Source organism: Apium graveolens, chromosome 7, assembly GCF_009905375.1.
Source record: "Apium graveolens cultivar Ventura chromosome 7, ASM990537v1, whole genome shotgun sequence".
Classification (NCBI taxonomy): Eukaryota; Viridiplantae; Streptophyta; class Magnoliopsida; order Apiales; family Apiaceae; genus Apium; species Apium graveolens.
In genome coordinates this window covers 26,522,830-26,667,008 of record NC_133653.1, presented here as the reverse complement: position 1 = coordinate 26,667,008, position 144,179 = coordinate 26,522,830, and the positions used below count along the sequence as shown (strand labels likewise).

General features: G+C 34.8%; 4 protein-coding genes and 2 long non-coding RNA genes across 8 annotated transcripts; 3 read left to right on the top strand and 3 right to left on the bottom strand.

Moving 5' to 3' along the window:
* Positions 1-39,456: 39,456 nt before the first annotated feature.
* Positions 39,457-41,276, bottom strand: LOC141670426 (uncharacterized). The gene is made up of 2 exons (XR_012554537.1): positions 40,927-41,276; positions 39,457-40,779 (listed from the first exon to the last, which is right to left on the bottom strand). It is a non-coding gene; the product is annotated as an uncharacterized LOC141670426 (long non-coding RNA).
* A 12,411-nt stretch (positions 41,277-53,687) lies between these two features.
* LOC141672209 (F-box protein At3g07870-like) lies at positions 53,688-56,173 on the bottom strand. Of its 2 annotated transcripts, XM_074478747.1 has the most exons (3): positions 56,048-56,116; positions 55,143-55,475; positions 53,688-55,030 (listed from the first exon to the last, which is right to left on the bottom strand). In XM_074478747.1, coding segments are annotated over exons 2-3 (1,152 nt in total). In that variant the 5' UTR covers positions 55,145-55,475; positions 56,048-56,116; the 3' UTR covers positions 53,688-53,880. The 2 variants fall into 2 exon arrangements, with proteins under 2 accessions (XP_074334848.1, XP_074334849.1); XM_074478748.1 differs by lacking the exon at positions 55,143-55,475 and having other exon boundaries at positions 53,689-55,030; positions 56,048-56,173.
* A 15,850-nt stretch (positions 56,174-72,023) lies between these two features.
* LOC141671146 (F-box protein CPR1-like) lies at positions 72,024-75,355 on the bottom strand. Of its 2 annotated transcripts, XR_012554971.1 has the most exons (4): positions 74,080-75,355; positions 73,183-73,446; positions 72,858-72,939; positions 72,024-72,382 (listed from the first exon to the last, which is right to left on the bottom strand). XR_012554971.1 is itself a non-coding variant. In XM_074477280.1 (3 exons), the coding sequence occupies exons 1-2, from the start codon at positions 75,264-75,266 to the stop codon at positions 72,900-72,902; spliced, it is 1,227 nt and encodes a 408-aa protein (XP_074333381.1). In that variant the 5' UTR covers positions 75,267-75,352; the 3' UTR covers positions 72,024-72,382; positions 72,858-72,899. The 2 variants fall into 2 exon arrangements, 1 of the variants encoding a protein (XP_074333381.1); XM_074477280.1 differs by lacking the exon at positions 73,183-73,446 and having other exon boundaries at positions 74,080-75,352.
* Positions 75,356-114,106: 38,751 nt separating this feature from the next.
* LOC141672794 (large ribosomal subunit protein uL2mz, N-terminal part-like) lies at positions 114,107-116,159 on the top strand. The gene is made up of 2 exons (XM_074479470.1): positions 114,107-114,264; positions 115,092-116,159. Exons 1-2 carry the CDS (start codon positions 114,196-114,198, stop codon positions 115,902-115,904), a joined length of 882 nt encoding a protein of 293 aa, XP_074335571.1. The 5' UTR covers positions 114,107-114,195; the 3' UTR covers positions 115,905-116,159.
* Positions 116,160-116,788: 629 nt separating this feature from the next.
* LOC141673433 (uncharacterized) lies at positions 116,789-133,303 on the top strand. Its single transcript, XM_074480178.1, has 6 exons — positions 116,789-116,876; positions 117,417-117,563; positions 124,461-125,537; positions 131,382-131,488; positions 131,656-132,866; positions 132,972-133,303. The coding sequence occupies exons 2-6, from the start codon at positions 117,425-117,427 to the stop codon at positions 132,997-132,999; spliced, it is 2,562 nt and encodes an 853-aa protein (XP_074336279.1). The 5' UTR covers positions 116,789-116,876; positions 117,417-117,424; the 3' UTR covers positions 133,000-133,303.
* A 1,117-nt stretch (positions 133,304-134,420) lies between these two features.
* LOC141670934 (uncharacterized) lies at positions 134,421-137,002 on the top strand. The gene is made up of 3 exons (XR_012554828.1): positions 134,421-135,315; positions 136,170-136,250; positions 136,744-137,002. It is a non-coding gene; the product is annotated as an uncharacterized LOC141670934 (long non-coding RNA).
* The last annotated feature ends 7,177 nt before the right edge of the window (positions 137,003-144,179 follow it).

Below are 144,179 nucleotides of genomic sequence, written 5' to 3'. Positions count from 1 at the left end.
TCAAATGAAATTGTTTTTCTGAATACTTAATTGATTTTATTCTAATTGAAAATTCTATCAATTCAATTAACTGAATTAGCAAGACATTCGGTATGACTATCAATTGTCATACCGATTGTCATGCTAGTTCAATCAGTTGTCTTTTTAGAATTATCACAGATTTTAATCAATTAATATTCTGAAAATCCTTAATATTAATTCTAAATTAATTAATCATTTTAATTCAATTAATCAATAAATTAATCCTTGCAGATAGAATTTATTTTCTTAATTAAATTATATGACTTAATTAAATTAATAGAGAATTAATACTATCTCTGAGCAGCATCCATTCTTCAGACAATCTTCGAGACTTATGAATCAATTCCGTCACTTCAATGCTGACACTCGATGTACTGTCTGGTTCATGAGTGACTAACTTTCGTGACGTTTCTTCATGTCTTGACTTTGTTGTTCTGATTGAATCCTTGTAATAAATGATACCTTGACGAGATCTCTGTCACTTGATTAATTCCACGATCTTGATTTATATCACTGAGGCATGATCAACTTCTTGAACTTCTTCCAGTGAATCTTCAAGACTGCAGATGAACAATGTTTCTTTATTCTTTGACAGATGTTACTTTGTGAGATCTCTCTGATGCTTGATCCACTATTTACTTATTACATTCTTATTTGAGTTGAGTTAAATACTCGAATAAACGAGTAGGCTATGACATATGCCTTTCAATCTCCCCCTATTTGCTTGTTAGACAATAACAACAAATACCTAGAGGATAACTCAACTAACAAATAAGAAAAAGATATGAACAGTAATGTAAAGTAAATAGCAGAATAGTTCTGGATTATATTTAACATTTTCCAGATTCCAAATGAAATTTACAAGTGAATACAAGATAGATGTTCCTCTAGCCTGAACATATAACTACATTAGACTATCTTGATTCATAACGCTCTAATCATATTACATTGAGTTTTGAGCTAATTGACTTTAGTTGTCTTCTCTTCTGACTTCACCTTCTTCTAAATCTTGAATCAATTCCTTGTCAAAAACATGATCCTTTTCTGAAGTGAAGCTTGCAGGTCTGACTGGTTGAACTCCAACTGTCTTCAACTTATTCTTGAGTTGATTGTACCTTTTAACATTCTTCTCACAATAAGCTTGAATCAAGTCAGCAGCTTGAGTCTTCAACATGGATGAATATCCAGCTGTTCTCAAATGATGTTCCATCCAGACCAGATGCTTAGCTGAGTAGTCTTTAAGAGATTGTACATCTAGCTGACAAATTTGAAGACAATCAGACTTAAAGAATCTCACTTGATGAGGATTGTTGACCACTTGAGGACTAGCTCTGCTGGCAAACTCTTTAAGCCTTTCCCGAAGAACTTCATTCAACTCTGAGCTTCTTTTCACTTTGTTTAAAAGAACCCAAATCTCTGACAACGAACGATTCTCGAATAGATGAAGTGACACCTTGAATGATCCTTCACTCTGACAATATACAAAAATGCTCATCTCATTTAGGGATCTATCAAAAGCAGCTGTGATCCTTGAGACTTCAGTCTTGATAGCATTCATGTACATGTCATTGTTAGGATTTGAGATTTCCAGCTTGTCCAGAAGATGTAAGAACTGCCTATCATTGTTAGTGCATAGCTGAGGCATATCGAGTACTCTCCTAGCTTCATCCCACTTTACACCCATCTTCAGTCTGACATCTCTTCTCCTTTCTTGAGCTTTAATGTCATGAAGACGTTGCTTTTGAAGAGTTTCTGTCCTTTGTATGTCTTTTCTCCTATCAATGATCTGTGAGACCTTCTTGAGTTCAGCTTCTTTTCTTTGCATTTCTGACTGTTCTTTCTGAAATTCTTTCTCAAACCTAGGATCCACTGTGTCTTCTTCTTCCCAATCTTCAAAATCACTTTCTTCTTCAGCTTCAAATAACCCATCTTTATCTTCCTGAGCTGGTTCAGTGGGAATGTCAAAAATATCGAAGTCATCCTGTTCTCCACTGTAGTAGGCATCATCAGCCTTTCCTTTATCTCCAGCAGAAGTATCTTTTTCTTTCCCTTTGGAACTACTCCCTCCTTTCTTCTCCCCCTTAGTTGAGGGATCCTCTACAGACTTTCCTTTGAAACCTCCACCACTTCCAGAGCCTGATCCTCCACCAGACGGTCCTTCAAAATAAGCTCTTTGTTCTTCATTAGGGCAGTGAGAATTCTTGATCATGTAATATAAGTGCTTCATGCCTTCATTTAGATGTTCCATGCCCGTCTCGGTCTTTAGAAATCTTGAGTTGTCTAGTGAATGATTCATCTCAACGAGGTCTTCAAGAGAAGTCATCCTTGTATGTAGGGAGCAGAAGTTGGATATGTCATCAGCTGATAAGTTTGGAGTGTCTTGAATAGAATTGAGCTTTGGTATTACAGTAGTCTTTAAATCTGAGATGTCATTCCTTATGATTGCAAGCTGATTGTCGACAGAGGTGGAAGAAGAAGACCGTTCAACCACTTGTGCTTTGAATGCTTGAGATTCAGCTTGAGTTTTAGCAAGTTCTTCTTTCAGGGCAGCAATCTGAGCTAACAGGTTGACAGTATCAGTGTCTGTGTGTGCTCTCACCTGAAGTTCACTCGTGTTTGGTTCACTCATCTCACGTGCATGTGTTTCTCTCAATATGATTGCTCGTGAGGAGTCTTCCAATTGCTGTTCTTGTGTACCTGCATTAAAAATCACCCTAGCCTCTTCAAGAGAGGTCAGTGGTGGTGCAATGGGAATTCGCGAGTCCCGATCCTCAGTCAATGCTATCAAATCTTTTGGAATAGATGTCTGAATTGCTTCAGGGATAGATTGACCGAGTTGCCCTCCACTTTCTCCAGATAAATCTGCGAGTGGAGAATCCCATAAGGGAGCCAGAGTTGTTGGATCTGGGAGGGGAGAAAATGACTCTATTAAAGATGGCGGAGAGTCAGATTTTCCCTCTGAAGCATGTGAATGCTCTTCTGCCGTAACTATGGCAGGCACTGTAACCGACTCGACGTGCACTCCTCGCTGGGTGTCCTGAGTATTATCTGGGGAAGTGTATGGTTCCATTGTGAGTAATGGAATTGTGCTTGACTCAGTACAGGATGCCATGGCCCGATGGCGAATTTCAATAGATGCATCCTGTTGAGAGAATGCCTCTAGAAACTGTTCATTGGCCATTTCAAAGTCCATGTCCTGTTGGGAGGACAAGGATGGGCTTTCAGATGCCTCAGAATAGGTTTTTCTTTTCTTAGGAGGAGGCAGAGCTGAGGGTTCACTCAAATATGACATTGTACTACTTCCTAATAATCTTCTGGGTAACATTTTTGACAGTGGGGGAGAGGGTGAGATAGAATGAGACTCTGTGTTTGGCTCTATGACCTGGGATTGAAGCTGTGGTTCTACAACTTCATGGTCAGCCCTATCAACCACTGAGGGTCTGTTAACAGAAGTAGGAAGAGAGTGAGAGTGAGGAGTTACTACCTGTAATGGAAGAGCCTGGGTGGCTTGTACCACTGGAGGTTGAGGTTGCTGTTCATGGCCGGGTAGATTAAAAATAGGTAATGGAATATAATTGGCCATGAAAGCAGATACAAGTACTGGTACTTGCATAAATTTGAAGGTTGTGTCTTGGCGAGTGTAAATCTTTTTGCTAACTGTTGGGGGTTCAGTTACAGCAGAGTTAGCAAAAAGTGATTTGTGTTCAGGGGTGAGTAGATGATCTGCTATGAGCATAAGAAAACGAGCATAGTAACATGATACCCTACGATTTGTAGAATGATCACGTAAAGCAGAAGTTAGACGTCTCAGGAGAATGGGAAAAAGTAGTTTGCCAAAATTGATCCTTTGATTGAAAACAACCGCAAGACCAATATACTGCAGGGTGGAAGTAATGTTATGAAAATTAGATTTTGTGCAGTTGGCAAACACTTTGGAAAGTGTATCGAAGAATATATCCCATTCAGACACCAAATTTGATTTAGAAAGTTTGGTTAAATTGATCACCCCCTGATAGTGAATGGCATAGAAAAAATTTGTGATATCATTTTCAGAGGGTAAATTACAGAAATTGTCTAGTGGAAAATTTAAAGCACGATTGACGACTGTTTCATCAACTACATACTGTGTGTTTGCGATGGTGAATGAAAAAGATTTTGAATCATCGGCCACAGTAGAAGTTGTGCAAATCAGTCTAAGAAGATCGATGTTTAAAATCACATTTGATTTAATAGCAGAGCTAACAATCGAATGATCATTTAAAAATCTAATCCACGGCTTAAATTTTTCAACATCACATTTTTCCGGATTAAAATAACCAACTTGATTATGCGCGACAATTTGGAAATTGAGAGCCATTTTTTTAAAGAATAATAATAAGACACAAGCTTTTCAGAATTTTAAGAATAATTATTAAGAAAATTCGAATTAATTAAATTAATTTAATAATTCGAATTAAATTAATTATAATCGAAAAATTTAGACCGAAATGTATCTCGTTAAAATTCTTAACTCACAAGCACAATTTTGATACACCAAAAGACACAAGTAAGAAATTAAAATTAAAAAGGAATTTGAAGGGGCAATAAGAAAATTTCAGCAGCACTTCTTTATGTATATACTTGTATGTATATATCACAAAGTGATGATTAAGTGTGCTGAGTAAAAACTCGAGCAAAGAAATGAATCAGATTTTTGGTTTGGTTTTGATCTTGTTCGAGGAGAGAGAAGAGAGTAAAAGAGGAGAGAAAACTGTTAGAAATTCTTTGAAATGAACTGCTATGTTGAAAATGATTTAACACAACACAGCAAAAGCCTTATATAACAGCTGGTATGACAATCCGGGATTGTCATACCGATTGTCATACCAGGCAAAAGAAGGAAAATAAAACAAATACAAATAAAAATAAATAACTGAATGAGTATTAACATTGTAACTGGTATGACAATCTGATAGTCATACCGATTGTCATACCAGTACAAAATAAAACAATATAATTCTGATATTAATTTTATTACCGGCATGACAATCAATAGTCATACCGATTGTCTTGCCAGTTATAAAATTAATCTGATTTTAAAATAAGCAGTCATTATTTACTAAAATGACTTTCAGCAAGACAATTTCAATTGTCTTGCCGATTGTCTTTCTAGAATAAGATAAAATAAGCATAACAGATTTATATTTTCATGTTTACTGAAATGATTTTCAGCAAGACAATTTTAATTGTCTTGCCGATTGTCTTTGCAGTAGAAAAACAAAATGAATATGTACAGACAACTATTAATGTACTGAAACTTTATTACAAAATAGTAAAACTGAAATAAATACTTAAAATTTTTACAGAAAATAAAGACAATATTTCAGAATTAATTATTTTTATTCCAAAAATAGATTTCTGTTGAATTTTAGCAAATAAAATTCATAGAAAAATATTTTTAGAGGAAATAAAATATTCTGAGATATTTTTAAATTAACAAGTAGAGTAAATAACATAGATAAGATAATGTATATTACATAGAAATAAGCAAGAAATATGATAAAATGATAAAATAAATTTGCAAATGAATTTATCATTTATGAAAAATTCATTTGTAAATTCATTCAAGAACAGATTCCAGATATTAATTAATTTTAATCACAAAAACTATTTAACATGCCCAATTTACCAACTAATCTGGTAAATGTGGATTCGTCAAGTGGTTTAGTGAAAATATCTGCTATTTGATCTTCTGTTGGAACAAAAAATAGTTCAACAGTACCATTCATGACGTGCTCTCTAATAAAATGATACCTTATGTCAATGTGCTTTGTCCTCGAGTGCTGCACAGGGTTGTTGGTGATGGCTATTGCACTGGTGTTGTCACATAAAATAGGAATCTTGTTCAATACAGAGCCATAGTCTCGTAGTTGGTTCCTAATCCACAAGATCTGAGCACAGCAGCTTCCAGCAGCAATATATTCAGCCTCGGCCGTTGAGTTGGAAACTGTTTGCTGTTTCTTGCTGTACCATGAGACTAGCCTGCTTCCTAAGAATTGACAACTTCCTGAGGTGCTTTTCCTATCAACAACACTTCCTGCATAATCTGAATCTGTATATCCGACAAGGTTAAAACCAGATTCTTTAGGGTACCAAATACCTAGATTTGGTGTTCCCTTAAGATATCTTAAGATTCGTTTAACAGCAACGAGATGAATATCTCTAGGATCCGCTTGGAACCTTGCACATAGGCATGTAGCATACATAATATCTGGTCTACTTGCAGTAAGATAGAGTAACGAGCCAATCATACCTCTGTAGCTTGTGACATCTACCTTAATGGAGTTTTCACATGGTCCAAGCTTGACAGCTGTAGTTGATGGAGTCCTTGCTGATGCAGAATCCTCTAGATTGTACTTTTTGAGGAGTTCCTTGAGATACTTGGATTGACAAATAAATGTTCCATCTAACCTTTGATTTACTTGTAATCCAAGAAAGAACTTCAGCTCTCCCATCATGCTCATTTCAAACTTGCTGTGCATTAACTTAGCAAATCTCTTACAGAGATTATCATTAGTAGACCCAAATATTATATCATCCACATAGACTTGGACTAATATAGTATCATTCTTATGTTTTTTAGAAAAGAGAGTTTTGTCTATGACACCTCTAATAAAGCTATTTTCAATAAGAAATTCAGAGAGAGTGTCATACCATTTTCTTGGTGACTGTTTTAGCCCATAGATAGCCTTGAAAAGAAAGAAGACAAAATCCATATGATCTGGATCTTCAAAACCAGGAGGTTGCTCTACATATACCTCTTCATCCAGCTTTCCATTCAGAAAGGCGCTCTTGACATCCATTTGATAAACTTTAAAGTTTGAAAATGCTGCGAATGCCAGAAATATCCTGATGGCCTCAAGTCTAGCCACTGGAGCATAGGTTTCATCATAATCAATACCTTCAGCTTGAGAATACCCTTTAGCTACCAGTCTTGCCTTGTTTCTTGTAACCACACCATCTTCATCTAGTTTATTCCTGAATACCCATCTTGTACCAACAGCTTTCTTGTGTACAGGCCTAGGTACCAGTTTCCAGACTTGTTGACTTTCAAACTGATTGAGTTCATCTTGCATAGCAATCACCCAATCTGGATCAGTTAGTGCTTCTTCAATTTTCTTAGGTTCTATCTCAGAAAGAAATCCTGAGAACAGACACTCATTTTGAGTAGCACGTCTAGTTCTGACTCCAACATCTGGATCACCAATAATCAACTCAAAAGGGTGAGCTTTATTCCAGACTGTCTGTCTTGGAAGATTTGATCTTGATGATTCGCCTTGAAATTCATTGTGATGTTGTGTCCTACTAGATGATCCTTCAGCATCTCCCCCTGAGTTGTTGCCATGTTGACTTGAAGATTCTCCGTCAGTAGCAGTGGTATCTCCATTGTTTCCAGAGTTTCCATCACTATTACCTTGAGTATTATCAGGATTAACAGGTTCTTCAACAGCAACAACCTCAGGTTCTTGACCATGTTCTGATTCTGAATCTGACGTATCATCAAACTTCAGTTTCTCAGAAGGATCTTCAGTTTGGATACTAGGGAGTTTAGTGTCATCAAAAGTAACATTGACACTTTCAGTTACTTTGTGTTGATCAATGATATACACTCTATATGATCTTCTTCCATATCCAACAAAAATACCCTCATATGCCTTTGCCTCGAACTTACCACGACGATCATCTCCATCCTTGAGCACGAAGCATCTGGCACCAAATACATGAAAGTATTTGATAGAAGGTTTTTGTTCATTCAAAATCTCATAAGGAGTTTTCATGAAGTCTTTGTTGATTAGAGTTCGATTCTGAGTATAACATGCAGTATTGACAGCTTCAGCCCAAAAGTACATTGGAAGACCTGATTCATTTAACATCGTTCTTGCAGCTTCAATCAATGTACGATTCTTCCTTTCTACCACTCCATTTTGCTGAGGGGTTCTAGGAGCTGAAAATTGTCTGGTAATCCCTTTGTTTGTACAGAATCCATTTAGAAGTGCATTCTTGAATTCTGTTCCATTATCTGACCTTATTGCTCTAACAGGGACGTTAGAATCTAACTCAATCATCTTGATATGATCAATCACAACTTGTGGTGTTTCATCCTTAGAGTGAAGAAATAAAACCCACGTATACTTGGAATAGTCATCAACTATCACAAGACAGTAACACTTCTTTGACATAGAAAGGATATTAACTGGTCCAAATAAATCCATGTGCAATAATTGCAGAACACCAGTTATGGAAGATGTGTCAGTGCCTTTGTGACTTGCTTTCTTTGACTTTCCTTTCTGGCAAGCCTCACATAGTCCTTCTGGAGAGAATTCCAGCTGAGGCAGACCTCTTACCAATTCTCTTTTGACAAGAGAATTCATTGTCTTGAAATTGAGATGGGAAAGTCTCTTGTGCCATAGCCAACTTTCATTTGACGATGCTTTTGCATAGAAACAATTGACTTCAAGATTGCTTCCAGAGTTCATGTCAGCTACGAACAGATTTCCTTTCCGTATTCCCATTAAAGAGGGTTTTTCACTTTTCTTGTGCAGAATCTGACACTTCAGCTTGTCGAATAAAACATTGTAGCCGTTGTCACAGAACTGACTAATGCTAAGCAGATTGTGTTCAAGTCCTTGCACAAGATATACATTTTCAATGATAACATTTCCAGCTTGCAAACAGCCATATCCCTCCGTTAAACCTTTGCTGTTATCTCCAAAGGTAACCACTGGGCCAGCTTTCTCAACCACATTTGATAGCAGGGCTCTATCTCCGGTCATATGTCTTGACGATCCACTGTCAAGAATCCACACTACCGGTTGTACCTGTTTAATGCCCTGCAATACAAATGGATTAGAACTTCTTCGGAACCCAAGCTTGGCTGGGTCCGGCATACTTGTAAAATTGGCCTTTATCAGGCAAAACAACATTCTTAATTTCACTATTCTCAACATTCTCAATGACTGAACATTTGACCTTTAAAACAGCCTTATCAGATTTATGTTTAGGCTTAGGCACAAATGTCTCCTTTCTAACTTTAGGAGGACTAGCAGTCTTAGACCTATCATGCTTTCTATTATTCACATGCTGACGAGGAGTAGTCTTATCATTAGAAGCATGCTTACCATTAAAATAAGCAAACAACAGATTAAAAGCACAAGACATACAATCAGGAACACCACATGCTTTATGAGAAGGATTAACAATAGGCAACTTATGCATGGTAGACATGGCATTTGTGCTATCCAACTCATGTGTGTCTGAGTTAGTCTCAGTTGCTTTCACAACCTTGACTGGAACTTTTGACACACTTGACTTGGAGACAGTTTTCCCATTAGCATTATCTTCAGCACGAATTTCTTCTTGAATAATAAAAGAGGTCTCATCAAATGGTTCAGCAATTGATTCCTTATAGAGGGGTTCATCAACACCCTTAAGCACATGTGGTACTTCCCTGCCTTTAGCACATACATGAGGAGGGGAGTTTATGCCTAATTTTCCAATAGCAGCATTGTAATCATAACCTATTCCATGTGTTTGATTAACAGCTTGCTTATTGTAAAACTCTTTGGACTTCGAACAAGAATTAAAGTAAGCTTTAACCTTAGCCTCAAGACCGGTGATCTTGTCTTTGAGAATAGTTTCGAGTTGTCTATAACAGTCAACTCTATTCTCTAGAAAAGATACTTGGTCTTTAAGTTTATCTTGATTAATGTGCACAAGTCTTAATTCATTGACCTCTTTCTCAAGGTCTTTGATTTGTTGATTTAACAATTCATTATCACGACGAGCACAATCTAAGTTACCTCTTAGATGATAAACCATTTCAGCATCAGAAAGTTTTACCTCTTTTCTTGACGATGAGGTGCTTGCATCACTAGCCATGAGAGCAAGATTCCCAACTTCTTCATCTTCACTGTCAGTATCATCCCAACTTCTTTCCTTTGCCAGGTACGCCCTTTCAGATTTACTCTTCTGATTAGAATCATAAGAGTTCTTCCTTGCCTGTTTTGGCTTTCTGCATTATGTGGCAAAGTGTCCCAACTCATTACAGTTGAAGCATCGAATGGTGCTTCGATCAACCATCCCTGTTTTATACCCACCACTGCTGGTGTTAGAGGATGAAGATCCACCTTTCTGGAATCTGTTGTAGTTGGACTTGTACTTGAACTTGGGATTCCTTTTGAATCTGACATTTGAGAATCTCTTGACAATCAGGGCCATTGACTCATCCTCCAATTGCTCCAGTTCTTCCAAGGAATAAAAATCATCTCCTGATTGATTTGTAGTAGGAGAATCAAATTCTGCTACTATCACATTATCTTCAACCTTGGAGGACTGTACCATTCTATCTGACTGTTGAGATTGTTGTTGATATAGTGGTTGTTCATCAGCTACCAGAGCAGTAGACGTGCTGACCACTCTTCCTTTCCCGTAAACCTCCTTCTGCTGAATCTGCTCCAACTCATAAGTCTTTAACACACCATAGAGCCTTTCCAAAGAAATCTCACTCAGATCTCTTGCTTCTCTTATGGCAGTGATTCTATGTTCGAGATGAGTTGGCAGTGTCAAAAGGAACTTTTTGTTGACCTCCCTGATGGAATAGTATTTACCATTAATATTCAGGTTATTGATCAATGCATTGTACCTCTCAAACACTTCAGTGATTCCTTCTCCTGGATTAGATTTAAAGTATTCATACTCAGAGGTTAGGATTTCTAGTTTGTTCTCCCTAACTTCCTCTGTGCCTTCATTAATAATCTCAATAGTTTCCCAGATATGTTTAGAATCTTTACAATTCATCACATGTCTGTTCATTAGGGGATTAAGGGAATCTACTAAGATTAATTGAAGGCTAGCATCCAGGGAAGCTTCTTCTATTTCAGCAGGAGAGAAGTCCTCAGGATCCTTCACATAAGTTCTCGCTTTGGTGATCACCACATCATTCTCTATTACCTCTGGTTCAATAACCATAGGTATTTTTGGACCCTTCTTCAACACTTGCAAATATTTGGGATTAGCAACCTGTAAAAACAGTAGCATCTTCTTCTTCCACATCACATAATTTTCTTTATCGAAAAGTGGAATTTTAACGGTTCCAACTTTCTGTGTAGTCATTATGAATTTTTGAGTGAATAAAAATTCAAGAAGTGAAAGAAACACAAAAGTCTAGGATCTAGATTTGTACGTTAATCAGAAGGCTCTGATACCAATTGTTAGGTCCCAATTTGTTTGTAGAAGGGGGGGTTGAATGCAAACAATACCGTTTCGTCGAATAAAATGCGGAATAAAATTGTGAAACAAAATTCAAGTTAAATAAAGCTTTTATTAAACTTGAAAGGTGTTACAACTACGGTATCGATTACAAGGGTTTAATCTCAAATCAATTATTACAAATTTAGAATAAATTCGACATGAACTTTTTCTATTTTTGTAATTAAAAGATCAAATGCTAAAAGCGATTTGAGATTAAGTTCTAGGGATTTTAATCCGCTAGATTGATATACAAGAACAAGATAAGTAATTCTAGTGGTTTGGATTTAACATTAAGAAGCTAGAATATTTGATCTTGAATAAGCAGATGGAAGATGAAATATTTTGTCTTTGTTCTCTGCTTTTTCTTGTTCTGTGTTTTTGGCTGCTCTGTTTTTGCTGTCTTATTTTTGAGATGATGTCTTCTGCTTCTATTTATCAAAACAGTCGAAGTTGTTGAACTGCAGTGACAATCTTTTTAAGCTTGAATGACTTTCGGTGAGACAATCTTATTAGAGCTAGGAAGACAATTAAAATGAACTAGCAAGACTTTCGGTATGACTATTGATTGTCATACCGATTGTCATATTAGTTCAAATGAAATTGTTTTTCTGAATACTTAATTGATTTTATTCTAATTGAAAATTCTATCAATTCAATTAACTGAATTAGCAAGACATTCGGTATGACTATCAATTGTCATACCGATTGTCATGCTAGTTCAATCAGTTGTCTTTTTAGAATTATCACAGATTTTAATCAATTAATATTCTGAAAATCCTTAATATTAATTCTAAATTAATTAATCATTTTAATTCAATTAATCAATAAATTAATCCTTGCAGATAGAATTTATTTTCTTAATTAAATTATATGACTTAATTAAATTAATAGAGAATTAATACTATCTCTGAGCAGCATCCATTCTTCAGACAATCTTCGAGACTTATGAATCAATTCCGTCACTTCAATGCTGACACTCGATGTACTGTCTGGTTCATGAGTGACTAACTTTCGTGACGTTTCTTCATGTCTTGACTTTGTTGTTCTGATTGAATCCTTGTAATAAATGATACCTTGACGAGATCTCTGTCACTTGATTAATTCCACGATCTTGATTTATATCACTGAGGCATGATCAACTTCTTGAACTTCTTCCAGTGAATCTTCAAGACTGCAGATGAACAATGTTTCTTTATTCTTTGACAGATGTTACTTTGTGAGATCTCTCTGATGCTTGATCCACTATTTACTTATTACATTCTTATTTGAGTTGAGTTAAATACTCGAATAAACGAGTAGGCTATGACATATGCCTTTCATGGGTTTTCAAGAAGAAAACTGACATGAATGGTAAAGTACAGACTTATAAGACGCGACTAGTGGCAAAAAGTTTCAAACAAATTCATAGTATAGACTATGATGAGACTTTTTCATCGGTTACTATGGTCAACTCCATCAGGATTTTGTTATCAATAGTTGCTTACTTTGACTATGAGATTTGGCAAATGGATGTCAAAACTGCTTTCTTATATGGGAGCCTTGAAGATGATGTATATATGATACAACCTGAGGGTTTTTCCGATCCAAAGTTTGCTGAGATAGTTTATAATTGCTTTTATCTATTTATAGATTGAAGCAAGCCTCAAGGAGAATTAATATTCATTTTGATAAAATGGTCAAAGTGTTTGGCTTTATTCAAAATGAAGATATTTTGATTAATATGATATGTCATAGATTGTGCAAACATGTTATTCCAGTAAGGCATGCTAAACGGTATTTGTGGCATATTGAATGTAACATAATAATGATTTTGTGCAAATGGCATATTAGCAAATTGTGCATTCAAATTCTGTGCAGGCATAATAGGCATGGCATTTATTGGTAATGTGGACATATTGGGAAATGAGGGAGGTGCAGACATGGGTGCAGGCTTATCAAATTTACAATTAACTGACAAATGATTAACATTACCACACTTAACACGGATTTTTCTAAGTGCATAATTATCAGGTGTGTAGTTGTTATGTTTGTTAATTCCTACTTTCCCATTCCTGTTGTTCTTCATTTTAGAATCTGCCTTAACCTCAATTTTCTCCAATCTGTCACTCAACTGCTTCATTGACATATGCCCCACATTTACTCTTTTGTTCTGCTTGGCTTGACTTGATTCTCCTGTAACAAAGTTCTTGGAAACTGATCCATATTTCTCACTGAGTTTAGCTAGCTTGGATTTTCAAATAGGCTTCTTTTTTATCGACGTATGTGGTTCCTTGTCTTTCGACGGTTAATCCTTTTTGGCTGTCGACGGATAAACATCATCATCCGTTAACTCCTCTGTTAGTGTTTGTGCCCTAGAGACAACACTATGATATTTTAGTTTAAGACATTAGGATTATTAATGTTCATGTTCTATCGATTATTCTCTTTATAATTTTTTAATTCTTAATTTACTGCGATATAAATGTTAGATTAATAAATATCCTTGAAATATGATATACAGTTCTATATCTCTAAGTACGTGACTTAGAAATGAGATTATGAGAATAGTATCAATATTCCTAAAGGTCCCTAGTCGAGTATTATTATTAAGGGACAATAATAATGCATTAAGACTGGTGTGTTTGTTGACTGATGATCACATCTCATTGATCATAGTTATAGTGATACTAAAGTCAAAAACACAGGCAGATGTATATGTACATGGTGCTAGACAGACCCAATATGAGATTCTACATGTATGTTGTGTCATAAGTAATTCTCAGTGATAATGATGTAATGGTCCTTAGCCCTAAAGTCCTTATATTTCTATACGAGAATTAATATACATTAATTCCATTAAAAGTTATCCTTGACCGGGTAATGATAAAAGTGGACATTGGGTATATTATGAATCGTATGAAAAATATGAATGATCTAGATGAGATTTAACCCTCCCATTTTAGGAGTGATATTATTGGCCTATTGTGTGAGCTAGACTATGAAATGTGTGGCCACACTCAAATGTTGATTTGATATGATAGTCTACTCATTGATCAAGGAAACTTGGATTAAACTATGATGAGGATGACACATTACATGCCTCTAGTTTAATCTATAATATTTGGTTAAAAGGATTATATTACATTGTACATTATTCACAAAAGGTTTAATCGATCACCGATTCAATTATTATTACTTGGGTAGCAATGATGTATTACTAGATGTCGCTCTTTGTTTATGATTTTAAATTAGATTTAAAATTCATTGCCAACATAATAATATATAGGGTCACACACTAAGAATGCTTGAAGGATTATTTAATTTAAATTGGATTTAAATTATATTAAAGTAATTCGAATTATTCATAAAATTAATTAGGTATGACTTAATTAATTAGATAAATATTGATATTCGAATTTACTAATATTAATTATGAAATTTATTTGTTATATAATTAAGTGTGACTTAATTATTAAACAAATAAAAATTTTGAATTAATAATAACTCCTAATTAGTTAAGAGTTATAATTCTTATTATACTCTCTATATAATATCTCTTGTGTGGCTGATTTTGTAAGCAAGACTTTTAGTAAAACCCTAGCCACCAAAAGAGAAAATGGAGAGAGCAAGAAGAAACGAGTTTGTGCTATTACACATTCAATCCTTGAGTTCAAGCATTCGTGTGGATACCGATAGAGTGTAGATCGCGAGAGCGGGATGCGTGATAATTGAACAAACTTTGGATCTCCATTAGTCAACCAATTGGTAAATCTTCTTAAGGTAAACAATCTGATCTACGAATTAAATATATGTTTTCGCATGGATCATGCGGTGAGTTTTGAAAATTCTGATTTTTTACATTTTTAATTACTATTTCCGTTGAGTTTATTTGCTCGAAACCCTTCATCCTCATCCGTTGATACACCTTCTACCAACTCAGGATCCAATTTCTCCTTGCTCTTTTCAGGCTTCTTCACAGAATGACTCTATTTCTTGAACTTTAGCAATTTGGGCACGTACATCCCTTGATGACTTCCAAGCCTTGATTACCTTTTGCTCTCATTCAAGTTGCTTTCTCAAAATCTTCTCTTTATTCAAAGATTCAGTCAATTCATCTTTTGCAATCTTACACTCAATCTTCAGTTTCTTAAACTTTACGAATTGAGTTTCTAACACAGCATTTCTCTCACTTAAAAACTGATTATTATCTTTAATTCTTGCATTTTCTTTAGTGAGTGATTTAAGTGTAACACGTAAATGATATAATTCAGTTGACATGTCATTTATAGCTTCATTACACTCATCTTTAGAAATATGTGCTAGATTAGTAGTGATTACCTGATTGCTTGAAGAACTGACTTTTGTTTGGCCATTAGGGCTAGGTTGACATAGCTTGGTTCTTCATCTTCATCTTCCCCATCTGTTGCCCAGTAATTTCTTGAGTTAGGAAATCCATTTTCCTTCTGTTTAAGCAATTCAAAGTATTTATTCTTATAGTCAACTAGCTCAAACTTGTTTTTCTCAGAATTGGGATTTCTGCATTCATTGGCAAAATGACCACTCGAGCCATATTTGAAACACTTGAATTTTGATTTATCCACCATGTTTCTATTTGGCTTGGTTGCTATAAAATTCTTTTTGAATTTGAGCTTGGAAAATCTTCTTGATAGAAAAGCCAAATGTTCATCTATGTCCTTCATTTCATCCTGGCTAGTATGGTCTTTATGCTCAGCCATTAGCCCATTTCCTTTGCCTTCACAAACACTTGAGTTTGGTGCAGATTCCACAGCTTCGACCTTTATCTACCTATTGAATATTTATTCCCTCTTATGAAAAGAGAGTCGTATTACTATATGAGGAAGGTTGCGGTGCAAGCATAGAATTCTAGTAACGATGATGTCTAGAATGAGACCCCAGATTCGATTTTCGATATCGAGGGAGTTTCAAAGGTGATTGTGTATAAGCTCGAGGAAGAGCATGGGTCCATAGAATGATTGACGGAATAGCAAAGAATATTTAAGCATATGAAATACGATGCTATAATACTTGATGTTGATATAAATACATATATGTTTTGTTCTCCTATGACAAACCTCTATAGTTCAGAGGTAGGTTCCAAGCCAGATATTTGGTGGCAGTATATTTTTTTTTATATATACAATTCTCTTCAATTCGTTCTTTTCTCTCATTTTCATTTCATGTAAGTTGAGAAGAACAACCCTTCCAGAAGGGGAGGTATTGCCGAATGACTATCTATCTGTGTGATAGAAGCCTAGTAGGATACCACATGTTGTTTAATTGCTTGTCAAGTACTAAAGGCTGGCCACCTTCTGTACTAACTACGCGATATAACAAGTGTTCATGATCATAGTGATCTCTCAATAAATTCTTTTACTTCTATAGGAAGGACTAAGCTTTCGAAGATAGAAGCAGCTGAAAAAGGAGTAGTAAACTTGTGGTGGTATTCGGAATGGAAACACATTCGTGATACTAAGGTTGACGTGGTTATTAAAAGGTTATAGAACGCTAACGAGCAAAAGTATAACCAGTATAATATTAGGAACGGAAGGTAGTAGCGATTACGAACTGGAAAAGAATGGGTATTGAGAAGCAAAAGCTCTAATGCTAAAAGCTATAATGAGAGTCTGTACAATAGACTTGAAAGAAATTGGAATGATCACTTAACACGGATTGAGTTTTCTTACGATAATAGATCATATGTCATTATCGAGATGTCGCCTTATGAGATCCTTGAGGGAAGACAATGTCGATCTCCCTTATGTTAGGATGAAGATTGTAGAGCGCAAGATGCTCGGACCAGCAGTGGTCCAAAGGACCAAGGATATAATAGATCTAATCAGAGGACGGCTGGTAGTAGCCCGAGATGGACATAAGAAGTATGTTGATTCGACACGAAAGGACAAAGAATAGGAAGTAGGGGACCTAGTGTTGTCATAGGTATTCCCTGGGAAAGGATGGATGAGGTTTCAAAAGAAAGGAAAGCTAAGCCCTCGAACTGTTGGACCCTTTGAGGTATTAAGACGTATTGGGAAGTTAGCATATGAGCTAGCCCTACCCCCGAACTTGTAGCAAAATCATAACGTGTTCCACGTACCAATGTTAAGGAAGTATAATTCGGATGCCAGACAAATAAGGGGCATATGAGCGCATAGACATGCAACCAGACGTAAGCATATGGAGCAACCGGGAAAGGTTATAGATTGAAAAGGAACAAGTGCTTGGGAGAAGGGTTATCAAACTAGTCAGAGTTTGATGGTAGAACCACAATGTGGAAAAATTGACTTGAGAGTTAGAAAGTGCAATGCTAAGAAAGTATCCATATTCATTTTATCTGATTCCGGGAAGGAATCCTTTTAAGGAGGGGAGACTGTAATAACCTCAAAATTTTGAACTTTTTGTAACCCTTATGAATAGTGTTTTTGCTGATTTGCTGAATAAGAAAACTGTTCATGCCACACTATGTAAGGTTTCTTTTATGGATATTCTAAGATTTTATTAGTACTCTATATGGTATATAAGTGTATGTAAAGATCGTCAGAATCCAATTCCGAACACTTTGATTTTTCCCGGAAATCCACTAGATACGGAAAGAATTGAGTATAAGGTAACAGGATAAAAAGGATTTAAATTAAAGGATTATAAGAGAGGATCATAAAAGGAATATAATGTATTGAGAAAGGTTAAGGAAACCCAAGTAATAAGATCCCGGATATGATCCCTCAAACGAGAAACGAGAACGAAAGTTAAGCGAACCGTATAACAGATCAGCGGTCATTAGGCAAACAATTAGGGAGTTAATCAAGGAGGTTAGGGATGATGAGGTCATCCAACCAATAAGAAGAGGGCAAGTAAGGGATGATGACATCATAAGCATGACATAAGCATGACATAAGGGGAAGGAGATGTGGTTGATTTAAAACCACACAAAGTTCAAGGTTAGAAAGGTAATTAACCAAAAACAAAACAAAAACAACCAAGCTAAGCTAAGCAAATCAAAAACACAAAATCATTTCATTTCTCCCACATTGCTCTCGGCTTTTTCCCATTTCAAAGAGAAGAATTTTCAAAATTCAAGTTCCAAGCTTCCTAAATTGGTAAGATAATTCTCTAGTACTCCTTATGCATAGTTATGGCTATCCTATGAGTTTAAGCCTCCAAATCATTCACAATCTTCTCCAAGAAATCAATGAAGAAGATAATGAATAGTGATTTCAAGATTTTTAACTTGATTTTTCTTGTTTTTCCTTTAAGATCCAAGCATCCCTAAGACATCCCAAGGCTTCTTAAGGCTTCCTAGCTACTCACATCACTTCAAGGAAGGTATATCATCTCCAAACCCTAGCTTTACTTTGTATATTAGGATGATTTTGGTTGTTATGGTAATAGAGTAGCTTAATGCTTGTTGGTTTAGAGTTTGGGTTGGAATGGTGGTGAATTGAATGTTGAAATCTTATGGTTTGGTTAAAGGACTTAAGTATAGTTTAAATTCAAGTTTAAGAATAAGTATAATTGTTAATATTGAGTTGATTGGGGCTGTTATGATGTAGTGTGGATGGATGTTGGTTGTATGAATGAATTGGGATTGATTGGTGATTGAATTGGAATGGTATAAAATTGGAAAATCGCGTAAACATAGCCGTCGTAATGTCCGATTTACTTTAGACTGCTTTTGTTCATAACATTAGGACCCGAGAACTCCCTTCTAGGTTTTGACCATTGCCATTTTTAGATAGTTCATGTTACGAGCTTCGTTTTGATATGTGGTTCGTTTGATTCCGATGTACGGTTGAGGAGAAACGGCCGTTTTAAGTAACGACGTTTCGCGAACAAATCATTACCCCTCACCTTACTTTGAAACCTTGGTTAAAGACCTTAAAGGACTAATTGAAGTATGAAACATTTATGTAGAGTGTGTTAGGCAGTTTGTAAGACACTCGCGAAAGAATCGCCTTAAAACTCGTAATGGTTAAATTATTAAAAATGGTGGAGCCGAGGGTACTCGAGTGACTTAAGAGAATCAGTAAGCGCAAAGCGAGCGTTAGAGTCTAATTTGGTTAAAGTATAGATTTACAAGTGACTTTGGTTTAATTCCAACTCACATGTTGTTTATAGGTTACCAGACTCGTCCCGAGCCATTTGTAACCCCCAGTCACTCAGGCAAGTTTTCTACCCATATAACTGTTGTTGTGATGTATATGTGTATATGCATGATCTTGTGATAAATGCATGATTGTTATTAGCAAATTCTTGCGATATATTGTAGCATGTGATATGGTATATATGCATGCCTATTTCGTATTCTTGATTTATATATCTGTTGGTTCAAATGCTTATTAGTTACATAATACCTATGCTAGAGATAAGCGGTAATTTGCATATACCCTTAGAAAAGGGGACCCCAAAGGTGAACATTTTCTAAAACCGGGAGTCAATGTTCCCGAGTATATTATATATATTTATAAATATATATATATTGATATAGTTTCAAAACTATTGATCGAATAAGGTTTATTCGATAACGTTATTTTATTTAATGAATATTACTTGAATACTCATTCGAGAGCTTATGACTCACTTTATATTATTTAATGAATATTATTTGAATATTCATTTGAGGACCTATGACTCCGATTATTTGCTGAGATATATTCTTTATAAGGTGTCGCTAATCAAACTTATTTTTGATTATTCAAATAAAGATAGTACTTTCGTATAAGTATATCTTTGGTTATTTAATACTCATTTCAAGTATAAGTTTTACAACTTCTACTTCAATTATTTGTATAAAGATTATTCTTTATGGGAATATTATTTAAATAATAATATTCAGATATTTTCTAATATATTGGGACTGATTTACTTTATTAAATCAGCATTACTCCAAACACTCTTTAAAGTGTTTTCGAGTCTTTAAAATGATTTTCAAAAGTTAGAGCGGATCCCAAAACTCATTTTTTATATATTTAAGATCTTCCTTTTAAAAGGGGATTTAAATACTCGCTCAAAACCAGAGGGATCCGGCTCTGTGGTGTATTTTATATTCGCAACAAGGTTGCGGTTTTGGTAAATGAATTGATTACTTACCCAACATTCGGGAAGTAAGTCCATCTATCGAGTTGGCATAAGCAACATGGGCTCAGTGGGCGTCCATGATAGTGTAAGTGGCTCAGTGGGAGTCCATCAAATGCGTAAGTGGCTGAGTGGCAGTCCAGCATAAGGTCCTATTGCGACCAGGGTGATGACCAGTGGGGAATTCGTCCATCTACTAGTAGAAAAGGTTACTTATTGGTATCTTTGCCTGATCAGCAAGATATCGGGTTTATGCCACAATTCTTTTTCCTTCCAAAAATTTATTGGATGTTACAAACTCTGTCCATACTTTTCATGACAGAGGTTTTCAGGAAATATATAAAGAAGAGGTATATGTGGATATATATATATATCGAAACTTAATGAAGTATATCATAACTTCATTTCCTTCAATAATACTTCAAAGATTTAATCTATTCAAATCTTGTCTTGTAGTCTCATCTATGTGATGAACTTTTGAAACTAATTATAACTTGAACGGTGGTAGTTCAAGTAGTATTCGGAAAAGATATAAGTATATTGGAGTATCTTGTAACTTCATCTTTTAAACTTATATCTAATAAATGATTATCTTATGCATGACAAAGATTTTCAGAAAAACGTTGAGACAAGGTTAGATATATGAGATCACCTTGCAACGATATTTTGATACAGTTATACACTGGAACTCTGTGTGTATTATGCATGGAAGAGGACTTCCAATATTTTGAAAAGTATATATGTATATATACTGAATATTTTACGACTTCATCACATTAAGATATGAAACTTGGTCCATTTCTTTTGACCAAGACTTTCATGAGTACTATGAGAAGGCTCATATATTGTTAATCATCATACATATTATTTTGGTGGGCTTGCTGCTCACCCTTGCTTTCTTCTTTCATCACACAACATCAGATAGACAAGATGAACAGGATCAAGCTTCCAAATTCGCGAGCGGATAGGAAACGTTCCGCAGTTTCCTATAGGCGTTGATGTCGCTGTAGCTGAGGTAGGAACTACCAATAGGCTAGGCTTTCAACTTTTGATGTACCAGATTTATGTATATTTATCAATTGTAATAATGGCAAAGAAATGTAAATTTATTCAGAAACCCTTTTAAGGTGTATCGGCATATAATTGTGGAATAAAACGACTTGTGATTATTTTTTTTGGATATTCATCTCTGAGACTATAACTTGTGGTGTGTGTGTTTATGGTGGGGTCACAGTACAGAATAGTTGATTATTTATTAAGATTGGGTGTTATTAAGGGAAATGGAACTCGTGACAACCCGGATCCCCGACCCCGGATTTAGGGGTTTTACAACTAGTGGATATGCAAATAGGAGGGCTAATTATAAATATTTCATGCCTTGTAATTTTGTATAAGTGAAGAAGTATCAACTGATATTGAAGACCTTCAACGGATAAGAAACAAAGCTTCAACGGATGTCTCTAATGCTTCAACGGATAATATCCATCAACGGATAAGTGCTTCAACGGATAAAGACTTCAACTGATAATGCATCAATGGATAAAGCTTCAACGGATAAAAGCCTCAACGGATAAGGCATCAACGGATGAAAGCTTCAACGGATGCTTAGTTCATTAGCAGTTGATAGTGACAATTCATAAGCTGACAGAGGCACATGGGTTGACAGAGACAAACTGGAATGTTGAAGCCTCTAGGAGGAATCAAGAAAATGCAGCATTTCCATTCTGGTGCAAACAAGGTAGTATTCAAAGATCAACAGCTAAGCCTAAATTGCATTGGAAAGAGAAATGAAGAAGAAACATGTGGAGAGTCTTTTTAATTGTATTTTACAGTTTTGTCTTCACTTGTAAACTTGGTGATATATAAACCAAGTAGCAGCTAGTAATTAGGTGTGAATTTTCCAGAGCTGTTTAGAAAAATCCAGAGAGAAAATCATCTAGTTTGTACTAGGAAGCAGCTGTGATTTAATTCTTTGAATCACAGATTTTCTGAAATAACACATCTCTGTTAGAACAACAAATCCACCAGAAAAGTTTTTAAGTTCTCTGTGTTCTTTACATTTGTGTTTGAATATATATCTGTATGTATTAGCTTCAAGCCATTCACACACATTTGCTCACTAAAACACTTAGCCTTAGAAATTACTCAAAACTTGAAAAAGTTTTGAAATTTACATTCAACCCCCTTCTGTAAATCTCATTATTAGTCCACTGGGAATAACAATTGGTATCAGAGCAAGCTCTTAACATACAAAGAGTTTAAAGATCTATTCTATTAACATCATGAGTAAGAAGGATATTGGTGTAAAGATTCCAATCTTGGAAAGAGATAACTATCATCACTGGAAAGTGAAGATGCATTTACATCTTCTCTCTCAAGATGAAAGCTACATCAATTGCATTGAAAATGATCCTCACATCCCTCACAAGGTGGCCACAGCTGCTACTGCAACAGTTGCTGTTGGACAGTCTATTCCCAAGCCAAAAGCAGAATGGACTGTTGAAGATATTGAAGAGGTTCACAAGGATAAGAAAGCCATGAACATTCTGTTTAATGGCCTAGATCAAGATATGTTTGACAATGTCATTAACAGCCAAACTGCTAAGGAAATTTTGGATACTGTGCAGCTTATCTGTAAAGGCACTGAGCAAGTCAGAGAAAACAAAATGCAGCTTCTCATTCAACAGTATGAATATTTTAATTTTGAAGAAGGAGAATCATTGAACGATACCTTCAACAGATTTCAGAAACTGTTGAATGGATTGAAGCTGTATGGTAGAATGTACCAAGTCAAGGACTCCAATTTAAAATTTCTAAGGTCTCTACCAAAGGAATGGAAGCCTATGACTGTTTCTCTAAGAAATTCTCAAGATTATAAGGACTTCACACTTGAAAGATTATATGGAATTTTGAAGCCATATGAACTTGAGATGGAGCAAAAAGGGAAAGAGAAAAGGAGGATCAGTTGCACTTGTAGCTGACAGTGAGAAGGGTGGAGCCAGGAATGAGGAGAAGACAATGCCAAGTCTCAAAATTGGCACAAGCAAATCAGAATCAAGCAAGGGTAAAGAGCAAGTAGCTGAGGATGAAAACAATTCCAGTCAGGATGACTCTGATGATGTTGATGAACATCTGGCTTTTCTGTCCAGGAGGTTTGCAAAGATGAAGTTCAGGAAAAATACAAAATTCACTAAGCCAAAAAAAACATGGTGGACAAATCCAAGTTCAAATGTTATAACTGTGGCATTAGTGGACACTTTGCAAGTGAGTGTAGGAAGCCAACCTCTGATAAGAAGCAATTTGAACAAGTTGATTACAAAAAGAAGTATTTTGATTTGCTTAAACAAAAGGAAAGAGTTTTTCTCACTCAAGATGATTGGGCAGCAGATGGAGTCAATGAAGATGATGATATGGAATATGTCAACCTAGCCCTGATGGTTAATTCTGATGAAAATGAAACTAGTTCATCAAGCAACCAGGTAATTACTACTGATCTCTCTCAGCTTTCTAAAAATGAATGCAATGAAGCCGTAAATGATATGTCCAATGAAATATATCATTTGCGTGTTTCCCTTAAATCACTAGCTAAAGAAAACACTAGGATCAAAGAGAATAATATGTTTTTAAGTGATAGGAATGTTGTGTTAGAGGATCAGGTAATTGAGCTTGAAAAGATTAAACTTAAATGCTTGATTGTTGAGAGTGAACTAGAAGAAGCTGTTAAGAAAGTAGAAATTCTTTCTAAATAGTTAGAAAGTGAACAAGAGGTAATCAAGGCCTGGAAAACATCTAGGGTTGTTAGTGCTCAGATTGTCAAGGTTCAGGGAATTGAATCATTCTGTGAGGATGCCTGGAAGAAAAACAAAAAGGAGTTAGAATTAATTGATGGATTGTCAACGGATGTGGAATCAACGGATGATGAAAGTTATCCGTTAAAGGAAGAAAAAGAACATCCGTTGAAGGCTCATCAATTAAAACAAGCAAGTAATTTTAAAAATAAAAATCTCAATAAGAAGGATGATTCAACTTTCAAGAACTTTGTCAAAGAAGGAGCCAGCACATCCAAAGATGCCAGTAAGGTGAATATAGGACACATGACTTTAGATCAACTGAAAAATAGGCTTAAGTTGGTTGAGGATAAGAAGGAAACTAAAAGAAAATCTAAAAGAAATGGGAAGGTAGGGATTAATAAACATAACAATTACACACCTGATAGGTATGCTCCTAGAAAAAGCTGTGTGTATTGTAAAAGTTTTAATCACCTATCTGATAATTGCAAATCTGTTAAAAATGCTCCCATGCCTTCAAATCCCTCCATGCCTAAATGTCTATGTCACCTCTGCATGCTATGCCTGTTATGTCTCATCAGAATCCCCATGCACATTTTGCAAACATGCCATATATTAATAATCCTTATTTTACTGCATTTAGTATGCCTCAAATGCCATACAATATGCCTATGTGGAATAACATGTTTGCACAATCTATGCCTTATCAAATTCAATCAAATGTGCTAAATGATTCTGTGACTAACCCTACACTTCAACCAACCACATCTGAGATCAAGGTTGACCCAAAGTTACCTAAGTCAAAAGATGCAGGAGGAATGAAGTCTAGGAAAAAGGCTAACAAGGCTGGACCCAAGGAAACTTGGGTACCAAAATCAACTTGATTGATTTTATTGTGTGCAGGGAAAAAGAAGGAATCTATGGTACTTGGACAGTGGCTGTTCAAGGCACATGACAGGAGATTTCACCCTGCTCACAGAGTTTAAGGAGAGAGCTGGCCCTAGCATAACCTTTGGAGATGACAGCAAAGGATTCACTATGGGATATGGCTTGATTTCAAAAGAAAATGTCATCATTGATGAAGTTGGATTGGTTGATGGTCTCAAACACAACTTATTGAGCATCAGTCAACTATGTGACAGAGGGAATACTGTTTCCTTCAATTCTGAAGCCTGTATTGTCACAAGTAAGAAGGACAATAAAGTGGTTCTAACTGGAGTTAGAAAAGGGAATGTGTACTTAGCTGACTTCAACTCTACAGATACAGAATCTATTACTTGTCTTCTCAGCAAAGCAAGCTCAGTTGAAAGTTGGCTATGGCACAAAAAGCTGTCCCATTTGAATTTCAAGACAATGAATGATCTAGTCAAAAAGGACTTAGTTAGAGGAATGCCTCTAGTAGAATTCACAAGGGATGGACTGTGTGATGCTTGTCAAAAAGGAAAGCAAAAGAAAGTATCATTCAGTAAGAAACTTGAATCTGCAATTGATGAACCATTACAACTGCTACACATGGATCTTTTTGGACCAGTCAATGTATTGTCAATTTCAAGGAAAAAATATTGCCTAGTGATTGTAGATGATTTCTCAAAGTTTTCATGGGTTTATTTTCTTGGATCAAAGGATGAAGCTAGTGAAATCATTATCAATCATATCAAGCAAGTCAACAATCATCCTGATTTCAATGTAAGGAATATTAGGAGTGACAATGGAACTGAGTTCAAGAATTCAACCATGAAGTTGTTCTGTGAAGAAAATTGGATCATGTATGAGTTCTCAGCTCCAAGGACCCCACAACAAAATGGTGTGGTGGAAAGGAGGAACAGATCGCTAATTGAAGCTGCAAGGACAATGCTTGAAGAGTCAAAACTCCCAACTTACTTTTGGGCTGAGGCTGTTAACTGTGCATGTTACACTCAGAATATTTCTCTAATCAATCAGGCAAAAGGCATGACTCCCTATCAATTATTCAAGAGAAGAAAACCAACTTTAAACTTTCTGCATGTCTTTGGTTGCAAATGTTACATCTTAAGGAATCAATCTGATCACAAAGGGAAGTTTGATGCAAAGGCTGATGAAGGAATATTTGTTGGTTATTCTGCTGGAAAATCATATAGGGTCTACAATCTAAGAACCAACATTGTCATGGAATCTGTGCATGTTGTGTTTGATGATAAAAAGATTGATGGACTAACAGATGAGGGACGTCATGAAGGACTCAAATTTGACAATATTGAGATATATTGTGATGATAGTGAAGATGAGAATGATGAAGAAGGCATCTTAAGAAGAATTCAAAATCTGCCTTTGGATAATGCACAGAATGCTGCATCAGTTGAAAGTCATAATTCAGCTTTCGTTGAAAGAAGTAATGCAGCATCCGTTGAAAGACAAAGTGCATCATCCGTTGAAGTTTATAATGAAGCATCCGTTGATCATAGTCTGTCAACGGATAATCAATTCACTTCATCAGTTGATAGAGCTCCCAATTCCTTTCAAAGGATCAGCAACTCAGGGGGAGTTTCAACCAATCAACATTCTATCTCACATCATGACAATACTGAGGCAACCTCATCTAGAGCTAATCTACCACCTCAAAGGAAATGGACCAAGAATCACCCTTTTGAAATGATCATTGGTGATGCTACATCTAAAGTGCAAATTAGAAGGGCTACTCAAGATGAATATCTGTATAGTAGCTTTCTATCACAGGAGGAACCTAAGAGAGTAGAAGAAGCTCTATTGGATCCAGATTGGATTTTAGCAATGCAAGAGGAGCTAAACCAATTTGAGAGGAACAAAGTATGGAAGCTGGTACCCAAGCCAAAGAACAAGAGTTCTATTGACACAAAATGGGTATTGAGAAACAAGATGGATGAAAATGGCATTGTCATAAGGAATAAAGCCAGATTGGTTGCTAAAGGTTATTCTCAACAAGAGGGAATAGATTTTGATGAAACATTTTCTCCAGTTGTCAGACTTGAGGCCATCAGAATCTTTCTAGCCTATGCAGCCCATGCCAATTTCAAAATCTATCAAATGGATGTCAAGAGTGCATTTCTAAATGGGGAATTGGAGGAAGAAGTTTATGTAAGCCAACCTCCAGGGTTTGAAGATCCAAACTTTCCAGACTATGTGTATTATCTGTTGAAAGCACTCTATGGACTAAAGCAAGCACCTAGAGCCTGGTATGAGACTTTGTCAAAATTCCTTCTAGATAATCACTACACAAGAGGTACTGTTGATAAAACTCTTTTCTTTAGAAATGTTAATGGCTCTACAATACTTGTTCAAATTTATGTAGATGATATTATATTTGGATCTACAGATGATAAACTTTGTAAAAAGTTTGCTAAGTTAATGCAAAGTAAATATGAAATGAGCATGATGGGAGAGCTAACTTATTTTCTTGGTTTACAAGTTAAACAAGTTAGTGGTGGAATTTTCATTAGTCAAACTAAATATATTTATGATATTTTAAAGAAGTTTGACTTAATGGACTGTTCATCTGCAAAAACTCCCATGGCCACTGCCACCAAGCTTGAATTAAACAAGACTGAAAAGTCTGTGGACATTTCAAGTTATAGAGGCATGGTTGGCTCACTTTTATATTTAACTGCTAGTAGACCTGATATAATATTTTCTACATGTCTCTGTGCTAGATTTCAAGCTGACCCTAAAAATCTCACTTAGTGGCTATTAAAAGAATCTTCAGATATCTCAAAGGGACTCCAAATCTAGGAATTTGGTACCCTAGAGAGTCTGGTTTTGATCTAATTGGCTACTCAGATGCAGATTATGCAGGCTGCAAAATAGACAGGAAAAGTACAACTGGCACCTGTCAATTTCTAGGGAACAAGCTTGTGTCATGGTTCAGCAAGAAGCAAAATTTTGTTTCTACATCAACAACTGAAGCTAAGTACATTGCTGCTGGTAGTTGCTGTGCACATATACTATGGATGAGGAATCAACTATTTGACTTTGGACTAACTGTTGACAAAATTCCTATATTCTGTGACAACACAAGTGCCATTGCCATTACTGAAAATCCAGTGCAACACTCAAGAACCAAGCACATTGACATCAAGTACCACTTCATTAGGGAACATGTGATGAAAGGTACAGTGGAACTTCATTTTGTTCCAAGTGAAAAGCAGATTGCAGACATATTTACCAAGCCACTTGATGAATCAACATTCACAAGATTAGTAATTGAGCTAGGTATGCTTAATTATTCATAAATTTATGTCCTCTATATAATCTTCCTTGAAGCCTGAAATGAATTTGCTGCAAGAACAAAGTTGACTTTAAGTAAGACTTATTCTATCAATGGAGATTCCCTATCCGTTGAAATCCAAAATTGTTCTATCAACGGATGTTCATTATCCGTTGAAAGACAAATACATTTCTGGTAATTTTATCCCTCAACGGATAAAATAATGTTGATCATCAACGGATAACTATTTACCTTATACGTTGAAGTGTCACATCAGTTACTTTAAGTGAGTCACAGCCGTTGATTCTTTTACTTAACCGTTGATACAGATATACACTGTTGTATATATTTGTATTAAAGGCAGTTTTCAGAATTTCTACAGTTTTCTTTATTCTTAAACGGCTGTAATTTATTTAAAAGTATCATTTAATCCTTTTATTTACGTTTTAATTCAAGAAAGTATAAAAGCCCATTGAATTCTAATTTTCACTTTACGCTTTCTTGCAATTTTTATTCTCCTTCTCTCCCAAAATTCTCAAGTTTTTCTCTGTAACCTCTACTCACAACAATGGCACAGTAGTCAAAATTATGTCTCAATCTGGATTTGTTTATGAAAAGAATAATTTCGTAGCCTTGGTTGAAAAGAATGAAGCCCATTCTGATTATCACAAGATGATGGACTTCATCAAAAACTGCAAACTAAGCTATGCAATGCTGGAAGCCCCAACCATCTACTGTGAGGTGATTAAGGAGATTTGGACAACTGCAGAGTTCAACTCCACATATATGACTATTTCCTTCTCTCTCAAAGGTAAGGATTATTGCATTAATTGTGATGATATACAGTCTTGCTTTAAGTTTCCTGAGAATAATGCCATGACACCACACACTGATAAAGATGTATCTGCTATGTTAGATTCCATAGGCTATGCTTTTGATTCTGCTAGTTTAGGTAGTATTAGAAGGAAGGGCCTTAGGAAAGAATGGACTTTTCTTGGAGATGCCTTTATCAAGGTTTTCTTAGGGAAGATTAGCAATTTTGATGCCATAACTTCATCTCTTGTTAATATGCTCTATATGTTAATTTCTGATAGGTACTTTAATTTTAGCAACTGTGTCATGCTAGAATTAGGTTCCAGATTAGGTAACAAAGCTAATAGACCACATAACATCTACTATGCTAGATTCTTTATGTTATTGGCTAACCATGTTGCTGAAGGATTGGTTATATCAAATGAGAACAATAAACTCAAATGCTGGGCACAAGAGAAAAGGGTCCTTGCAGACCTTTTGAGAATGAACCTCAACAGCCAGGTGCCATTGGTATATTTGCCAATCATGAATGCACCACAGGTAAGTGAGGTAAACACTTCTATAACTCCTACTGTTTCCAACCCCGTTGTTTCTTTGCCTTCCAGTGTGGCAATGGAATCTGTGTCTTTGTCCAAACAGGTTCCTACCAAAGCCACCAAAACTAAAATTTCAAAACACAAGTCAAAGAAAACCACCTCTGTTGTTTCTCAAAAGACAACAGTTGTAACAACTACCATAAACCCTGAAGGGAGTGAACAGGGTGTGAGTGGTGAGGGGAGGGGTGAACATCAAGAAACCCCCCAGGATAAGGTGGGAGAGGTGAGTGGTACCCCAGCCAGCCAAGCCACAGTCTCTCAACAGACTGTGGTGGTTCAAAAGGAGTCAAACACATCCCTAGTTGCATCCTCCCAAAAGGGTGCAACTATTGAAAATAGTCCCCAACCAGGGACACAGAACAAAAGAGGGAGGGACACTGAAGCCACACATTCACCGATCAAAGCCTTTTCAAGGAAGAAGAAGGCCAAGACCCTAGTTTCCATACAAGGGGCACACACAGCACAGATACATCCACCTGTATCTTTGCCTTCTCAAATTCAGCTTGATGTGATTCCAGCAAATGTGGAGTCACAGCCCCATTCTCTCATAATAGAAACACATCAATCATCAAACTCTCCATCACCCTCTCTGGATGTGGATATGATATTCATATCAATTCCCGATTCTCCCTCATTAAAACTCAGGGAGGAGCCCCACTCAAAACCTGATGATCATCATCTTTTAGATGATTTGTTGGATCATCAGCCAATTCTTTCAGATATAGTTGAAGAATCTGTGTCACCTCACTTAAAATCAATTCACACAGATTCAACAATTATGTTACTTTCTATATCTACATCTTTTCCTTCTTCAACGGATATCTCTCATCCGTTGACAAGTGGTTGTTCTTCGACGGATAAGCTTAACAGCAGTTATCTGTTGATACCATCAGTTTCCACTTCAACGGATACTCCCTATCCGTTGATGGTCTCTACACATATAACAGAAACAATTCCAACTGTAGAGGACATGGTTACTGTACAATCACTTTTAGGTTTGAGGGAAGGGAGTGACAATTTGAGTGAGAGGCTGGGTTGCTCCCAGGCAAAAGGAGAGGTTGAGAGTCACCATATGCATGCTATTTCTTCCAGCATGGCAAAAGTGAGTGAGGGGAGTGCCACCTTAGAAGGTGAGGGTGAGGGTGTGTGTGAGCCAGGGGGAGTCCCTGATGCAAGAAAATAGAGAAAATGAGAGAAAGGCAGGTACAGAAGCTATAAGGGTGGATCCAGCCATTGCTAGTGAGTCAATGATAGTGGATGATGCAGAAAAGGAAAGACAATTTCAGCAACATTACAAAGCTGTAATTGATAACATTTCCTTGGATGCTGACACTTTTACTCACCCTGTTCCAGCCTATCAATTATTGGCTGCTCAGGGCAATATGGAGGCAGAACAGACTTTAAACATTGTACACACTTCAGAATCTCTTCTCAGAGACAAAGTTGCTGGTAACAGGCTGCCTTCTCAAGCTGGTGAGCCATCTGAAGAATTTAAAGTAAATTCTAATGATGATGACTCTGATTCTTTGGATGGGAGCATGAACTTAGGGGGAGAAGCAGTCCCAAGTTTTCCAGATCTCCCTGATTGGGCATGGGCAAAGGCATCTACACCAGGAGAGTTTGGTGTCACTTTGGTCAGGCAAGTAATGACTATTCAGAAGGCCCTTCAGGAGACTACAGATGCTGGTACCAAGGCAATTCTTCAAGCTCATCTGGACTCTCTGCATCTCTTGCAGTTGCAGTATTTCAAACAGAATCTAAGTGTGGATGAACTCAAACAGGACATTGCTGATCTGAAATCCTACAATGCTGAGAAGATGGATTCAGTCATGCCTTATGGTACTATGCAAGATTTGTTGGAAAGACTGAGGAAAGCATCTGATGCTGACAAGAGGCTGGCCAGGTTGGAAGACAGAGTTCAGATCATTGAAGACTCTATGGTCACCATTCTTCAGAATCAACAAACTCAGACAAATCTACTAATACAACTGGCAAAAGCACAAGGCTTGACCCCTACCCTTGATGATAACAAAAAGGGGGAGAATAAAGGGGAAGGGGAAGGAGAGCCATCAATAACAGTTCAAATATCTCAAGTGCTAGTTCCTGCCATCACCACTTCTCCAACTATTCAAATCAAAGGAAAGCTTGATGGAATTGATCTAATCCAGATAGCAGGAGCTGAATTGCAAGTCAAAGAGCAAAGGAGGAAAATTGATGAAAAGATGCAACAAATTTTTGGTTCTACAACTTCTAAATCACAATTTGTGAAGCATAGCACAAAGGTGGAACCAATTATTATGGAGCTCAAGCCAGTAAGGAGGAATACGGTTGGAGAGACTTCTTCCAAGAATCTGAAACCTATGGTTCTCAAGCCCAACAACAGATCCAATAAGGACTCTACAAAGAATCCTCTAAGCCTTGCTCAGATGAAAGAAGTGGATTTTCCTCCTCCAAAGCCTGATGAAGACAAGGTTTTGGGTGGAAGTATCACAAAGCACAAAGAGACCATGGATGTAGTTATAAGGGGGAACATGGCTATTATCTTTAGAGAGGGAAAGAGCATCTGTGTGATGCAAGGACATCCCAAATTCTCAATAGCCAAGAGGGAAGAAACCAGAAGGTTGAAGGAAGAAGCCAAAAAGCTAAAGGCTGACAAAAGAGCACAAGCAAAGCTTGAAAAACAGCTAAAGTCAAGTCAAGCTGAAGAAAAGAAAGAAATTGAAAACAAAAGTGAAGATGAAGGTATGGGGGACATGGTTGATAATGATATGGAAGAAAGAAGAAAAGAGAGGAATGGCAGAAAGGGAACAGAAAGAAGGCCAATGCAAAGAGAAAGATGGTAGATGAGACTGAAGAAACTCAATCAAAATCCAAACCACTACCTTCTATTCCTGAACCCATTGTGCCTGACCCCTTCATAAACATTCATGGTGAAACAATCATTCCTAAGGAGGAACCAATTGATTGGGACACCATCAAATTGCCCACCTTCTTAACCTCTTCTCCACCATCAAAGAAGCAGAAAAGAAGAATCAAATCAACACCCTCTAAAACCTCAATCAAATTCACTCAGAAGCCTAAGCCTAAGCCACAAGCCTCTAAGGATGATTATGTTCACATTTGTGACATAAAAGAATTTTCAGACATTGAACTCTATCTGGATGAGCTGGAGGAAGTAAGGGGAATAGCTGCCTACAGACAGCTACAAGAAAGACTAGTGTTCAAATACAAAGGGAGTGGGGAAAGGACTTGGCCTCTCTACAGGATTCTGAATGAAGGCTACTCTACCTTGGTTAGAGTCTACTCAGCCATACAAAGGGATTCTGGCTTTACCAGGACTGCCAAGACTGAGATTCTCAACAAGATTGCCAACATAAGGAAAACTTGGTGGGAGCCCAATGCCTTGCCTAGAACATTACTCATTCAAGAAAGAGGAATTACAGTTCACAAATCACCTCATTGGTTGATGGAGTTCAGAGATAACAAAGGAGTCAGAAGATTTTTCAGACTTGAAGATCAGCTCAAGATTGCCAATAATGAAACTCTCAAGGATATGCAATCTAAGTTGGACATCAATGAAGAAGATGCAGCTGAGTTCTACAGACAACTTCAACTTCAAATAGAGGAGAATGACAGGAGGCTAGGAAAGAAAACAAGGGATCAAAGGAAAAGAAATTAATCTGCTCAGGCTAAAGGAGCACCCTTGGAAACAATGTAATTCTTCAATTCCATCTCAGCATACACATTTTTGCAGCACTTTTGAATTTCTGCTTTATTACGGTTAATATATTTGTCAAGTGTTTTGTTATCATCAAGCTAAACCCAAATTTATGCCTACAGTTCTAGTAGACATAAATAGGGGGAGATTGTTAGGAATATATGTATTAGTTTGATGATAAGTTAAACAAAACACTTAAGTAGAAATCTAGTGTTTGTAGCCTCAACGGATAAGACCATCTTGGCTATCCGTTGAAGGAGTAGCTTTACTTAGCAATAAGTTTAGTATTGTAGCACATTTCATTCTCTGGATTCAAGTTGTAATTCTTAGATGTTGTAGGAAAGTATCAGTCATGTTGACTACTAGTGGATATGCAAATAGGAGGGCTAATTGTAAATATTTCATGCCTTATAATTTTGTATAAGTGAAGAAGTATCAACTGATATTGAAGACCTTCAACGGATAAGAAACAAAGCTTCAACGGATGTCTCTAATGCTTCAACGGATAATATCCATCAACGGATAAGTGCTTCAATGGATAAAGACTTCAACTGATAATGCATCAACGGATAAAGCTTCAATGGATTAAAGCCTCAACGGATAAGGCATCAACGGATGAAAGCTTCAACGGATGCTTAGTTCATTAGCAGTTGATAGTGAAAATTCATAAGCTAACAGAGGCACATGGGTTGACAGAGACAAACTGGAATGTGGAAGCCTCTAGGAGGAATCAAGAAAATGCAGCATTTCCATTCTGGTGCAAACAAGGAAGTATTCAAAGATCAACAGCTAAGCCTAAATTGCATTGGAAAGAGAAATGAAGAAGAAACATGTGAAGAGCCTTTTTAATTGTATTTTACAGTTTTGTCTTCACTTGTAAACTTGGTGATATATAAACCAAGTAGCAGCTAGTAATTAGGTGTGAATTTTCCAGAGCTGTTTAGAAAAATCCAGAGAGAAAATCATCTAGTTTGTACTAGGAAGCAGCCGTGATTTAATTCTTTGAATCACAGATTTTCTGAAATAACACATCTCTGTTAGAACAACAAATCCACCAGAAAAGTTTTTAAGTTCTTTGTGTTCTTTACATTTGTGTTTGAATATATATCTGTCTGTATTAGCTTCAATCCATTCACACACATTTGCTCACTAAAACACTTAGCCTTAGAAACTACTCAAAACTTGAAAAAGTTTTGAGATTTACATTCAACCCCCCTTCTGTAAATCTCATTGTCAGTCCACTGGGAATAACAACATCCTTCCTGCTCATGTTGTTAGTTGTTTTGATCTTTAAACTCTTAGTGTGTCAAGAGCTTGCTCTGATACCAATTGTTATTCCCAAACAATATAACAACAGAATTACATAAGGGGGGTTGAATGGAATTCCGGTTTCTTTTGGAAATTAAAAAAAAACTTCTTATGAATATATATATATAGTAGTGTTTGAATAAGCTAGTTGCGGATAAGAAATATTCAAGTATTCAAACATAAAGTAAATAAACAAGGATGTTTAAAAACTTTCTGGTGGATTGATTTTTCCACCAGAGATATATATATATATAAGTAAAAGATCTTTGTGATGCAAAAGCACACAGCTGCTTACAAGAGTTCTAAAAAAACTGAACTTAAGAGTGCTAAAGATACAGCTTACAAATGCTCTCTTGTTCTTGCTTGTATTGACTGTGTCAAATTAATCTCTTATTTCAACTCTTGCTACTCTTGGTTTATATATCACCAAGTTATATGTATGATAAGACAAAACATACGTCTATTATCTAGGTTTAATCACATGTTTCTCCAATTCTATGTCCCATGCAATCCAGATAGATATAGCATCTTTGAACATCCCTGTTTTACATGAAATGTGTATATGAGTTTATGAGAGTGTGTAGGAGAGTGTAACCCCTAAACCCATTCTTCTTGGATTATTTATAACACAAGGATAGGGTTTATGTTAGGTACCTTTCGATCAGGGTCGTTCGTTGCTCGAGGCGGAGGACGCGTGGCTTGAATGAATTTCTTACACGTGTCCAGGTAAGGACCACCTTAGAAAGTGCGAAGGGAGTATTGACACGTGTCGTGTTTATTCCAATTATTGGTCATTGATAGCTATCATTGTCACGTGCCTAGACTCGGGCCTAAACTCGTGCCTCACGTGTTTCTCCATATTGACATTTCTTGCTTATGGGTTGTAGGATCGCGTTGTTCTTAGACTAGGCTAGACCTGGGTGGTTCTAGACTAGGGTCCATTCCTAGTTGGGTTCCGAGACTTGGCTGAGCTGGGACCGGGTTGGACCGGGGTTGTCCTAGACCAGGTCCACTCCTAGTTGGGTTCCTAGACTGGGCTGAGTTGGGATCGGATTGGACCGGGGTTGCCCAAGACCAGATCCCACCCTTAGCAGGGATATTTAAATTGAGCCAAATTTGAATTTGTTTACGAGCCGAACTCGAGTAACTCACGAATAGTTTGACTCGTTTACATTCCTAATGCCAACTTTTTTCAAAAATACTATCATTTTTTAAAAATATTTGTAAAAAGACATTTTCCAATTTTGGAACCATTTTGCGACTACGTCTGCAAGTTGAATTTTAAAAAATATTTACAAAAATACATTCTGCAAATTTGTAATCATATTTACAATATTATTTGTAAACGAAAATGCAATGCAGCTTAAGGCAGTTGCATAATTTCAAATAAATGCAACCTATTATGTAGAGTCGTATTTTTGTAAATGTTTTCTGAATAAAATAGTATTTTTACAAAAAAAAATCATAAATTGATAAAATCATAAATAATTTTATAAAAAAAATCTATTTTTGATAAATTTCCTTCCATTATGTCTTAAGATTTTGGAAGAAGCGTCTACCTTATTTGTAGTTTTGTACCAATTAGTTCCATGCATAGAGTATCACTGTGATTTCAAGGGCCTTTGAATCCTTTAAGTCTTGCCAAAAGTAAATAGTCTTTGAATCCTTTAAGTCTTGCCAAAAGTAAATAGTTCGGAGTATGTTAAAGACATGCATAATATATTTTATGAGCCCAAATGACCACTAGCATACAATAATAAACTGAAATTAATTTGGAGGCATCACACTATCAAATTTCATCCTAAAAGGCAAGCTCCTTGTTCTAGAATCTGTTGAAAATAGCTAGTTTTGTCAATGGGGGCCTGGTGGGCTGCGTATATCATATAAGCCCACCATGATTGAATGATCATCGTTAATAGCTAGGACTGATGAGGTTAATTATCTTTTGTTATAGTTCTTTTTCAGTTCTAGCTACATTTCTGTAGCACACATTGTTTCTATATTTTACCTTCAAGATTTTTCTTTACATATTCCAGGCTGATTCGGTGTTTAATTCACTATTTTGAGATGAAGGCACGTGATAACTATGTGTGGAGTGTTAACTGTAGCGTTCTGGGTTTAGTCTTTCAGAAACAGTAACTTTAGCAGCCTTTAGAACTTCTAACGATCTCTCTAAGGATTTAATATTGTATGGTTCTTTTTTCTTTCTCTTTTTCATTTGACAAAAGCTTTCAATTTCACATTCGAAAAGGTTGTGATCACTAACTAAGTGGTGTTCGGTTAATAAATCATGTATCATGTTATTAACGTGAGTTGTAATATACACGCACTTGAATCTGTACAACGGCCGTCTTGTACTAGCTGTTTTCGCATTTTGCAGAGGTATATTGCGAGTCTCGTATATGTATGTGTTATACTGTTCAATCGCCGGCAGACATGATTAAAATGTCGCTAAAGCTGCCAATAATATTTAAGTATACGATTACTTTTTACTGAAATCTTATAATAGATTTTACATGTTGGTACACCATTTTGTGCCTATATAAAGCCAGTCATCTGTCATCGAATTGATCATACCATAAGCAAGCATTCGATTACTAAGTTAATCCCTTCCTTGCTCTTCATTCTCTACACAATGGGTTCAGCTACAACATTTTTCAGTGTCATGTTATTGTTGAGTTTGGTTATGAGCAGCAACTTTGTATCAGCTGCCCGTTACTTGAATGAAATTCCAATGGTCAGGGATCAGAATGCAAATTCCGAAAAGACCAGTGTCGAAATTGGAAGTGAAGCAAATGACAAAAAATTTGTTGATAAGAAATTTTTCCTTCCATTTCCACCACCACTATCAGAACTTCCTCCATTTCCATTTACGCAAACTCTTCCTGGATTTCCACCAATGTCACTCCCTGCACTACCTAATTTCTTCACACCTCCTCCAGGAAAATAGAAGACTGTCCATTTGTTCACTTAGTTGTGTTTCTTTTTGCACTTTCATTTTGTTTGCAGTTAGCTTATTTGGCTCTTTTTGTATTTCTGTCTTCGCATTCTTCTCTTGGAAGATCGAAAGATAGATGTGGTCAGCTAAAGGCTTTCCATATTATGTTTTGTTTGTTTTAGTTACATTGTTTCAAATTTATGTTTGTCGTGGCGAATAAAAAGTTCTATATTATGAAAAAGTTTTACATTATGAAATTATATCTTTTGTAGATCAATTAGTGTCAATTGTTCAAGAGTACTCTGAGCAAGGTAGTTGATTAAGAGGGAAATTATATTTTCTTCCGTTTAAACACATTGCATCATAAAACACTTACGATCATAGATCATGGATAGCAATTAGTAAGTATATAGCTAAAATTGTGTCCAACAGAATGTCCCACAACTTTCTCTATGAATTACTACTAATTATATAGTTGATCAAATATATTGTAAGTTTCAAGTCACTGTGAAGTTGTTTAAAATCTAGGTAAACATGCAGATTAATCACTACTTACTAGTATCAAACTTTGAAACTTCACTAAAACAAAAGATTAAAACTTTAGTTTATTTATTGGCTGAAAATGGGAGTGCCAGCTGAAAAGATCCAAGACACAATATATATTTTCAGCTGGTGGAATATTAATGGACACAATGAAACCTAAACATTTATATAGTTGATAATATGTTATAACAAATGCACCAAGATACTACTATCTTCAATGCTTGCTCATATATAAGAAGTCTAGCTTTCATGGATGTTTTGCAATAGGCAGAGAGGCCGAGAGGCTAGGCATGGGAGGAGGAGATGATTGATCACCAGAGGGAACGGATGGCTTACTTGGCAAATTAGTGTCATCGTGAATAGGTGGATATTTAGGAAACTTTGGGATAATTGGAAATGGAAAAGCAGGCTTAAACTTTCCAAAATGTAAAGGAAAAATAACCGGCCCTAAAAAGTGTAGAAAAGAAGGTAGCTGCGACTCCACTGGCATTGACTTGTCTCCGGACAATAGTGCTGGAAAAACTGACTGTTGATCAAGATTTGTGGAAGAATCCGGTGAGAGGCGGTGCTCAGGATGGGCATTTAGGTCTACCTGCACTGGCCTGGAAACGGTCAGCGAGAAGTACATAGTAGAAAGGAGGAAGAGTACAAGGACTGGGAATTGAATAATGGAAGCCATGACAAAGAGGTTAATTTTGAGAAGAGAAGGTTACTTCATAGAGTATTTATACGAAATTTAATGAATTACAGGTTGAGTTTTAGGGCGTGCATCAGTATAAGAGAGTGAAGGGATGGAACGCATGTTCAATACTGCATGACAAATCTGCGTCCAACCTAATATTTTCTAGCATGAAATTAGTTGCAATGTAGGCACTGCATGGATGGATCCATGAATATCTTGCCTATCACTTGATATGCAGTTTTGTAACTTGAATGTAGATAACTTGATAAGTATATCTTCTGTCACTTTCTGTATTGGATTTCAAATTTTAATCAAGAATATTATGCTGAAGTTGCTATTTCTAAAATATGTATCACTAGATTAATATCGTGTAATTTGGAAATTATTGCAATAATGTGTATCCCTGTTTAGTATATTTCTAAATAAGCATTGTGCTGGAAACACACAACAATTTTATAAGCAGGAGGCATGTACATTGGGACGAAAAGCCTATACTGGTGTTGATAGATTTCTGTAAAACTGAAACTAGCATCGATTTTGCAGCTTGAACAAGCTTAGGGATATCAATATCTTAATGGTAAATACCGAAAGAATTGGCCTTTATCTAAAGCTTCTACAGAGAAAAAAAAATTAAGCCAGGGCCTTGAGAATTTTGTTATTTCCTGTTGTCCAGAACTCCTCGATCAGTGTTGTGAGTGCCCACACTCATATTTTTAGTCTTCCATGTTTTCTATCCTCGACAACCTCGTAAATACTGTGATAGACTCCTCATCAAATAAATCATTACTATTTGGTTTGATTAAACAGTAATGCTGTTTCCAATATATCTATTTCGGGAAATTGTTGGTGATGTATACTCTTCGGAAGAATTTGATCAAGTGTAATTTTCAGCAACTGCAGGATTAGTTAAAGTTCCTGGTACACCAATACTAAAAGCTTGTTGTTCCAGTACGCCAAATAGTGAATTTCTAGATTAAAATCTTCAATATCCTGAAAACATTCCAGGTCTATTAGCAAATGTATGTGATTAAGCTCTACAGAATATAATCTTATCAACAGAACATTGCTGCTACACCGGAAATGATAAATTAGAAACCAGATTATTCAAATTCTTATAGGAAAAGTGTAATTAGTTCCTTTCTCATGTTATATAACCACTACGAAGAAGGGGTATCTGCACTGGTTCATAAAGTCCTACCCAAGGCATACAAAATCAGTTTTATATTTTTATGAAACCATGTTGACTAATGTTAACAAAACCTTAAATAAAGGCCTCACAAATTCAGCCTTCAGAATTTCTGATATGTTAGCTCCTCATAGATTCCGATTCCTGCCAATATCGGCTAATATTACACCAAATAAATAGGAGAAGAGGAGGGTTTCCATATTTAGAAGTTACTGAATAAGAAAATTTCTGCAAACAGTAAAGCAATATGACATTGCAAGGCAGCATACCTTTTGAAGATGACGACGGCTTAATACACAAAAAAAATTCAATAAACTGCATGACTAATATTTACGGGATCAATTACATCTGAAATATTTTGTGAGGACCAACTCTGGCCAGATTAAGATGCATTAAGCTCCAAACTGTCGATGTTTACGGTTTCTTCAAGCTTTGCAGTGGCACACCTAATTCTAGATCATTATATAAAGATCAAATTTAAACAACCTTTAACTTACAAAAAAACAACTATCCCAAGGGATAATATTGCTTGGCCGAATAAGTAGAGAACGAGAATCACCAATCATCACCATGTGTGCGACTGCGACCTCAACTTCCTCAAATAAATTTGACCTGTTAACATACACAAGTATAGACATGTTTTCAGAAGTCTCATCCAAATTGACAACAGTATTGCTATCGCATCCATCGGATATTTCTGCAACCTACTAATATGGTAATCAGAATTTTTTTTTGTAATTTAAATTCAATAGAACTTACATGCTTGAAAACAGTATTATCAGCCTTGCAACCAATTCCAGCATTCTGTGCATCTGCCATGATTAGAGATGCCAACATCTTGGTAAAAGCGTAACGCCTTCCTGGACTACCTTAACATTCTGGGGAGACACTTGAAGGCAGATAATGGCATGGTTTGCCAGTCGATATGACTTGTTTTCTTTCCGGGGAACAAGGGTTGACTAAAAGACCACTTAAATGCATTTAAAAATTCAATGATAATCAAACAGGGATGTTGCAGTGTTACAAGCACAAAGAAATTAGTGCATATGTTAAAGACATTGCATACATTAATACTAATCACTTCTATTTGATAAGATGTAAATTTTATACATATATGTTAAAGTAATTCCACGGAATCAGCACAACATTTAAATCACAGATCCTATCTCAGTTATATTCAAATACAGCTATAGTTTAGGATCAGTTTTGATTCTATAATTACCTCAGTTTATAGGCTTGTAATATCTCCTGTAATATTGCCTCTAATTATTCCTGTAGCCTGCTATATAATGTACTGATTATACATCAATTACAAATAACAAAAATACATTTTCTACATGGTATCAGCCTAGGTTTAGGATCCTACAATCTTATCTCCTTTTTTTTTTCCCTCAGCATCATCTCTCTAATTCTCTTCCATGGCTTCTGCATTTTCTTCATCGGTTTCTTTTCCTTCTCAAAACACTTCCCAGTTCACCAAACTTACAGAAACAAATTACCTAATTTGGCTAAGACAAATCAAGCCTTATCTTCATGGTGCCAAATTCTGGGGATACGTTGATGGCTCCATACCAAAACCATCTCAGACCATCATGACTGTTAGGTCCCAATTTGTTTGTAGAAGGGGGGGTTGAATGCAAACAATACCGTTTCGTCGAATAAAATGCGGAATAAAATTGTGAAACAAAATTCAAGTTAAATAAAACTTTTATTAAACTTGAAAGGTGTTACAACTACGGTATCGATTACAATGGATTAATCTCAAATCAATTATTACAAATTTAGAATAAATTCGACATGAACTTTTTCTATTTTTGTAATTAAAAGATCAAATGCTAAAAAGCGATTTGAGATTAAGTTCTAGGGATTTTGATCCGCTAGATTGTTACACAAGAACAAGATAAATAATTCTAGTGGTTTGGATTTAACATTAACAAACTAGAAATTGATCTTTGAAATAAGCAGATGAAAATAAAATGTTTTGCTGCGGCTGCTGTCTCTTGTTCTTGAATAAAATGATTGATATTGTGAGTTGCTGCTTCTCTGCTTCTTTTTAAGTCAATCAACCGAATGCAAATGAACTGGTATGACAATCCCTTTAAGCTTGCATGACTTTCGGTAGGACAATGTATTTGAGCTAGCAAGACAATTAAAATGAACTACAATGACTTTCGGTAGGACAATCAATTGTCATACCGATTGTCACATTAGTTCAAACAGTTTGTCTTGCTGAAATTAAATAGATTTAAATCCTAATAATAATTCTGATAAGACAATCCTTTTGAATTAGCATGACTTTTGGTATGACAATCAATTGTCATACCGATTGTCATACTAGTACAATCAGTTGTCTTGTTGAATTAAACAGATTTTAAAACCAATTTAAATTCTGAAAATGCTTAATATTAATTCAGAATTAATTAATCAGTTAATTTAATTAATCAAATAAATTAATCTTTACAGATATAATTTATTGTCTTAATTAAATTATATGACTTAATTAATTAATAGAGAATTAATACTAACCCTGAGCAGCAACCAATCTTCTGAATATCTTCTGAAAATCACTGAGAATTATGAATCAATTCCGCCACTTCAACGTTGACACTCGATGTACTGTCTGGTTCATGAGTGACTAACTTCCGTGACGTTTCTTCATGTCTTGACTTTGACACTCTGATTTTCTTCAGATTAAATCCTTGTAATTTACTGATACCCTGACGAGATCTCTGTCACTTGATTAAATCCACGATCTTGATTTATATCACTGAGGCATGATCAACTTCTTGAACTTCTTCCAGTGAATTAACTCCTCAAGTCTGTAGATGAACCTTGTCTATGAATCCTTTGACAGATATTACTTTGCGAGATCTCTCTGACGGTCGATCCACTATTTACTTATTACATTCTTATTTGAGTTGAGTTGAATCCTCGAATATACAAATAGGCTATGACATATGACTTACAATCTCCCCCTATTTGTTTGTTAGACAATAACACACAAATACCTAGAGGATAACTCAACTAACAAATAAGAAAAAGATATAAACATACATGCAAAGTAAATAGCAGAAAAGTTCTGGATGAGATTTAACATTTTCCAGATTCCAAGTAGATGTTCCTCTAGACTGAACATATCTTCAAGTAGTTCCATCTTCATTTGTACAACCACATTTCCTGTTGAGAAGCCCATATCTCTTGCTTCTCCCCCTATGAGAATCAACTGATTAAGGAAGATCACCTTCGTTTTACCACCTCTCCCGTACAATAGGATCCGCAGATAAAAATCAATGGTACTCCCCTAACAGCTTCTTCCCTTATCAGAAAATCACCTTGTGTTTACCACCTCTCCCGTACAATAGGATCCGTAGTTAGAAACAACAATGGTGTGGTGTAGTGTACATGTTTAGGATCTTTTTCTTCCTCCCTGCTATTTCTCCCCCTTAGTTGAGGAATCCTCCAAACTATTACTTAAGCTTCTATCTCCCCCTTAAAGAAGGAATGTATGCCGTCGTCTGAAGGAGTTCTCATATTTCACTTGGTTGGAAAAGAAATAACAAGTAGTTTCTCTTTCTTCCTCACTGTGAGTGTGTGATTGTGTTTTAGTGTACCTCACATGTGTTGCACTCTTCTCTCCACTCGTGTTTACACTCATTCTCACAAGTGTATCACTCTTCTCTCATAGCTCCATAATCCAGCTGTACCTGCAAGGAAAATCACCTTAGCCATCCTTAAAGGAGGTCACAGGTGGTGCAATGGGAGTTCACAAATCCCCATCCTTGTTAAACTCGTCAGATAAATCTGAGTCATAATCTACAAGTTGCTAGTTTCCCTTTCAGGGTTCCAGATTTGAATTCTGGGAAGGTAAACAATGATCCAACGATTTTAGCATAAAGATCAAAGTTCCCTTCTAATGTCTGTGAAGACATTTCCTTGTGACTTATCAGGTAATATCTGAATCATTGTCAACAAGTTGCCGATCTGCACCTATGTCAGATCCACTATCCGCAGATGCATCCAGGGGATTTAAGCCTGGGGAGGTAGACACTGACCACTGACATATGGCTTTTGGATCAGTATCCTCTCCTAACACCTGTAAAGGCAATTGGTCCATTAACGAACCTTGAACAATCGAATCTGACCTTAAAATGGTCGAAACTCTTGTTTCCGTCAACTCATCCTTTGTGTGTGTAACCTCTCCTTGTGCATCAAGAATTGATTATGTTTGAAGTGGTGACACTACATTGGATACCTTGGCCGACAGGCAAAAATTCAATAGACTCACCCTGTTGAGAGAATGAATCTAGTAACTGTTTTTGTGCCTTTTCAGCCATTACATCTTTTTGAGAAGATGTATGGGGGCTAGCAGTTGTCTCGGTTTAAATACTACTCATCTATGTAGGAGACAGAGCTACTGGGTTGACTACAGAACCTTCCTTATGTGGTGCACTAGGCACTATCTCCCTCACGCTCATTCATACTACATTTAGTGGTAAGAGAGTGTTGGTTGGTTCTGTTTTTGTGTTTGTCTTTACAGTCTGGGATAGACGTTGTGGGTTTTCAACCTCATGACTGTCAATGAAAGAAAGTCATTGGAGACTGAACCTGTAACACAGAATATGGTAATAGAGAGAAAATGATTTACACTAGTGATTTCAAAAGATTTTACATGAAATAAGAAGTCACTAATGTAGAAAGAAGTTTGATTTTGTTTTTCAATATGAATGAGTTTTTGATAAAACATTGATCACTTAGGGTAAAGTCTAAGTAATTCTCATTCATGTCAAAAGCTTACAAATATCTGCAACATAATGTTAACAAGATATCATTGACCGATACTTGTCAAGTAATTTAGATACTAATTGTTATGTTGCATAATCAATATACCACTGCACATATAAAACAATATGATTGTGCCTAGTGATAAGATAGTTATTAATATGACGACTCTACTAGTTCATATAAAATTACAACTTCTGTTAGAGTGCCATACCATGTCCTTGACGATTGCTTGAGCAGTATACTAGTTCATACCAACCTGAAGTGAGATTGTGAAGAAGAGATTGCATAGTCCAATAGATCTGCAACTGCAAAGTCCATGAACTGTGGTGCACTGACTTCCTCTTTTGACTCACCAATCAGGAGTACACTTGTACACATCTTACTAGAGTACAATTCCAAGTGTAATGTGCAGCAGGTGTCTGATATATCGTAATATTCTCAAGTCTCGTCACTGGTGCTATATGTTAGATACTGCTTCCTGATAATAACCTAGCACAATATACAAATTTACAATGATAACATTCCCAGCTTGTAAACAGCCATATCCCTCAGATAAACCTTTGCTGTTATCTCCAAAGGTAATCAGGGGGCCAGCTTTCTCAATCCACATTTGATAGCAGGGCTCTATCTCCGGTCATATGTCTTGATGATCCACTGTCAAGAATCCACACTACCGGTTACACCTGTTTAATGCCCTGCACTTCAAATGGATTAGACCTTCTTCGGAACCCAAACTTGGTTGGGCCCGGCATACTTGTAGAACTGTCCTTTATCAGGCAAAACAACATTTTTAATTTTAATTGTCTCAACTTTCTCAATGACTGAACATTTGACCTTGTAAACAGCCTTAACAAATTTCTGTTTAAGCTTAGGCACAAATGTCTCCTTTCTAGCCTTAGAAGGACTAGCAGTCTTAGACCTATCATGCTTCTTGTTATTCACATGCTGACGAGGAGTAGTCTTATCATTAGACACATGCTTACCATTAAAATAAGCATACATCATATTAAAAGCACAAGATATACAATTAGCAACACCACATGCTTTATGAGAGTGATTAACAGCAGGCAATTTATGCATGGTAGACATGGCATTATTGTTATCCAACTCATGTGTGTCTGAGTTAGTCTCAGTTACTTTCACAACTTTGACTGGAACTTTCGACTCACTTGACTTGGAAACAATCTTCTCATTAGCATGATCTTCAGCACGTATTTCTTCATGAATAACAGAAGAGGTCGCATCAAATGGTTCAGCAATTGATGCTTTATAGAGGGGTTCATCAACACCCTTAAGCACATGTGGTACTTCCCTCCCTTTAGCACATACATGAGGAGGGGAGTTTATGCCTAATTCTCCAATAGCAGCATTGTAATCATAACCTATTCCAGATGTTTGATTAACAGCTTGCTTACTGTAGAACTCTTTAGCCTTCGAACAAGAATTGAAGTAGGCTCTAACCTTAGTCTCAAGACTGGTGATCTTGTCTTTGAGAATAGTTTCGAGTTTTCTATAACAGTCAACTCTATTCTCTAGAAAAGATACCTGTTCTTTTAATTTGTCTTGATTAATGTGCACAAGTCTTAATTCATTGACCTCTTTCTCAAGGTCTGTGATCTGTAAACTTAACAGTTCATTATCACGACGTGCACAATCTAAGTTACCTCTTAGATGATAAACCATTTCAGCATCAGAAAGTTTTACCTCTATTCTTGACGATGAAGCTTTTCCATCAATAGCCATAAGAGCAAGATTTCCTTCATCTTCATCTTCACTGTCAGTATCATCCCAACTTCTTCCCTTTGCCAGATAAGCCCTTTCAGAGTTCTTTCTTACTTGCTTTGGCTTCCTACATTCTGTGGCAAAGTGTCCCAACTCATTGCAGTTATAGCATCTAATGGTGCTTCGATCAACCATCCCTGTTTTGTACCCACCACTGCTGGTGTTAGAGGATGAAGATCCACCTTTCTGGAATTTGTTGTAGTTGGACTTGTACTTAAGCTTGGGATTCCTCCTGAATCTGACATGGGAGAATCTCTTGACAATTTGGGCCATTGATTCATCTTCCAATTGCTCCAGCTCTTCCAAGGAATAAAAATCATCACTTGATTGATTTGTAGTAGGAGGATCATATTCTGCTACTAACTCATTTTCCTCACCCTTGGAAAACTGTACCATTCTTTCTAACTGTTGAGATTGTTGTTGTTGTTGACCTTCAGCTACAAGTGCATTAGATGTGCTGACCATTCTATCCTTCCCGTAGACTTCCTTCTGTTGAATCTGCTCCAACTCATAAGTTTTTAACACTCCATAGAGCCTGTCCAAAGAAATCTCACTCAGATCTCTAGCTTCTCTAATGGCAGTGATTCTATGTTCAAGATGAGCTGGCAGTGTTAAAAGGAACTTTTTGTTGACCTCCCTGATTGAATAATACTTTCCATTGATGTTCAGGTTGTTGATCAACGCATTGTACCTCTCAAACACTTCAGTAATTCCTTCTCCTGGATTTGATTTGAAATGTTCATATTCAGAGGTTAGGATTTCCAACTTGTTCTCCCTAACTTCCTCTGTGCCTTCATTAATCACCTCAATAGTTTCCCACATGTGTTTGGAATTTTTACAGTTCATCACATGTCTGTTCATCAAGGGATCAAGGGAATCAATTAATATTAATTGAAGGCTGGCATCCAAGGAGGCTTCTTCCTTCTCAGCAGGAGTAAAATCTTCAGGCTCTTTTGGATAGGTTCTAGCTTCAGTAGTCACCACACCATCTATTATTACCTCCGGTTCAATAACCATCGGAGTTTTTATACCCTTCTTTAACAAGTTTGAATATTTGGGATTTGCAACTTGTAAGAATAATAGCATCTTCTTCTTCCACATGATATAATTCTCTTTATCAAATTGTGGAATTTTAACGGTTCCAACTTTATGTGAAGTCATTATGAATTTTTGAATAAATAAAAATTCAAGGAGTTGAAAAATCACAAAAGTCTAGGATCTTGATTTGTTCGTTAATCAGAAGGCTCTGATACCAATTGTTAGGTCCCAATTTGTTTGTAGAAGGGGGGGTTGAATGCAAACAATACCGTTTCGTCGAATAAAATGCGGAATAAAATTGTGAAACAAAATTCAAGTTAAATAAAACTTTTATTAAACTTGAAAGGTGTTACAACTACGGTATCGATTACAATGGATTAATCTCAAATCAATTATTACAAATTTAGAATAAATTCGACATGAACTTTTTCTATTTTTGTAATTAAAAGATCAAATGCTAAAAAGCGATTTGAGATTAAGTTCTAGGGATTTTGATCCGCTAGATTGTTACACAAGAACAAGATAAATAATTCTAGTGGTTTGGATTTAACATTAACAAACTAGAAATTGATCTTTGAAATAAGCAGATGAAAATAAAATGTTTTGCTGCGGCTGCTGTCTCTTGTTCTTGAATAAAATGATTGATATTGTGAGTTGCTGCTTCTCTGCTTCTTTTTAAGTCAATCAACCGAATGCAAATGAACTGGTATGACAATCCCTTTAAGCTTGCATGACTTTCGGTAGGACAATGTATTTGAGCTAGCAAGACAATTAAAATGAACTACAATGACTTTCGGTAGGACAATCAATTGTCATACCGATTGTCACATTAGTTCAAACAGTTTGTCTTGCTGAAATTAAATAGATTTAAATCCTAATAATAATTCTGATAAGACAATCCTTTTGAATTAGCATGACTTTTGGTATGACAATCAATTGTCATACCGATTGTCATACTAGTACAATCAGTTGTCTTGTTGAATTAAACAGATTTTAAAACCAATTTAAATTCTGAAAATGCTTAATATTAATTCAGAATTAATTAATCAGTTAATTTAATTAATCAAATAAATTAATCTTTACAGATATAATTTATTGTCTTAATTAAATTATATGACTTAATTAATTAATAGAGAATTAATACTAACCCTGAGCAGCAACCAATCTTCTGAATATCTTCTGAAAATCACTGAGAATTATGAATCAATTCCGCCACTTCAACGTTGACACTCGATGTACTGTCTGGTTCATGAGTGACTAACTTCCGTGACGTTTCTTCATGTCTTGACTTTGACACTCTGATTTTCTTCAGATTAAATCCTTGTAATTTACTGATACCCTGACGAGATCTCTGTCACTTGATTAAATCCACGATCTTGATTTATATCACTGAGGCATGATCAACTTCTTGAACTTCTTCCAGTGAATTAACTCCTCAAGTCTGTAGATGAACCTTGTCTATGAATCCTTTGACAGATATTACTTTGCGAGATCTCTCTGACGGTCGATCCACTATTTACTTATTACATTCTTATTTGAGTTGAGTTGAATCCTCGAATATACAAATAGGCTATGACATATGACTTACAATGACTGCTGCCACTCAAACTGAATCGGCAACAGAAATTCCCAACCCAAAATATGAGGATTGGTTCACTGTAGATCAACAAATAGTCAGTCTTATCACTACCTCCCTGTCAGAAAGTGTCTCACAACTCACAATTGGGTTTGACACCTCAAAAGAAATTTGGGACTGCCTAGCTAGCCACTTCTCACAAAGTTCTGCCGCTAGTGCTTCCAGTCTCAAGCTTCAACTACTTGAGCTCAATAAAGGCTCTCAGACCATTGATGATTACCTTCGTCATGCTAAGTCACTTGCAGATCAGTTAGCAGCCATTAAAAAGCCAGTCTCTGATGAAGATTTAGTACTGGCAACACTTCATGGACTTGGATCAGACTATCTCATGCTCCGAACGGCTCTCTCCCAAAACTCTTCTCTCCCCAGTTTTACTGAGTTACGCGCTCGCATCTTAGCCTTCGATGCCCAACAACCACGTCACCAAGAAGAAAGAACAGCAACAGCTCTTTTTCATGGTACCAATACTCGTCGTGACAATTATGCTCAAAATGGACGAAACAATAACTCAAATAGTCGAAACTTTAATCGATCTAAGCGGTACAATTTAGGGCGTACCTACCAGCAACAACAGAAGAATAATGTTCCATCACCACAATTCCATCAACCACAATTTCCTCTGTTTAGACCTTACTCACCACAAAGTTGGGCTCCTCGTACTCAACCATCTAATGGAATACTCGGCCAAGCTCCTAATTGGTGTTCCAATTGCCACACAAACCAGCATGGACATCAACAATGCCCCCACAAGTTCTTAGGTCCACCTACAGTTGCACCCTTCGCTGGAGCTCATTTTGCTGCTGATCCAAATTGGTACCCAGATACTGGAGCGACCCATCATATGACGTCGATGCCTGTTAACAATCCTGAAGAGTACAGTGGCCCTCATAATGTTTATATGGGTAATGGGAACTCAATGCCTGTTTCCCATACTGGTAACCTGCCAATTTCTATTGGTTCTTCTCAATTTTCATTACAAAATGTCTTTCATATTCCTTCTCTTCGTAAAAATTTATTGTCTGTTGCTCGCTTTACTAAAGATAATCAAGTCTATTTCCTCTTTGCCCCTGATTTCTATCAAATCTATTGCTTACAATCTGGGCGTTTATTATTTCAGGGCCCCTGTAAAGACGGGTTATATCCACTTCGGTTTTCTCAAATCCCTTCCACTCCACAAGCTCTTGCTGCTATACACTCTTCCACGTGGCACAATCGTCTTGGTCACCCATCAACTGATGTCTTGTCCCGTTTAAGTTCTAATATTGGTTCTAAAATTTCCTTTCGTACTTTTTGTCGTGAATGTGCTTTAAGCAAGTCACACAAATTACCTTTCGAATCAAATCAGTCTTATGCTGATTCTCCTTTTCATGTAATTCATAGTGATGTTTGGTGTTCATCTACTCCATCTAATTGTGGATTTAAATATTATGTTCTCTTTACTGATGAATTTTCTCGTTATTCATGGATTTATCCAATGCATCGGAAAAATGAAGTTCTCTCTCATTTTAAGAAACTGGTTGCGAAAATACAAAATCTTTTTGGCATCACCATAAAATTCCTCCAGAGTGACAATGGAACTGAATATGTTAATCACGAATTCACCCAATATTGCAGCTCTTTAGGAATTCAACAACGATTCTCATGTCCCCACACTCCTCAACAAAATGGGTTAGCCGAAAGAAAGCATCGCCATATTGCAACCATGACCCGTAACCTCCTTCTTACCTCTGGTGCTCCACATAAACTTTGGGTTGAAGCGGTTCTAACATCTGTGTATCTTATAAATCTCCTGCCTACCTCTGTCTTAAATTGGGACACTCCACATCATCGTCTTTACGATAGTCATCCTACATATTCTGCCCTTCGAGTCTTTGGGTGCTCTTGCTTTCCATATCTTGGTCACTATATCTCTGACAAATTATCGAGTCGGAGTATTGAATGTGTCTTCGTAGGATATAGTCATCAACACAAGGGTTATAGATGTCTTGATCCTGAGACGGGTCGCCTTTATGTGTCTAGGCATGTCATTTTTAACGAAACATGTTTTCCTTACAAAAACATGCAGGTACCAGCACCTGGTCCATTGGAATTTGCTCTTTTACCAAGTCCAACCTCCTTTTTGAGGCCATTGAAAGAATCAGCACAAGTTGGGAGCATTATTAATGAATCATCTCAACCCTTTCATGAGACTGCAATGCCGTCATCTACCAACCCTCCGGCAGAAAATCAGGCACCAGCTTCTACTAATCCACCACCTGTACTCACGTACCATCGTCGTAATAAAGCTGCTCCAAACATTCAAACGTCAGTGAATCAAGAACCCATGACGACACCTGAATCAGCCCCGACAGGAGAGCACTTACCCATCCCTACTCCACCTGCTAGACATTCAATGATCACCCGTTCTAGAGATGGGACGCTTCCACAAAATAAAATACATGTTACAAGTACAAAACATCCTCCTGCTCACGCTCTTCTTACTGTCGTTGAAAATTCTGAACCAACCTGCTATACAGAGGCTTCCAAACATGAGGTCTGGCGCAACGCTATGACAGAGGAAATCAACGCGTTATTAAAGAATCAAACTTGGACTCTTGTGCCTCCAGCACCATCTCAAAACAAAGTTGGTTGTAAATGGGTATTCCGCACCAAGCGCAATCCAGATGGCACAATCGAAAGACATAAAGCTCGACTTGTTGCTAAAGGATTCCATCAACGACATGGCATTGATTACGAAGAAACGTTCAGCCCAGTTATCAAACCTGTCACCATAAGGACTGTTCTCAGCCTTGCAGTTTCTCGAGGATGGGCGCTTCGACAACTAGATGTCAAAAATGCATTCCTACATGGATTTCTACATGAGGATGTTTACATGGCTCAGCCCCCTGGGTTTGTCGATCCATCTAGACCCAACTATGTTTGCAAGCTTCTCAAAGCACTCTACGGCCTCAAACAGGCTCCGCGTGCTTGGTTTCGCCGTATGAAATCTTTTCTCAAATATGCTGGTTTTGTTCAGAGTTTAGCTGATCCCTCTCTCTTTATTTTTCGTCATAACAATCACACGATCTATTTTTTGCTATATGTCGATGACATTGTGATTACGGGCAGCGATAATAAACTTGTTGAACAATTTATCCACGTACTTGGTCGTGATTTTGACATCAAAGATCTAGGTCCCTTGCATTATTTTCTTGGCTTACAAGTAACATACCACAAAGACAGTCTTCATATAGGCCAGCCTAAGTATGCTCATGATCTTCTAGTCAAGCACGACATGCTCTACTCTAAACCAATCAGTACTCCCCTGTCAGCAAAAACAACTCTTAGTTCCGGTGATGGTGAAATACTTCCGGATCCTAGAGCTTTCAGGGAAATTGTTGGTTCCCTCCAGTATTTGACGATAACTCGTCCGGATATTGCCTATGCAGTCAACTCAATCTCTCAATACATGAGTCAGCCCCGCACCTCACATTTACAAGCTGCAAAACGCATACTTCGATACATTAAGGGTACACTTGATCGAGGCCTGTTCTTTCGTCCACAACGACAACCACCACAACTCTGCGCCTACTCTGATGCAGATTGGGCAGGCTGTCCAGAGACCCGCAGATCAACCTCAGGATATCTTTGTTATATCGGTAATAATCTGGTCTCTTGGTGTTCTAAAAAGCAGCCTACAATTGCCCGATCAAGCGCCGAATCCGAATATAGAGCGCTTTCACATGCTAGTGCAGAAACTACCTGGTTAGCTTTCTTGTTATACGAGCTTGGAACTCGACTGCAGTTTCCTATCCTTCTTCATTGTGATAATTTAAGTGCTACATACATGGCATCTAACCCTGTATTTCATGCCCGTACAAAACACATTGAACTAGATTACCATTTTGTTCGAGAGAAAGTTGCTCTTGGTAGTCATCGTGTATGTTACATCCCATCTGTTGATCAGCCAGCTGACCTCCTTACCAAGCCTCTTCATAAGCACCGGCATTCCCTTCTCACTCACAAACTTGTCCATCGAGGATCGTCCAGTTTGCGGGAGGGTGTTAAAGTAATTCCACGGAATCAGCACAACATTTAAATCACAGATCCTATCTCAGTTATATTCAAATACAGCTATAGTTTAGGATCAGTTTTGATTCTATAATTACCTCAGTTTATAGGCTTGTAATATCTCCTGTAATATTGCCTCTAATTATTCCTGTAGCCTGCTATATAATGTACTGATTATACATCAATTACAAATAACAAAAATACATTTTCTACAATATACATGCCAAAAAGGCTGTTTCCTAATGTTCATGTTGCAACTGCACCCAGGCGGGCTACAAAAACTGGCAATACTAATAGGATGGTGTAGCATAGAAACTTACAAACTTGTTAAACATAGAAAGTTTGCAGAAAATTGGTGAACAAAGAGCTGAGCTATCATCTTAAAATTTTACATTCATTAGCTTCAAAGCAATTGAACCTAGAAACTAAAATACTGATACCTTCTCTGACACGAAACTCTTCAGCGTAATAAAACTTGGAACATAAACCATTGCGTCAAGTGTGTCAAAGAAACCTCTCTGAAAGATGTCAAGTACTTGAAAAATTTTGTTTCCGGGATTGTAAGTGCATAAATAAGCATCGCGGAATAACATTAAGGTAGTTTCATCTTTCCAAACTTTTAAAGGACGAAAAATTCCGCGCAGGCAGCTAGCAGTGGCATCAAAAATAATTATTTCCTTAATCCAACTTTCCTTCATTCCATAATTCTTCATCACCCAAATGACAAATTTAGAGTCCGTGTTATCACATAGACACAAGCACCCTTGAAGCTTTCCCAAGCTCCTATAAGCTATAATCCCTCCAGATTGAGGGGCAGAGGCAGTCAGTTGCAATAATTCTTTCTCCAGATCAAAGGTACACACCAAATCGTTAGTACTGTCCTTTTCATCATAAGCTAACCAGTGAAGGTTGCCACTGACCAGTATACCATTCTGAGGAAAACAAAGTAAAAATGGAACATGTGTTAAACTTCTCCACTTATTTGTTCCAAGTGTATAAATCCCGCACCTGGACTTATATGAGCCTTTGGCTGAAGAGAAATTTCCTTCAGCAAAGCATATGACTTTGTACTGGTTGCTGGCTTCAACAAATCCAAATCCATAAGTTACAATAAAATATGATTTTTTGATATACTTGTGATCTGGAAGCTTTATGTACTCTCGTGTAATTGGATTGCATATATATGTTGCATCACCTCTATAACAATTCCATAAACAAATCAACCCATTAACTGAACCCTGTAAGCACCGCTCACCACGCTCGAAGCCAAGTCCAAGGTCAAATCTCATCAGAGGGTCATGGTGAATATGGTGCTGATCAGATTGGTCGTCTAGTTCTCCCAGTTTAAAAATGTCAGGTTCACCTAAACCGCTCATTTCATGGACTACAAGGCCTTCAGGAGATCTCAATAAATGCAAATTAACAAAGTAAGTTTCTGAGAGTATGTGACGCCATCTTTTGCATACACATCGGCAATGGACTATTGTCATGATGGGCAGCCTTGATAGAATGTCAGCAACAATATCTGCCGGTAAATCCATAGCCGGGGAGGGTTTGCAACTGCACGCCTTCCACCTGTAAAATGCAAAAATTGTTGTACAAAAATAACTTTTACTGTATCTTGTCTGAACCAAACAAAAAATTACGGGAATTACTCCCAAAAATTTATCGAGAAAATTAATTTTACATTTCTGTAGCAATTACGTATGATTAAGTTTTGCTACATCTTCACTAGTGTTGGTCCTTGAATTTGTTGGGCCATCAAGGTTGTAAAAGAAGAACCATAATCTTCAACAGATATGGGATTTTTACTCCACGGAATCATCCAGTAAAGGTTGTCAAAAGAAGTCCTAGGTGAGACTTCATCTCAAGAGTCACGAGTAGATGTAGATATATGGTTATTTACAGATTGACCCCGATTATTCTACGAAGGATAAACATGAACGCTTGATAAAACTTTTTATATACTCCTCTTCCACTTTCTCAGTCGCATATCCGGACCTTGACCCTGACACATGGGCTGGAAACAATACCTTCTTTCAAACTTAATAAATCAAAGATTTTTTGTAAAAAAATTTAGAGGCCGTTTATGTAATAGGATAACAACCCGGTTAAAACGGAAATGAGAATACCTTACATTCTACACTCAAAAAGGGAATGTTTTCTATTAAAATCTCATTCTCATTCCCGTTAACCGGGCTCAATTCCCATGATCCGAACGGCACCATATTCAACACTCAGAAAGGACTATATTATGTCTCTTCAAACAGTAAGTGTAATCTAGTTGTGAATTGGGATTCACACTATAAATGTCACGTAAACAATTGACAAACATAAAGGGTCAATTTATACAACAATTTATACTCTTAACATAAGAATTAAAGAATTAAAATTATAATTAACCTTTCTGAAACAAAATCAATGAATAAATTATGGGTTATCAAGACTCTCAAAGAAGCATCAGATAATTGAAGAAAGATTGGATTTTTACAACATCAAGTATGCAATTAAGATATTAACATATAGATACAAAAGCAAAAATGAGCATACAGTTGAGAAATGAGAGAGAGAGAGAGAGAGAGAGAGAGTCACCTGACGAGATGAAATGGATGCAACTTGGGAGTTGGGAGCAGGTCTTTTCTTGATTTCTAACTGTTCACTAACTTTAACCTCGATGATGTTACACTTGCACCATTAGTTCCATTTTTTTTGTGTTTTATAACACAGTCCGAGATGCACAAAACAGATCGGGCCAGATTTGGGCTTAAATAAAATTGGATTATTTGAATACGGCGTGACTGGGGTTCTTTTTAAAAAAAATTGGGTCAGCCCGAATTTTGTTCAAAATAATTTTGTTCTTGTAGGCCCACCCGGATCAGGCAAGGCCTTACAATAGTTTTTCTGTGAAATAATTTTAATTTTCTCGGGGAAATAATTTACAAATTTAGAGTTTCAAGGATTGTATTCAAAAGTTTAGGTTTCTTTCATTAGAATTTTTTTTGATAAATCCTTCGTTAGAATTTTGAACAAACTAGTTCTGTAGCCAGTGCAATATACGGGCAGACTCTAAATTTTTAATTGCAGTTATTGACGGTGTTTTCATATAGTCTTCAGGTGGATAATAGATGATGTATTTGTTTGTTTATATAATGAGTAGTTTTTGGGGTATGATGTCATCAGTACAAAATATGTTCTCCGACATATGCCATTAAACTGAAACAACATTTTTATTGTATTCCTTATTGTCTACTAGATGATTTATATGAATTATTGTTACGGAAATGTATGTGATTGTTTGAACTACTACAAAATATAGTAGTTTATTTAAATATATTTTTTATTTATAACTGTTATTTGAATTTAAGTCTTCTTGAATTTTATTTTTGGCCTTAATAAATCTCCCCCTCCCTTGTTCAATATTAACAAATACACAATTCTGGACATGTTAAGCGCATCATGGTGGCATTTGACACAGAAATCTTACCATAATTATTTGTTTTAATCCATATCATGTGTTCACGTTGTGGCATGTAAGGACTAGTGATGGTCATCGGGTGAGTTCGGGTCGGGTAGTGGTATTCCCGCCCCCGGTCCCCGATTATAAATACAAACTCCGAACCCGCCCCGATCCCCATCGGGGATTATTTTTCTCCCCCCATCCCCTCCCCAAACGGGGATCCCCGCGGGGATTCGGGGAATATTTTAATCATAATTTTAATCTTAAATATATATTAAGTATGTATCAAAAAAAATTGGATTTTACATTTTGATATATTAAACAATTTATTAAATTACTCGTACAAAATTAATACTACATAAATAAAAGCGGAGCCTGCCAAATGATTATAATTATAAAATAAATAATATAATTTATAATCAATTCTCAGGAACAATTAGACACCAATAAAAGTATGTAAAATATGATAAGTATTAACTCATTAAAGTTGTCTTGCATTTTTTTCACTACATCACAACTTTAGACATAAGATAAATGATATACATGTTCCCAGGTCAACAATTTGGAATATGATAATATTAAAAATCAAGTCTAACTTATCACTGCAATAATAATATAAAAACAAAATCTAAAAGTACTTGCTCCAAAATTTACTACTTAATAAATATGGTCATATGATTAAAACAAACTAAAACTTCAATTAATCACCAATACAGTAATATATTTTTTTCTTGACTCCAGACAAAAAGTTGAACATCTCAAAAACTTGTTTGCTCCTGCACACCATCTATCCTGAAATAGATACATAAAATTCATTAAAGAATAGTACATAAAAGACTTGCAACAGAGAATGTAAAAATATAATACCATAAATTTATGCATTGCAGTCCTCTATTATGCATTCTTCACCATCAGAATCCTCATCATCAATTGTGAGAATATCTATTTTATAAATAAAATGAAAGAAAATTATCATTATATATATCATAATCATAATAAAAACTAATTCAAATAAAACTGTAATAAAAATAAATGATAACATATTACCTTCTCCCTCCATAGCTGCTAGCCAACTTTGTGAACACATTAATGACTCCAAAGTTTTTGGACTGAGCCTATTTCTTCTATTGCTCAACAACACTGGGCCACTTATATAAAAGCACTTTCGGATGCCACTGTAGACATGGGGACAACCAATACATCTTTAGCTATGACTTGTAAAGTTGGATACTTTAATCCATTTATTTTCCACCATGCTAATATATCAAACTCCTCACTTCTTTAGGCAATTGCTCTTCCTCCAAATAATTATCCAATTCCAACTTCACATGTGAAGTTTTTCCTTTTTTCTCTTGATCAAGAAATACCTCATAATCACTTAAAGAATGAGAAACTCCTCTACTCAAGTAGGTGGGAGGAGATCTCGATGATATGATAACCCTGAATCGAGATGTACATAGACTCAACATCAATTTTCTTCTTCAATTTACTTTCGTATATGGTAAGCAAATCACAACAATGGTTCTTAACCTTTTCCAGCATCTCAAGGCCGTGTTTCCCGTGAAGCTTCACGTAGTAGTACTTACAGATCTAATTAGAATCCATATTAACTCTGAATTGAGATGTACATAGGCAGTGTTAGGTTAAGATATGAGAAGGTAACCGAGGTGTCTTATGATATTCCCTAGAAATATAGAAATTTAATAAGTAGACAATGACGGTTCAAAGATAGGCAAAATATAAAAGGGTAAGATATTTGTTTTGAAAATAAAAAATTTATTTACTAGTCTATAAGCAATTTTAAAATTATTAACATATAAGTATTCTAAAAACTCTATAATAGAATTAAAGCAATTTCAAACTTTATATTTTGTAACTCATAAATTAATAATTATATTTAGAAATTATTTATTTTGGGGTATATAAAATTATGTGTTATAAGTAAAATTATTTGAACACTTATTTAAGTCACTCATTCATTTTAAGTTATAAGTTACTTATTTTAAAATCTCCGAAATATGCACATGTAACTTAAAAATTACTAATTATATTTAGAAATTATTTATTTTGCGGTATATAAAATTCTGTGTTATAATTAAAACTATTCAAATACTTACTTAAGTCACTTGTTCATATTAAGTTTTAAATTACTTATTTTAAAATCTCCAAAATATGCACATGGACTACAAATGAATGATTAAACTATAAGTTGGCTTATAAAAATATAAATTACTTCACATGCTTTCTTTTGTATATTTTGTTTTGTATATTTTGTTCACCTATTAAGATTTCTTGCTAAAATATAAAGTTACAAATGAATAATTTACTTATGATTAGTTAGTTAGAAAGATCACAATGAGCTATATATCAATATATTCAATTTGTATAAAAATTTGAGTACATAAAAATTAAGTAACTTAACTTAAAAGAAAAATAGAATTTCTTTATTCAATTTGAATTTTTTTTATTCAAATCCATATCATCATTTGACTTATAAATATAGACTATTTTGAATAAATAAAATATAAAATAAAGTATGCTAATGTGCTAAAAATCCTAGAACATATAAATATAAAATATCAATTTTTTTATAAATGAAAGATTGCAATGAGATATATTTTTAATATGTATTAAATTTGAATAAAGATTTGAACAAATTAAAAAGGAAAATAGGTAAATTATTATTCAAATCCATATCAAGTACAAATAGATCAATTGGCTTATAAATTTTAACTATTTTTGTGTCCTCCTCTATTCTCACTATATATCTTATATTGAATATATATATATATATATAATTATGTGTACCAAACATTAAATTACATAAACATAATAAATTTAGATCCAAAAAATTAACTTAGACCTAATGAAAAATTTAACATTTATTAGCAACCTAGATAAATTTTGAGCCCCATTTATAATTAATAATAGAAACTCATTTTTTTCGCTTTGAATATATATTGTATTTTAAGTAACTAATACATGATGAATTTAAAAAAAAAACTAGAAGAGGTTGACAAGTTAAAAAGAAATATATTTGAATACTATCACATATATGTTTAATACATTATATAAATATGGAAAGTATAGGTGTGTCTACTTTAGTAGACATCAAGTTCATTATTAGATTTTAAAGGTTGTCAAACAAATGCAATAGTAGCACAGTGGTAAGGGGAGAGCAAATGAAAAGAAGTACTCGGGTTCAAATCCATGTAGTCCCATCTTTTTAATATAATATATAATATATCATGAAAAAGGGTATAAAACGGGAAACGGGACGGGGATAAATCGGGGTTCGGGTATCGGGGCGGGGCGGTGCTGCACTAAAATCCGTCCCCGCCCCGATCCCCGATTTTTTTTTAAAAAACTTCCCGCTCCCCAACCCGAACCCGAAAAATTCCCGAAATACCGACCCTTTCGGGGTGGGGATCGGATCGGGGACAAACGGGTTGGGGGTTATGCCCATAACTAGTAAGTACATCCAAATACCAATATAAACCAATATGATCACATATTTTATGATTACTATAAGCTAGATTATATATATATACACACACACGTTCATGTTTAATACATAATTTTTTTAGTTGATATTTTAATATTTAGTGGATCTAAATATTAGTATTAATGTGACATACGTTATATGTCATCAAATCGTGTGATAAATTATCATAGAAAGGATGTGACGAAAATCATTAAAATTTATGACAAATAATTATATTTTTGTAATAATAAACTCTATAATCATTTAAATGTATTACCACTTATTTATAAAATAAGAGAAAATAACCAATATTCTCACTTTTTTGGTGTACTTTGACCTAATATGCATGTTGTGGTTTGTTCATAAATACCCATGTAAAGTCTAATCACAATAGTGTATTTAGTTTATATTAAACAAGTGGAGCAGGAAGTTACTCAAGATGAGGTTGAACCACAACAGGAAGTTAAAAAACCACAATCAGAATGGAATCATCAGTTTCATCATTACCAGTAGTGAATCATCACATTTTGGCTCTTGATAGATCGATGAGAGCTAATTATAGGGTGCCTCCAAATAAATATGGTTTTGAAGATATGGTGGCATATGCACTATAGGTTGCTGAAGAGGTGGATCCTAACTTTGATGAGTCATCCACTTACAAAAAAGCAGTTACATGTATTGAGTCTGCTGAGGAGAAGGAGTACATGTCTTGAGTTCCCCATACTAGTGCGGTAAGAAGCTTGATCTATGCAATGGTTTGCACTAGACCTGATCTTGCACAATCTGTTAGTGTTATTAGTAGGTTTATGGGTGATCCATGCAAGGAGCATTGACAAGCTATGAAAAGGGTTTTTCGGTACTTAAAAGGTGCGCCTGATGTTGGTCTCATTTATGAAAGTGATACAGAATGTTTGGTGACAGGATTTTCAAACTCTGATTATGCTGGAGATGTTGACAGTAGAAGATCTATGACTGGTTATACTTTCACTCTGGGTAGTTCAATTGTCAGTTGGAAGCTACTCTGCAATCTACAGTGACTTTTCTACTACAGCAGCAGAGTACATGGCATTGACAGAAGCCGCAAAAGAAGGAATCTGGTTGAAATGTATGGTCAGGGATTTGGGTCTACGTCATGACCAGGCTACAATGGATTGTGATAGTCTTGGTGCAATTTGTTTAGTCAAGGATCAGGTCCATCATAAGCGGAGTAAGCACATAAATGTGAGATGTCATTTCTAAGAAGTAAGAAGTGAATCAAGGTGAGCAAAGCGGGTACTGCTTATATGCTCACCAAACTGTTTCCACATAGCAAGTTTCAACATTGTTTGAACTTGTTAAATGTTCGGAATTGTTGATTGTCCTTTTAGTGCAAAATCTTAGACATGAGAGTTTTTTCTAGTACACCTGACATTATTATGGTGCATCTGGTACATCTGTTTTTGTAAGAGGATTCAAGTTAAGGTGGAGATTTTTTAGAATATGTATTGAATCTGGTTTTAGAGAGTTATCTGTTTTTGGCCTATTTTCTGGGTTTTTTTTGTTACCGAGTAGAGTGTACTATATAAACCCACTAGGGTATAACCCAAACATGTATTCTGTTGTAATATGTATCGGCATAACTTATATGTATGATGTAATTTGTGTCCAGTGGTGGACGCAAAAATTAAATTTAGGGGGTCCACGTCCAGTGGTGTACGCAAAAATTAAATTTAGGGGGTCCAAATTTTTTTAGCTAAATACGAAAAATTTTCTTGGCACCAAAATCCATTAAAATTTATGGTCCGGGCATTTAGGTGTGTTTTAAACTCAGGACTGAGGCCATTTAGGTGCTTTTGGCCGGAGTATGCCAGAAATATAGTCACTGTATCCTTCGTCGTGGATATGGGAGACTCCTGCTCCAGCTCCAGCTCCAGCTCCAGCTCCAGTCATGCATCTAACTAGCGTAGAGTCGGATTATTTATTGTTATATACTTAACTCTGGTGCTCGAATTCAGATGGTACATCATGGTTTCAATTGGGTTATAGACTTGCAGTCTAGTACTCTAGTTTTATGAACAGTAAGTTTGTAATGTAAGGGTATATCAAGGATCTTGGGATCTAAGAGCCAAGGATGTGGAAGCTGATGCATATAGATGCATAGATACAGCCATAAACTAATCAAAGAATAAAATGAAACCACGGAATCTACCCGGCAGCAACATCTGTAGCAAAAGGTACATGAATAGTAAAAAGGAAATAAAATTTGATAGTTAAATGAGACCTCCGACAAGAATAAATAGAGAAAGGAATAAAAGATATAAATCTAAAATAATAGCAACTCTATTAATTTTATTTATGGTAGAAAACAAAGTAACACAACAGATGTGTAAGAAAATTTTATACAGACAATTAATCTGACTTATGGAAGATTTAAGGATACGATCAATTCAGTATATAGCTGATAAAGAACCAACATATAATAGGCTAATAAATCAACATATTGAAAGTTGTAAGATAAGCATGCAAATAATAAATGAAAAATTAGATATTATAGCTATATTACAAACAATGTTGGAAGAAAGAGATGAAAAAATTAGGAGACTAGAGGAAGAAAAACTTTTATTAAAACGAGAAATATTTATTAAAGAAACTAATTTAGAAATCGAAATAAAAGACTTAAAAGAAGTATTAACTGAACAATATAGATTAATAGACGATTTAAAACAAAAAATTAAAAAATGAATTGGACAGATCCAAATGCAATAACTAGAAATAATAGAAAACTAAAGCAATTAATAAAAAATCAAGAAAAATTAGAAATAGATCTGGAAAAATTACTAGAAAGAAAAAATAAAATAACATGGACAAGAGAGAATAACGAAGAAATTATGAGAATTTACCAACAACTTGGAAATATGATAATAACATTTAGAAATGATAAACTAAGAATACAAGGACTTAAAAGAATAATTTTAACAAATAATATAACTGGATAAAATATAGATGGATAAAATGTCATTAGAAGAAATAAGTGAAAAACAAGATATGTATTATCAAATGGATGAATACGAAGGAGGAACATCACAAACTCTAAGTTTTAAACCAGATATATATAATCAAATTCAAAGTGAAACAGAAGAATTAACAATAAAAAAGATATTCAAGACATCATATTTTGAAAGAAATAAGGAAGTTAGGTATATAGCCCAAAAACATGAGAATGTAATAGATATAGATACAATAAATGGAAAAACAAGAATAAATTTAATAACAGATGGATTAATAAAAAGAGAATTATCCAAATTAAAACAAAAGGAAGCAAATAAACTAAAAAACATATATTTTGGAGCAATAGAATTTACAATAAAAGCATATTTTCAGAAAAATATCGATACTCCTATACAGATATATGTATTGGATGATAGAATAATAGGAAATATACAAGATTCATTAATAGCAGTAATAAAAGGAAACTTGATATATCAGAAATTAAAATTTATAATACAACCCGATTTCAGTATATCACTAAGGGATGAAAATAAAGAAAGATCTTTAACATTATACTATAAGTTAGATGGAATAAAAATGCAAAAAGGAAGTAAAGTTATTAGTATAGAAACCAAAATGGTTTATGCTATGACTGGAAACCATCACGTAAAGAAACAAACGGAATTAGGAATAATAGTACCAAAGTTATATAATGATATATTAGAAAAAATTGAACATAAAGAAGAATCTCAAATAACAATCCCAGAAGAAATTACAATAGATTTTAGTAATAGACAAATGATTCCAAGGCAAAGAATTAAACCAATATTAGAAGGATCTAGATTAAGTTTTAGAAAAGAACAAAATCCTATAAGATTAATTAGATCAATGAGTATGACGAGTAGAAAGATAGATTTAATAAAAATAGATACTGATAGTTTGAAAATAAAAATAATAATATTTGACGAAACAATAACAAGAGACTGTATAGCAGAAATTAATACAGGAGCTACCAAAAGTTTTATTCATATAAGCAAGGTAAATGAAGAAAATTGTAAGTGGATAGAACCTCAGACTTACAGATATGCAGAAAATGATAGAGAAATATTTATTACTAAATGTACTAATTTAAAGTTTAAAATATTAGACTTGGAATATAATATAAATATAGGAGTAATAGAATATGATAGTTCGAGTGAATTATTATTAGGAAGCGACTTCTTAAAAATGATAAATTATAAAATTAATAATAATGGAATAAAGATAGTAGATCAAGGAAAAGAAAGATTTATAGAAAAACTATGAATATACAAGAAAAATTAAGGAATAAGAAAGAAAAGTTAAAGAAAATACAGAGTATGTTAGAAAGCGAAATAGATTCACAAATAAAATATTTAGAATATAAGGAAAGACAAACAAAGTTAGAAAATGATATTAAGAAATTAGAAGAACAGAGTAAAAATACTAGTAAATATTGGATAGATGTTGGAAATGGTTGGAAGAAGCGAATCAACAAATAATAAAATGTCAGACTCAGAATTTATAAAAAATTTATGGGAAGAAATAATAGTTAAGGAAAAACTAAATGCAATAATGAGATTGGTAGAAAAACAAGATAATCAAGAAAATTTGAGACAAATAATAAGAGAAGAGTTAACAAGCTTATGGAATAATTCTGAAATACCTACTTTAAAAATGATACTAGACAAGTTAATAAAATTAGAAGAAGGAAAACAAAAAATTATACCAGAAAAAGAAATTACAAATAAGCCAGAATTAAAAGCCATAAATGCATGGAGAAAAGTTAATGAGCCAATGATGATAGATATAAGTAAAATGAAACCTAATATATCTGAACCAATAGGAAAGGTATTAGATAATTTGGGACAACTTAGTAAAAAAGGAAAGTTCTAATGGAAACTAAAGAACAAAAAGAATATAACGTGATAACATTTTTAAAGAATCATGGAAAAGAAATTTTAGAAAGAGAAAAATATAAGTATGAACCATTAAAAAAGGAAACAACTAGTGAAAGCAAAGCTGAGTTTAAGATTGATACAACTGTGATAGAATATTTAAAGTCAAAATTAGAACAACAAAAGGAAGAAATAGAAGAAATAAGGACGGAGAATAAAAAATTACGATTAAATACTAATGAAGAATGGTTAGAAAAATATAAAAAATATAAAAATAAATATAAAGAAACTAAAAAGGAACTAAAAGATGTAAAAAGAGATTTAAGACAAACAAAAAAGGAATTAAATGAAAAAACAGAAGAAAATAAAAAAGAAATAGAAATATTGAAAAGGCAATTAAATAAGATAAAAGGAAAAAAAAAAGATACAAGTGAAGTTTCTAGTACTGTATCTACAAATAATAATACAAGTACTAGTGAATTGGAACAAGATAATTTAGGAAAAACGGTGAATATAATAGAAGAATATAACAGTAGTTTTGAGGAAAATTCTGAAATGGAAATAGAAAATAAAAATATAATAGAAGCTTTAGAAAGAATGAAAAATGTAAATGCAGTAATAAAACAAGAATCGAATAGTGACCAAGAAGATAAAGATAATTATACTGATATAGAAACTGAAGGAATAAAGAATGAGGAGATGGATAACTACCCAGAAGAAGAAGTAACCGACCATAATATGGAAGTTATAACAAGATATAGGAACACGATACCAAAACACATACCAATAGGACAACATAATGAATTTAAAGAATTTATAGGATCAATGTCACAAGGCGTAAACTTGAATGGATACTTCTTAGACTTAGATAATGTATATGAAGAACAAGAAATTAGCAGGAGAATTACTGATTGGAATTTAGGAATGTATATAGCATTAATGAATTCTACTCATACAGATGAGTTAGAATATACTTATAACTTGATCTCAAAAACGTTAATTGGAAAGGTAGCATATTGGATAGAATCCATAGAATATCAGTTAAAAACTGAAGTACTAAGGTATGCAACGGATTGGAAATCAATGTTACAAATATTTGATATGATATTAAAAAGAGAATTCTTAGGAGAACCTTGGATAGTAGCTAGAGACCAAGTTTTAATAGAAAGAAAAATAGAAATAATAATGAATCTAAATAACATGAAATGCTGTAAAATTAACAAGTTACCAGAATATACTATAAGTTTTACTAAATTATTTTATGAAGCTAGATTCTTACCCGAAGAAGGACATATATATCAACAATTATATTATGATCATTTACCAGAACCTTATAATACTGAGATAACTAAGGAATATAATAAGTTAGAACCTCGTGAGAACACTCTGGGTGAAAGAATAAGAGTACTAAGAGGATATCTAATGAGAAAATGTGAAGAATATAGGGTACAACAGAAGGTTAAAAAGGATAAAAAACTAGGATTAAGAGAAATATGTGGATTCACTGAAAGAAGATTAGTATTTGGATGTGAAGATAAAAAACCCTATAGGAACTATAAGAAGAGGTATAATAAGAAAAAATCATATGATAAGTAAAGAAGCAAACAAAATAGAAATAATTATCCTTATAAATACAACAGATATAAGAGAAAAAGATTTAGGAAATTTAGAAATACACCAGAAAATAGGAGAAGATATAAAAATAAGAGAAAGTTTAGAAGAAAACCTTTTAAAAAGAAAGATATAAGTGAATGTAAATGTTGGAATTGTAATGAAAAAGGACATTATGCTAATAAATGTCCTAAACTGAAAGAAAAGAAAGTAAAATATATAAATACATCACAATTCATAATGGAAATAGAACAAATTAAAGAAGATGACAATAGATGGTATGAATATGAAGAGTTTTATATTAGTGAAACTGATAATGAAATAAACTTTATAAATTATGAATCATCTAGTGAAAGCAATTGGGAGGAATGGTAGCAATATACATAGAAGCAGATGTAGAATATAAAAAATATAAATTCCTAAAACAAAAAATATTTATAGATAGTGGAGCAGATCTATGTCTAGTAAAAAAGGAAGTTTTAGCTTCATATAGATGGGAAAAATCTAATGCACATAGAACTAGGGTATCAGGATTTAATGAACAAAAGAAGGAATTAGATGTAATAGCAAAAAACATGAGAATAAAGCTAAATAAAACATTATTCAGTTTACCTATTGTATATCAGAATAAGATGAAGCAATCTATATTATTAGGAAATAACTTTTTAGATTATTTTAAAACACATATAGTAACTTCAAATACCCTATCATTACAAACTCCGTGTAATAAGTGGATAGTATTAAAAAGAATTATGCCAATAAATACTATAAATACTATAAGAATAAACAATCTAAAAATAGAGAGAAATAATAATCTACAAGAATTAACTGAAAAATATAATAATTTATTAAAATCCAACTTCGGAGAAAATCCTATGAGGTTATGGGATAAGGAAAAGATATATGCTGAAATAAAATTATTAAATCCTAATGATATAATAAGATCTAAACCTATAAGGTATAGCCCTTCAGACCAAAAAGAATTTGATAATCAAATCAATGAATTATTAAAACTAAAATTAATACAAGAAAGTAAAAGTCCACATAGTAGCCCGGCTTTCCTTGTAAGAAAACATAATGAACAGAAAAGGGGAAAAGCCCGTATGGTAATAGACTATAGAGAATTAAATAAGAAAACTATATTTGATGGATATTTCTTACCATACAAAAGAAATCTTATAAATAGACTAGGAAATAAGAAATGGTTTAGTAAATTTGATTGTAAAAGTGGATTTTGGCAAATAAAATTAACCAAAGAATCAAGACCTTTAACAGCCTTTAGTGCTCCGCAAGGACATTATGAATGGATAGTATTACCCTTTGGATTAAAAAATGCGCCACAAATATTTCAACGAAGAATGGACCAAATCTTTAGGAAATTAAAAGATTTCTGTATAGTATATGTAGACGATATATTAATATATAGTGAAACTCTAGAAGAGCATATAAAACATTTAGAGCAATTTATAAAAACAATAGACCAGCATGGAATATTACTTTCTGAAAAGAAATCTGAAATATTTAAGAATAAGATAGAATATTTAGGATACAAAATAGATAAAGAAGGTATACAATTACAAGACCATATAGTAACAAAGATTGTAAATTTTAAGGACAAATTAGAAAACAAAAAAGAGGTACAACAATTTTTAGGAATAATAAATTATGCCTCAGATCATATTAAAGACTTACCTAAATTAAGAAAACCATTACAGGAACTAACAAAAAATAAACCTTTTGGATGGACAAAAGAACATGAAAACTGTATAAAAATTCTTAAGGAAAAGGTGAAAGATTTACCAAAACATAGAATACCCATAGAAACAGATCATTTAGAATTATATACTGATGCTAGTGATATAGGATGGGGAGCAGTCCTAATAGCATATGAGAAGGATGACATAGATAAAGAAAATACACATATATGTGGATATGCAGGAGGAACTTGGAAACCTAATGAATCAAACTACCACATAAATGAAAAAGAACTATTAGCTGTAAAATATGGGATTAAAAAGTTTCATTATCATTTATTACCTGTTAAATTTGTAGTAAGAACAGATAATACTCAAGTAAAAGCCTTTATTACTAATAAAATAGAATTATTACCAGAATTAAATAAAAGAAGAAAATGGCAATCTTTTTTCTGTTGTTATGATTTTGTAATAAAAAATATATCAGGAACAAAAAATGTGTTAGCTGACTATCTTAGCAGAGAAAATAAACAATGAAAATAGAATATACAAGAAGACAAGCTCAACCATGGAAAATCATATCGGGATCTTTAATAATATGGACTACTACTTCAGAAGCTGTTGAATTTATAAAAAAATTTGCTCTCGAAGGATTAGATGAAAATAATACAGAAAAATTAGAAGAAGCATACAAAGGATTTCTAGAAATAGAAAAACACATTGGTTATTATTTCACTCCTAATAGAAGGTATATTGATGAATTATTAATATCAATTATTAGAAAATTAAATGCCATTGAATGTCATGCATTTTGTTTTTGTAAAGGGAAAATTTAATTGTTTGTTGCTCTTAGCAGGATATGGAAAATTTTGAGAAATATATCACTGATGTCACTTCTCATATCTCAACCAATAATGAGAAAATCACCAAACTCCAAAAGGAGATAGAAACCCTGGTTCAGGAGAACCAACATTTTCTGAAACAAATTATGGAAGCTATAAAAGACAAAACAACTCTACAAGCTTCAGTTGCAATCCCTACAATAAAACCTATAACATTTTCATCAAAGCTTGTAACCATGCCATCACCTTCAACCAACATATCAACTACTCTGTCAAATTTATCAATGAGTGATAGGCTGAAACACTCACCTGAGATAGTGAAAACATATGAGCAAATGATGAAATATTATGATTATAAATCTAACCCTGATGTTTGCAGACTGACAAAATCTACAAAATATCCCAGATATATTTGTTGTGAAAATGCAAAACCTGACATAGTCTATAACCTGTTTATACATGGTTTTGTTGACAAGATCTTAACAAATGAAACCATGTATTGTATATCAAAGCTACCAAGTATAATTGTCAAATCCGTGGAAGCTATGATACGGGAAATGGGAGCAGGCTCATATGGAATACAAGTTTTTGATGCATCAACCGATCTAGTTGGAAAACCCATAATAATATGTCAACTATTTAAATTGGGAAGGAATATGGCAGATATTGTGGGAGAAACCAAAAGCTTGAAATTGCCAAATCCCTGTGATATTAACAAATTCCAGGAATGGTTATGTGAAAAACGAGCCATTGGACTAGCTACCCTCAGGTCCAAAATACAAGATATACTACGAGCTCGGAAAGCTATAATTATTTCTGAAAGCCATGGTGGAGGTTTCACCGAAAGTATAATAACCTTATATTATGATAATATTATACAAAATTCAGGAACTATGGCATTAGAGAAAATGCTTGATAAAATAGAAAACCTGAAATATAATCATGCAAAACATACTACTGAATATTATCAAAGAATAACAGGTCCTCGAAAGAGACCTATTATCAGTCTAAAAGATGATGACAAAGGGATGAATTCTGATCCCTTTGCATAATACAAAAATGGTGTAATACACCAAAATACTGCAAATTGAATGGTGAAAATCAAAAAGTTATATTACCAGGAGATTCCAAAAATATCATGGCAGACAAAGATGAAGAAAGAAGAAAAGAAAAAGCAGATTCCCTGGAAAAAGATGACAGATCCTGCAAGATATCATGGCAGACATAAAAGATAAAGATGAAGAAAATATGAAGAGACGACAAAAGAAGAAATGGCAGACAAAGAAAAGAAAAGATTCCTGAATTATTAGTAATTATGTAAAAGAAACCGGTTATCCCGGTAATCTGTAACCATATAGAAAGACTACTATAAATAAGTCCATACATGAAATGGAAAAGATATCTGAAAAATTTCTGAAGTTCAATTCTCTCTCTCTCTTTGAATATGTCTGGCTAAACTTCTTCACTCTCTATAAACTCTACTAGGAATATATCATAATAATAGAAACAGATTATTTTATAAGTATTATATACAATCAGAATTGGTTCAGAAAAATAATATCTTGAAGAATAGCGATATGGAAGAGACCGTGTGAGGACTCCTGCATCCAGCCAAAGAATATCCAAAGGAGCTTGGAGAGCGTTATGGATAATAGGGCAAGGGTGAGTTGAGACTTCCGGTGACCAGAAAGCTATTGTAAGAGGTAAAAAAATTCTGATTTAAATCTGATTGTGTATGATAGCATTATAAAATAATGTTTTCTGAAATTATGATGTATAATTAGTATGAGGTTATAGAGATGATTTCATTTAAAATAATGAATTTGATTTTGTCTATTGCTTACTACATGCAAAAAATAACAATATTAATTAATACGAAAATGCATGCACCTTCCCTCGCCTTCCCTCTTTAGGGTTGTGTAGATATACAAACGATCCATCCCGAAATTGGTAATATACAAACGATCCATCCCGAAATTGGTATTCTCACTCATCTCATCCCTAACTTTCATCAAACCCACCTCTTTCATTCCTCTCACATTCCCCAAAACCACTCTTTCTTTCAACATTGTCATGCTCATGCCCATCACTATTTTACCTTGCAAAATCACACTCCAAACCATTTGCATGCAAGATACAAACCCATAGGCGACCTACCAATCTACCATACATTTCAGTAAATCCGACCACCATATCCATTCCAGTAATTCCGATCAGCTTTACACAGGCCCCCACAAGGCCACAACCATACCGAAAGTTCCACTTCAGTCATTTTGACCTGCTTTACATAGACCATCATATCGACACCATATCTAGGAATTTTCATACACATGGAAAATTCCTCAACCCACATTGTAAAAAGTGGCTCAGCAATAGGATCTGAGCAGTAGGCAAAGAGCTCCACACAACAAAATACATTGTGAGATCAGACCCCTTTCTTATTAATTAAAAGACTACAAATATTATTAGTGTCTAGAGCAGTATAAAGAATATGAATTAGGCAAATTTAAGCAGATACTTGTTATAGACAGGGGTTGGTCTTAGAGGATCAGATACGACTGACAGGAAAAACTACTCATTATGCCACAATTAGTTCATAAACCACAAATAAATCACAGGGTTAATTATCATTACAGATGGAAGAACATTTCGTGATGAACTTTCAGTTTCATATGGCATATATTAAATTTGCCAGTAATACCTAATGCACATTGCTCAACATATCAAATTATTGTGCTAACTACGAGTTTTGAGAATGGCATATATGAGATAGACAACAAAGGTTGGGGCTTCTAAAGAAAGGCTGTGAGCTGAAAAAGAGAAAAGTGATATCATTAAACAAACATCAACTTGTATATACACGGCTGATCTAGTCTCCAGCATTTATTTAGTCCTCTCCTGATTTTTCATCGTATGCTTCACTCCTTCGGTCTTCACTGTCGATTTAGCACTGAACCTGTAGATACCAAAATATAAACGAATACTTAAATAATCCTTTGAGATAGTTGATAACAGAAAACAGGTATGGTAAAAAGCTCAGAAAGAATGTATTTTCTCTTGCTCGAAATTTCAAGCCATTGTTTTGTCTCAGGTTGAAACAGCACCTGTCAGTTGTCACTAGCTAGAGTACATGGCTATCAAGTACTTGCGTGATGACATCTTTTTGTTTTGTTTTTCTTTCTTTTTTTCTTTTTGCTTTTGTTTCCCTTTCATACATTATGTACAATTCATGTTAACATATTTGACAATATAATTTATTCAATTCGCCTCTAGCATTCTTGAACAGATAATAATAGAAGAAACATTTAACAATAAACTGAAGCCTTTCCAGAGCTCCGGTCAGTCAATCTAGACAGGTAAGAATTGAGAAACCAATTAAATGGAAGTAGAATCAACATAGCTCATAAAGTTGCTTTATCCTTGTTATCTACCTCTTATTGTCTCTTGTTTACTCCGAATACACTTCTGGTTCCTTAAAGCTTCAGCTTAAACCCTTTTGAAAGAAAATCGTCCCTACAAGAAATCAGTAGTCAATATTATGATAAAAATAAAATATAATCTCAGTTATACACATCAATAGAGCAACAATCCCCTTGGCCATAAACCATATTGGCAACGATCATTAGGATGCAACCAACATAACTAGGAGCACGACAGATATTGTAACACTAAGTTCTGGTTAAATGGAATAATTAGATATGCAAACTATCAAGTACAACTTCACTGATCAAGGGAACATTTATATTACAAGATTACCGGTCAGTTACTCTATTAGAGGTCTACCACTCCAACCATTTTGGCCTATTTTCTTTCTCCATTAACTCAGCCTGAACCACCCACCAAAGTCGTCATATACAAAAGGGGCTTCCCACAAGCCTTCAGATAAATAAAGAACCGTAGGGCCGGCACACTGAAGCCTTGGTCTTACAATTCAATCCAAATCATCGAGTCCTTTACGAAGTTTATAAGGTCAAAATGGAGCCCTAATTAGCAAGGTAGCCTTCTTCGTACAATTTTATGCTGTTGTCGCAGCAGAAAAATAAAAGCAGAATTAGACCAAATTAAGTTGGAAAAAAAGACTTTGGCAAAGTACACTTATCAGGTAGACTTCAAGCACTAGGCTAAATTAACAAACAAGAGAAAACAGTGGGTTGATATCGTAGAAAAGCTGAGAAACATCACTAGTTATTAACCAATATAAACTGGACCAAATTTTGGTAAACTGTTTGGCAGCTTTTATTCTCAAAATCCAACTTGCGTCTTACTCAATTTGTGGGGAATGTTGCAGATCAGATATGTTTTTCCATTGTTGTTTTATGGAAGGGAAAAATGCTCAGATCATATTAGCAGAATACACAACAAAGCCATTCACTGAAATTCACATACATTCAAGACAGACATATATTTCAAAAGATATATACAAATATAGGCACGAAAAGGCTTGAAAGCAATCTCTTAATTCCAAATTTAACAGTAATCAGAGATCACATCAATTTTGATGTTACATATACATTGTAACTGTAGCAGTGTAGCTTAAATCAGATTAAAATTGAGAATTAACTAATAGCTGAATATTGAAATGTCGACGCCAAGTAAAACTGATATGCAAATTAAGAACATACAGTCAAGCATATATGTAGAAACAGAATGAACCTTTTCCTTGTGCTAGGTGAGGCCTCCACGCTATCCTCTTCTTCAACATGATTCGTTTTCTTAATAGTAACAAGACTTTCAGTGTAACAAAAAGCTTTGTTAAGCTCCTTAGCGTTGTCAATCCGGAGATTCTTAACTTCTTTACTCTTCGGATCATACAAGAACAACTTAGCATCTTCATCCTCAACAACAATCTCACCATTCTTAAAACAATGCAAAACCCTCTGCACCTCTAACGGAATCGGCCCCACAGTATAAATCTTACTCCAAGCCCCCGATTTCTCATCCAAAATAAACACATCAACCAACTTATTCGACTCAGAACCAGGCGAAAACAGCATATCCGCTAACATATCCTTATAATTCGCAAGACAAGCACTCGTACCGCTATTCATCTCACATTTAGGCAAATCCAAGAACCTAAAACTCTCCGTCCTCACATCAAACATAACGCAAACCTCCTTCCCATTACTCTCATCACAACCCTCTATCAAAAACCCCATCCAATACGGATTCCCTTTCACGGTCACAACACACCACATATGAGGCAAATCATACGGAAACTCCACTCTAATCGCCTTCCAACACTCGGCATTACACGAATAAACATAAAACCTCGAAGCACACCTGTCATTCGCAGTCACCCGAAAAACACAAACAACCCGAAAATCATCCTCAACAGAATCATAACCAAACCCAACAAACACTCTCTCCGCGTGCCTCTCCTTATTCGGAAACGGAACCATCTTACACTCTCTTGTAGCCGGATTCCACACCACAATCATAAACCCTAAACTCCTATCACACAAACACACAATCCCACTAATGGACCCCACCAATTCCATCTTAAAGAAAGTTTGGGGGAAATTAAGTGCCTGATTAACCGGGTGCTCGACATCACCGATGCGAAAAACAGTCACCACATCATCGTAATCATTTGACAGACTATGGACTATGAGAGCCTGGTTTTCGGGGTGTGCCTGAGCATGTGCGAGATGTTGTTTGATGAAATTACGGGTCGTGACGAGAGAGCGCCACGGTTTGCAGACCGATTTGAGACGGGTGAGAGTTTTGACGTTGAGGCGGGTGAGGATCTCGGAGAATAGGTCGCGGGGGAGAGCTGAGAAGAAGGAGGATGAGTGAGTTAGGGAGCGAGTTGGGGTGAGTTTTGAGTTAGATGAGGGCATTTTTTGAGATGGGAGGCTAAAAAAGGGAAAGTGTGCTAAAGAAGAAGATAAAGTTGACTCCAGATGAAAGGTTAGTGTGGGGTCAAATCTCAAATGCTAGGAGCAAGTCCCATAGACTACTCACTACAAAACAATTTCTTAAATCATTAAAATTATTCATTCACTTTTTATTTATAAAATTTATCCTCTGTCGCCCAGGTCCCCGATATTATGAGGATATGTCTCTTTCTCTCTCTTTTATATTATATTTTAAATTTTTAATTGATTCAATATAATTTTAATAGTAAAATATTTTATAAAAAACAAATTTAAGGTTTATTGTTGTAGATAAATATACTTTTTCATATCTTAATTTATTAAGAGCTAATTTTTTATATTATATTTAAGGATTGAGTTAGTATACCGTTGGACTTGCTCTAACATTTCACCTAGAAATAAAATTATATTTTTTTCTGAAATAAAATTATGTTATAATTCCCAAAATTGGCAAATTTTTCAAAAAATTGCTGATATATCAGTCAAAAATTCTTGATTAATTTTTCAAATCGTGTATAAATTATTAAATTTTTCAGTAATTACTCGATAAATCACAAATCGGTATTTTAACTGAATATATTCTATTTTCGAAATCTACAATTATCCTATAACTGTATTATTAGGATTGTTATTTTTAAAAATTTAATGATAAAACTATAATTTTATATTTTATTTGTGTTTAATGAGAGTTAATTTATTATTTTTATGTTCAGTTGCGGATTTGCCCACGGAGACAATTTTTGTTATTCTCATTTAAACTTGTAAATAAATGTGTTTGGTCGAGTATGTGCATATGCATAATTTTTATTTTTATTGTTCCCATTTCAAGTTCAACTTGTACATAAAATAGCTTAGCACATTAACATGGAACCAGCACAGCCCTACCTGACCAGTCCTATTTATTATTTTGAATCTCTATACTGTTTAGAAAAATGAAATTCTCTCTGACTACTAATGGCGTTGATGAGTAATTGTGAATCTAATTTCTTATACTGAACACTCGGAATCTGTCTCAGTTACGCAAATTTCCTGCACAAAATCGTTGCTGAATTAGTCATCTAGCACCAACCTAACACTACTCTCCCATGCTGCCATTGCTTCACTTTCACAAGCTGGCACTGCAATTTTTTATTTTGTTTAATCTGCAATTGTGTCCTCTTTCATTTGTTCTATCCGATGTACTCTGTCCATTGCATGTTCCTCTGCTGGATTCCACCATGGCTCCGGCAGGCACATCTCCAATAGGGGTGCTTGCTAGGGTGACAACATCTATGTGGTTCTATTGGAGAGGCAAGTGCTCAACGGGTGTCGAGAGAAGTTGCCAACTTTTGGCACCCTCTTGACACCTCCTCTAAATAGCTAAAATACATTTTTATACTAGATTTGTATATATTACAGCTTCATCTTTTGTTGTATCCTATTCATTTACTTATCAAATATGGGGATCATTTAGGCAATATGCTAACTATTGGAGATAAAAGTTGTTACATTTGACATGGAAGGAAGATAAAATAAATAAATAAAAAACTATTATTTTCAGTGAGTTGGGCAAGTTTTGGCACCCATGTAAGGTGCTTCTATTGGAGATGCTCCTAGCAGCAGCAAGATTAACTCCAGTACATGATGCCTTAATACTAGCAAGCAAAACTACAGGACCATCAGGAGCTGGAACACTAAAATCTTTGACAATTTGAGCCCTCTATTTTGCGTTCATTGACCCTATCCAAGCGCAATACCTTGAAGCCAACACTCTTTAATGGCTCTTCAAGTAAAATCAGCATCTTCCCGAATTTTGAGAATATAAGACTTGCTGTTCTATCCTGATCGCATGATGCTGATAGAAGTTTCAAGAGAGCAGATACCTTAGATGATTTACTGGAAGAGACAACTTGAGAATTATCACCGGCTTCTTGTGGTGGTGTGAAGAGATCAGACTCCGATAGTTCATGTTGGCAAAGAAGGCAGCGGGGTTTGGCACGTTTAAGGGTCTTAATGATGCAAGATTTGCAATATATGTAAGCACAACTTTTGATAACAATATTTGTTGTTTAACTAAGAACCGACTCCGAGTTTGTTTATGAGCCATTTGTTATCAAGCGGACCTTTTGTGAGATTATATGTGTGTACTTTAATGTTGAAAATGTAAATTTGATGGAGCTATGCATGTTTGTACAATTTCCATCCTCCTCTTTCCCGAAAAGAATTTAAAAAATGTCTTTCGGCAATTTACAATTCAAATAATATACAAAAAAATATACACTTACGCTGGCTGCAATTATGAGCAAACAATCACAACCGGAACCAATTGCCATCATCTGTCCATTCTTGACTATAAACGCTTACTACTGCTGCGATTTCTATCTAGCAAACCTTCCATTATTACTCTTTTCTTGTACTCCCCCGAGTCAACATTCTCCCCAGGCAACTGATCGTCACATTTTGATGATTTTTTTACGATACCCCGTTCTTTAAACCTCGCAGACATAAGAAGAAGCCATGTGGAAGTGCACAATATAGCACATACTTTACCCCAGACTATCAAAACCAATAAACTTAACGCAATAAAACTCAAACCAATATTTGTGCTAAAAAACTCAGTACTTCTAACATTCTTCTTATACTGTTGCTGCTGCTGCACTTGCTTTAATTCATTTAAGGTTGCTTCAAACGATCCGTTTCTCATGACCGAGCATGAATTCAATGGAAACGATGAAGCTGTGGTTGAAACCGATGAACCTTGGCCACTTTTTGTAGTAGGAGCCCTTGGTAAAGGACAGATACAGTCAGGCTTGAAAACATCATTTGTAACTGACGATCTTTTGAACGAAATCGAGTCACTCTTTGCTTTGGAAAGTTTATTGTTCTGGACTGTGGATAATTTTTTACTGCTCGGTGATCTTAACGATATCGATCGGAATCTTCTGCTTCCGAGTCTCTTTGTCTGCCAACAATTGTACATATATGATGAAGAAGCGCAGCAACAGCTTTGTATCACAGAACTAATCATTACAAATGCAAAACAATTTACACATTATGTTACTTGCACATTTAAAAAATGAAAACCGTTACATTATTGAAAAAAGGTGGTTAAGGAAATGTATTAGGCAAACAAATATTTGTAAAAAAAATGTACTAACCGTAAAGAGATCAGACATGGCAGATTTGAGGGCGCCGGAGAAACGAGAATGCTTTTCCTGTATGATTTCAGGGGCAGGGACATCACCGTCCTCTTCACCGCTGGTGTCCGTTGGAATTTTTAGTTTTTTCATTGGCCGGAGATCATCGGCAGAATATGATGGACGGAAACATAAAAACAACTTGTTTCTACGTCCTCTTTTTTTCATCATACTTGGTAAAAATAGTTAAGAAAGATATTTGCAGAAGAAGTTTGGAAATTGGAGAAAAAGAGATGGAGAGTGAGACGGGGTATATTGTGTTGGTATCTAGTATGGGAGAAATATAAGGGGTCTGTACATTTTCTATGGCGTTTCGTAGTCAATGAAACCGCTTTTGCCGCTCTTCATGCCTCCTTTATTTAACTTGCTGCTTTTTTCTGTTCTATTACCATTTCCTTTTTAATTACAAACATTTTGCCCCTGTTATTACCACTTTATCCTTGTCAAAAAAAATATAATATGAATTTATGACAATATTTTGCAAATCTATTATTATATATCTAATACAGCAACAGGGGTTCGGCTGAGCAAATTTAATCATAAATACAGTAATTAATATTCATACATTATTTGTTTTAACTCATTCATTATTGTATAATTAATACAGATTCATTCGTGTAATTTTTATTACCTCAATTAAAACATCATTAATATGCAACTCATTCATTATTATATAATTAATACAGATTCATTCATATAATTTTTATTATCTCAATTAAAACATCATTAATATGCAAGTCATTAAAAATAATTTCTTCATAAAAGTTACATACTCTATTAAAAAAATTAGTATAAAAAATTTAAATGATAACCCTTGCATAAGAATTCATATAATATATAAGTTATCTCATCATTGATTTACTAATATCAATTATTTGTTGTATACTTAATATATATATAAGTAATTATTATAGAGATACATGCATGCATCATATAATACATAAACTATCTCATAATTGACTTACTAATATCGATTAATTATTGCATACTTAATATATATATTTATTTATAACTAATTATTATAGAAATACATGCATGCATGCATGTATACATACATATATACGTACATCCAAATATATGTACGTATGTACATATGTATATATATAACAATTTAGTTAGAGATGTTATATTTTTAGAGCAGATTCTTAATTATCAGAGCAATACAATAAAAATATTATATTACCCTCGGTTTGTTTTTCCAATTTGGCATGGGTAGTATTGTCTTGTCCTTTTTATTTGCTTTGAAAATTAAAAACCTGATCTTCAAATGAAATTTCGTTTTTAGTTAATGATTCAATATTTTTTGTCTACAAAAAATAAAATTGTACTTATTTTTAACGTAAGTTAAATTCTAAAAGTGAGAATACATACATTATTAATTATCAAATTAATAATAAAAATAAGTGAATTTTAAATATAAGGTAAAAATAAATATTAATAGTAATAGTAATAATTTTAAATTTCATTAAAAATAAAAAATATTTAATTTGAATAGCACGTCTATAAAATATATATTAAAAATTCTAATAATAATAATAATTATTATTATTATTATTATAACAAATTAAACGACATTAATACACGAGAAACTTGAGTAAAAAATCATGTTATTTATACAAAGTGATAGTACAATTAAATTATAATAAAATTTATTTTTACAAAATATTATTATTCGTCATTAACGGATATTATCACAGCCTACCACTGACCTTTAATCACACGGTTGACTAGCATATACCATATTTATCACATTAACACTAATATTTAGATCTACTATAATTTGTGAATTAAATATTAAAAAACAAATCAGCTAGACAAACTTATATATTAAATATGATTACGTGCATCGCAACCATTTATACCTCTAACTGAATAAATATTTATATCTAACCATGCCATACTTTAAGTATTATATTCTTATATTTACACAAAAATAAATAAATTAAGGACTTTCATATAGACATATATATACACACACATATATATGTATATATTATATATATATACATATATATGTATGTATATGTGAATTTATGCAAAAAACTTTTAAGTTATGGTCTTCATAATTCATAAAATATATGATAATGTTGTTTATATTGATATTTTACGGTGTCGTCATGGCGACCAGAAAGCGCCTAGTATATCGAGAGATGTGGATTTATTAATATTTTTCGAGAGAGGGGAAAGAGTGACTAAGGTCGGAAATTAAAATTGAAGAATACTAAAATTTAAATAACAATTATAAAATAAAATTTTATGTAAACAAACAATTATATCGTGTAGTTGTTTAGGCAATTAATAAAATTTATAAAAAAATTCCATAGATCGTCCTTAACTGCGGAAAATAAGAAATGCCACTGCAGGTCTCTACGTCAATTGTAGATAAATACTATTGCACCAATGTCATCACAATAAAAATCTAATTATATACATAAATAAATTCATCATCATTCGGAGGGAGGACAACATAAAATATTATCAACAAATATAACTAAAATAATATCGATTCGCCCCATTTAGAGCATGCATGTGCATTGCACGGGCTATAGAGCTAGTTTAGTTTAAATGATGAAAAATGTAGAGTCCCTGGATTTTCAAAACGGTTGATAAAGTTATTGGTCATTGTCCCCTAAATAAGAACTAACCCCGTGCATACATAGGAGGCACACAAATAAAAATACGTTACGTGCCATTTGAGAATATTGTTTGATTGGTGTATATGGAAATTTCGAAATTATTGTTTGAGAATTTGGGACAGGTAACCATACTCGTGACATGTAGCATTATTCGTGATAATACAATATTTTTTTTGAATATTTTTTCTGCATCAGAATATTTATAACAATCTATTTTAAAAGTTTATGATTGGTATATATGAAAATTTCGAAATTATCTAGCACCAAAATTTACAATGCAAAATTGCAATCACAAGTAGGCGCCTCTACCCCTGCTACCATCAAGTTCAGGTCCTCAATGGCGGCATGCCACTCCATTTCTGGACCAAAAGAAGGCCAGCAATGCTAACAGTTTTAGAGATGTTGTATCAACGGGGTCTTGAAAAAGTTTTTAGATACTATATATCGATGTTCATTTCATTGTTTTATTGTCCGATTCTCTTTTGTTTTTTTGAACTTTAGTTGTAGAATTGTAAACTGTTTCTATGACAAGTACATCTTTAGATTCAGATTTTTCAACAAGTTTACTCTTAAGCTCCATTTCTAGATTTCCTATTATCTGTTTGAGCTATAAAAAATATTTTTTACGAAGAAAAAAACCTCACATACAACAAATGCAATCACTAAAAATATAAAACTAGAAAAAAAAGAGTCTCAGGTGCGACAAATACAACTAATAAAGTCACAATACTAAAATAATTAGAACGGTGCAATTTTGGTTTTTAATTTTTAAAATCGGACTTAAATTGATTATTGTTGGATCATGGACTCAAAAGAAGAGGCCCAAGATGACTTTATTGTAATAAATAGATAGTATTTAGTTTAAGGACAATTAGGCCCAATTGTACTAAAAAAACCTTTAAAGCTTTCCTATAAAAAGGGAGGTAAGGCTCATTTGTAAAGGTTGGTCAATTGAATAAAGAACAACTTCTTTAAAATATTATTCTCGTATATTCGTTAAATATTCGAGTTCATCATTTGGTAATAGAAGGAACTTTATTCCTGAGATCCAACCAAACCATGATTGTGGAAGAGATCGATCCGCAAGAAGCTGAGTCAGTCCTACCAACAGAGGCTACGGCTGAGATACCCACCGTTCTAAAGTATCAAGATGATCAAACACCGTAAAGCAGCCGGCGTTACAGTCGAGATGTTTATTTCTTCCGCCTGAGAAAGCTATACACGGCCAATCGATGGAGCCGGTTGTTACAGAGCCACCAGTGAGAAAACGAAAGTACAAGCCAGATCAACGCCGACGAGTTGAAACATCAAAAGGAAAACAAGTGATTTACAGCGACATGCGCATACATCTGGAGAAAGTTAAACGCATAAAATCGCAGGAGGCGGAAGAGCTTGAGGAACTGTTTTACTCCGATGAAGAACTCGACTACCTGGAAAGGGACTCACCTTCTTCAAGCTAAGCTAGAGCGACAGCGTGAGATACATCGCCTGCGACGAGAAATCAAACAAACAACGATAGCAAATCATGCCTCGAGAGATCAATTTTATGATGATGAGGACGACGCAGAGTATGAATATGAGTCGTCCGCTGAGTCGACATATTCGCAGCCTCGCGAACGCTGACAGCGCACAGTGTCGTCCGCTGACGCCTCACAAAAAACTGAATCCACATGAACTATCTCCCACGAGGAATTTGTCAAGATGCAAGAGGAAATAGCTCAAATGCGAAATATAATGCGCAATCAATCGGGGTTCGATACTGTAGCAGAAGCCCTCTATCCCTAGTGCTTGAGAAGGCACTCATCGATAGAATACTGAAAACTCCTTCTCTCGACCACTTCGATGGTTCGAGTGACCCTCTAGCATTTCTGAACACTTTTGATGGACGAATGGCATTCTTCGGCACTCCGAAATTGCTCGATGCCAATTTTTCTCCACATGTTTACAAGGCACGACACTCCATTAGTATAACAATTTACCTCCCTGCTCCATTGACTCTTGGTCTACCTTAAAAAGAAAGTTTCAAGCCCGCTTCTCTAGCAATTACAAAGGCATAAAGGTCACAGCCTCCCTAATGACCATGCACCAACGATCAAACAAGAGCATCCGAAATTTCTTAACTCGATTCATAGAGGAAATTGCAGAAATTCCAGATCTCATAGAACAAATGGTCATCAATTTCCTAACAGCGGGATCCGACAAGTCAAGACACGGCTTACTTCTTGAGGAAATTTTTGAAAAGCGTCCAAGAACACTCCAAGCCGTGTTCCATCATCGAACATTGCATGATGCTACAGGAGGCGATTATTTGTATTCAATCTCCGCGATGTTCGGCCAGATATGAAAGCCGCCGAAGCTATAGCCCCCGATCACCGAGAAATGATAGACATCGATATTATCGTCGTCCTCCAAAATAAAGCGAAAGTGACGCTCGAAGAGAGAATGACATTCCGCCCCGCGATAGGCGCGGAAGAGACTAGCAACCCCACTCTAGGAAGGGAAAAGAATTCACTAAGCTCAACGCTGATAAAGCGACCATACTAATTGTATTGAAGACTGAACCGAATTATCGGCCTCCGAGGCCAATGAAAACCGACCGGCCTCCAAGTTCCCGGTACTGTGACTACCATGAGGACACAGATCATACAACAGAGAAATATTTCCAGTTGAGTAACCTCGTTGAAAGCAATATTTGTCGAGGCCAATTTGTCCATTATGTTCAACATGAAGACATGCACCGACGAGATCATAGAGGTGATTACGATCGGGTTATCGACATCATTTTTGGCGGTGTAGCGGCAGGTGGCACCTCCAATAACTCCCGCAAAATTTATGCACGAGAAGTTTTCAATATCAACCATTCGGTAGTGAAACGAACACGGGCAAATCCCTCCCCAGTTATATCATTCTCGGACGACGATTACCGTCCCGGCCTCCTCGAGGGTCACAAAGATGCCATAATAATCACCACACGTGTAGGTAATAACACCGTCAAGAAAATACTAGTCAAGAAAACACCGGTAAACAATAAAAGCTTTGTCGACATTCTATATTACCACACTTTTGCTAGAATGGAAATCGGTGATCGAAGGCTGGAAAATTCTCGTACCTCACTGTATGCTTTTACCGGTAATGAGTTCCACATGGTAGGAACCATCGACACGATCAAGTCAAAATCAAGTCAAAATCAACCCTCGATGCAATGAGGGTCGTTATGAGACCCTCATCGAGGGATTATTAATTTATAAAAATTTAAGCTTCAAAATGTCTCCTTCAAAAAAAAAACTTTGTTATGCCATGACTTATAAATAGTCAAATAACTATAGAATGACATACCTCTATTATATCCACCAATTTTCGTTTCAAAGAGAAGCAAGAATAAGTCAAATTGTTGTAGCAAAATGACACCTAAACTTCCTGGTAAATGATAAGTAAACGACCACAAACATACCCATCTTAAAGTTGAAGTAAGCATTCACATCTTATCGGAAAAAGTTTCATATGATCAAGAAAAACTCTGCACAATTTTAAAATTTGAAAGACTTAAAAGTAACTTGGAAAGCTTGATTACCCATAAATCATTATGGACTACACAATTCGCATCTCTAGTGCAAACCAACTATTTGCAGGAAATATAAACAATTATACTTTACTTCTATGAATACTCCTACTGCGAGGAATACAACAGAAAGAAAGGAAATAAAATCCAAAGCCAAGCCCGAATATCATAAATAATCCGACAGAAATAAAAACCAAGTAGCAGCAAAATAAATTCAATGCATAAAAAAGTAACGATTACAACCATCATGGGGCATACCTCACCTTCAAAGACCTCCACCATCGACATGATCTCCGCCAACCTGATTCTCGACACGCGAGGTTGCAAAATCTTGAATATAATCTTCAAAAGAGTGACCGTCGACGTTAAGCGACGAATACATCGCCCATAACCATCTCTGAGGGCTGACGCGATGTCTTCTACTCCCTTCTGCACCTCTACCTTGAGCTTTCCATTCTCCTCAACAATCAACTTATAAAATTCATTAACTCCTTCAACTGAAGCTCTAAACCCTCGCATTTGGTCCTCTCATCAGCATTTCATTCCTTCTCTGCTTCCTGAAACTGAGTCTCGAGTTCCTGCACCTTATCGACCAAAGACTTCTCAGAAACCTCCAGTTCTCCAACCCACTTAGACATAGCAGAACTCTTATTAAAAAGATCACCGGCACGCCTGTCGGCTTCAGTAAAGCTCACCTTTAACTTCTTCCTCTCTTCCTTTAACGCTGGCACATAAGCCTCCAACTTCACTCGAACCCCGTTACTAGCATCATCCTTATACTCCTCCAGAACATGCATGAAATCGGTAAGAAACTGCAAAGCCATATAAAAGGGTCTAAATGATAAAGCAACAATATAAATCAAGTAGGATACACGATAAACGAACATATAAAAAGAAAATCTATATTACCCGATGAACTCGCCCCTTACACCGATCCACAATTTCGTCTCGACGCCTACCATCATAAGCTACAGATCCTGAGGTAAATTAAAAATCTTAAAGGCTCGAAGAGGAACGGTCGAACCACTAGTCCAACGCTCTGAAGGATGAATCTCGACACGAACAGGCTTTCGTCGAACACGAGGGTCGACAGTATTAGACATAAGAACTTTGTTCCCGACAAGAGTAACAACCTTATTTACTCTCGCCGCAGCTCCTTCAACTTCGCCAACATTACTCTGTTCCACCTCGCCACAGTGACGTTTACGTGGGTTCTTTCCTGGAGGGACAACATCAACAACCGCCTGACCAAAATCTTTCACAACCTTCTAGTTGCGCTCATCGATGGTAGCCTCGCTGATCTTCTTACAAGGCCTCACAAATTCTAAGTCCGAGCCCCCAATGTACAACCACTTGGCATGATAGCCAGAGTTCGACGATCTAACACTCACAATCTTCATCCTTTTGTGGCATGTGTCAAAGTAAACTTGACCCTCATGATAACGTACCCTATATATCGAGAAAAATAACTTGATAGAAGGAACCCTGTCTTTATCACAACATAAAGTTATAAAATCACTTATTTGAACAATTGAGTTAGGCGCCAGTTGGCCAACTCCACATCTTATTGCCTCATACATCGTCAAGAAAAAGGGATGCATCAGGAGCCGAATTCCAAAATGAAACAAAAGCATCGGAATACCATGCATGCCGTATTTCGGCATCATCCAAACACACTCATCAGCTGTCGGGACTCGATACCTATACACGTTGTCTAAATTGACGTATGTCTCCAACTTTTTTAGCGGGACCTCTTTGTTTATATCATGACTAAGATAGTTAATATTAGACTTATCTAAAAATTCTTCTCTCCCCAAACGATAACTCTCCTCCAAAACGCGACTCCTAAGGGCCAAGGTTCGAGGACTCATCGAAGCAGAAACTTGACTTTCGACAGGAACACCCTTCAACAGCTCTCTTCATCCAAAAAGTCAAAATCATGACACTGTGCTAGAGTATAAGGAATTTCCAAGTGATTCAGATTCCACGAAGACTCTTGATCACCTTCTTCGAGGGGCCTATTCTTAGGGTTTCGATCAGAATTGGCCTTGATAGAAGAAGAACTAACTACATTCATGATTTATACTAGAGACACAATCTTTGATACAAGAACTACGAGAAAGAGATATGATAGATACAATCACAGAGTATAAAGCTCGAAACTTGGTAAAGAAAAAGAAGACGAAGAAGGGAAACTTAAAGAGATAGCAAGAAAATGGATTGGTAGCAGATTCAAACAAGCTACGGTTATGTATGATCGTCAATGAAGCCGAACGGTTGCCCAATCTCCCAATAAAAAAATGCCTCTTAATATATATATATATATATGTCCAATCAGGAGCCAACGTGGGTTGGGGAGGATGGGCAGCCGACCCACCGCAATGTTTCATTGCGGGAGGGTACAATGCTCCAATGCGGGCCTCGACCTCCGCAATGATTCATTGCGGCAGGTGGCCATGCACATGGAACATTGCGGCATCCGCAATGTTTCATTGTTGGGCCGACCCACAGTTTTTAATGCCCCAACTGCCCCTCTATTTAGCTTTTAATGCCCCTTTAGCTTTAAATGTCACTCTTTTTATAATTAAATATAATTTCCTATTTAAATAACTAATATTAATATTCCACTTATTTATTAAAAGTATAAAAATAATATTAATATTCAATAGTAATTAATTTTTTAAAATATGTTACCATTAAATGTAAGTAAAAGTAATATTTTAAAATATTATCAATTTTAATAATAAAATTTATCAATTTTATTTTTTCTGAAATTTTTCTTTAAATTATCCTATGAATTATTTTAGTTTAAAAAATAATATTATTAATTTTATACTTTTTGTGAATTGAGTTATTTTAGTTTAAAAAAATTATCAACAGTCAAACTTATTTCTAGTGCAAAACTTATTTTATGTGCCAATATTAATAAGAATTGACTGGTCAAAAGTTGAGAAGGTTGACCGACACACTGCATTGTTTCATTGTGGCAGTTCTTCCTGCCGTAATGTTTCATTGCGGTTGTTCTTCCTCAGCTTCTGCGATGTTTTTTTCTGTGTCTAAATTTAATTTTTGAATTTTAAAATTCAGATTTCAGCCTATAAATAGCTCTTGTAATCTCATTTCATTTCAACATTCTCTTCTCTATTTTCATTCTACATTTTCTCTTCAACATTCTCCTCTCTATTTTCCGAAAAATGATTTTCTACTATGATTTGGACAATAACAAGGTAATTATTGATGGTGTGGCTTACGACGGGCCCGAAGGAGAAGAAGACATGGCAATAGCTCTCCGCCGTATTCAAATGGCGCTTGAGCGCAAGAAAAAAAAAGGAAAATGAGGCAAAAGCGAAGGCGGAAAAGTTGAAAAAAAAGAAAGACGACGATAAGGGTGATAAAGGCGGTTCTTCCAACACCGTTAAAGCTTGATCATTCTCGTCGGAATAAAATATTTAAGTTATTATGCATTTTGTTTAAAAAAATATTTGAATGTACTCCATTTATATTTGAATGAAATAAATTGTTTAATGTTTTATTTTTCTTGTACTTGTCCTATTTATTTTATCAATTTTAAATTTTAATAAACAAATATAATGCTAAAATTTGAAAATGTGAAAAACTAAAAAAATGAAATTTTTATCGAATTTTCGTTACCTATAAAAAAATAATTATATACTTTTTAACTCCGTTATTATCGGAAACAAATTAATTCATTAAAATATGATTTTTTGTTATTTAAGAAATTAAATCACTACTTCATTGTTTCATTGCGGAAGGTGCAATGAAACAATGTTGTAGGAAAAAAATGAAAAAAATATTTAAATTATTAAATAGTTATTAATATTAATAATTTAATACTGACATATATTAATAAAATTTTAATATTATTTATATATTTTAAGAGCAGTGTCTTTAATATGTATTATTATCATAATTTTTTGATATGATTATAATCATTATATTTTAACATCCGTACAGTTGGATCGTCAAAATTTGTATTTTATAACTTAAATGTCAAGAAATATCATCTGACTCAACTATGGTGCCAAATATTCACAAGATTATGTAAAATAGTTACATTTTTTAATTAAGTTACTCTTGTGAACATTTAAATTTTGAAATTAAATTTCACATATTAAAATGAAATATAAAAAGTCTTGAAACTATTTTTTATTATTGTTTTGGATAAATTTTCTAATTTTAAAGAAAAATAACAAATACACTTTCCATTATTAATAACAAATACGCTTTTCATGATTAAAATAATCATATTTTAACATCCGTATAATTGGATATTTGAAATTAATAATTTATAACTTATATGTCAAGAAATATCATCTGACACAACTATTGTGCCAAATATTAACAAAACTATGTAAAATAGTTGCATATTATTATTACTTTACTCTTATAAATATTTATATTTTAAAAATAAAATTTAAAATATTAAATATATAATTATATTTTAACATCTGTATAATTGGATATTTGAAATTAATATTTTATAACTTATATGTCAAGAAATATCATCTGACACAACTATTGTGCCAAATATTCACCAAACTATGTAAAATAGTGGCATATTATAATTAAGTTACTCTTATAAACATTTATATTTTGAAATTAAAATTTAACATATTAAATGAAATATAGGGCCTGTTTGGCAACATAATATAAGTGGCTTATTAACTTATAAGCTCGTAAGTACTTATCAAGGAGTGTTTGTCGCCCTAACTTATAAGTCGAATTTTCAACTTATAAGCTGATAAGTTGAATGTTAGTAACGACGTACTTTTTCTCAACTTATTTTGATTTGTTTGCCTTTTCATTAACTTAAGTTTTAAAAAAAAAATTAAAATGTTAATATAATCTAAAATTCACGAAATAAGATGATTATATTTAAAAATTATTTATTTTGATTTATTTAAATAAAAAAATTTATGACTTATAAGTAAAATTATCCAAACACTTATATAACTTATAAATATTTATCCACTTATCACTTATAAGTTGCTTATTTATTTTAAGTCATAAGTTACTTATTTTAAGATTTCCCAAACGGGCGCATAATAAGTCTAGAAACTATTTTTTAATATTTTTTTTGATTAATTTTCTAATTTTAAAGAAAATAACAAAAATAAACAACCCAACCGCAATGATTCATTGCGGGTGGATCATTGCGGGTGGAAGTATCCACCGCAATGAAACATTGCAGGGGTGTGTTGTACAGTTTAAAAAAAAACTGTAAATACTTACAGCTATTGGTTTGTGGGCGTGTACAGTGCTGCAATGTTTCATTGCGGCTTCCGCAATGAAACATTGCGGCCGTGCATTAAATGCACACACCTACCTTAATTTGTCTGTACCTTTGATCTTATACTGCTGTTTTTACTGCTGCTAAACATTCTGCTTAAATTTATTCTTCTGAGAATCAAGGTTAGTATTCAAAATTCATGGCTTCTTATTTATTTGATTATTCAAGTTCATCTAGTGATCATAACGATTTTAATTATGTTACCGCCCCCCACAAAAAAAGAGGGTTTATCGTAAAATCTTTAATGATGATGAAGTAATAGATGTTGATAATATTGAAGATAAAGTTAATGATCCGGGGAAGGGAAAACGCATAGTGATGATGATGTTGGTTTCGGTTGGAAGAATCACGATGTTCACGGTGATTCTGATGATAGTAATGATTCTTTTAATGGCGATGATGATGATAAAATTAATGATGAAAATTTTATTGGAAATATGAATGATGTTGTTCCTTGTGTTGGTATGATATTTGATACGTTGGATGAAGCGGAAAGTTTTTATCGAGGTTATGGTCGAAGTATAGGGTTCGAGATAATTATTCGAAGTAGTCATAGGCATTCAAAAAATGGTGGTATATCGTCACGTTTGTATATATGTCGAAAGGGTGGAAGATTGGGCCCAAAACCCTTGGAAGTTGAAGATAGGGTTAAAGGGAAACGACCTCGAGATGTCATTCCTCGAACTTGTTGTCGTGCTCGTATGTGTGTTGCTCACAAAGTAAGCTCAAACAAATGGGAAGTAACCAAGGTTAACCTAGAGCACAATCATGCTATGGTTACATCGGATAAGGTAAAATTCATGCAAAGATCACGCAACATAGATCCGTTTACCCGATCTTTGATTGAGTTATTCAACAAATCGGGTATCGAGACCCCGAAAGTGATGAATTTACTTAGTGAGACGTGTGTTGGTATTGAAAAAGTTGGTTTTTACGCTTAAGACGTACAAAATGTAATACGTGACATTCGAAGACGGTTTTTGATTCCGGAGATGCGGAGTGTGGATTGGTTTTGTTACGAGACTTGCAAAAATAAAGTGATGGAAATTTTTTCTACCGAGTGGATGTGGATGAGGAAATTCGGATTAGGGGTTTGGTTTGGGTTGATCCTCGTTCGCTTAACGCGTACAAGAATTTTGGAGATGTGGTAACTTTTGACTCGACATATTGGACTAATAGGTATGACATGCCTTTTATTCCAATTACGGGAGTGAATCACCACTACCAAAATATTTTGTTTGGATTTGCACTTATAAGGGATGAGAAAGAGACTTCTTATAGATGGGTTTTGAAGACTTGGTTGAAAGCGGTCGATAACAAGCCACCTATTACCATTATTACGGATCAAGACATCGCTTTAAGTAATGCCATTGCCGAGGTTATGCCTAACACCAACCATACATATTGTACGTGGAATATTAGTAACAAGTTTCCCGAGAAACTATCTACTTTGTATACTCAATACTCAGAGTTCAAGATGGATTTTAATGCATGTATCTACAAGTCATTCTCACCAACGGAATTTGAAGGTAGGTGGAAGGATTTGAAAGAGAAATATGATCTTGAAAATCACAATTGGCTAAATGATATGTATGCAATTAGACGATAATGGGTTTTTGCTTTCACGAAACAACATTTTGCCGCCGGTATGACTACCACCTCAAGGAGCGAGTCTATGAATTCATTTTTTGATGAGTATGTGAAAGCGTCAACCGGTTTGAAAGAATTCATTGAGAATTTACAAAAAGCTTTGGAGTCACAATATTTACGGGAGGTTCAAGCCAATTTTGACACCGAGTACAAGGAAAGGAGACTATTCTCTAACTCGTCAATGGAGATACATGCCTCAAAGATATACACAAAAGAGATGTTTAAGCGATTTCAAAAAAGTCAATCTTTTGTTGTGAAAAGCATGAAAGGTTGTGGAGATTTTTTTTTTAAAGATGTATTTGGTAGAAAAGTCCACCTTGCCGGAGATTTATAGAAGGAATTTTTTCTCGAAGGTTTCCATCGACGGGAGTTATTCTTGTACATGTAAAAAATTTGAACATTCCGGGATGATTTGTAGACACATGATCCGTTACCTTAACAAGAAACAAAAGATGATGATACCACCAGATCTTGTCACAATGAGGTGGACAATAAACGGAAACAAAGTTGCGGGACCTCTACCGTGTACCCCTCGGATGCTTGGTAATGTTGTAGAATCTCAAACGGCAAGATATAGTGGATTGTGTAAAGCTTTCCAAGGTTTGTCCGTTGTTGGTAGTTGCTCCGTTCCGCGGTACAATAACTTAATGAGTGTGATCGAGAGAGAAAAGGAGTATGTGATTAAGTCTTTTCCGGGAGAAGAGAGATAGAGAGAGAGAGAGAGAAAAAAAAAACTAAATGAGGACTATGAAAGTGATGATGAAGAAGATGATGAAGAAGACGATCCGTTATTAGATCCCCCAAGGTCACAAACAAAAGGATGTCCAAAAGCGGGTAGATTCAAAAGTGGTATCGAGACGTCAAGTTCAAATAAATAATTTCAAAAGTGCAGTTTTTGTGGGGCGAGGGAAGAAGGCCATGATAGAAGAAATTATCCCTCGAGATTATTAGGAAAAAAAGGAAAAAATGATTGTAATTTCTTATCAAGTACTTTGAAATATTAATAAATTTTAATTAAATATTTTCAATGTTGTTAATGTTAGTACTTGTTGGCATTATTAATAATCCCAAAAAAAAAGTGACTCCAAAAAAAAAATTGAAAAAAAGTTATTTTTGAAGATTTTTTTTCAAAGTTGGGCAGAAAGTTTTCTGTAAAACTGAAAAAATATTATATAAAAAATAAATTATTTGCAAGTGTAGTGACCAATTTGCAAGTGTAGTGACCAATCTGTAAATAGAGTTTTGCAGAATTTTGCAGATTGGTCACTGCACTTGCAAATGATTTATTTTTTATATAATACTTTTTTTTACAGAAAACTTTCTGCCCAATTTGAAAAAAAAATCTTCAAAAATAACTTTTTTTCAAAATTTTTTTTTGGAGTCACTTCTTTTTTTGGGATTATTAATAATGCCAACAAGTACTAACACTAACAATATTGTAAATATTTAATTAAAATTCATTAATATTTCAGAGTACATATTCCAATAATGCTAAACAAAAATAAACCGCATTAATGATAGTTTTTATTACATATTTTCTAGATTTGGACAGTTTTTTTGAAAAACATTGGGCATTACCTCTTTATTTTTAAGTTAAACTTAACCTGTAAAAATATAAAAATCGGCATGACCTATTTAATTTTAAGCCATCCAAAAATCTGTAAAATTTCAAACCAAACCAAACCAAACTAAACGTAAAAATGAATGGCTTTGACATGCCAACCAAAAACAAACCAAACCAAACTAAACTTAAAAATAAATGGCCTTGACATGCCAACTAAAACCAAAACAAAACTACAATAAATACATCTAACCAACCAAAATAAATATAACAAATCTGAATAAAATATGTTGGGCTTGCTGAGCAGGCCTAACTCCACATTAGTATGATATTGTCCGCTTTGGGCCGAGCCCGCACGGGTTTGTTTTTGGGCACCTCCCAAAAGGCCTCATACTAATGTAGTTATCTGACTGCTTATATTCTAGCAAACTGCCCTTACAACAAACAATGTGGGACAACTCCTAACAATCTCCCCCTTCACACATCGGGCTCGACACCAGTCGAATCTGCCTCCTTCAATGTGATCGGACTCCCCTTGACCCATACTGGAAATCCATCTGGCTATCTGTTCCCCTTAGGCCCATATTGGAAGGCCCGTCTACCTTTTTCCTTGAGTCCACTCTGGGGCAAGCCCATCTGCCTCTTCCTAGGTCCATTCTGGAGCCCACGTGAGATTGTTATGGACCGTCACAACCATAGCTCTGATACCACTTGTTGGGTCCCACACACTGTAGAGGGGGTGAATACAGTGTAAAGTACAATCAAATCGAACTTTAATATCTCAAGTAACAGAAAACAAACTTTATTGAAACAATAAACTCTGTTACAGTATGGAACTGTTACCTCTCAGTGATGAACAAATATCACGAGAGCTACTAGGGTTATATTGAATAATCTTCTCGAATATGATAACATTTATAGTGTAAACCCTATGTCTGTGTTTATATACTACACAGTTACAAGATAATTGCTAATTAATATGAAATATAATTCTGCTTCCTAAAATATATCAATCAGATATCTTTTCTTCTAAGTATTCTATTCTTCATAGAATTCCTTCTTCATGCATATCTCTTCTTATGTTTATCTCGATCTTCTTTCCTTTAATCAGCTAATGTCCTTATCTGAACATCCTTCAGCACTTAAGTTCTGATATCCATCTTCTGATGATTATCTCCTGATAATATAAGTATTGATATCCTTAAGTCCTGACTTCCAGTAAGTACTTATTTATCCTGTTTAAGTAAGATCTGAAAACTAAACATAAATCATATTAGCCATGACATTATCAAATATATCTAACAATCTCCCCCAACTTGTAAATTAGCATAATATACAAGTTTAATAGATATTTGATGATGTCAAAAACATTAAGTACAAATGCATGAGAATTAGACTAGATAACTACAACTTACAGTCCTTAAAGCTTTACCAATATTTAACTTCTGATAACAGCTTCAGTCTGTACAAATATCAGAATTTAATCAGTTGTAGATCTTGACTTGGCTTCATCTTCTGATCTCTCTGATGTCAGGAGTTGTTCTGAGATAGTTCTTCAACAAACATCTCTCAGCATATCTAAGTTCATCAATCATCCTCCTTTTAGCATCTTTAAGCTCTGCAATATCTTCACCAATTTGAAAGATTGCAGCCCTGAGATCATTAATCTTAGCTTTTCTTATATCCTGATCCAGTCTGATCAAATAAGCTTTATCAGACTCAAGATTAAATTCCACAGCCCTGTAACCCAGAAAGGTAGTTATAATCTTAGCAGTATTGGGCTTCATTTCAACTATATCACCCTTGTGATCTCTGTACTTTGGAACATATGTGCTGTCAGACTTAACAGAATAAAGCCTTTTCTGTCTCTGAATCTGATCCTTCAAATAGTTTGCAGCACTTCCTGTCAATCTGTCATCCACTTGAAGTAAGAATAGTACATGCTCCAATTCTTCAAAATACTTCAATGGAATGGCATTTTGCCTTATATGATAAACCCTACCATCTGTCATGAAGTACAACACGATGTGTTCTTTCAAGTAGGTATGGTAAACCATTTGTACAGATTCCAGTTGATTCAATCTCTCAGGAGTTGCTCCAATACCTGGTTCACTCAAGGAAATTGGATCATTGGTAGTGTTCTGTATTCTTCTTTCATCAGCACTTCCCAATCCAGTTTTATCTCTTGCTTCCTTTCCAGTAACTACTCTTGCTTCAAAACCACTTGCAGCAGTCTTCAAAGATTGAGTCTGTTTTGCTTTAGTGAATCCTGGTAGGAGTGTCTTTGGTCTATCTTCTGATATCAAGTTAACTTGAGCTATGTCAGAGGTTACTTGCTTCTTTGGAATATCAGAACTTACTGTCTCTTGACTCTGAACAACTTGAGCCATGTCAGAGGTTGTTTTAAGAACTTTTCTTGAAGTCAGAGCAAGATTATCCTTTTCATCAGTGATTTCTTCATTCTCAGGAGGCACATAAACCTTGATAGGTTCACCAACCTTTTCTTTACCCTTGGATCTTGGATCTATATGTGGTTGTGATTTAACCAATGTTGCTTCAGTATTTGTCCTTTCTTTTATCACAATGCCTTTGAGTTTTGGAAGTGTCTTTTTACCAGAAGCTTCAGATTTAGATGTGACTTTTTCTGATTTAAGTCTGGCTTCTTCTTCCATTAAACTCTCCAAGTCCATTCCTGGATTTTTCTGAAGAAATAACTGTCTTGACATTTCTTCATCAAGATCTAAAAGTTCATCAGAACTTATCCTTTTACCAGTAGCAGAACTAATTCTTTTTCCAGTATCAGAACTTGTCCTGTGACTTGTGATTTCAGCTTTTCTTGATGAGAAACCTCTACCTTGACTATGACCTCTACCCATTCCAGAGTTTCTTTGATCATCCTTTGCATCATCCTTCCCTTTCAGTGTCTTATCAGTTTTGCATTTGGACTTAATTACTTTCTCCCCCTTTTTGGCATCGGCAGGTAGTAGAAGATAGACAAGCAATTCCATTGAGGCTTGGATTTTAGTAAGTTGAGATTGCTGAGAAGCTTGATTTTTCAGAATATCATCAATCTGAGCTTGTTGTTTCTCTTGAGTCTTCTCAATATAAGCAATCCTGTCAAAGGTAGGTTGGAAGAACTTTTTCTTGTTAATTTTCTGAATTTGGTCATGTTTGATGAATTCTTCTTGAATCTTGTGTAGCTCTGCATGAGTAGTTGAATGGAGACCTTGTAGATGTTTAGTACTCAATGCAGTGACTCTAAGTTGTGTTTTGAAATCATCAGAATTTAACATTTCATCAGCTTTTGTCAAGTGCTCATCCAGATGCTTTGCAGATGGAACACAGGAAACTGAGTTCCATTCCTTAGTCCACTCCTGTCCTGCAGGAGTTTCACTCCAAGGCACTGGTGCTTCTCTTGTAACAAACTTCTTAACAAGTTCAGATTTAAGAACAGTTTGTTGAGGAGCATGTCCTGAAGGACCTGCTTCATCAACATCTGCATTTGGAGCAGCATCACCAGTATCTCCAACATTTGCAGCATCAGAACTTACAGAATCAGTATCTTCTGATAAAACAACAGTGTGAGTAGCAATGAAGGCTTCACCATCCTCTAATTGCTGATCTGGTTCCAAGTTCTGATCAACAACCATATCTTGATGCTCACCTATATTCTGATCATCAGCATCTAGATGCAGAGAAGGTGTAGTAGATAATTCTGGAGTTTGAGCAGCATCAGAAACAGGTGTTGTTGATGGATTAGTTGCTGTTGGAGCTTCTAAGCAAAGGACTTCAGGCACAACCAAGGTCTGGATATTTATATCAGCACTTGTGCCTATATTAACAGGAGATACAGACTTTTGAACAGGAGACACAGATGGTGTGTTGGCCTTTTCAGTAACAACTTCCTGAGATGGAGTTGATGGAGAAGTAGTGACTTTAGCAGATTCCTTTTCTTGTGAGATCAGAGATTCCTGATCTCCTTCATTAGCTGCTGCTTCTTCATAATCTGAAACTGGCCTTTTTGCCCTCTGTTTCTTGTATCTTTTTGAAGATATGGATTCCTTGGGAGTTTCAGCAACAGTCATTCTTCTAAGCCTTTTGAGAAGCTTAGATCCCCCAATTCCAGAATCCTTCTGAGAAGAAACGTTCTCAGCTTCTTTGACAAGAGGTGCTGATGTAGAAACATGTTCCTCACTGTCAGATTCATCTCTCAGAACAATCTTCCTTCTCTTCTGAGGTGTTTGAGGAACAGTCTTTGTCCTCTTAGACTTGGAAGATGAAGGCTTCACAATAGGTGCTGAGGATGAGGGTTGAGCTGTCGGTGAAGTGAAGAGATATGATTTGAGATATTGCCTGAGGGTTGGTTGAGTAGTATGAGTGGTATGTTCTGATGGTTGTTGTGGTGTTTGGGAGGTGGTTGTTGGTTGGACATCAGGATAAACCGATCTATAGGAATCAGGATCAGCATTTACTAAGATCTGTTTTACAGACTGAAGAATCTGTAAAGGTCTAACCACTGGTTTCTTAGTGTCAGCATTTACCAGGTCATTAAAGTATCGTTTTGCAACTTTAAAATGTGGAGTTAAGGTACTGGTTAGTCGAGGTTCATCAGTACATAAAGTATATATAAGTTGACAGAATCTAGCAAAGTAGACAACATTCCTATCCTCTGTCATCCTATCCCCAATAAAACCTATTATAGCAGTTGCAAAATCAAAATGAGTTTGGTTTATAATGGCATACCCGATGTGCTGACTCATTATGGGGATGGCATCAAAATTCGAACACTTGTTCCCAAATGCTTTAGTGATGCAGTCGAAGAAGAAGCTCCATTCCCTTCTGATATGAGCCCGTTTCAACTGCCCAAGCTTTTCCAAACTCTGTTCATACCCCAAACTGGCCATTAACTCCTGAAGAGCTGATTCCTCTGGAATTGAAAAAGTACATCCTTCTGGGAGATGTAGAGCCTTGCGTATTGTACCAGGAGTGACTGCATATGGAGAATCACCCACTTCGAAAACAATACTGGGAGTACCATTTTGACCACCATTATCAAAGTTTCCAGTCCTCCAAAGTGTCAGAACTTGTTGGCTTGAGAAGACTGAAGGTTGGGTCAATGCATACCCGATTTCACTGTGTGCAAGAAGATCTTGCATAAAATGCAATTCAGACGGAGCTTCAGCATTATCAAGAATTGCAGCATAGTTGTTTGGAACAAATTTAGCTCCATCAATGATTAAATCCTTAGGTGCCATGAAATTAATCGAGATTGATAAGTGTCTGTTAGGTGTTTGATAAAATGTCTATAGTAAAACCAACGTAAGAAGAAGAAAGAGAGTAAGAGCAAATAGAGAGAAAAAATATAAAAGTGAATAAAAGATTAAAAAATCCTCTCTCTGTCTTACTTATACTTTTGAAAAAAAATGTAACCGTTGGACACCTGTCAGACATGCAGTAAAAACGAATAGTTAATGGGCACGAGAAAACAGTAATCATTACTTACCCACTTGCAGTTTTTCAAGGAAAAATCGTTCCACTTACCCAGTTATTCCATTAATCAAGGTGAATCAGTTTTAATTTAAAATTGAAACTGTTCCCACTTATTTAATTATTTTTCACTGCAACATCAGTATTCTGAAAAAAAATCCGAGTGAAAATGACCATAATAAATCAGATGAGCAAGTACTGATAAAGTAAAATCAGAACTTAAGTTAAAACAGAATTTATATGGTCATCAGAATATGAATATGTATCAGGATTTATCAATGCATTACAAAATATCTCAGAGACAAGATCTTGAAACAAAAACAAATTTCATTAATATATCAAGAGAATACATTCATGAAATTTAAATTACATCAGAACTTTTTATAAGATTGCCCTAAGCTGCTAAACCTAACGTCAACAGCCTTTGTCCTAGCTTAAGAAGCAGGGAAAGGCTGATGATGAAGAAAAATAGGAAGAAGAAATAAATCATTTCTTCTTCCTACTCTCGACAAACAGAATAGCGAGTCGAATGATTCGCTCTTGCTGGCGGAGAGCTTCCATCCTTTCCTCCTCCAATCACTCCAGATGGCGATGGTAGTCCATGTAGAAGAACATAAGGTGGGTGAGTACCTCCTGGGGAACTGAGTCCCATATCTCATCAGGAATGGCAGTAACGTGCCATTCCTGCTGCCAATCGGCACAGCTCAGCTCCATGTTGAATATTTCGTAGTTCAAAAACATATTGTAATTGACCATGGTGTTTTTGATATAAAGATTATGAAGGTGAGTTTGTGATAAAAGATTTGATGGGAAGGCTGATGTGAAGTGGTTGCTTATATAGGCAAGAGAATGCCAGGAGACGCAAATAAATTTAATGCTGTCAGGTAGAATTAATTCTACCTCGTCTCCCCAGACTTGGAAAAAGAAAAACATTCATCGGAAAGGGAAAACATGGTTTAATGCGCACAAGAAGCAAGTAAAAGTTGACTGTTCATGTACGAGTACCACTATCCGTAAATATAGTGATTGTTAATCTTCCACTTCAACATATTCAGGTTTAAACTGAGACTGTTTTTAAATTTTATCCACAAATAAGTCAAGTAAAGAATCAGACTTTAATATCAGAACTTAGACTTATATCAGAACTTAACAGTCATCAGAACATGCAATCAGAACTTGTCCTCAGAATTTGTGCAATGTGACACAATAATTATTCATCTAAAATAACATAGATCACCACGGTGATTTTCATCATTCATATGGAGTGTTTAGTGTGTGCATTAAGCTAAATATCAGACAAGGAGTAAAGTCTGATTCACTTTAGTACATCTTAGAAATAAGGCATAACTAAAACTTTGCTAAAGAGCTGTCATTATTCTGAAACCTACTGTTGAATGAGTTCATGCTTGAGTCCACCTCAACTATTTTGTGCTAATTTTGTGCATCATTTTAAATTCCATTTTACAGTGGCTTCTCAGTGTAAGTGAGTCACGATTGCTTATCAGAATTTTTGCTATTATCAGAGTATTTCTTCAGTAATCATAGAGTGTGAAAAGTCACCAAGAAAATATTTTGCTTTTCTAATGCATATTTACTTAATACCAGCCATGCACTTGGGTCGTCCCTTCCACATTTTTTTACTCTAGATCTCAAAGGAGTACCTGATTTTAATCCATGATTATTATTTTTTTTTGATAAGAGAGGTTTATCAGCACTTAGTACATTCAACAGATTTACTAGCATCAGAACTTAACAGATGAGAAGCAATATTATAGTTTGTGACTTAGTAATAAGATAGACAAAGTAAACTCAACTAAGCTCAATTATCAGAATTTGCTTGTGTCAATAGATTTCTACAGAAATAATTACTTCTTACATGGGATCCCTTATTTATTGAAGACTACTAAGTCAGCATCTAGCACAGTTATCCTCATAGAATTGAATAGTTACACAAACAGACATATCATTTTTAGAGTTTAGAAACATATATCAGACAACAGTCAGTACTTAAGCACATTTTTCAATTAAGCACAGAATACACAAAGAGAGTAAATTCTGTAAATACCGATCATAAAGTCTGATGCATCAGAACAAAACTAAGCAGATTTAGAGAAAGAACCTGAAACCATTCCAAGTTCATTTACCAATCTTGTAAAAGTAGCTTCACACAATGGTTTTGTGAAGATATCTGCTAGTTGTTGATCTGTTGGAACAAAATGCAATTCCACTGTACCTTCATCCACATGTTCCCTGATGAAGTGGTACCTAATGCTGATGTGCTTTGTCATAGAGTGTTGAACTGGATTACCTGTCATAGCAATAACACTTTGATTATCACAATAAATAGGGATTTTGAAATATGTTAACCCATAATCCAGTAACTGATTCTTCATCCAAAGAATCTGTGCACAACAGCTTTCTGCAGCAATATATTCTGCTTCTGCAGTTGATGTGGAAATTGACTTTTGTTTCTTGCCAAACCAAGAAACCAATCTGCCTCCAAGAAATTGGCAGCTTCCACTTGTGCTTTTCCTGTCAATTTTGCAATCTGCAAAATCTGCATCTGAGTAACCTATTAGTTTAAAATCTAATTCTCTGGGATACCACAATCCCAGATCAGCTGTTCCCTTAAGATACTTAAAAATTCTTTTCACAGCTGTTAAGTGAGGTTCTCTTGGATCTGCTTGAAATCTTGCACAAAGACATGTAGCATACATGATATCAGGTCTACTAGCAGTTAGATAGAGTAGAGAGCCAATCATACCTCTGTAATCAGTAATATCTACTAATTTACCAGTATCCTTATCCAGTTTTGTTGCAGTAGCCATGGGAGTGGATGCACTTGAACAATCTTGCATTCCAAATTTCTTCAGCAAGTTTCTGGTGTAGTTAGTTTGACAAATAAAAGTGTCTTCTTCATTCTACTTGACTTGAAAGCCCAGAAAATAACTAAGTTCTCCCATCATACTCATCTGATACCTTGACTGCATCAGTTTGGCAAACTTCTTGCAAAGTCTGTCATTTGTAGACCCAAAAATGATATCATCAACATAAATCTGGACCAGAAGTAAGTCATTTCCATGGTTGAGGTAGAACAGTATTTTGTCTATAGTTCCTCTGTTAAATCCACTTTCCAGAAGAAACTGAGTTAAAGTCTCATAGCATGCTCTAGGAGCTTGCTTAAGTCCATAAAGTGCTTTATCAAGCCTGTAGACATAATCTGGATGTTTGGAATCTACAAAGCCTGGAGGTTTTTCAACATATACTTCCTCCTCCAATTCTCCATTGAGAAAAGCATTTTCACATCCATTTGAAAGACAATAAACTTTTTGTGAGCAGCATAAGTCAAAAATATCCTTATGGCTTCTAACCTAGCAACTGGTGCAAATGTTTCATCATAATCAATTCTCTCATGTTGAGAATATCCTTTTGCAACCAGCCTTGCCTTATTCCTTGTAATTATGCAATCACTGTCAGTTTTGTTTCTGAATACCCACTTTGTACCAACAACAGATCTATTCTTTGTTCTTGGCACTAGGGTCCAAACTTTGTTTCTTTCAAATTCATTTAACTCTTCCTGCATTGCTTGCACCCAATCAGCATCTTGAAGAGCTTCTTCCACTTTCTTTGGATCAGTCTGAGAAAGAAAAGAATTGTAAAGACATTCGTTTGAAGTACCTGTTCTAGTTCTGACACATGCATCAGGATTTCCAATTATCAAATCAGGTGTATGTGATTTAGTCCACTTTCTTGCAGATGGAAGGTTTTCTCTAGAACTGGATGCTCCCCCATGATCCATGCTGTCTTCAACTTCATTTTCTGATGCTCCCCCTGAAACTATGCTCTCTGAGTTGGATTCTTCAGAATTTAGATTTTCAGAACTATCAGAACTTGGCTTATCAGAATTTGACGAATCAGAACTTGAAGAGCCAGATGTATGTTCAGATACTTCTTGAGATGTGGTAAGATCTTGAGTATGCTCCCCCTGCATAGGTGCATCTTCCTTTGACGTAGTCACCACAGTTTCAATAACATCAGAGTTTAATCCATCAGAGTTGGCATTATCAGGACTTAGATTGTCAGGATTTTCAGTATCAGAATTTGAGTCTTTATTTTCAAATCGCAGCTGATCATGATCAATAAAATCTTCAAGTCTAGTAATCTTCTTGTCATCAAAGGAGACATTGATAGATTCCATGACCACTCTTGTTCTCAAATTATAGACTCTGAAGGCTTTTGTGGAAAGTGAATATCCAACAAAGATTCCTTCATCAGCTTTTAGATCAAATTTGGATAGCTGTTCAGGATGAGTCTTAAGAACAAAACACTTGCATCCAAATACATGAAAGTACTTCAGATTTGGATTCTTTTTCTTCACCATCTCATATGGTGTTTTTCCTTGCTTGTTAATGAGTGTTGCATTTTGAGTAAAACAAGCCGTCTGCACAGCTTCAGCCCAGAAATAGGTTGGAAGCTTTGCTTCTTCAAGCATTGTATGTGCAGCTTCAATGAGAGTTCTATTCTTCCTTTCAACAACTCCATTTTGCTGTGGAGTTCCAGGAGCAGAAAATTCCTGCTTAATTCCATGGTTTTTGCAGAATTCTTCCATTATCAAATTCTTGAACTCAGTGTCATTATCACTCCTTATGGTTTTCACAGAGTCTTTGACCAATTTATCCAGTTGTTTGACATGATCAATCAAGATAGATGCAGTTTCACTTTTTGTGTGCAAGAAATACACCCATGTATATCTAGTGAACTCATCTACTATGACCAAGGCATATTTCTTCTTTGCAATAGACATGACATTCACTGGACCAAATAGATCAACATGTAGTAGATGATAAGGCTCAAGAATTGATGTTTCAGTCTTGCTCTTGAATGAAGATTTTCTTTGTTTGGCCTTCTGACAAGAATCACAAAGGCCATCAGGAGGAAATACTGACTTTGGCAGTCCTCTCACAAGATCTTTCTTGACCAGCTCATTTATATTGTTGAAATTTAAATGAGAGAGTTTCTTGTGCCAATTCCAGCTTTCTTCAATTGATGCTCTACTCATCAGACAGATTGCAGAACAATCAGTACTTGTTGAAAGCTTAGCTTCATAAATGTTACCACGCCTGTATCCTTTCAGAACAACTTTGCCTTTAGATTTACTCACAACTTCACAGTGTTCTTCAAAGAAATCAACATGATAACCTCTGTCACAGATTTGACTTATACTCAGCAGATTGTGTTTAAGTCCTGAGACCAGAGCTACTTCTTTAATGATGACATTCCCAAAATTGATATTGCCATATCCCAATGTTTTTCCAATATTGCCATCTCCATAAGAAACACTTGGGCCAGCTTTCTCCACAAAGTCTGATAGCAGGGCCTTATTTCCAGTCATATGTCCTGAACATCCACTGTCCAGAACTAAGACAATTTTCCTGGTGCCCTGCAATCACAAAGACCACTAATGATTAGTTTTAAGGACCAAGACTTGCTTGGATCCTTTTGCTTTATCAAGTTTGTTAACATTTGCAGCGGATTTATCATCAGAGTTTATGTTAACATTTTTCTTATCAGAACTTACACTATCAGACTTTGAATCGGAATTTACACTAGAAGGAACAATGGAAACTTTCTTCAAAGAAGGTTTTATTTGATAATAATCATAGTACAAACTATGATATTCCTTACAAGTATAAATGGAATGCCATAAACTACCACAATGAAAACAAGGATTTTGTGGCTTATATCTAACAGACTGACTCTTAACTCCTGACTTTGAAGGTAAGGAGTTTATGTTCTTATTCTTCCTGCAAAAAGAAGCCAGATGGTTAGAACTTCCACAGTTATGACACGTTTTCCTAGGAGCTTCAGGAACAGGCTTATAATCATTACTTTTATTCACACCTTCCTTTCCATTCCTATTTTTCCTAGGTGATTTTACCTTGTTTGCATTCTTAACATCTTTCAGCTTATGCTTAAGCTGCTTCTTAGTCATTAAGCCTATGTTTACTTCAGCTGTCTTTTCCTGTTTTAGTTTGTCAGAAGTTAATCCCTCTTTAACTTCTGATTTATCATTATCAGACTTTACAGTTACAAACTTAACAGGTTTTAACTTTGGCTTTTGCTTAACAACAAGCTTAATTTCTACAGTTCCTTTATCATTCTTATCATCTCCATAACCTAAACCCTCTTTCCAATTTTCACTACTTAGCAAATTTTGAGTTGTTCTGCCAGAGTTAGTCCAAGTCCCGATTATCTCTCTTTCCTTTTCTAACTCAGTTTTTAGATATTCATTCATTTTTAGCACTTCATCCCTAACATAAAAAGCATCATCTCTATCCTTCTGAGTTTGATGGAACATAACTAACTCTTTTTCTAAGAAATCATTTCTTTTCTTAAAAGCAAGATTTTCAGAAGTTAATCTTTCACATGTTAAAGTTTGATCTCTATAACTAACAAACATGGTTTTAAGATATCTTTTCAACTCATTAATATCATCAGTATGAAAAGCATAAGTAGTCTGAGGTACCTTTGTTTCAGCAGCTTCAGAACTGCTCTCAGCACTTTCTTTATCAGCATTTGCCATCAAAGCATAGTTCTCCTCACTTTCAGAGTCTGAGGTGTCTGTCCAACTTTTCTTCTTTGTGACAAGAGTCTTGCCTTTGGCACCCTTCACTTTCTTGCAATCAGGAGATATGTGGCCTTTCTCACCACAGTTATAGCATTTGACATTGGTATAAACTCCTCTATCAGACTTTCCTCCTCTGCCCTCAGATCTTCTGAAATTCTTCTTATCAGAACTTGTGCCTTTCTTGGAAAACTTCTTTCCCTTCCTGAACTTCCTGTATGCAATCTTTGTGATCCCTTTCACCATAAGAGCACACAGCTTCATCATCTCCTCATCAGCATCAGTCTCAGGCAAGCTTTTAGAATCTGAGTCATCATCACTTTCAGAACTTAATGACTCAGTATCAGACTTTGTGAAAAGAGCTTTACCCTTGTCTTTCCTTGAGGTAGCTGCCTTGGGGGATTCTTCTTCAGCCTGAAGAGCAACTGTCCTTGACTTTCCTCCTTTCCTCTTGCTTCTTTGTTCCATCTCAAGTTCATGAGTCTTGAGCATTCCATAAATTTTATCAAGAGTTGTTTCATCAAGACTGTAGTTGTCTCTTATTGTTGTTGCCTTCAAATCCCAACATTCAGGAAGAGCTAACAGGAATTTAAGGTTTGAATCTTCAAGATCATACTCCTTATTAACCAGTGACAGATTATTCAAGAGTTTGACAAATCTATCATATAAATCAGTCAATGACTCATTAGCCTTTGAGTCAAAGTGTTCATACTCTTGAGTGAGTATTGTCTTCCTGTTCTTCTTAATTGTATCAGTTCCCTGACACCTTGTTTCCAGAGCATCCCATATCTCCTTTGCAGTCTTGCAGTTAATTACCCTGTTTGACATTACATTATCAATGGCACTATGCAGTAAGTGTCGTACCTTAGCATCCTTAGCAATTGATGCGATATCTTCAGCAGTATAATCACTCTTCTCCTTTTGTACAGTCTTTGCTGCTTCACCTGCAACTGCAACTGCGAGCTTGGTTGGTTTGTGAGGTCCTTCCTTGATTCTATCAAGATATTCTGGATCTGTAGCTTCCAGAAACATGGTCATCCTCACCTTCCATATGGCATATTCAGATGGTCTCAGTATGGGAACTCTGATGGTTTCATACCGACTTTGAATTTGTGTCTTTGGAGGTTCTTCAGTTTTGGTAGGCTTAGTTGGAGTTTCTGTGTCAGACATGATTGTGTTTGGATCTTTAACTGTATGTGCGTTAACAGATAGGCTCTAATACCACTTGTTGGGCTTGCTGAGCAGGCCTAACTCCACATTAGTATGATATTGTCCGCTTTGGGCCGAGCCCGCACGGGTTTGTTTTTGGGCACCTCCCAAAAGGCCTCATACTAATGTAGTTATCTGACTGCTTATATTCTAGCAAACTGCCCTTCCAACAAACGATGTTGGACAACTCCTAACAAAATACAACCGAGAAAAATATGTACAACTAACTAAAGTAACTACAAGTCAATAATCATATAACAAACTAGTGTCCCGCCTCTCTTTGTAGAATGCCTCACTCAGAAATGTGTCTAGCAACCCCTTTTGATAACTCGTGCGCCATCCGATGGTGAAAAGTCTGTACATCAACTTTAGCGTTCCACACAGCTGATGGAAAAGAGAACCTGTTGAGCATAGCGTCCATGTACTTGTAGACATATACACCACAATCAATGCCACCATCTTGCTTGGGTCGAGCATCAAGACCATGAACCCCCATATATTTCAATGGAAAGCGAGATGGATGCAAATAATTGAGCATATATGGGAACAACTTTTCCTGCAAAATTTTACACATATTTAGATAAAAATAACGGAAAATGAATCTAACAAGTCATTATTTTATTATTAATCTATTTAAAACTAGTGGTAGGAAATTAAAGAATGATATTTCACGGGAAATGAACCTAACAAGTCATTATTTCATTATTAATCTATTTAAAACTAGTGGTAGGGAATTAAAGAATGATATTTCACGGGAAATGAACCTAACAAGTCATTATTTCATTATTAATCTATTTAAAACTAGTGGTAGGGAATTAAAGAATGATATAGTTACCATAATGTAATACTGGAAGGGGTGAGCGATGTTCCCTGGTGTGTCTTTGTCGTCCCTAATAGGATCAATGTTTAGCACTCTCATTTTGTTGAGATTAACAACAAACAAGAACCAATGAGAGTTATCACACGTGGCGAAAAATGCAAAGTCACAAAACTGAAGAGGCAAGCTACCCCCCTTGTCAGCATAATCTCTAAAGAACTTCTCCATTGACTTCTTGGCATCACCTTTTAGGGTACTCGGAGAAGCCTACAATTACAAGTCAAAAAATAGGTTAACATTTATACAGCAGAATTGATATCTGTTTATAGAAAAGCAGGTAGGAGTATTGGTATTTGTTTATAGAGTACCTTCAAGTTAGGACAATGCTCAAGTGCCATCGCCATGAAAAAGCTAGGAGCAATGAAATACCGCCTGGGCTTGAAACTTTCAGTTCTGGGAATTTTTTCCCATTTTTCCCAGAGTTTATCCTCTCTAAGTCTCAAGAGCTCACGATAGGCATTGAGAACATCATCCTCCACCCAATACTCTGGTCGCAAAGTTTTTACTTGGCTATGTGTAAGAGGATAAGTAACGCCCCGCTCACTGTGATCACGCCAATGTAATCAACCTCTAAACTCCAGAAATGCCGATACAACCACCTCACTTTCTGATTTTTTAGTGGCCTTGTCATATCACCACGCCGCTCAGGACCACCTCGTTTCGCCGTATCCTCCGCCAAATCTTCAACTGAGTCCATCTACAAAATAAACAAAAACACAATTAGCACATTTGGAACTAGTTAATCTAATGCCATTTACTTTAAAAAAGAGTTAAGAATTATTACATCAAACATAACCCGTAGCTCACTAGGAACAGAAGACTCGCTCATGCCCAAATGTACAAATGGAGTGACAATGGAGGAAGAGGTCTCTAAAGATTCTGGAGTAATAGGCATCTGCAATTAAATAATAAATTAAGTACACATTTAACACTTAGTTTAATCCATTTATAACTAGTTGTAGGGAATTATATGATAATTCACGGGAAATGAACCTAAATAAGTCATCATTTTCATTATTAGTCCATTTTAAAACTAGTTGTATGAAATTGATGATATTTCACGGGAAATTGACCTAAAAATGTCATTATTTTCATTTTTAATCCATTTATAACTAGATATAGGGAATTAATCCATTTTAATCCCATTTAGTTGACATAGTAGGGAACAAATAATACATTTAGTGGAATAAGTTGAAATGTCATAGATCTGTGGAACGGTATCGGAGTAGTATAATCAACCTGTAATTGGAAGTCGATACATAAACATATTCAACACACGAAGCTAAAATATTTTAGGTGCATAGAATGACAATATTTGTTAAAGATTTGTACCTGAGGGGAATGGATACAGCTGTGGGAGCAGGGGTGGCTGGAAAACATCAGCAGACTGAACCTCAACCTGCAATTAGAAGCCGATACATAAACATATTCAACACACGAAGCTAAAAATGTGTAGGTGAATAGAATGAAAATATTTGTTAAAGATTTGTACCTTGGGGGGAATGGATACAGGTGTCGAAGCAGTGGTTGTTGGAACATCAGCAGGAGACTGAACCTCAATCTGCAATTATAAGCCGATATATAAACATATTCAACACACGAAGCTAAAAATGTGTAGGTGCATAGAATGACAATATTTGTTAAAGATTTGTACCTGAGGGGGAATGGATACAGGTGTCGGAGCAGTGGTGGCTGGAACATCAGCAGGAGACTGAACCTCAACCTGTAATTAGAAGCCGATACATAAACATATTTAACACACAAAGCTAAAAACGTGTAAGTGCATAGGAGGACAATATTTGTCAAAGATTTGTACTTGAGAGGCAATGGATACAGGTGTAGGAGCAGTGGCGGGTGGAACATCACTAGTAGATTGAACCTCAACCTGCAATTACAAGCCAATACATAAACATTATTCAACACAGGAAGCTGAAAATGTGTAAGTGCACAGGAGGACAATATTTATAAAATATTTGTAACTGAGGGGGAATAGATACATGTGTAGGAGCATGGGTGGCTGGAACATCACCAGTAGACTGAACCTCCTGCAATTATAGTCGACACAGACATATTAATTGAAGTTCTATGATGCATGAAATGGAAGCTTTTGTTAGAAATTTATACCTCACGTGGACGTTTAGGGGGGACAAGTACTGCGGTATCCTCCACAGGACCACCAGTCTCATCCTGCCATTAATGTAAATTAAAGACACACAGGTCATTTACATATTCAATAAACGAAATTTAAAAGATCACATGTTCGTGAATGATAGTTATTAGTACCTCACGAGGACACTTCTGAGAGATAGGGGGCGCTGTCTGTTGCGAGGTACTAGGAGCTGTATCATGAATGTCTACCCCACGTGCATCACCAACAGGAGGCTGACGCTCAACAGGAGGCTGCTGAATATCTTTCGGTCTGATGAAAGCGGGCCTACTGTATCCAAGACCTTTCCACTCAGTCAGTACCCGATCATAATGTGCGAGAAAATCGGGAATGACATTATAGAACCAGCTAGGAGGGCCACGCATGTGGATCATGTATGTCATCTTCATAACACTCTCTAACTACAAATAAATAAACAAGTAAAAACTGTAAATAAGTCCATATTTTCATTTTTAATCCATTTACAAGTAGTTATAGGGATGTAATGATAATTCACGGGAAATTAACCTAAATAAGTCCTTATTTTCATTTTTAATCCCTTTTACAAGTAGTTATAGAGAATTAATGATAATTTACGGGAAATTAACCTAAATAAGTCCTTATTTTCATTTTTAATCCATTTACAAGTAGTTATAGGGAATTAATGATAATTCACAGGAAATTAACCTAAATAAGTCCTTATTTTCATTTTTAATCCTTTTACAAGTAGTTATAGGGAATTAATGATAATTCACGGGAAACTAACCTAAATAAGTCTTTATTTTCATTTTTAATCCATTTATAAGTAGTTCTAGCGAATTAATTATAATTCATGGGAAATTAACCTAAATAAGTCCTTATTTTCATTTTTAATCCATTTACAAGTAGTTATAGGGAATTAATTATAATTCACGGAAAATTAACCTAAATAAGTCCTTATTTTCATTTTTAATCCATTTTGCAAGTAGTTATAGGGAATTAATGATAATTCACGGGAAATTAACCTAAATAAGTCCTTATTTTCATTTTTAATCCATTTACAAGTAGTTATAGGGAATTAATGATAATTCACGGGAAATTAACCTAAATAAGTCTTTATTTTCATTTTAATCCATTTTACAAGTAGTTATAGGGAATTAATGATAATTCACGAGAAATTAACCTAAATAAGTCCTTATTTTCATTTTTAATCCAGTTACAAGTAGTTATAGGGAATTAATGATAATTCACGGGAAATTAACCTAAATAAGTCTTTATTTTCATTTTTAATCCATTTATAAGTAGTTATAGAGAATTAATGATAATTCATGGAAATTAACCTAAATAAGTCCTTATTTTCATTTTTAATCCATTTACAAGTAGTTATAGGAAATTAACGATAATTCAAGGGAAATTAACCTAAATAAGTCCTTATTTTCATTTTTAATCCATTTTACAAATAGTTATAGGGAATTAATGATAATTCACGGGAAATTAACCTAAATAAGTCCTTATTTTCATTTTTAATCCATTTACAAGTAGTTATAGGGAATTAATGATAATTCACGGGAAATTAACCTAAATAAGTCCTTATTTTCATTTTTAATCTATTTTACAAGTAGTTATAGGGAATTAATGATAATTCACGGAAAATTAACCTAAATAAGTCATTATTTTCATTTTTAATCAATTTACAAGTAGTTATAGGGAATTAATGATAATTCACGGGAAAACCTAAATAAGTCCTTATTTTCATTTTTAATCCTTTTAGAAGTAGTTATAGGGAATTAATGATAATTCACGTGAAATTAACCTAAATAAGTCCTTATTTTCATTTTTAATCCATTTTACAAGTAGTTATAGGATATTAATGATAATTACCGGGAAATTAATCTAAGTAAGTCCTTATTTTCATTTTTAATCCGTTTACAAGTAGTTATAGGGAATTAATGATAATTCACAGGAAATTAACCAAAATAAGTCTTTATTTTCATTTTTAATTCATTTTACAAGTAGTTATAGGGAATTAATGATAATTCACGGGAAATTAACCTAAATAAGTCCTTATTTTCATTTTTAATCCATTTTACAAATAGTTATAGGGAATTAATGATAATTCACGGAAAATTAACCTAAATAAGTCCTTATTTTCATATTTAATCCATTTACAAGTAGTTATAGGGAGTTAATGATAATTCACGGGAAATTAACCTAAATAAGTCCTTATTTTCATTTTTAATCCATTTACAAGTAGTTATTAGGAATTAATGATAATTCACGGAAAATTAACTTAAATAAGTCCTTATTTTCATTTTTAATCCATTTTACAAGTAGTTATAAGGAATTAATGATAATTCACGGGAAATTAACCTAAATAAGTCTTTATTTTCATTTTTAATCCATTTACAAGTAGTTATAGGGAATTAATGATAATTCACGGGAAATTAACCTAAATAAGTCTTTATTTTCATTTTAATCGATTTTACAAGTAGTTATAAGGAATTAATGATAATTCACGGGAAATTAACCTAAATAAGTCCTTATTTTCATTTTTAATCCATTTACAAGTAGTTATAGGGAATTAATGATAATTCACGGGAAATTAACCTAAATAAGTCCTTATTTTTCATTTTTAATCCTTTTACAAGTAGTTATAGGGAATTGGTGATAATTCACGGGAAATTAACCTAAATAAGTCCTTATTTTAATTTTTAATCCATTTACAAGTAGTTATAGGGAATTAATGATAGTTCACGGAAAATTAACCTAAATAAGTCCTTATTTATATTTTTAATGCATTTACAAGTAGTTATAGGGAATTAATGATAATTCACGGGAAATTAACCTAAATAAGTCCTTATTTTCATTTTTAATCCATTTTACAAGTAGTTATAGGAAATTAATGATAATTCACGGGAAATTAACCTAAATAAGTTCTTATTTTCATTTTTAATCCATTTACAAGTAGTTATAGGAAAACAGGTAAAGACTGCAATTGGAAACAAGTAAAGAATACCATAACGCATCACCCAACATCTGATGAGGGTACCAGTCACGGGGTTGTATGATATCGCCCTCGGGGGTACACAACGAGCGATCCTCATCTTACTTACCCGTCTATACCACTACATATACTCGGCGAGAGATACAAACCCGCCTTCAACAATCTCCGGCCCGCCCGTAGCCACATAACTCCCCCATTCGGCAACATACTGCTGATGCATAGCAAGACGGTGAGGCCGCTGAAAAGAAGACCGTCTCTCCAACCTCAGAACAGTGTGGTCAAACGGATCATCCGGTATATGCTGGCACATCCCAAACTATCTTAGTACACTATCATAATACTGGTACTCAATGATCTCAAATGCCACCAGAGGGATATGACCAAGAGCCATATGACAACACACCGGGAAATGAGTAGCATCAACATCATCAAGATCAACCTCTCTCTCGTAAAGTCTGGCATACGGCTGCCATGTCACCCAGTGTAGCTGTAAGCTGTCAAAATCACCCCGATAGTTACGTGTATGGTGGTGGGGGTTTACTCTACTAACCTTCACTGGCTCGGCCCACGCGCACGCCCTCGGCCACCGAATAACCTGCTGAGGCGCAATCTCCGGCCTCCCGGGTGCCAATCTCTCGTAAGCCCACAACATTAATAGCAGACTACACCCGTTAAAGGTGTGAACATACCTATCAGCCGACAAAGTCAGTGATCTGTACAAGTGTGCCAAAATAGCTGCACCCCATGCATAATCAAAAATCTCCGACTCCTCCACCAGCAGCTGCATATACCGGGAATACACCACGTCCTGCGAAGATGTAGGGAAAAGCACCGACAAACAAGGGAAATATTTTTTCATTCAATTGACCAACCCTTGAATAATAAGAGTTGGTCAATTGAATGAAGAAATATTTTCTTAAAATATTATTTTCGTATATTCGTTAAACATTCGGCTTCATCAATTACATTGCAATTCGTACGAAAAAACGCATCAAGCTAATGACTAGCTTCTAATATATGCATAGGGCGGTTCATAATATACTAAACATGTAATCTTATTTTATTGTAAAGATTGATAAATATTAACACACGTAAAATGGCACTAACATATTAAATTAGATTATTATATGAGTACTAAACGATACTTAGAATTAATTAAACTTTTATTATATTTATTATTATTATAATGATATTAGTATCATCTCATAAACATATAATCTTTATCAAATAAATTATTTATACTAGTTTCAATATAAGTTAATCAATATACCTAAAATATATTTTAAGCGAATTAATAAAATTATTAAAATATATAATCTTTATTATATAATCTTTATTATTAAAATTATTAGGTATCATCTCATAAACATATAATCTTTATCAAATAAATTATTTATACTAGTTTCAATATAAGTTAATCAATATACCTAAAATATATTTTAAGAGAATTAATAAAATTATTAAAAAATTATTTTAAAAAAAAGAGAATTATAATTTATTAGAACATTGGGTCAACAGGTCAATCTTAGTGGGCTTCTTATGTTGAACAACTGGGCCTTTTAACACTTGGACCGAAACATCCGGTCCAAATGTAAAGCCCAAATTTCTGTCTAATGTCTTCAACAGTTCAAAACAAAAGGGGGGTTTAGTTGCATTTACAGACTCAAAATCAAATGGCGACGGCCCTCTTTCTACGATCTATGAGGCTCCAACATCTTCTCCCTTCTATTTTAGCTTCAGGGGTACACTTATTTTCCTCTTATTTTATGTTTTGTGTATAGTAATTTGATGAATTTCTACAAATTTGATGTTGTTTATAGATCATTTCTCAATCTGGGTGTTGCTGAAATTGTGTATTTTGAAATGGTTATTTCTTGGAATTTAGTTTAGATGCTGCAAATTTTTGAATTGAGCTCATATTTATGTATTTTGTATTGTGGTTTTGCATTTTGTATTTTAAGTCATAATGTTTTATGTTTTTTAAGTGCTTAAGCGTACGTAGTTTCCGTAAATAATAATATGATGTATGTTGAATGTGGACCTTTTATGGCATTAGACGCGGCATATTATATGCAATGTGCACGATATATTCGAGAAGGAATGCAACAATGAAACTCGAAAAGTGGGTTATGGCTGTGTTGTACGATGTGGGTGATTTTATATTTCTTTGAAAAGGTTTATTAGGTCTTATTTTTTTAAATTGGAATCGGATTTAGTCGGCTTATAGGCCAACAAACTGCTTATTATCTGTTTGTTTAGGTCTTACCTTGTCATCCATTGTTTTTTTGGTATTATTAATATGTAAGCTTTAAAACGAATTCCTTACATGTAACTAATAGTTTTAGAATATAAAGCTTTTAAGTATGTGTCGTGAAAGCACTTGTAAAATGAGCACTATTCTCCTACCAATGCAAGATGGGGTTTGTGTGACAAATTGAGAGTATATGGTCAAACTAAGTTTACTTTTTGGTTGATGTTACTTCTGTTGATGTGTGACTTGGATAGTTATACTGATCAGTTTTTGTTGTACGTGTATTTCTTGTTCTTGTCTGTGGCACTTGACAATCAGACGCAAGGTGGAGTCAAAGTGCTTCAAGGTGTTCGTCAAATGGCCTCCAAAGCCAATGTACGTTCTAAGAAGGAGAAGAGTAGGAGAAAGTTAGAAAATGACCGTAACAAAACAGATTCGAATGTAGTCGCCACTGGGATGAACTTGGGTGATTATAGGAGACAATTTACTAGAAGTAAAGGGAAATCAGCTGGTAGGAACTCTGCCGGTCGTATCACCATTTGGCACCGAGGAGGTGGGGCAAAACGATTGCAGAGGAAAATTGATATGAAAAGAAACACTTCAGCTACAGGCATTGTTGAAAAGATAGATTATGACCCCAATCGTTCTTCTCGAGTTGCTCTAGTGCGATGGACTGATGGGGTGCAGCTAAGCCACAGGAGAAAAGGCAACACCATTGGAGAGTTTACTCCTCCACAAGAGATTGTTGAACCTATCACTACAGCTATCCACAGTTCGTTCTCGTTCTCTATGCTGCCAGATCAACCAAGTGTTGCATCCACTCCTGCACTAACAACTGCTAATGAAGCCAAGGGAAGCAAGCTAACTTGTGAAAAGGATATTTTCTTGTCCGCCTACTCCCCAAAGGCCAAGGGGGTGAGTTCATCACTTGCCCTAGGTAAATCACTCGGGTTCCCAAGAATGGCTGTAGCTGGGGCGAAGCCTGCATTCTTCTCATTGCGAGCAAAAGAGGAAGTGGGAGAGAGGAACACATTCTCTCTTTCAGATATACAAAAGTGGAAACCGCAAAGTATTGTCTGGGCTCATAGGTTGAAACGGAAAGCAGCAATTTCGTGGCAAAGTTTAAAATAAAGTTGAAGACATGGGGTAGTGGGCAGCCTTACTGAAGCAGACAGAGTTTGAAATTAAGCTGAAGGCCTGAAGTTGGCAGTGTCGTTGAAGTAAAATGTGAAGGCCAAGAACAGAGTTTAAGAGCTTGAAATTCTGCAACTTAATTGACAGATAATTTTATTTTATTTAACAAATCTGGTACTGCGAAGCTTTTAGTCGCATTTTTTTATTGTGGAATTAGGATTTTAAGAGCTTAAAATGCTGTTAAATTATTGATAGATGCTTTTAGGAGTGATCATGGTTCTGGTTAAACCGCATAATCCGAATAAACCGAACCGATATTAAAGGGACCGAAACCGAAATATGATTTATGGTATTTAAAAATTCGCAGAGTAAGAGTTGGTTTTGGTTTGAACTTCCGATTTGAGCCGCATCAAAATACATTATCTAAGGATTTTATGCTCCATTAATACCTAAGTTTATGCTCAAAATCGACTAAGGATTTCCAGAAATCTTAAGTAATCAATGAAAAGATTAGAGCGGTATTTGAAATTTTTGACATAAGTCAGACAAGTAATTATGAAAAGATTTTGCAATGAACATGCATCTCAATATTTTTATAATATATATATATATGTATTTTTAATATTTTTGTTATTCCCTCTATCCATTTTTAAGTTGTTGACTTTTATACAATTAAACTGACATAATCTTGACCGAAATTTATTAATATTTTATAATTGAGCAAATTAGAATAAATTATGTCATTAAAAATATATTTAATCTAGTTTAATATATATCTTTTAGTTTATCAAATAATATAATTAGAAAGAGACCGATAGAGTATATCTTTATATAAATACTAAAAAAAAGCCCAAAATTCCGCCTTAAATGTTACAACGGGTTTCAAAAACAAAAGCATAATCGGACCATGTACTTCTTTCAATTCAGCGGGTGTTGGATTAGGGCACGAACTGCATCAGCTGGAAAGAGGTAAAGTTTCTCCAACTTTGTACTACAAACTTTTTGTCTATTTTGAAATGTTTAAGTTCACTGGTAACACTTACATACACATGCTCACTCAATTTCAGTTTCAAGATAATAGCCCCCACTTTCAAAAAATTAGGAATATTAAAATATGAGTTAATTGCACTTTGCAACCCCACCTTTCATTTAAAATCAAAATAGTATACCTATTTTGTAAAATATAGTTAGCAACCCTTAACTTTCAATATCAACTACAATATGCATCCTTGCGTTTATAAAATTGAAATTGAGATGTTAATATTAATAACTAAAATTTCAAATTAATTAAAATATTTATTTTAATGCATTTTTTACATGAAAAAAATTATAGCTATTTTTTATTAGTAATACTCTAAATTAATCATAATGCTAAATACTTAAAATATATTTACTAAGCAAAATATATGTTTATATATATAATCATAAAGTTTCTAAATATATCTATATTTTAAAATTTTAAAAATTAAACTAAGTAATAAAATAATTGACATTAAATTACGACAACAGATGGAACAATGTCAGATGGAAACAACTCAAACAAGCATCCTCATCTCTGCATCATTCATATTCTCTTCACTGCAATCAACTTCCTATGCAGCATTGAGGCACAGCCATTCCCCAACGAAAAGCTTGTTGCAATCAACTTCCTATTACGTATACTGTCAATTATTTTATTACTCAGTATAATTTTTAAAATTTCAAAATATAGATATATTTAGAAACTTTATGATTATATATATAAACATATATTTTGCTTAATAAATATAATTTAAGTATTTAGCATTATGATTAATTTAGAGTATTATTAATAGAAAATAACTATAATTTTTTTCATGTAAAAAATGCATTAAAATAAATATTTTAATTAATTTGAAATTTTAGTTATTATTATTAACATCTCAATTTCAATTTTATAAACGCAAGGGATGCATATTGTAGTTATTAACTTCTACTGAATCGATATGTGCAAACATGTATGTATGCTAAAGATAGAAGAAGACAGAGTATATTGCAACATTACACCAAAAGAAATGTATCTATTCTTGTTACAGTGAAAAGAAGTTCTCTAGGTATTTATACAAGAAGTAAACTATATCACAACTGGCATTCTCTCTAACTGAATCTGTTATAAGCATAAGGTCTTGTTTGGATAAATGGTATCTTCAATTTATTACTAACTAAACCCTTGACTAAGGTCAAGTCATTAGTCTCATCAGCCCCCCCTTTAACTGTAGTAGGTCTGATCAAAACACCACCAGAATCTTGACTTCTATTACAAACATCAGAATAAGCAGCAACTGCAGTAAGCCCCCCACAAAGCGAAGACGGAGAAAGAAATGTCAGACCCATCTTGGAAGCACAAGACCAATGTGGAACTTTACCCAAACCTTTGGTGAGGATGTCAGCAGCATTGTCTTGTGAAGTGACTTGGAAGACTTCAATCAAACCAGTGAGAATCTTTTCACGAATAAAATGACAATCGAGTTCAATGTGCTTCGTTCTTGCATGATATACTGGATTGGCAGCCAAGTCAAGAGCTGCTTTGTTATCACAATACAAAGCAATAGATTTAGGAATGCGAGCACCCAATTCAGTTAACAGACTCTTAAGCCAAATGACTTCACAGGAAGCGTCAGATAGAGCCCTGTATTCAGCTTCACAGGTGCTTTTAGAAGTTAAGGATTGCTTTTTGGATCTCCAAGAAATAGCAGTACCACCAAGCAGAAAACAATATCCCCCAACAGATCTACGATCACCAGGGTCCCCTCCCCAATCACTATCACTAAAACCTTGAAAGGTTAAAGAAGATTTAGCAGAAAAGAATAAACCATGTTGGGAAGTGAGTTTCGAGTAACGTAAAACACGCTCAACAGCAACCAAGTGAGCTTGTCTAGGAGCATGAAGGAATTGACTCAAGAGCTGTACTGAAAAACAAATATCAGGCCGAGAAGAAGTCAAATAAAGTAATTTTCCCACAATGGCCCTATAAAAAGTAGGAGTAGACAGTAAAGGCCCTGAAAGATCATTGTCATACAACTTGATGTGAGGATCTAAAGGCACAGATAATGGCTTACAATCTTCCATATTTGCAGATTTGAGAAGATCAATAATAAACTTATGTTGACTAAGAAATAAACCTTGATTATTCCTGAGAACTTCAAGACCCAAGTAAAACTTGACAGCACCCAAATCTTTAATACTAAATCTTTCATGAAGCAAAGCTTTGAGAGATTTGATCAACGAAAAATCATTCCCAGATAGGAGTATGTCATCAACATACACCACAACTGCTATAAAACTGTTTCCAGAAGTGAAAGTGAAAAGAGAATGATCTAACTTGGACTGTTTGTACCCAGCTTCCACTAAACAAGATGTAAGTTTGGTAAACCATTCTCGAGAAGCCTGCTTAAGGCCATACAATGATTTTATGAGCTTACAAACTAGATTAGCTGTAGAGTCAAAACCAGCAGGATGATACCCCAAAGGAAGCTGCATATACACCTCCTCTGTTAAGTCACCATGAAGAAAAGCGTTATTAATGTCAAGTTGCTCGATAAACCAGCCTTTTGCAACTGCTACAGCTAACAGACTTCGAACAGTGACCAGCTTAACAACCGGAGCAAAGGTATCATGATAATCAATGTCAGCCGTCTGCGTATATCCCTTAGCTACAAGTCGAGCTTTGAACCTTTCAACTTGGCCATCTGGTAAGTATTTGATTTTAAAGACCCACTTACAACCAATACAAGTCTTGTTAGGAGGTAAAGGCATTAACTTCCAAGTATGATTAGATTCCAAAGCATCTAACTCCTTATTGATAGCATCAACCCATCTGGAATCCTTGATTGCTTGATGATAGTGAGTTGGCTCAAAAAGCACCTTTGAATTATGAGAGTATGCCTGAATTTCTTGATGAGTAGTATCATAAGAATGATGTGCCATATGCATAGAGAGAGGATCCAGAGAATCGGTGAAAATAGGTGGTAAAGGATCTTGAATAGGAAGAGGAGGAACTACCAATTTAATAGGGGAATCAGACAACAATTTTGTATGTTGAACTGTAGACATAACAGATTTAGAGTGTAAAGGTACGTGATAATCATCCCACCAAGTAGGCCGAGATTTTGATCTGGTAGATTGTCGAACAGGAGGATTAATAGAAGATGAGATAGTAGGTTGATGAACATCAGGAGAAGAAGAAACTCTAGTCGGAGATGGACTAGTAGATAAGTCAGAAGGAGAACCATCTGGGAGGGAACTTGAACAAATAGCATTAGTCTCATCAGAAGATGAGGTAGCAGAAAAATCATGAGATAACCAATTTTGAAATGAATAAGAATTGCAAGGAGTGGTTGTGGTAAAAGGAACAGATGAATTACTATGACTGTGATAGGGAAAAATATGTTCCAAGAACTTGACATGTCTACTAACTATAATAGAATGAGTATCTAACCTGAGAACCTTATAACCCTTTTGTAAGAACGGATACCCAACAAACACACATTGCACAGCACGAGGACCAAACTTATCATCAGGATGTAAAGAAGCATAACAAAGACATCCAAAAGCCTTCAATGATGAATAATCTGGAATTTTATTATATAGAACTTCAAATGGACTTTTGTTATGAAGAACAGGTGTAGGCAAAAGATTGATCAGATAAGTAGCTGTGAGGAGACACTCCCCCCAGTATTTGTGTGGTAAAGCAAATTGAAATCTAAGAACCCTTGCAAGTTCAAGCAAATGTTTGTGTTTACGTTCCACCCTTGCATTTTGTTGGGGAGTATATGTGCAGGATTTTTGATGTAGAATACCATGGTTGGCAAGAAAAGAAGAGAAGTTGGAGTTAACAAACTCACTCCCATTATCAGTGCGGATAGATTTAATGGAAGTATGGAAGTGATTTGTGACATAGGTTACAAACGACTGAAATTTTTGAAAAACATGATGTTTACTAGGGATGAGAAAAGTCCAGGTGGTTCTGCTACAATCATCAAGAATTGTCAGGAAATATTTGCATCCCTGAGTAGTGTTGATATGATATGGCCCCCAAACATCCATATGAACCAGAGAAAATAAGGTTTCAGCTTGAGAAAGACTGTGTGAAAAACTAAGCATTGTTTGTTTGGAAAGTGGACAAAGAGGGCAATCTTTATTACATGATGCAAGAACTGGAATACCAGAAATGTGTGCTAGAACAGAATTAGGGGCATGTCCTAACCTAAGATGCCACAATTTAGAGCAAGAAGAAGAAACAGATACTGAATTTGAACAACAGATATTTACAGACTGTGAAATAGCTGCAGAATTACCAGCTTTATTGACAACAGGAAAATTATTTTGTTTTGAGGTTTGAGTAAGGAAGTAAAGACCTCCTTGTTCAGCACCAGTTGCCAGGGGTATCACCTGGTGCTGGTCCTGAAAAATACAATGATTCTGTGAGAATTGTACTGTGATACCAGAATCATGTGTTAACTTGCTAATGGACAAAAGATTACAACTGAAATCAGGAACATAAAGAACATTGTCTAAAGTGATATCTGTTGTAAGATGAACAGACCCCACTTGATCAACTTTGACAATGTGACTGTTTGGTAAAGCAACATGAATAGGTTGTATAAGATGAGACATGTGTGAAAACAATGTTTTATCATAACACATATGATGTGATGCACCTGTATCTACAACCCATGTAAATCTTTGATGCAAAGTAGAATAAGACATCATAGAACAAGCCAAACCTGCCATGGTATTACCAATATGATCCTCTGGTGTTGAGCATGATTTATTGTTGGAATTATTACCCATCATGAGACTCATGAAATTAGCCATCTGAGCTACTTGCTGCTGTAACTGATCAAGTTGCATTTGAGAACCAGTAGGACTAGTAGATACAGTAGAATTATTTCCAGGAACAGTAGTGGCTTGCATAGCTTGAGAATAAACTTTTGAACCCGGAACAGAATTGCTCCCTGAAAACTTTCCTCTACCTCTTCCTTTTGGAGGATATCCAATCAATTTGAAGCACTGTTCCTTTGTATGTCCTTCTTTATGACAATAATTGCATCTCAAACTAGATTTCTTCCCTGAAAAACTAGTTGCATTTCCAGATCCCTCACCTTGGAAATTATTATAAGATCTTCCAGAAGATTGCTTGACATTAGCAATGAAGGAATTAAGAACAGTAGGACCTTGTCTCTGTCTCTCTTCTTGCTTAATGAGAGAAAATGCTTGAGCTATAAACAGTAGTGGAATCATCATCAATATCTGTCCCCTTGCGGCGGAAAAGCTTTCATTTAACCCCATTAGAAACTGCAGAAGTTTCTTTCTCTGCTCCCTCTCTTCTTGAAACTTGTGAGATTCACACTTACAACCAACTTTACATCCAATCACAGGTTCCAGAGCAGTATATTCATCCCAAAGGTTCTTCATCTTGTGATAATATATTTCTACTGATTTATCTCCTTGTTCTAAAGCATGAAGATCCTTCAATACTTGATAGACTCTATGACTGTTAATACTCGAAAACTGATCATTCAATTCATCCCACACCTCTTGCGCAGTGTGTACAAAATCCATGCCATTGCTAATCTCATCAGAAACAGTGTTCAATATCCAGCTAATGACCATATCATTCACCCGATCCCATTGTGACCTAAGACTAGATGACTCTTCAGGTCTAGTGACTGTACCATTAACTATGCCAAACTTATTTTTTGCTGATAACGCAATCGATAACGATCGTTTCCATGGACCATAGTTTTCACTACCAGTTAATTTCTTTGAGATCAAGATTAATCCAGGATGATCAATATTTTGTAAGTGGATGTGAATTGTTAAGTATGTTCTGATGAGTGCTCATATCATCAACAACATCAATATCATCAACAGTATCTTTATTTGCTCTACTTGTACTACCACTATTTGCAGCAACATCTGCATAACTTCTAGCCATAATAATTGATCGCAATTGAATAGACGATCAATTGAAGAGCAAAAACTTGATAGTGATCACAAGTACGAGTATAACCACCAGATATCGATCAAAAAACAATCAGGAAATGAAATCAGGAAACAAAAACTTACAACTCTGAGCGATTTGTTGCAAGTAATCACTAAATTCATCATAAAACTCAAGAAAAAAAACCTAATTTTGCCAAAATCCCCAAATCTATCGATTCAATTGAGAAACGCAGAGATCGTCGTTATTGCGGAAGCGATTGTACTATTGAGATCGAAGCGCTCTGATACCATATTAACTTCTACTGAATCGATATGTGCAAACATGTATGTATGCTAAAGATAGAAGAAGACAGAGTATATTGCAACATTACACCAAAAGAAATGTATCTATTCTTGTTACAGTGAAAAGAAGTTCTCTAGGTATTTATACAAGAAGTAAACTATATCACAGCTGGCATTCTCTCTAACTGAATCTGTTATAAGCATAAGGTCTTGTTTGGATAAATGGTATCTTCAATTTATTACTAACTAAACCCTTGACTAAGGTCAAGTCATTAGTCTCATCAGTAGTTGATATTGAAAGTTAAGGGTTGCAAACTATATTTTACAAGGTAGGTATACTGTTTTGATTTTAAATGAAAGGTGGGGTTGCAAAGTGCAATTAACTCTTAAAATATTTGTGTCAATAGAAATTTTCATTTGTTTTGATATTTCTTGTATTGATAGAGGGATTTGAAGGGCCCAAATAGAAGTTTTTTTACCGTTCCGCTATTATTTTTCGCGGAACGCAAGTTCTCCTTTTCGGTAAAAAAGAACTTCAATCTGGACCCTTGAAATATCGATTCAATAGCTCGTGTGTAGAGACCAAAACCCTTAATAGAAAATAGAAGAGAAATGGTTTTGGAAATATAAAGTAGAGTTATGTAAAATAGAGTTGATATTGGGTTTGTTTGGCTGCCCAAATAAGTAGCTTATTTGATTTATAAGCCCGTAAGTACTTATCGATTTGTCGACCCAACTTATAAGTTAAATTTACGACTTATAATTTACTTGTAAAGACGTACTTTTTCTCAAACTTATTTTGATTTTTCACCTTTTTATTAATTTTTATTTTAAAATATATATTTGTTAATGTTATTTAAATTTAAAATTCAAGAATTAAGAAATTTGTATTTAAAAATTATTTAGTTTAGCTCATTTAAGTAAAAAAAAACTGACTTATAAGTAAATTATCCAAACACTTATATAACTTATAAGTTTTTATCTACTTATCACTTATAAGTCACTTATGCATTTTAAGTTACAATTTACTTATTTTAAAATTTCACAAACGGGCACATTATGAGTCTTGGAAAGCTGTTTAAAAAGTTATGTTGATAGTTGAAGTGATCTGTGTTACCTTAATGTGTCAGATGACTACAACAAATATTATTTACACTCCCTCAATTACCGTCCATCCAAAGTCAAGGTGTAAGGGGATTATGGGAAGACCTTTTTTCCGAAAATTGACTACTATTTTGACAAGTAGGGAGTATTGATAATTGATGTACATATTATATTCAAATGATTTATTTATTTATCTAGCAGGTTTGTATATCTTCATAATGTGGCTTCCCTACGAAATGATTGATCTAGTACTTTGTCGTGTACCCGTCAAGCCTCTCCTTCGTTTTCGATGTGTGTGTAAAGAGTGGTGCTCTCTTATTGATAGCAATGCGTTTATTAAAAAACATCTTAAAACTAGCATTGAGTGTAATACTGGTGGTGGTCTCATTATCAATGATGATGCTGGAAAGATTTACATGGCGGGCTTTGATTCTTTGGATGATCGTTCTTCTGCTGTTGTTGAAATAAGTGATCCACTTAAGACTGTTCTGGCTGGTGCTGAAAATTTTATTGCTGCAAATGGCTTGGTTTGTGCGGCAAAAAATGAGATGAGTGAGATTTTTCTATTTAATCCATCAACCAGGAATGCTAGAAAGTTACCTAGTGCCCCAGCTGAGTTTCCACGTTCTTTTCATGAGGTCGAAACTTCTATATGTGGCTTTGGATATGATCATGTCAATGATAATTACAAGGTTGTCAAGATTGCTGAGTGTCAAATTCAGTTTCATGGCTTTATGGTCGTAGTCTACAGCCTTAAAACTAATTCTTGGAAACGGATTCATAATGTTCCTAGTAACATTGTTTTCTATTTGAAATGGGGGGTGTTTGCTAGTGGAGCTCTGCATTGGTTGGCAAGTAAGAATCCGGGTCACTGTTTGGAAACAATTGTTGGTTTTGATCTCGGCCCCGAACAGTTCAAGGAGGTCCCTTTCCCTGCTCTGAATAAAAAATATCTCGAGCGCAATCATAGGAGTCTGGTTCCTGTTGGGGAATCCCTTTGTATTCTTGACGAATATCCTTTTTTTAGTTTCGATGTCTGGCTGATGAAGGAATATGGGGCAGAAAATCCTTGGTACAAAGCTTTTGCAGTAAAGCAACCCGGCCCATTAGATTTTGTGAATCTTAGACCTCTTACTTTTTCTAAGAGTCGCAAAGATGTACTCATAGAGGTGGACAACGCAAAACTTATGTGGTATGACCCGAAAAGGAAAAAATCAAGAATGTTGGGATTCGTGGGATTCCGAGTAACTTCTACTCTTATCTATACACCGAGAGTCTGTTAAAGCTTTCCGAGGATAAGCCACTGCAGAAGACATCACAACACAAGCAACTGAAGAAACAACAAAAGAAAAGGTACATAATATTATGTCATTTATGTGGTCAGTAGTAGTGTCTTTTTGCATTTACAGTATTGCCCTGTCCTCTTTTGGTGCATTTTAATCATTTCTAAATGATGTTGGTTGGGACATTAGTCATTTTTGCTAAACCTATTGTAGCACTTATTGTGAATCCTCTACTTGATTAGCGCCTAAGCAAAGACAATCATGTGCAAATATGAATTTTGGTGTAGTTTGACTGTTTTATATATTTGGTGGCTCACTACTTCAGTTAATCCTTCTTGCTCCTTTTCAGGTTTTATTTATGTGGTTTCTTGCTTAGGTTTTCATGTTCCATGATAAATTATAGAGTATTTTTAGCTTGTTGCATTTTCTAGGTTATTTTTAATTGTACTTACCGTTATACATTTTTAAGATTACATTTTTTTGTAGTCTGTGAATATCGTCTGCTCTATGTCAGATAGTCGAATGATAATGTGTTGGTACATAAGAAAGCTCCGATCTTAGATATACTTGCCCCTGCTTCCAGATTCTTAGATGAAATGATTCCTTACACTCAAGCAAGATAAGAAGCCTTTATATATAGTATGTCGTAGGTATATTTATTTTTTAAATGTGGCAGTAAAGGAATTTTGTACTGCAGAGAAGAGTCAGAAGACATCTTAATTATGGTGCAAGTCTTATATAAGAAAGATGGTAATCAGTGTCTACTGTCTAGAACTTGCTAATCAGTAATCACTACTCTTTCTTTATTGTTGTTTTGCTTGTTCAATTGAGATTTCTTTTTTTTAATCACGGTTGACGGATAGTTGTTTCTTGGGGCTTATTGTTTTTACTTCTATTTTTGCCAATTATTGACCCTATCTCTTGTAGGGATGATTTTCTTTCCAGAGGATTCAGTTTGAAGCTATAAATACCGGGACAATAAAGAGATGGATGAATAGGATGAATAGGTAGAAAGTTTGTTTTTTGATACATAATACGCTGGAATAATGCTTTTTAGTACAGTTTATGTTTTTAGTACTGTTGAAAGTTGAAGTCTTTGGTTCTTCTGCACAACTTCTCTTTGGCCAACTATATGTGCAGTATTTCAATTTTGAAAAATTAGTTGGATGAAAATAACTAAGAGTTTGCCAGTAATCGAGGAATGTGAGGAGTTGCAAATCACTAACAGTTTGTCATTAATCGAGGAAAGTAGCTTAGTTATTCCAGTTTGAATGTATAATCTATCCAACTAAATTGATAAGAGAGAGCGGTTTGAACGTATAATCTATCCAACTAAATTGATAAGAGAGAGAAGTATAGAACCACATCCACATGTACTGATTTGAGATTTAGAATAATTTGTGAATCAGAAATATCTTGTATCATAATCTTAAGTTTGTTACTCGATAGATGGTTTGGCTCTAAGTTTGTGTTACCGGATACATTGCAGAAGGGAGAGAAGCAGAGGACGTGATCTTTTGGAACAGAACGGGGTTGACTTGCGTGGTGGATATATTGATTTTATTGACTTCTTGGCATTGTTTATTGCTCGTTTATCTTGTTTGTTTTGTTTTTGTGAAACAATTTTAATTTGAGAATCGGGAAGCAACATACTGTATGCTATGATTCAGATGTTATTGTCTATTACTTCCTAAGACTTGATTAATTAAAATGTTTATTGCCTTGAGTACACATGTAGAGAGCTGTATTTGTATATTCATGAAAGCTTTATTGTGTGTTTCTCTTATTCCTTGAGCAAAATTGTGTAAAAGGGGTCATGCTACATATTTCCTCTGCACTAAGAAGCAATTGAGTAATTACTCTGTGCCAAGAGAGAAATTATTGAACTGATGAATGCCGTCTTGCAATCCGGGCCCCGGGGGCTATGTTAACAGTGTAGTCAAAATGCTGTAATTCTTCTTGAAGGATTTTGTGATACCCCAGATCAGAATGGTGTCTTTGCCTATATATGAAATTTGAAACCATTCCAACCAATCATATTCTGAATTATTAAAAAAATGTCATACTTTTTTATTCAATTATTTACAAATTTTAATTGAACAGCTTTTTTTAAGATTACATTTCATTTTGCGATTTTTTGAAAAATAACCAAGGCAAAAAATGATTCTTGGAAAAAAATACTGTTACTTTTAGAAAAAATTGTAAAAATAATTTATATTTGTAACAAATTGTAATTTTCATTTTTTTGAAAAAATACCGTTTTTTGCAACCTCATGCACCTAGATTTAATCTTGACGAATTTACTCAATTCCGTATAATCTCCCATGCAACCAAAAATCTCCATATAACTAATTACATAGATGGTTGATTTTAGATGCACCTTTTTTTTCTATATATTTTAAGAAAATAGTAAAATTACAAAAATACTTAAAAAAAATTATATTTTTTATAATTTATCGTTCTTTCTTTTGGGAAAGTGCGTTTTCAACAAAAAAAAAGTTATTTCTAATAACTTTAAAAATTTAATAATCAAATGAAAATGCTAGGTTGTACGCCCTCCTTTTAAAAATACATTTCCACTTTATATAAAAATTAAAATTAGTGTCCAATTTAACTTTCGATACAAGTTTATTTTTTTTGACGAAAAACTAAGATTTCATTACGTGCTCAAATTTATGGAAATACATTTCGATACAAGTTTATATCTACAAAATTAATTGTGTTTCATAAATCTTAAATTTATATTTTTAAGATCAAGCATATTTCATATACTATAATAGATTAATGTAATTAATACATTCTTTTTCTTCAATTTTATATTTTTAAGATTAAGCATATTTCATATACTGTTATAGATTAATGCAATTAATACATTTTTTTTCTTCATGAATAATAGTTTTTCTTAATATAAGTAACGTTTCAAAAATGAATATTTATTTTGAAATATAGATGTAACAATTTTATTAATGTTAGGGTACCTAAACGGGTCCCAACATAATTCGCTAATTATAATTTATGAACGCATATTAAATATTAATGCATGATGAGGCTATTATTTTATAAAAGTTAGTATCAATCAAATTTTGGCACTTGTAAGTTGGGAGGGAATTGTAACACCCCACTTAAACAAGTAGAGCCTACACAAACTAAGTCTTATTTATTAATGAAAGAAAAAACAAATTAAACATAATTTATTAAACTAACAAAAGTTCAAAAGATCCAAAATAAAATTCTCTAACAAGATCCAAAATAATATGGAAATAAAACATTTTCTTGACTTTATTTTCAACTAGATAAACAAGTTAAAATATGGGCAGCACTCATCACACCCCAGCTTTACCCCTGACTATCTGTGGAAAGAAATAAATACGAGTGAGCCAAATGCCCAGTACGAATATATCATTAAAAGGTAAAACAAAAAAATAATATTTGATTTTAATAATTAGCCAATAAGATGAGTAATATGACATTAATTATTTAGAAGTAAGGAACAAACTAATCCAAACAAAATCAAAAAAATGGCTGAGAACAAGTAAGGTGGGTATTAATAAGGGCATCTTATAAAACCTTCGCTAGTAAACACCAAGCAAAACACGGTGCAAACAGTTCATTCTCCGGTTATCCATAAGAAGGATAAGATGAAATGCCCCAAACAAACAAAATGATCATGATCTTAATCATCCCTCATACTCCACAGACATGCTCGTATATTCACAGTACTGATACGAGTTAATGCCGAGAGCACCAAAGACTGCAAAAACTCCATGTGTGTGATTTACCCACACAGATAAGTTTAAGAGCCCATAACAAATGGTTACAAAGTTGCCAATAGTATAGAAAATAAAAGTTGCATGTGACAAATCAAGTATACTATAAGCAACATGGATCAAAAACGGTTAAGCAACAGGGACCAAAGATGGCTAAGCAAAAATTAACAAGTGTACATGTACAACTTAACAAAATAAAAATATGATAAGATAAATTAGATAGGACAATAAGTAGAGAGAAAAAAAATATATTTTAAATGTAGAGAGAATGGAGGATACTCGTAACTCGAATGAGTCTAAAAAATATTCGATAATGCTCACACAACTAGCTCCAAATAAACCTCCAAATCAATCTATAATATCAACAGGAATATAATTTATAAACGCCAAACTCTAAAACCCACTAAAAAGTAAAGCTAACAAAATTATAATATTTTATACAGTCACCACAACTAATATAGATGATCACCATCTCAAGCTAGAGTAGTATAAATATATAACTAACAAACAATCTTAATAATTTACAAGCTGGTTTATAAAAATATAAAAGATATTTTATTAATTTATAAAAACAATGTAGAAATCTTTAAGTATATAACTTAATAAAAGTAGACAAACTTAAATTATACATTCATTTAACACATTAAATTGTAACAACAATTTAAGAAAATAATAAAAATAAATATAACATTTATGCTCTTTGTTTAGCAACACATACTAACAAGATTTATCAAATCCACCTTTGTCACATTAATACTACACACTACTTACAAAATTTAAATTATCATGACCAAGCATTAAATACTATAATTAATAACATATTGGTTATAAAAAAACAATGAGACTAAAGTTTTAAATATATTATGCATGGGGAAAATATAATAATGTAATATGATTAACAAATGTAAACAATTTATAATTTTAGATAAACAAAAAATCAATTGTTAATTACTTAACTTAATTAACAAAATAACTTGACTACATATCTCCTGTAAAATAAAATACCATAAATATCATTAGTTCACAAATACATATTTTGTCAATTTTTAATAAATCTCAATAAACTAAATCTTGTGAAAATAGATTTTATTTTACAAATATTTTTACATATTAACAAACTAGCATAATATAACATGATAATATTGTGAACAACTCACACACATAACTAGTAAATAATAATTAACAAAACTAGCCAGACACTTACAATATTAAAATGTACCATATCATCCACTTAATAAAATGTAAAAAAAACCTGAGAATCATATAATTTCTTAAACCAACTTAATGACATAAAAATTAAAAACAAAAACAACAGGGAACATGACTAATTAGATTACTACTAATTAAACATCTTGTAGGCAGTACAAATAACAATTAATCAATTAAATCAATTAAACATGCATTAAATAATAACCTAACACAATATATAAACACATAAACAAATAATATAATAATTTGATAAAATTTACCTGAATTTAGAGCCTGATATAAGTATGTAAAAAAATGTGTACAAATATTTATAAACCTGAAAATAAAATGACTAATATTAGTATACAATATACATAATAATCATCTTAAATTAGGTAACTAAATTTTAAATAAACCTCCCTCAAGATGTACACTTGTTGAAAGTTTTGGCCGACCTTAATCTAGCTATCTTTCTCCTCCTCTTGATCTTTAATAACCCAAAAATCTATTTCTCCTTCTCTTAATCTTTAATAACCAAATATTTTAACAGTGACACTCCAGTTAGCTCTTTTCTGACACCAACTGTGCTTTAAGATGAGTTTTTTTTGTGCGAATGCCCGTAACTCCGTTTATATAATAAGTAGATCAACAAACTATTAAACTCTTATCACCCGGTTTAACTCATATTCAAATTTTAAACTAAAAGATAACTTACAAAATTCAAATTTTTAACAACCAATTATGTACATGAAACATTATCCATAATTTTGAATTCTAAAATTAATAAGAAGCTTAAAATATGGGGTATTATAGGAACTCTATTGTTTCTCTTTTATTAATTTGTCTCATTTTTTTTAATATTTGCATTTCTTTAATTTCCCCAGCGGAGCAGCGCAGTGAGGCAAAAATTAGGGCACCAAACGCAACTCGGAGACCATTTCCAATTCCAAGTAAGTTCTTGCTGTCTGAATATTACATACATATCTACTATGTATCTTTATCTCTTTGTAGTTGAAATTTAAGTACTAATGTCTTTACTTCTGTTGCAATATTAGTTTATATCTGTTGTGAAACACACCAGTTTGTGCACATAAGTATTTGTACTATTGTTTATGTTTCTGTCTAGCTTAGCTTTACATTTACTAAAACTCTATGTAGGCTACATTTGTCTATATGGCGCTTCCTTGTGATCTGATTGATGAGATACTCTGTCGCCTTTCGGTCAAGTATCTTCTTCGTTGTAGATGTGTGTCTAAAGAATGGTGCTCTCTAATCGATAGCGACCCGTTTGTTAAAAAGCATCTTAGAAAATCCCTCGAGTGCAATGCGGGTGGTCTCCTACTAAATAGCGGTGATGGGAATTTTTACTTGACTGAAGGTTACGAGGCTAATGTGGATAGTGGTGATGATGATAATGGTGTTGCTGTAGAAATTAAGGACCCACTCAAGGCTCTTATCTCTGGTGCTCATTTTGTGGGTGCTGCTGATGGTTTAGTTTGCGTAGACAAAAATACTATGAATGAGCTTTTGATATTCAATCCATTAACCAGGAAGTCGAGGGAGATACCGAGTGCCCCTGCTGAGTTTCCACGCTCTTTGCATATTACTGAAACTTCTGTTTGTGGCTTTGGGTATGATGGTGTTAATGATGATTACAAGGTTGTCAAGGTTGCTGATTGTACTCGTCAGTTTCGTGGCATAATGGTCATTGTCTACAGCCTTAAGACCAACTCTTGGAAACGGATTCAGAATGTTCCTCCTACTAATACTTGTGTCCACGGCGGAGATAGGGCAGTGTTTGCAAACGGAGCTTTGCATTGGTTAGCGTTTTCAAATCTAACAAATTGGCGTCAAATTGTTGTTTGTTTTGATCTTGGGTTTGAACAATTTAAAGAAGTTCCTTGTCCACCTATCGAAGGTTCTTTCGGCACCAGGACTTTAGTTTCGGATGTAGAGTCTCTTTATATTGTTGACAATCACCCTGATTCTCATTCCAATGTATGGCTAATGATTAATCATTCTGGGGCGGAAACTTTTTGGTCCAAAGCACTTTCAGTGGAACAACACAGCGTACTTGGATCTTTAGTGGAGGAACGCAGCATAATACGTGGATCTTTTAGGTTTTTTAAACCTGTTTCTTTTTCCAAGAGTGGCGAGAGTGTGCTCATAGAGGTAGGCGTCTCAGTGGACAGAACAAAACTTGTGTGGTATGACCTCAAAAGAAAAACAGTCAAGAATGTAAAGATCCGTGGGATTCCGAATTCATTTGAGTCACATGAGTACACTGAGAGTCTCATACAGCTCACTGGGGAGAAGCCGCTTCAGAGGCCATCACAAGACAAGCCAGACAAGCAACAACAGAGGAAAAGGTAACTGTATTTTGCTGTTTGGGTGGTTTGTAATGTGTTTCTTTCACATTCATTAGAAGGACCTTAAACTTGTGAAAGTTGTTTGCTTATAACTTTGTGTTGCAGGAACGCATTAGTGAAGGTAGAGAAGTAGAGTTCTGTATCCTGTTTGGAACACAAGGGAGTTCCCGGAGTGATGGATACATTTGATGTTCTTGGCATTGTTAATTGCCACCTCCCCTTTTGTTTGTTATATGGAGTTGGTGCCTAGTTTTTTAGTAAGTCACTAGTAGGCTGTTATTTTGAGAATTATGGAGCAACAGATGCAATGATTCAAATTTTAGTGTGTATTACTTCCACTGCCTTGTTTAATTCAAGTGATCCCTATCTTTTGTCAACATCTTGAGACTTTGAGAGCTGTATTTATTCAATTATTAGAGCTCTGTGTGTTTCTCTAATTCCTCGGGCTCCGGCAAGCAAAGTTATATACAGTAGCAGGGAAATCCTGTATATTTGTCCCCGATCCCGAATGTTTTATATATTTGTCTCCGATCCCTGTTCCGTACTAATAGATATAGCAGGTTCAACTCTCTGGATATATTTCTATTGCTAGGCTCAGCCTTTCTTGGTATAATCAAATCAAAAATGAAAAAATATATACAAATAAAAAGAAGTCACACCAAACTATCTTATATAAACCAAGAAGAAATTATCTGACACAAAACAAGAAGAATTCTGGAACTCCATAGACCGGAAATGTACCATATGACTCTATAACTTCATGTTGAAAAATGTTTTATTTAAATAAATAAAATATTACTTAAAGATAAGAATTAAGAAATTAAACCATCATATTTTGAATCTGTTTACAAACAAATTCCGGAAGAAAACGACAAATTGCCAAAAGTTAAAAATCCGCTCGTCCAAGAGAGTACCAGAATTTATTAATTTGTCTCCATTGTTCTAAAAGTCAGGGGATTATTGGTTGTTCCGTAAAATACGAGGCACAATTTGTTGTCTCTAATTTTAACAGAGTACTATAATATTTGCATTTCTGTCTTTCATTTCCCCAGCCGAGCAGTGCAGTCTGCACTTAAGCATAATTAGGGCACCAAACCCAACTTGGAGACCATATCTGAGTAAGTTTCTTGCTGTCTGAATATTACATATATCTACCATGTATCTGTTGTAGCAGTTGCAATATAGTTTATAACTGTTGTGAAACAAATCAGTTTGTGCACATAAATATTTGTACTCTTGTTATGCTTCTGTCTAGCTTAGCTTTACATTTACTAAACTCTATGTAGGCTATATTTGTCTATATGGCGCTTCCTTGTGATCTGATTGACAATATTCTCTGTCGACTTTCCGTCAAGTATCTTCTTCGTTTTAGATGTGTGTGTAAAGGATGGTGCTCTCTAATTGATAGCACTCCTTTTGTTAAAAACCATCTTGTGAAAACCCTCGAGTTGGTGCTCGTCTCATTATGTATAGCGGTGATGGGAATTGCTACTTGGCGGAAGACTAACAGTCTAGTGTGGATGGTGGTGATGATGATAATGGTGTTGCTGTGGAAATAAAGGACCCACTTAAGACTCTTCTCCCTGGTGCTAATTTTGTGGGCACTACAAATGGTTTAATCTGTGTCTCCAAAAATAAGATGAATGAGCTTTTAATATTCAATCCATCAACCAGGAAGTCGAGGGAGATACCGAGTGCCCCTGCTGAGTTTCCGCACTCTTCTCATACAACTGAGGTGTCTTGTGGCTTTGGATATGATAGTGTTAATGATAATTACAAGGTTATGAAGATTGCTGAGGGTTATCGTGGCATAATGGTCATTGTCTACAGCCTTGGAAACGTATTCAAAATGTTCCTACTAACACTCATTTGTTCGGAGATAGTGGAATGTCTGCAAGGGGAGCTGTGCATTGGCCAGCAATTAAGAGTCCGGTGAAATTCCATGAACCATTCGTTGTTAGTTTCGATCTTGGGCTTGAACAGTTCAGAGAAGTCCCTTTTCCAGATACCAAGGGGCCTATTGTCAATTTTCTTACCAGCTTTTTGTATTTGGATGGAGAGTCCCTTTTTGTTATAAATCATCACCTTAATGCTCATTCAGATGTGTGGCTGATGAATAATTATTCTGGGGCGGAAAATCTTTGGTCCAAAGCACTTACAGTGAAGCAACGCGGCATACTTGGATCATTTACATATTTTAGACCTGTTGCTTTTCCAAAGAGTGGCGAGAGTGTGCTCATAGAGGTAGGTGTCTCAGTGGGCAAAAGCCGCAAAACAAAACTTGTGTGGTATGACCTCAAAAGAAAAAAGTCAAGAATGTAAAGATTCGTGGGATTCCAAATAAGTTTGAATCGCATGAGTACACTGAGAGTCTTACGCAGCTCACCAAAGACAAGCTGCTGCAGAGACCATCAGAACAGAAGCCAGAGAAGAAACAACAGAAGAGAAGGTAAAAAGTATTTCGTCGTTTGTGTGGTTTGTATTCGTGTTTCTTTGGCATAATTTGAAGGACATTAAACTTGTGTGCTGAACATATCATAATAGCTTAGTAGGTATTGTGATTTGTGAGATCTATAAATATGATAATTTATAAATATAGGCATAAAAACAACAAATATGATAATTTATAAATATGGATTGTAGTATATCTTGAGTGTTTGCATGGGTTTGGCAGTTAACTGCTGTGGTTTAGACTTATTTTTCACTATGCGAACCTTTAGATATATCTAAATTTTTTATTTTTCTTATTCATCAAGTTTTTTAATTTGTTATAGAGGTTTATCTAGTTTGTCAACTTTCCTAAGCTATATCACTTATGTGTTCTGTAAAACTGGGAGCATGAGGCAAATTCTTTTTGTTTTTCTGATCTCTTAATTACTTTAAAGTTGTAGATATGTAACTGCAATAATCGTTTACAAGTATGGTGTGCTACTGATTCATATGACTGGTTTTGGACGCCTTACTAGCGCTATACTGTAATGGTACAAATGTCACATGTTTGTATACCACATGTGCCTAACTTAAGATACATGTAATTCCTTGTTTTTTTCCTAATTACGTAGTTCCCTGTTAGGTTTTCATGTTTAGTAATACATTTTCGTGATTTGTTCAGTTTATTATGTTTTTAGGTAGTATCCCCTGTATCTCCTGGAGCAAGGGACAATCCCTTCGAACCTAATTTTTTAGTTCAGATTTGTCGTAACTATGATTTTTATTTACATACTGTCATACTGATGTGTATTGCCATGTTGATTTGTATGAATCCTTATGTTCTAATGATAAGTGTTTCTGTGTCTCTTGCAGGGACGATTTCCTTTCCAAGGGATTTAAACTAAAGCTGTAAGGTACTAGGTGAATTAACATCTGAATGAATAGGATAACAAGGTAGAGCCTTTTTTTTAAATTCTAAATCAGTTGCCCAAGTTTATTATAGCAGCCACATTTTTGATGAAAATTTAATACATGGATGCTCTGTGGCAACCTATTTTTATTGAAGTGTTTAGTTCTGTAGGTTTGTAAACCACTAAACTTTATTCGATAAACTACAACTAGTTTATTTATTAATCACCTGCTCACTGATAATGTATTAAACTTAATTAATTTGTGTTTACACATCATGTACTTGTTGGACTTTGTCGAGTTGGGGGAGGGAGGGGGAGGGGGGTGTCTCTGCCGAAACAGTCTTGCTCCTCTTTTGAAGGAGAGGGAAGGCCTGCATATAGCCCCCCCCATGAACGGGATATGCTGAGTATGTTTGTTCTGGTTTGTACTTGTTAGAAACGTTTTTGAAATAGTTTTTATCAATTAGAAATAACTTTTACAATAACACTGAAGTTATTTCCTGAAAATATGATTTTTGTATAACTTTGTTTTGCAGGAATGCAATGGTGACGATAGAGAAGTAGAGTTCTGTATCCTGTTTGGAACGGAAGGGAGTTGCCGGAGTGATGGATACATTGATGTTCTTGGCATTGTTAATTGCCTCCTTCCCTTTTGTTTGTTAAATGTTGTTGCCTAGTGTTTTAGTAAAACAAGTAGGCTGTTATTTTAAGAATTGGGGGAGCAACACATGCAATGATTCAGATGTTAATGTGTAATACTTCCACTGCCTTGTTTAATTCAAGTGATTTACTATCTCTTGTGACATGTTGAGACTCGGAGAGCTGTACTGTATTAGTTCAGTTATGAGAGCTCTGTGTGTTTTTCTAATTCCTAGGGCAAGCAAATTTATATAGCAGCAGGGTAATCATCAGCCTGTTTGGCTACAGACTAGTTATGAATGACCGTTTGTCCATCCAACTTATAAGTTAATTTATAACTTACTGGCTATCCATAGTCGTGCCACGGGATAATTTATAATTTTTTTTAACATTTAGGTTTAAGTATATATATATTGATTTTACTTCCCTCCATGGAATTATATGTTATGTATTTTGTTTGTGTCTATCCTAAATCCTAATACTTGTGTCTATTATATACATGTTATGTTTTATACATTTAAAATTATTGTTTTAGCCAAATAATGTTTTATATATTTAGAATTATTGTTTTAGACAAATAATTAAACTACTACTTTACTCCTATATAAATTTTAATTTTCCTTCACTCCACCAAATTATATGTCATGAATTTTGTTTGTATCGGCTCTAATACTTATGTCTGAAATTCAATGGCTCGATTATTAATATTATATTCTAACGGTCAAAACAAATGAAATAGTCTCTTTATGCAAATGGAACAGTCCCTTTACAAATCAGACAGTCTCTTATCACTGCAGAATGTAAATAACAGAAATGAAAAAGCAGTATGCTGAAAACTTAATAAGTAAAAAATACCAGAAGTTTTCACTTGGTTCGGCCCATACACTTAGTCTATGGCCTACATCCAAGTCCCTATGGCCTACATCAAGTCCCTATGCTAACTAGCATAGAGAATGTATTATATCAATTTTAATAAAAGAACTTACAGTCTTTTCCTTGATTACAAATATAGCACTTGAAAGAACCCTTTTCCAAGCTAAACTTGCTACCTAACCCATTGCTATTCCTTAGCCCTCTAGCTACCTTGCTATACTTTGGAATCAAGCTTGCCACAACCAGGCACAAAGTCGATATGAATACACGAATACAAGTATAAACATGTTGATTACAACTCAAACTATATCTTGTTCACTGGATGTATATCTCGGGTATAAAGAACAAGAGGTGTTTTCAGATATAAAGAATTGACGTGAAAAGCATTAGCTGAAATCTGAAAATGTGAGTTGTATTTATAAGCAAAGTTCTAACATATTTATTTTCAAACAAAGGATAAGATAGATAAGATTTGAAAACAAGTTTGTTTGAAAATATTTGAATTAATCTTGAAATCTAATCTGTTAGTTTGTTTGAAATAGAGAAATCAAGTCAAAGATAAGTTTTGAATAATTCAAACTTGATTTATAAGATAGGGTTTGTTTGAGATAAGTTTAAAAGATATTTATCCAGATAAAACAAGATTTATATAAAACCCTAATCCTTATCTTAAAGGCTTGCAAAACACTCAAATAAGTCTTGTTGAATCATTCTGTTGCATTAATCCATTCTGTTTGAGACATCATCAGAAACCATGAAGTTAACAATCTCCCCCTTTTATGATGATGACAAATTGCCCCCTATAAAAAACACTTAAAGCTCCTGGAGGAAGAAATTAGCAATAACAGAATATATATAACAAGTATGAATGCAACAATATGAATGAGACAGTAAGATATGTTAAGGATGAATGAGACAATACATATAATGAGACACACAAATGAGACAATCTCAATCATATATAAAACTTAAAAAAAAAATAAAGAACAACCCACCCATTCAACCAGGGTGTCCAGTTGTCTTTTAAAACATTCAGAATCATTCATCAAACAACCTTAGTCTGAAACACAAACATCAAAGCATCATAGTCTTAAAACCATAAAAATGAAACCACATAAAATCATAGTCTTAAAACATAACAAACCAAACCAAAATCTTAAAAACTCAAATTGGAAACTCAAACGATTTTTCCCCCTTCATCATCGTAAAAGGCTTAATCTGAGTTGTCCACATTAACTGGAGCCTTCCCTTTGTCTTTGCCCGAGCCCGAAGCTTTATCCTTGGTTGTTGGAAAGACAGGGTCGGAGCCATATTCTGAGAAGAGCTTGTCAAAAGCATCTTGAGCTGGTGCTTTACCGTCCCATTCCTGAAGCCAGTCAAAGATCTTCGCTTTGTATTCTTCCCGAGTCATGCTGAAGACTGAAGGTGGAGAGATGGCAGGAAGTGGCAGAGGAGCTGTTATCTCTTCCAGAGCGCAATCGCCAATCCAGTCACGTTTCTTATACCAGTACATTTTGCTCTTGTCCTGCATCACGGACAGCTGTTGTGACACAAACTTTGTCTCGGAACCCAGCTTAAAGAACAACTTAACAAACTCTTTTTCCCAGGATTTTGCCGAGGAAACCTGACCTTCTTGCAGAGTCCCAAACTCAAAGTCCATTATTTTGGCTAACTTGACATCAGATGCATGCAACACAGAAAGCTTTGCATTGATTGAGTCCAACGACGAACAGACAAACTTTCTAAACAACTCAAAATAAGCATTCATAATACTGGCTTGTGAAGTCAGTGATCCAAGAGTTTTAAAAGAAGCAAAGTGTTGATTAAGATTAGCCAAAGAAACCCAATTTTCATTCAATTTGACTAACAAAGAGTTTAGGAGAGAATTTGTAGGTTGATCAGAGGGGTCTAAGGCATACTTTGGGGATTTTGGAAGTCCACCAACTGGCCTAAGAGTTTCATCAAAATGCAACTCATTGGACTCGGAAACAAACAGATTATTTGCTGTTAAAACAGACAAATCAAACAAAGTACTAATTTTCTCAGACTTAATAGAAGCAACATACACACATAAATATTTAAACACTTTAGACAACAAGGCAGGGTACGGCAAGTGTATCGACTCGTGAGTCGAGCAATGATGCATGTTTTTGATAATCAGGGAAGACACATGACAAGGAACCTTTTTGACAAACATAGAAATTAAAATCGAATCTTGAAAAGTGATTCGATCTCGACCACTTTTACGAGGCAACAAATTTGTGTGAAACAATTTAAAAACCAAAAAGATAGTGAAGTTAAATCTGATACCGATGGTTTGATGGACAAATCAACAAAGTTCTCGCCAACAATTGCTTTGAGCTGTTCCTCGTACTGAAGCCCGGGAACATCAACAAATGCATGGTGCGTTGTGAATGGACACACCCCTGGGTCCGACAAACCTCCGAGTCTGGAAAGAGCATCAGCCTTGAAAACAACAGGAGTCCCTCGAACATTGGAAAACACAAGGCCTTCTTGAAGCAATTGAAAATTTGCATAAAACTCACGGACAAGCTCTGGGTAGATGACCTCTTCCGGTGACAACAGTGACTCACAACCTTGGAATTTGAACAAATCATACACTCCAACTCGGGTTAACAACTCAATATCGCAAATCCGCTCTTTAAGAATAGGTTTGGTTAAGATTTTGGAGCCGCTTTCTATTGCATGTCGTTCAAATGAGTCAGGAGATGCTTCGCTTGATGCTTCAGAAATAACGGCGGTAACACGACGACGCTTGGAGCCAGATGGACCGGCGGTTGGGGTTTGGTTAGCGATGGATCTCGAACGATGAGCCATGGGAGAGAAGTTGAGGGTTAATAGAGAGAAAAAGAAGATCTGTGGAGAAAATGTGAGGGTAAAGTGAAGAAAATGAAGAGATTAAAAAGAGAGTTTAAATAAGAGTGGGAAGCCAAAGAGTTAGTGATGGAAGAAGAAATGAAAGAAGAAAAGAAGAAGTGATGTACTGAAAAGAAAATACATGCACGAAGTACAAGGAGATGAGAAGTCTAATCAAAAGATTTCCTAAATCTATTCACCTTCTACACGCATAAATATACAGGCCAAAAAATAATAAAAATAAAGCCATTCATTACACCAACAATTAAAGCACAAATGCATGCAATAATTATGCAACAACACATGAACTAAAAATAAAATAAAACTAATAATTATACAAACAGATAAACACATGTAGTAAATAATCATGAACACAAAACTAAATTCTAATAATCACAAGAATAAAAGAGACAAACACACATATAGATATTACAACAAAATCACAATTAATCACATAAAATTACATGAAAAGACACGTAACAGATTACAGAGAACAAATACCTAATTCACGATGCATTATACAAAAACGATCTTCAGCTAAAGGCTGAGTGAAGATATCTGCACGTTGTTTCTCAGTAGATATGTAGAAAAGCTCAATATTACCTTTAGAAACATTATCTCGTAGAAAATGGTGACGAACATCAATATGCTTAGTACGAGAATTCATGACAGGATTTTTAGAGATATTAATTGCAGAGGTATTATCACAATAAATAGGAATATTTGAGTAAGAAATACCAAAATCTTGCAATGTTTGTTGCATCCATAAAATTTGAGCACAACAACTACCAGTTGCTATATACTCTCCTTCAGCCATAGAAAGAGCTACATATATTTTCTTTTTACTATGCCATGCAACCAAACAATCTCCTAAAAATTCACAACCACCACTTGTGCTTTTTCTATTTACCTGTGACCCTGCATAGTCAGCATTTGAAAAACCGATTAAGTCAAAGGAAGAGGAACTAGGATAAAATAATCCCAAGTTACTCGTACCCTTTAGATATTTAAAGATACCTTTAACGACATTCAAATGAGATTCCTTAGGTTGAGACTGAAAACGAGCACACAAGCATACACTATACATAATGTCAGGCCGTGAGGCAGTTAAATATAATAATGAACCAATCATACCTCAAAATTTAGTGACATCTACTGGTGTACCTTGTTCATCCTTTGTAAGCTTAACTGAAGTACTCATCGGAGTCGATTTAGGTGTGACATGATCAAGTGCAAATCTTTTGAGTAAATCCTTTATGTACTTGCCTTGGTGAATAAATATTCCTGCATTAGACTGATTAATTTGCAAACCTAGGAACAAATGGAATTCACCCATCAAACTCATATCAAATTCCTTATGCATGCAATTAGAAAACCACTTACATAAAGATTCGTTAGAGGACCCAAATACTATATCATCTACATAAACTTGTACTAAGAGAAAGTTATCTCGTTTATGAAATATAAAGAGAGTTGGATCGAGTGTACCGCGAGTGAAACTATTGTTCAGAAGAAACTGACTGAGACGCTCGTACCAGTAACGAGGAGACTGTCTCAATCCATAGACAGATTTCTTGAGTCTGTAAACATAGTTAGGATATTTTTCATGAATAAAACCTGGAGGCTGCTTGACACTTCTTCCTTAAGATAGCCATTTATAAATGCGCTCTTGACGTCCATCTGATAAAGCTTGAACTTCTTGTGAGCTGCAAAAGCCATTAAAATTTGAATAGCTTCTAATCGTGCTACTGGAGCATATGTCCCGTCATAATCGATTCCTTCCTGTTGGTTATATCCCTGGGCAACTAAACGAGCTTTATTGCGAATAAGATTTCCATCTTCATCCTTCTTATTCTTGAAAACCCAACGAGTACCAATGATTTTGACATCCTGAGGAGGTGGGACGAGTTCCCAAACGTCACAACGCTCGAATTGGTTCAATTCCTCTTGCATTGCCACTGACCAATGTTCGTCTGCAACTGCTTTTTGAGCATTCTTTGGTTCGAACTCAGCAACAAAAGCACATAATGCACATAGATTATGAAGTCTGCTTCGCGTAGAGATTCCTTGATCCAAATCTGTAAGTAGATTATCTGGTGGATGATTTTTCACTATTCTGGAAGACTTTGGAAGACGAATATTGCTCATTTCTTCTTCATTAGAGTTATCTGCCGGGAAATGAATAGGAGTTGTCTCATTCAAAAGAGACTGTCTCATTTCCGCTTGTGAAGATTTATCCAAAGGAGTAACAGAATTCACATTTAAAAACACTATCAGGAGTCTTTGGAGAACCAGAAGATTCATCTGAAGCTTGAATAGATCCTGGAGAATTATCAGAAGACTGAGATGGATCTGGAGAGTCTTGACTGCTTGACTTGTCAGAATAAGACTGACTCTTTTCAGAATGAGACTGTCTCATTTGGGAATGAGACGGTAGATCCGCAGTGTCTTCATCAATTTGAGATATATTCCTTGAGGATTCATTGAAAGCAATTGATGAATTCTTCTACTTTGTTCTTGACAGAATTATAAACACGATATGCTTTGCTTGTTGTAAAATATCCCAAGAAAATTCCTTCCGTAGATTTTGCATCGAACTTGCCTCGATTATTTTGAGTATCTAAAATAAAACACTTTGAACCAAATACTCGAAAATAAATGATGTTAGGAGTCTTTTTCTTAAGCAATTCATAAGGAGTTTTAAGCAATATAGGACGAATAAGTACTCTATTTAATACATAACAGGAAGTGTGTACCGCTTCATCCTAAAATTTTCTTGGAAGCTTACTCTCATGCAGTAGAGTCCTGGCAGTTTTCTATAATGCCTTATTCTTGTATTCCACTACTCCGTTCTGTTGAGGAGTACGAGGAGCTGAGAATTCATGAGTAATTCCTCTTGATTTGCAGAAGGTTATGAAATCCTTCTCGAATTCACCTCCATGATCTCTACGAATTGTTTTGAGCTTAAAGGAATACTTAGTCTCAAGGTTTGTGATAAGATCTTTAAACTCAACAAAAGCTTCATCTTTAGTACGTAAGAATAATACCCAAGTAAAACGAGAGTAGTCATCAACTATAACAAATGCATAATTCTTACCACCAAGACTTACGTAACGTTCAGGACCAAAAAGATCAAGATGTAGAAGCTGTAGAGGATCAGTAGTTGAAACTCAATTTTTAGCAACAAAGGAAGTTTTAACCTGTTTTCCAAGCTGACATGTCGAACAAGGTTCCACTTTCTTAAATTTAAGCTTTGGAAGACCTCGTACAAGATCATGAGATGATATCTTTCGCAGCAAATCCATGTGTACATGACCAAGACGCCTATGCCAGAGATTTTATTGATCTTGAACAGTAGCAAGACAGATTTCCTCTTGTTGTTCATCAAAATCTAACACGAAAATATTTCCTTTTCTTTTGGCAACTAAAGCAAACTCGTTAGTCTTAGTACCAATATAACAAATATCTTTATCAAATTTGACTTTATGACCAGCATCAGTAAGTTGACTTACACCAATAAGATTGTATTTCAAACCATCTACTAAACGAACATTAGATATAGCAAACCTGTCATTACCAATGG

What these genes read in the sequence shown, in the direction of transcription:
- LOC141673433 (XM_074480178.1), top strand. Translation starts at nt 117,425, where the DNA reads ATGTCAGATGGAAACAACTCAAACAAGCATCCTCATCTCTGCATCATT. An exon ending in TGCAATCAACTTCCTATTAC is followed by an intron (nt 117,564 to 124,460) that starts GTATACTGTCAA and finishes TTTATCTAGCAG; the next exon opens with GTTTGTATATCTTCATAATG. An exon ending in AAGCAACAACAGAGGAAAAG is followed by an intron (nt 132,867 to 132,971) that starts GTAACTGTATTT and finishes TTTGTGTTGCAG; the next exon opens with GAACGCATTAGTGAAGGTAG.
- LOC141672794 (XM_074479470.1), top strand. Translation starts at nt 114,196, where the DNA reads ATGGCGACGGCCCTCTTTCTACGATCTATGAGGCTCCAACATCTTCTC. An exon ending in CTTCTATTTTAGCTTCAGGG is followed by an intron (nt 114,265 to 115,091) that starts GTACACTTATTT and finishes CTTGACAATCAG; the next exon opens with ACGCAAGGTGGAGTCAAAGT.
- LOC141671146 (XM_074477280.1), bottom strand. Translation starts at nt 75,266, where the DNA reads ATGCCCTCATCTAACTCAAAACTCACCCCAACTCGCTCCCTAACTCAC. An exon ending in TCACCTAGCACAAGGAAAAG is followed by an intron (nt 72,940 to 74,079) that starts GTTCATTCTGTT and finishes GATTTCTTGTAG; the next exon opens with GGACGATTTTCTTTCAAAAG.